This window comes from Corythoichthys intestinalis, chromosome 16 (assembly GCF_030265065.1).
Source record: "Corythoichthys intestinalis isolate RoL2023-P3 chromosome 16, ASM3026506v1, whole genome shotgun sequence".
Taxonomy (NCBI): Eukaryota; Metazoa; Chordata; class Actinopteri; order Syngnathiformes; family Syngnathidae; genus Corythoichthys; species Corythoichthys intestinalis.
The window spans coordinates 3,636,789-3,780,967 of NC_080410.1; the positions used below are offsets into that span (position 1 = coordinate 3,636,789).

The following is a 144,179-nucleotide window of genomic DNA, read 5'->3' on the forward strand; positions in this document are numbered from 1 at the left end:
ATCGTCAAATGCTGACGAGAAATAATTGTTTGCTCTTTACGATATCGCCTTTCTACTCTCATTAGTCTGTTAAGAAAAATGTAGACATATTGCGACATCTCCCGTGTCCATGTGCGTTGTTGTGGGGCGCTTGAGTAGCACATGATGGACGGATTGACATAATTTGTCAAACCAACCAACACCTGACACGGGAAAAAAAAATAAAACACTTGGAAAAAATGGACATGTATATACCGTTTCATTGCAAATCAGTATTATGGTGATCATACTATTCTTTTTTTCTGTGCACATATGAGGTAAATATCGCTGCCATGAAGCCTCCATATAGTGACAGTTCTTTGCCCCCTTCATTGCTGTCACGCGACCGCAGCTCAGCTTTTGCTTGCCTCGTAGCTACCCGTGTTTTAAATTACTGTAAATTTGATAGTATGTCGTAATAGGTAGTCCCGAGTCTGTTGAGAAAAGTAGTACACTAAACCATGCTCGCTAGATTTGTGTGGTGTTTTTGTCTTTTTGAGCTGCATTTGATAGGCTCCACGTTAACAAATATGTGACAAAGTCCTTTCCTTTCATTTTTTGATTCGTTCACCGCATAGTCATTACTGGAAAGTCACGTTAGCAGCAAGCTAGGTCAGGAACCGGAGGACCGAGTCACTGAACGGGAAGTGACAAAACTCAGTCTTGCCCCCTTGCCTGCACGCTGGCTGCTTATTGGCCACACGTGGAAGTGAGTGACATACGCCCTGATTCTGTTTCCGGTCCCTCCCCTGCCCGCGATGAGGCTGGCGTCTGATTGGTCGTGTGCGATGTCAGAAGACGCTGTCGCTTGCTCAACGCCCTTCCACGCAGTGAACAAGCACCAACTTCATAGAACGAATCAGTGCAGATGGTGATTAGTTCGGTCTCGTTCACCCAAACAATTCGTTCAAAAAGAACGAATCGTTCGCGACCGATACAACACTATTTGGGAGTAACACACGTTGTGTGTGGAGGAGCAGCTCACCCAACAACACCTCATCCCCACCGTGAAGCATGGTGGAGGGAGCATCATGATTTGGGGCTGTTTCTCTTCCTCAGGGCCTGGACAACTTGCAATCAATATTGGAAAAATGAATTCAAAAGTTTATAAGGATGTTTTGCAGGAAAATCTGAGGCTGTCTGTCAGACAGTTGAAGTTGAAAATAGGATGGATGCCGCAACACGACAATGATCCAAAACACAGAAGTAAATCAACTTCAGAATGGTTTCAGAAGAACAAAATACACGTTCTGGAGCGGCCAAGTCAAAGTCCAGACTTGAGCCCCATTGAGATGCTTTCGGTCGAAAAGACAGCGATTCATGCCAGACATCCAAGGAATCTGACTAAACTACAGCAGCTTTGTAGAGAAGAATGGGCCAGGATTAGTCCTGATCGATTTGCCAGACTGATCTGCAGCTACAGGAAGCGTCTTGTTGAAGTTATTGCTGCCAAAGGGAGGCCCACAAAATATCAAACGTGATGGTTCACTTACTTAATTTCTTCCTTCTGTCATTGTTTGCATGCTATCCTCCCTTGTCTTTTGGATTGAGGTCTGGAGACTGGCTAGGCCACTCCAGAACCTTGATATGCTTTTTACGCAGCCACTCCTTGGTCAGCTTGTCTGTGTGCATCGGATCATTGTCATGTCGAAAGATCCAGCCACGACTCATTTTCAAGTCTCTCACTGAGGGAAGGAGGTTTTGGCTCGAAATGTGACGATACATTTCATCATTCATCCTCTGCTTTATACAGTACAGTCGTCCTGTCCCCTTTGCCGAAAAGCAGCCCCAAAACATGAGATTTCCACTCCCATACTTCACAGTGGGGATGGTGTTCTTAGGATTATACTCATCTTTCTTTTTCCTCCACACATGACAAGTAACGTTTACACCAAAAAGTTCTACTTTGGACTCATCTGACCACATAACTTTCTCCCATGGCCCCTCTGCATCATTTAGATGGTTACTAGCAAGCTTTAGACGGGCCTTCACATGTACTGGCTTCAACAGGGGAACCTTCTGAGCAATGCATGATTTTAAACCATTGCACCGTAGTGTTCAACTGCATCCAGCTCTCTTTGGGTCATTGACCAGCTCCTGCCGTGTAGTTCTAGGATGAGCCCTCACTTTTCTCGTCATGAGTGATGACCCCCGAGGAGCGCCCCATGGCACCCCGGTCCAAGGTAGATTATCAGTCATGTTTAGCCTTTTCCACTTTCTTGGAACAGTTAAATTATTCTCAACAAGCTGCTTTCCAACGCTACCGTAGCCTTTCCCAGCTTTGTGGACCTCAACATTTTTTTCCTCTGGTGTCTTTCGAAAGTTTTCTGGTCTTTTCCATGGTAGCAGCTGAATTATGATTGACTGTGGGGTGCACAGGTGACAATTATGAGCTGAAACGAGTGGTGGGTGGGTGGTTACTCATTGGGTAAAGGTGGACTTTTTTAAGGTAGACTGACAACTCTGATTGTCGTAATTATTGCCGATTCTCAGGGGTACCAATACTTATGAATCCGGTAAATTACAAATAAATTTTAAAAATCATACAATCTGATTTCACGATTTTTTTTCTGCCCATTTTCTAAGTGGGTGAACTTGCAAAATCACAAGTGGTGCAACACTTCTGCTCCTCACTGTATATCTTTTCCATATGGGGTGTCCTGATGGTCTGAACAATTTTAATGTATCACAATGGAGTTTGAGATACGCCCGTTGTGGTTGATCATTATGTTTTCACTATTAGGAGAAGGCAGCGAACAGGAATGGGTATAGGAGACAAAAAGAAAGGAAACAGACAGAAGAGAAAAAGAACAAAATACTAATTATTAAATGCTTATGCTACCAATGAACATAGTAGTGCTATCGTTGTTTAATTATATTTATCCGTGGACACCATGTGTGGGCCGGGTAGCCGAGGAGAAAGAGGACGGAAGGTAAGTCGATAGGAAATGAGATTCGGCGAGGTGGGGCACCTAGTACCATGAAAATAGCCTGTAAGTGTGGATAGGTTGACATCCTATTCTGTGCTAAATGATTGCTAATCCTGACACCGACAGTCTCATCTACCTGTGTGTGCCTAGCACAAAGTCATGCGTGAACCCACTCCGACTTGTGATAGTCCTGTAGAATAGTGGATATGTTGCGCACCGGTCCTAACAATCAGGTTGTGTTCTGCCAAAATCTTCTGCATCGGCGAAACGTCCTACATTAGTCAAATTTGACACCCAAAGTACTACCGTGCGCTCTAAACTTGTTTTGTTTAGATGCATACAGGAATAACGTACTAAAAAAACGCCTGCAGAAAATACTTAAATGTAGTTATATCAAATAAGGACAGTTTAAATACGCTACGTGACTAATGTGGTCAACTGCTTCAAAGCTAACACAAAAAAACAATGTTTAAAAGTATGAGAGGGTAATACATGCAAAAAGTATCTTTGAAGGAGTGAAAAGGTTTTAAATAACTAAATAAAACCAAAAATAGCAAGTACTCGCCGCTTCTAACCGATGTGCGCATCGCGCTGAGCATTGTGTAGCACGTTTCGCCCCGTAGTAAGGAATGGCCAAACACCAGGTCACATTGAATAAGGCACAATTGGAGAGGAAAAGTTTACTGTTGAGAAGAGGCATTTACATGGCTCAAAAACGAATTAGCATTTTTTTATTTTCAGCGAAACCAGCAAAATTTTCTAAAATTCATCGTCGAAAATGAAGAAATATGATAGTTTATTAATAGCGCCCAGCGAGGAAAAGGTAGCTACAGATTTAAGGCCGAGTTATGCTTCTGCGCCAGAGCTGTGGCGTCAAGGAAGACCCGAGTTACGACCCTCCACCGTAGCCTCTCTATCTCCTTCTCATTTTTCGGACTTCGCGTCGCGTCTACGTGTGTGACGTGGTGGAAATGGACTATGATTGGTCCGCTCAGACTGTTGTTTCCGGTTCAGCACGAAATCACCGACACAGACAATGGACCAAGCCGACGAGAGTATCAACGAAGAGCAAGTACGACAACTTCTACAATGTCTCGTCAAAACATTATGAAGATTGCCAAATGGCAAGCAATTCGTAGGAGGGGATTGCTGAAAATGGAGGTCAGCCAGCGATTGAAAAAAAAAATTGAAGAACCACGGAGACAAGAATGTGGGTTTTCAGAATCAAATGGCCACACGAAGCGATGACCCAGTCGGCCAAAAACTATCACTTTATGTCGTATTTTTGGTTGGTGCACTTCATCATTTATTGTGTACATATGTTTGCTGTGAGTTTGTGACTTATTTACGTGTCACACTTCAAGTATATGAAGAATAAAGCACAGGTTTGGTGTCAAAAGAGTTGTTTTGATGGATAATTTTCAACAACAGACAGTTCACACTCGATACATCATCACTGAGAGTGCCTCTGTGCTTTTATGATAACGTTAACATCAAGGCTTCCAACGCAGTTTAGGAAGTTCCATTGCCGCCAGAAATCTGCTATGGCTTCCCACTGGCTAGGACACGGCAAACAATTCGGGCAGGATGGCTTTGCAGACCTCGGACAAAACGCTGGACGCAGTGCTCGACGCTAGTTTGAAGCTAGCCGCCACAGCTTGCTGGTTTCCACCCGAGGCTAGAACTCTCTGTGCGGCATCAAAAGTCGGACAGACCGCCTCGAAACGGTCTTCTGCATCGCCTGCGCCTCAACATTTGTATGATCAACATTTATTCAATGTTGATGAGCTGAAGATCCACATTCAACCATTCGATCTTGCATTTATTTATTTTTTCTCCGTTAAACTAGACTAGAGGAAGTCAACAAGCATGCCCCAAAACCGTAAATACATAACACCACACCCCTCTAGTGACTTGGAGGTGAATTACAGAGCAACGCATCCCCTCACCGCAGAACTATCGGATGCTCACTGACGTTGTAGTCACTTCGCCGTCACCGCAACGCAGGAGCATAACTCAGGCTTTAGACCGTGGAGAACGTCAGATAGTTTGCATTTTAACCATATTATTGTTTGTTCTTGCTGTAGAACTGCCGCCGTGCAGAGCGCTGCTGAATATTCGTGTGCAATTTATTTTGAGTGTTGTAAAAAGTGGGTGTAAAACAGACTTATTAAACCTTTTAGTTTTCAAATGTGTTTGTGTGTCATGACGCTGTCAAGCATGGGCACATTTATTTCCAATTTAAAAACTCCAACACACAGTGTCGGTGAAATAGAATGCTGTCTTTGTAGTAGCCTAGTAGTAGTAGTATGTAAACTATCCAGCATGCGTGTGTACTGCCATTGTGCTCGCCTTGTATGGAGAAAAGGCGCGAGCATGACAAATTTGGACCAAAACCTCAGCACCCCCTGCTGTTAGTGATTTACAGCACCGCTGCAGGAGAGGATTCCCACCTGGAGGGGGTGACACCCCCAGCGGTCCGTGCCAGGGCCAAAGAAGGTCGGCCAAGTACAAAGTGGGATAGGTAGGCGGAATTTAAAAGGAACAATGGACTTAAAGACTTGTAGGCTCTAATAAACCCCAATCGTTCTCTTTTACTAAAATATGGTATTAGAAACACAAAATATTGCCATTGATTTAAAAATCTGTAATATATAGTATGTTTTTACCTACAGAGGGTGCCATGTTTTACATGTGCAATGCACGCTTGGGGTGATGACGGGGTTGGGCTGTGCTGGGAGTGGGGAATAGCTGTGCTCTATACCAGCAAAGCTAGAATGACGACTGGCATGATTTTGTCACATTCTGCTGGTCATTTTAGGGGCACAAAGCTGTGGGATAAGTTTCCGACGTCGTACCTGCATCCAATGCCAGCTCATCAGCAGTGTCTTTAAACCGATCCAAGGCGTATTGCCGGGATATTGACTTGCTGCCATTTGAAAGTTTGTATTCTGGATCCCTTTGTTGCTCGTTGCATCATTGTCTTGGTTTTGGAATCCTCTACCTTGTGCAGGTATTTGAGTGCATTATTTGTTTTTGCCCTGCTTTTGGAGCCTGTCATTGCGTTTTTCCCGTTTTTTTTTTTTTTTAATTGATCCCGACCTGCTGTCAGTTACCGATTGCAGCTAATTGATAAACAATACACATTCTATCGATGTAGAAAAAAATTTAAAAGTCCTTGTGGTGTTCGTTAATGTTGCTAAATCGTGTGGTCTTGAACGCTCCCTTAATGCAGCGCCAGTGTGGAATTGAATAAAAAGAAAATCACATTTGCTCACAATTTGTCTCACGTGCATTAAGTACAAATAAAGTAGACAGCAGTCCCGTTATATCTCAATTTCCATAATAAGGTGTCATTATTATCTGTTGAAAATGATACGAACAGCCAGCAATCAAACTAAGTTTTATACATGTAATCATTCGTTTACTGCGTCGCTTATTCACCGCCACGAAAACGTAGGGAGCAATATCTGAAAAGGACGCAAAATCTGAGAACTCCGGCAGGACGATCATCAATCTGGACAGCGCATTTACGTGACAAAATAATGTAAGGCAGCATTTTCTCGGTAACTGAGGCGGAGCCCATTAGACGTCTCGGTAGAGGCAAACTGCATTTTCGTGTGCTGTAATGCATAGGCTTGCTGCAAAATTTATCAAACTGCTGTTTTTCACTGTATACCCTAACCATATGTAAAGCACACGACAGCTAACGATCTCCATAATCATATTGGAATAAGTTTGATCACACAATAGTTTATCGTGAAGATCTGTAAACACTTTTTGACATTTAACACTCCCCTGCTCTGTCACTAGCAGGAGAGTGCTGTCACGAGCGAACTTGACACATGAACATTACCGGTTTGTCCTACTCTCATCTCATCCAGTCTTTCCTGTTCATTTTGCTTTTGCTGCTCGTTTTGTGAAATATCAACAGGGCTGTCCTGCTCAATAACTTTCCACTCCGTTTTAAATTGAAAGGGCTGAAAAGATTACATGTTTATGTTGCTAAAGAGTGACATTCTAGAAGCCCGGCAGCCCCGCCCAATGACGTCACAGCCCAGAGTGCATTGCATTGTCAACAACAATGTCGACCTACTAGTTAAACAAATTTTACAAATTTTATTAGAACGAAAACATTAAGAGGGGTTTTAATGTCAAATTATTTTACACTAACATTTATCTTTAGGAACTACATGACTTTGTATCTGTGGTACCATTAAAATCATTGGTAATTGAAACTCAGTTTCAAAACGAAACCTTAATTATTTCATAAACGAAACTAGTAATTAATGAAATATCTGGAACAGTAACAGAATAAGTAGCACAGAACATGAACTTTGACCTTAATTCAAATCATTAGTCCTGCATTGCATGCTGGAAACCATGAGGCAATATCAAATACGTTGTGCGACAAGTGTTGGCAGCATAGGTTGTCTCTTCCTCCCATTTTTTGGTGCAAATATTTGAAAAAAGTCATTTATCTTATGAACAAGCAAAATAAAAATATGTACACTTTTGTCCCATAGAAATGATTGTATTTAATAAACTTGTTATTTTTTGTTGTTATTGAAAGAGAGATTACAGAGTCAGAACATAAGACTTCATAATATATTGACATGACACTTCCAGCAGACCCTGCGCCACGCCTTCAGGCCCACCCCACACTGCCCCAGGCCCCTGGCAGGGAGAGCAATTCTCACACTCTGCATTCTAACGCCGGATTTAGATTGAAACAGGACGAAACTTGAGCCTACAAGCAGGTACGAATGTCTCAAGAGTGATTTGGACGAGGCTTCAAGGCAATTATTACATTTTTCGCACCATGCATGCATTTTGAAACGTGAATGGGAAAAATTACTACGGCCGCCATATTGGATTTCTCACTAGGGCTCTACTTCGAAATATTTACGTAAAATGAATGATAACTGCCCATTTTTTTGCTTTTAGCCAGAATCTTGTTGGAAAGCCCTTTATGTGTGTGTATGTGTGTGTACTTTAGTTTAATTGTTGTGATGCTGGCCCTTTAAGAGTGAAGCCCGCTAGAGTAGGCCTGAACGATATTGGAAAAAACTATTGCTGCGATTTTTTGGGGGTTTGCGATATTATATTGCATATTCATATTCAATTTTCACTTGAATAGCTGTTTGGAAAGACTTTGGATGACTCACAATGACCAGTGTACAGTGATCCCTCGTTTTTCACGGTTAATGGGGACCAGAACCCGCCGCGATAAGTGAAAAACCGCGAAGTTGCGCAACCCGCCCCCCAAATTTTTATTTTTTTGTGTGTGTGCTCAATGTATTTATTCAGATTTAGCATTGGAAAGAGATACATATATGGCATGTTTTTTTCCTCACTTTTTCCCCAAAGTAAGATTAAAAAAATATATATATATGTATATTAATAAATGGTTTTCAGCACTTGAAATGTAATAATTATGATCAGTTTTAAACATAACTGTCCAACCAAATCATTTTTTAACAAGTATAAAGTACTGTAGTAGAAAAATGCTTGGCTTTATTAAATACTTCTTTTTATCTACCTTAGCTGTGACGCTTGGTGGACATGTAGAAATTACAAACTCCTCATGATCACTTCTGGCATTTAATTTATATGCTCAAACGTCTCCACACACACACACATTCATTCCAAAGTGACTTCCTTGCAGAAAGTGTTTAACAAGTTAAACGATGATTGACAGCTGCTGCCGTGTGATGTCCGCTTCTTTGGCAAGATCAAAGATACCAGCATTGTTAACTTTAATAAGAAAGTGCTGCAGTGACTGTGAGGTTCAAAGAGCGTGTGAGGCTCTGCGCAGAGCAGAAATCAGGGCCTATGTGGATAAAAAAAAATAAAAACTATCGCACGTCCTTGCGATGGGACTATCGCGCACGCACACATTGCGATGGCGATGTTTAAACGATATATCGTTCAGGCTTACGCTAGAGTTAACTCTCTCCTCCCTTCACAGCAGTGTAGTTCGTTCCCCAAGCTACAGTCGTGTTTACTTACTATCCGAAAGTTGTGTGTAAATGAGAGAAGTAAGTATAGTGTTGAAGTGTGCCTTAACAATGTATAAACCCGTTTGGTTGATGACAGTTCCTCAGCTAATAATCCGTTGCCCTCTAGCTGCTGCAAGCTAACCGCTAGCTGCCCTGTGCTAATTGCTAACGCTAATCGTTGGAAACTTGTTTCGGTTTCCAATTCACTTGTCAATGTAGGTTGTTATTCTAATTTCCTGCCTAATGTGTTTGCTGATTATTGTCCATGATGAGCATTATATGCATTATGTGTTGATCATGTGAATTTAGGTAGATATGGTCAAACAGGATATTCATTCCTTCATTCATTTTCCATGCCGCATATGCGTGTATTATATAACTGACATGTTGTGTATGGTTATACTGTATTGCAGAAAACCACACACACCCATCCTCATCATTCTCTTAATCCAAAAATAAATCCTTAACAGTCTATTTGAATCTCTGATCGGATTCACAACATCATAGCGTCACTGGCTTTATCCCTCGCACCCATAGAAAGATCCCAATCCGAATTAGCTCTCTTCTTTAAGCTAGACTGGTTTATGTTAATATCTATTAAAAAAATCTGGGATTTAAGCATTTATTCACAAGATTTGTCAACCTAAAAAGCTCTTTGTTTTTCTAGTTTGAAATATTTACGTAAAATGAATGATAACTGCCCATTTTTTTTTTTTTTTTTTGGCTTTTAACCACCATGGGGAAGGAGCTGCAAGATTACTGGACCAGCGTGAAGAACTTCATAGTCAGAAATAGGCCGGCCCAGCGCCTGCACTTGCTAAAGCTCGTCGGGTTCTTCCCCGGGGACCGCGCCAAGTTAGTGGAGAAATAGGATGAGATCTTGGCCGAGCTTGCCAGTGAGCTGGCCGGCGATCAGCTGGACCCGCCGACGAACGACAGCTACCTGGCCAGGAAGGTCCAGGCCAAGCAGGAGAACATTGAGATTGCCATGAAGCTCGAGAGGGGGTAAAAGGAAGGGAAAAACTTTTTGATGCCGCTGCTAATGGAGACTCATATATACCTAAGGTAGATGACGATTTTGGTTTTAGGTTGGTAGCAGCTTTGTTTTCAAAATATTTGATTTTAAATTTTTTTTTTTTTTTTAAATAGGCCCCCTATGTATCGGCCCCGCACCCCGTGTCCCGTCAATATATTATGAAGTCTATGGTCAGGAAAAAAAGTTATACAGCAAGATGTTATTTGGTCATGCCAGACAGCCACGTGAGTTTAAATAAAGATTGCGAGCTTGTGTCTTCTTCTTCTGCCATCTGTCGGAAGAGGCTGCCTGCTGAGGACGATGCAGTAGGCTGCAAGAGAAAGCAAAAACATCTCATTTATCGTCTAGATTGCCGAAAACGTAAACACACTCAAACACAATGGAATATAACTAGAGCTGCAGACCACCAAGCCGCTACGTCCGCTGTTGCAAAAAACATCATCTGAGTTCCAAGATGACGTCATGAATTTCAAATGTGCAGTCTGGCTAATGCTTTTGTTAATAGGATTTTTCTATATATTTACATAGTGTATTCGATGAAAATGAACTAAACTTTAGGACATGATTTGTCTGTTTTGATTAAATGATAAAATCATTTGATTCAATTTTAATTGTGAATCACTCAGTAGTTGAATATTGGTGAATGCCAGTGTTGTTTTTTGGGCAGTGTACATGGCGACTCTTCGACACAAAGACGCAATGACTGAGTAACGGAATCGCCTCGCGTGCATATGGTGTCGGCGAAGACGAAAAATTCTGAATCCTGCCTCCAAAGTGGAAGAATTCAATTGAGGGGGGCTTGCTCCATATGAAAATCAAAAGCTCCCGCGGCGCGAGGCCGCGCCAATAACGTCAGCACTCGTACACCTCACATTGGGCGTGCGCAGCGGTGCTACTAAACATTAAAAACAGCAAATATGGCTGAATATCGGCTTTAATTTACTGTTTTAATAATATTTTTAAATTAAATATGTTGAACGTTTCCATTTTTGTGCCTTTTTGGAAAAAAAGAAAAATGCCATTGCTTCGAGTGGGCGGGCATATTTTTTTGTTGGGGTCAAAGTGCATCATTCACTGTCGCCTTGTAAATCTGTACTGCCCCCTAGGGCATGGCATGAATACTAAATCGTTTTCATGCGGAATTTCGACATTGTTCAAATGGAGACGGGCCCATATAAACGCAAATTTGAAATTTTTCGTATTCTCGGAGCGTCACCATGTAAACGGACCCTTTGTCAACGATGACGACAATGAAAATATTTTGTCAACAAACACTTTTTTTCATCATGATGACGAGACGATGACAAGCTAAAAACGTGCTTTGGGAGACTAAACCATAACGAGACAAATGCCAGTTTTTGTCTGACGAGACGAGAACGAGACAAGAATGTGCAATAGTTTCCCTCACATGTTCGCAGTGTGACATTTTATCTGTAGTTAATCTTCTACCGTCGTAGCAGTGTCTGGTTGTGTCACTCGTGACGTGCTGCCCCCCCCTCCCCTTCCTGACTCACCAGTGTGTTGGCTGCTGTCTCCATGCAGGCTTGCACACACGGTAAGATTTATTTTCTTGGCCAGAGAGAATACGCAATGTTGCTTTAGCCTTTAAAGGTCTGTGCTGAGTGATCATCTCACACTAAATGTAACTCGTAGCGGTAGTATAGCGTTTGCATCAAACTAGTGCTAATGGCATAGCGTCCTCTCAACTCTTGAAAAACTTTTTTTTTTTTTTTACATACAATTTGTGGCGTCCATTTCGTGCTCGTCTGTCAATGTTCATTCAAAATAGTTGGGAACCTTTACTTATTTATTTTTTGAGTATTTTTTTTTTTTAATTTTACTAATAAAACATTTTTTAGTAAATGTCAACTAAAACAAGACAAACATATTTTGAGATGACTAAAATATGACTAATACGTAGAGGTCAGCTGAATATATCTGGCCGATATACAGTGCTGGCCAAAAGTATTGGCACCCTTGCAATTCTGTCAGATAATTCTCAATTTCTCCCAGAAAATGATTGCAATTATAAATGCTTTGGTATTAATATCTACATTTATTTTGCTTGCAATGAAAAAACACAAAATAATTTATTATTATTTTTTTTTTAAATCATTATCATTTTACACAAAACTCCAAAAAATGGACCGGACAAAAATATTGGCACCCTTAGCCTAATACTTGGTAGCACAACCTTTAGACAAAATAACTGCGAACAACCGCTTCCGGTATCCATCAATGAGTTTCTTACAATGCTCTGCAAGAATTTTAGACCATTCTTCTTTGGCCATCTGCTCCCGGTCTCTGAGATTTAAAGGGTGCCTTCTCCAAACTGCCATTTTCAGACCTCTCCACAGGTGTTCTATGGGATTCAGGTCTGGCCACTTTAGAAATCTCCGGTGCTTTCTCTGAAATCATTTTCTAGTGCTTTTTGAAATGTGTTTTGGGTCATTGTCCTGCTGGAAGACCCATGACCTCTGAGGGAGACCCAGCTTTCTCACACTGGGCCTTACATTATGTTGCAAAATTTGTTGGTAGTCTTCAGACTTCATAATGCCATGCACACGGTCAAGCAGTCCAGTGCCAGAGGCAGTAAAGCAACCCCAAAACATCAGGGAACCTCCGCCATGTTTGACTGTGGGGACCGTGTTCTTTTATTTGAAGGCCTCGTTTTTTTTCCTGTAACGTCTATGTTGATGCCTTTTCCTAAAAAGCTCTACTTTTGTCTCCTCTGACCAGAGAACATTCTTCCAAAACGTTTTTGGCTTTCTCAGTTAAGTTTTGGCAAACTCCAGCCAAACTATTTTATGTGTCAGGGTCAGAAGTGGAGTCTTCCTGGGTATGCTACCATAGAGTCCATTTTCATTCAGACGCCGACGGATAGTACGGGTTGACACTGTCGTACCCTCAGACTGCAGGACTGCTTGAACTTGTTTGGATGTTAGTCGAGGTTCTTTATCCACCATCCGCACAATCTTTCGTTGAAATCTTTTGTCAATTTTTCTTTCAATCCACATCTAGGGAGGTTACCCACAGTGCCATGGGCTTTAGACTTATTGATGACACTGCGCACGGTAGACAAAGGAACATTCACGTCTTTGGAAATGGACTTGTAGCCTTGAGATTGCCCATGCTTCCTCAATATTTTTAAGTCCTCAGACAGTTCTTTGGTCTTTTCTCCATGCTCAATGTGGTATACACAAGGGCACAGGACAGACGCTTAGTCAACTTTAATCCATTTTAACTGGCTGCAAGTGTGATTTAGTTATTGCCACCACCCAGTATGTGCCACAGGTAGGTAAAAGGTGCTGTTAATTACACAGTGCCAATACTTTTGTCCGGCGCATTTTTGGAATTTTGTGTAAAATGATAATGATTTAATTTTTTTCCCATTCTCTTGTGTTTTTTCATTGCAAGCAAAATAAATGAAGATATTACTACCAAGGCATTTGTAATTGCAATTATTTTCTGGGAGAAATTGAGCATTATGTGACAGATTTGCAAGGGTGCCACTACTTTTGGCCAGCACTGTATGGACTTTTTCCCCCAACATTGGCCATCGGCACTCACAATAAAAGTATAAACTGACAAAAAAGGATTTTGATAGGCATCTGTGTGGGCAACTGTGGCCGACGCTGACTGACGGTACGACTTGAAGGCAGGCTGCTTCAGGAAGCTTCAGGCTTGCCTGATTTGTAAATATTGTAAGATGTCTTTTAGAGAATATGCAATATTGTTTTAGCCGTTTAAGGTGTTTACTGAGTCATCTTTACACTCTAAATGTAAGTCGTAGCATTAGCATAGCATTCGCGTTAGCATTAGCTTTAGCAAGGCGAGTGTCCTCTTAAACTCTCACTTGTTTACGTTTCGTTGTGACGTCTTGGTGGGTTTAGTCATTTGAAAATATATACTGGTCTCACCGAGTGTAGCACCGAATGAATTCTTTATGTCTCAGGTCATCATTGTAAATTAAAAGCTTTTTTTATAGAGGCGCAACAATTAATCGATTAATTGACAACTAATCGATTAGCAAATTAATCGACAACTGTTTTGATAACCACTTAATCATTTAGGACCTTCTTCACTTTTAACTTGTCTAAATTCTTGAAATTATAACATACATATACACAACTTTTTAGTTTTAAATATAATCAGATTTCTTCATTATATTTTTGTTCAGTCAAAGTAGGACATGAACAAAAATCTGCTTTTACTTTGGAAAACATCAATTCACATTTTTGCCAATTTTCTGACATCTTACTGTCTAAACTTGCTTCTTAATAAGGCTGCAACAACTAAACAAATCAATTTATAATCGATAGCTGTAGACTAAAGTCAGGTCCAGAAGCTGTAATAAAATATTATTTTTGAAGGAAACAGTCATCCATTTTGTCTTCATTGTTACTTAGAATGTGCCTAAAACAACATCAAAGAAAATTGTGAAGGTAATTAAAAAATGTGACATTTATCCGATTAACCGATTAATCATTTGATTAATCGTCCGATCAATCGATTATGAAAAAAATCGTTAGTTGCAGCCCTACTGTTGAAGCAATTTTTTGAAAATTGCCTTTCATAATCTACGTGCTTTAAAAAAAAATATATATATATATATATATATATATATATATATATATATATACAGTGCTGCTCGAAAGTTTGTGAACCCCACAGCGATGGTCAGATTTTTTGTAAAAAAAAACTAAAATAACCTTATTAAATGTTAAGTTATACCCAAATCCACAATACTGACATTCCAAATAATGGACTGAAACAAAAGAAATAGTTATATTGTCATTCTTTATTTAACAAAAGTGGTTGATTTAAGAAAAACTCAGATATCATGTGTGCAAAAGTATGTGAACCCCTTCAGTTAATAGGATATTGCGCCTCCTTTTGCAGAGATTACCTCAACCAAACGGTTTCTGTAGTGACTAATCAGCCTCTCACATCTACTTTGGGGGATTTTTGCCCATTCTTCCTTGCAGAACGCAGTCAGTTGAGAGAGGTTTGATGGGCGTCTGGCATGAACTGCTCGCTTCAGGTCCCGCCACAGCATTTCAATGGGATTTAGGTCAGGACTTTGACTGGGCCAGTCCAGAACACGAATCTTCTTCTTTTTCAGCCATTCCTTGGTTGTATTGCTGGAATGCTTTGGATCATTATCATGTTGCATGATCCACCTTCTGCCAAGCTTTAACTTCAAAAAAGATGGCGTCAGGTTATGTTCTAGTATTTGACAATATTCCTCAGAATTCATGATTCCCTGGACTATGTGGAGTTGTCCAGGTCCTGAGGATGAAAAGCAAGCCCAGATCTTGACATTCCCACCTCCATGCTTCACTGTTGGGAGAAGGTTCTTTTGGTGGTATGCAGTGTTGACTTTTCGCCAGACATGGCGGTTTTGGTTGTGACCAAACAGTTCAATTTTGCACCTACATCAGTTGATGAAAACTCTTTTTAATTTAGTCTCGACAACACAACTGTTAAAAAAACAAAAAAAAAACTACTGAATTGATTGATTAGGAAATCAGGTTGAAATAATAGAAAATTCCAAAATGTTGAGGGGGTTCACAAACTTTTGAGCAGCACTGTATATATATATATATATGCCTCAAATAACGGCTGACAAAATTGGGTTTAGAAATCGGCAATTGGCAGATTTTTTTTTTTTTTTTTTTTTAGAAATCGGCATCTGAAAATCCCATATTGATCGACCTCTACTAATAATGCTATGTCCAAAAGACTAAGATGAAAACTAAAAGGGGTGCCAAAAACAACACTGGTGACTGCAGATCATAGATTGAGTCACTTACACTATATAAAGCATAGCAGGATGATTTAATTTCTAATCACCCAATTCAGGGGCAATTTTGAATCAATTGCAAGATAACCCTGGAAATGCACCAAAAGCAAACCCTCAACTAACACCACAGCCAAACGAGCAAACAAACACACACACGCACATTTCAAGGCACACTGATGAACTTGCCTGGCTGTCTCCCACTCAAAATGTCTGGGAAAGTTTAACAGACCACATTTAGGCAGGATTACCACAACAATGAAAAATGACAAATATGAAAGCAAAATAGAGTTGATAATGAGCCATTTATGAAATGCAAAGAAGAGCTGTTACTCACCATTTGGTGTGGGGACCTGGAATTTTTGGATGCAGACTTTGATTTGCGCGTATCAGACATGCTGATAGGCAACAACCCAAACCTATGGAGAACAAAACTGATAAGAAATTGTCTAGATTTTGCCATTTTACATTCCTAATTTTCTGGAATATAAGTATTTTTGGCTGGACCTATGGGAACCTTTTGGAATTTCTCACATTTCTGCATAAAATCACAATCAATCTTGGTCTCATCTGACCAAAGCACACGGTCCCAGTTGAAGCCTGGGACCGTGTGTATTTTTGTGCGAGACCAGATTGAGCTTTTTGGCAAGAAACACTCTGAGTGGCTCTGGCGTGCCACGAAAGATGCGCATGCTGAAAAGCACCTCATACCCACTGTGAAGTATGGCGGTGGGTCAGTGATGCTGTGGGGCTGTTTCGCTTCCAAAGGCCCTGGGAACCTTGTTAGGGTGCATGGCATCATGAATGCTTTGAAATACCAGGAAATTTTAAATCAAAATCTGTTGCCCTCTGCCCGAGAGCTGAAGATGGGTCGTCACTGGTTAATACAACTCAACAATACTTGATCGGAGGTCTTCAGACAGCTCTTTTGACTGAGTCATGAAGCACATCAGACAATGCTTCTCATCAAGACAATTCTTACCAGGTGTGTGTTTTATAGTGAGCAGGGCAGCTTTAAAGCACTCATCAGTGATTGTGCGCACACCTGACTGAAATTGTTTGGTAAAAACTGGTTTCAATTGCCCTTTGAGGCCATGTCCACACAGGGTATTTGGCAAAAAGACGATATTTTTCAACGGTTTGACCTATAATCTACACGCGCACGCAGATTTAAACCAGGGTTCTTAAAAATGACGGGGAAGGTGAAGATTTGCGAATTCTGCGTTTGTGGCTTCGTCATGTGGATACTGATAACCGAAGATTTACATCACTGGCTGCGACAAATTTTGTCCTCACGTCACACATGAGACCAATTTTTACATTTGGAGTATATTAAATAGGCGCTTCTTTGCTTCCATTTTTTTTTTTACAAACTCTTGCTGTGCTTCTTATTGAATAATGGGTATTTTGGACAATTATTGTATTGTTTTGAATGATGTACTTAAAAATGAATGAAAGTGGTTGGCTGTGGAAGTTTTTTTTTTTCTACACAAACGTGCAGGTGTGGACGCAATTATTTTTCCCTGACGTATTAGGGCATAATCCTCGTTTTTAAAAAACCCTGCTACGTGTGGACATGGCCTAAGTCTCCTTAGACAGAGGGTTCACTAAGTTATTTTTCCCCCTTCTGTCACTGTTTGCATGCTATCCTCATTAAAATATGAAAACCTATAAATGATTGGGTGGTTTTAGTTAAAGCAAACATTGCATTTTCATCAGTGTGATTTTGACAAAGATAGGTTCACATTTGATGGCGATTTTATGCAGAAATGTGAGAAATTCCAAAAGGTTCAGATACTTTTTCATACCACTTTACTGTATGCAGAAACATGCGTGATTGATGATGTCTGAAGCATTTTCGGGGCAAATAAAGCTTCGGACTTCGTCTTTCACGTGACAGTGGTCATTTAATACAAGAGATTCATTGGAGTGACACAAGCTTTGGGGCTTCAGTTTGGTTTGCCCGCACTACTCATCCCAGTCACAAGGCCTGAATATGGTAAAAACTGTGGTGTGATTTGGAGCGGACTGTCCATGCTCAGCGACAAATAAAATTAATTGAAGTGGAAATGTTTTGTAAGAACTAATGTGAATTAAACACCTCTACACAGAACCCAGAAGCTCAATGGAAGTCTTACAAATAATTATAGTCCTATTTTAAGTCTAATGACGGATCGGAACATTTCGCATCAATGATCCCTTTGTGGATATGCTTCGACACCTTCTTAGTTTTAAATTGCTACTCAGTGTACTTTCCAAAATGACTATGTTCATGTGGCTCAGACCTGATTTGAGTGTTGGACATTGGAAGGATGTTGTAAGGCTCCTGAGAGTTGACGCTGCTGCTCTGTGGGGTAAATGACTTCTCTGAGCCAGTCACAAGTCCGTACAGCACCTGGAAACAAACATTTTAGGAACACAACACAAAAGAACAAATGTTATTAGAGTGCACTTTTTGTGACACATTAATTGATGAAAGGTCCAAAGTACCGTACCGATGTTCTTTGGGACAAACGATTGAGGTTTGCATTCAGCGGCGGTGTGAAAACATCTAGGTCAAATGGGTCAATGTGACTCTCCAGCCAATCACAGACTTCTTGCATCCTGAATGGGACAGCAAACATAGCTTGAGCTTTTAGATACTTTTCTAAGATTAAACCTAACTTAAGTCAGACATTTACATAGTATATGTTTGGGCAGTTAGTATATGACCGTACTCTAAATGTGACAATGTACAATTGATATCTTCAATATGATGATGATAAAACATTTTGAGCTGCACAATTGACGTGTCATCCTGATCAGTGATGTAGCTCACTGAGCATGTTTATGCAAAATACGCCATTATTTTGCTTGCAAAGGATTTTCCCAAATGCTATTTTAATTGCCTTATAGAATACAGGTATCTGTAAGTGACAACTGATTTAGCACCATGCTGTCTGCTGCCGAAACATAGACAACACTGCAGTCTTTTCTTGTCTCACACCACAGTCACAGTGAAGCAAAGTGCTAAACGCACTGTCTGATTATTTGAGAAAGACAGGTTTAAGCCAAACGGCCTTTGTTTGGGCTGGTCATCTCCTAACTTGAGCTTGAATTTTAAAACAACACTATGTAACATTTCAGTTTTGGCCAATTTTAGCGACACCGGAGGACAAAATCGGTAGTGTTTTGCCTTAAAGTGCCTATGACAGCAAAAAGCATGTTTATTTCATATTTCCCCACAGTATTATATGCTCCTGAATGAAATGGACTGCTTGGATGTATATCGCTCGCTCGATATATTTATTCAATTTGTTGAATCCCGCCCCATGAAAATGATTGACTTCCTGGATTGACGAAGAATGCAAATGTGATGTCAGCGGACTAATCATCTTCAGTATACACCCAATTTCTACTACAAATACTACATACAGTATGCAGAACGACTGCGGATTCAGGTGATTTTTCGGATTAATTTGTTTATTTTTCGCATCACGCCAGCCCGATGTGCTGCAGGCTTTTGTTGCTGCACCAGGGAGAGGCGTGAGAGTCTTTTTGGGTGTCAAAAAGTTCCTGTTCACCACAGATAATAGCCAAAACAAGTCCGACAAGTGTGGGACCATTGGATCCACGAGGAAGTAAGTAAACTACGTGTTTTGTATTATGTCAAATACTGGGATCATGGCACACATTTTAATAAGGAAGTGGCTAGCATTCTATGGGTGACAATACTCCCTGTCCACCGAGAAGGCCACACGGCCGATGGCCGGCAGCTTGTCGCACACCATGGTCACTGACTGATAAAGGCGTGCCTTGGCCTGGGCCAGACAACGCCGAGCCAAAATTTGTTTGCTGCGGGGGGCTGGCTGATCAGTGAAGACAATCACCAACGCCGCTGTGTGTGACATGAGTTGGGGTAGTTTTGTGTGATTTTATGTTTTCAAAAGACGAGAAAGAGACTTGGAAGAGCCGCTCGGTTCAGATTAGAATGTCCTAGCTGTCAGGCCTCCTGTTTTGTTTACGCTCTTTCCTCTGTCTCCAAAGCTGGGGCAGGGAAATGATAAAAGACGGACTAACTCCGGTGGCATAATATACCGTTTGGGAAGTTTACGAAGTCGGCACTTTTGACCATTACGCTGTAATTTTGCCCTGAGGTACTGAATATATGCATTTTTAATATTTCATATTCCATTTAGCACAAGACTTTTATTTGTCATGACCATACAATTTATTTAGCAATCAGGGAAAAATAATTTGAACCAAAGAATATCCTGTAAAAATATTCGAGAGATTGAACCTATGATGTCATTTTGCTGCTCGCTGTCGCATTTTCCTCGTTCTGAATCTTTCCCCTCAACGATCTGAATTTTAAATCAGCTGAAATTGTTACCCTGCCGACGTCATCATTCAGCTGGGGACGCTAGAGCGCTATAATGACAGGCGAGGCTAAACGGCAGATGAAAAGACTAATTTCTCCTCATCTACGCTTTGCCAAATTGTTGTACATAATCGAATCATCTCAAAATATGATTTTAATTCACATAATAATGCTATTCAAGTTTTTTTTTATGCTGTCACAGGCACTTTAATCTCTTGGTCAATGACCTTTTAGGTTGTTGATTCCTTAAATCATTTCATTGTGTTACTGTACAATGTGTGGATGTTGCCTTTGAAATTTACTCTTCTGTTACCTAGGGTCTTGATGGGGTTTGCAGCTCTTTCCTTCCTCTAGTTGGGCAGACAAAGTGGTGTTCAGATAACGAAGATCAAACATCAGCTGCAATGCTCGGTTCTGAGTCATTGGAAAAGCATCTTCCTGAAAGCAAACACACACTTTATTGTTTGGCTTCTTATTTGGAGAACTGAAAGTGCGGCGCTCCCATGAGTTACCCTTGGTACCCGCTGTGTGAGTGTCTGGTAGTGCTGCAAAGTATGATCCAAACAGGCCTGCAGAAGTTCCCGCATGGTAGCTTCTGGCACTGTATGGCCACCCACCTTGTTCACCTCAACACACAGCTGGAAGAGTAGCGAATGGACGTGCAAAGATGGCTGTGGAATGTACAAACTTAGCATGACAATCTTTATGTACTTCAAACGCTGAAAACGATCACAAATTGAAAGCAAAGCGAATGGCCGACCTGAACCGGAAGACGAATCTTGGATGTAACGCTGCTCCCCGACTCGGCCTCTTCTTGGATCTCCAGATCTTCCCAGTTTGTTGCGTTTTCCAAGATGGCACCAGCAGAATCTGCGAGAAGAGCTGTTCCAAACTCCTCCATCAGCCTCTAAAACATCGCAAGAAAGAATTACTATGAATCAACTAGACTATGAAACCCTAACCCTTAAAAAGGTACAGTGGTATGAAAAAGTATCTGAACCTTTCGGAATTTGTCACATTTCTGTATTAAATCACCATCAAATGTGATCTTTGTCAAAATCACACAGATGAAAGAACAGTGTCTGCTTTGACTAAAACCACCTAAAACATGTTTAGGTTTTCATATTTTAATGAGGATAGTATGCAAACAATGACAAAAGGGGGAAAAATAAGTAAGTGAACCATCACATTTAATATTTTGTGGGCCCCCCTTTGGCAGCAATAACTTCCAACCAGACGCTTCCTGTAGCTGCAGATCGGTCTGGCACATGGATCAGGACTAATCTTGGACCATTCTTCTCTACAAAACTGCTGTAGTTCATTCAGACTCCTGGAATGTCTGGCATGAATCTCTTGTCTTTAGGTCATGCTACAGCATCTCAATGGGGTTCAAGTGTGGACTTTGACTTGGCCACTCCAGAATGTATATTTTGTTCTTCTGAAACCATTGCTGCAGCATCCATCCTTTTTTAGCTTCAACTGTCTGACAGAGGACCTCAGGTTTTCCTGCAAAACATCTTGATAAACTTTTGAATTTCTTCTTCCATTAATGATTGCAAGTTGCCCAGACCCTGAGGCAGCTAAACAGCCCCAAATCATGATGCTCCCTCCACTATGCTTCACGGTGGGGTTGCGGTGTTGATGTTGGCGAGCTGTTCCATTTTTCCTCCACACATGACGTTGTGTGTTACTCCCACAGAATTCAACTTTCATCAGTCCACAAAATATTTTGCCAAAACTTCTGTGGAGTGTCCAAGTGCTTTTTTGCGAACATTGAACGAGCAACAATGTTTTTTAGACAATAGTGGTGTCTTCCGTGGAGGCCAGTGATTTCTGTATATCTTTAGCAGACACTCTAAGGTTCTGGAACTGAACTCTTGGAGTCATCTTTGGTGGACGGCCACTCCTTGGGAGACGCAACAGTGCCAAATTCTCTCCATTTGTAGAAAACTTCTCTGACTGTCGATTGATGAACATCCAGACTTTTAGAGATGGTTTTGTATCCTTTCCCATCTTTATACAAATCAACAAACCTTGATCGCAGGTCTTCAGACAGCTCTTTTGACCGAGCCATGATGCATACCATTATGCTTCTCAACAAGAAAATTCTTACCAAGTGTGTGTTTTATAGTGGGCAGGGCAGCTTTTAACCACTCATCTGTGGTTGGGCACACACCTGACTTGAAATATTTGGTAAAAATTGGTTTAAATTGCTCTTTAAGTCTCCTTAAGCAGAGGTTTCACTTATTTATTTCCTCCTGGCATTGTTTGGATGCTATCCTCATTTAAATATGAAAACCTATAAATGTTTGGGTGGTTTTAGTTAAAGCAGAGTTTTTTTCATCTTTGTGATTTTGACAAAGATCAGAGCACATTTGATGGTGATTTTATACAGGAATGTGAGAAATTCTGAAAGGTTCAGATACTTTCTCATACCACTGTACCTATTTTCCACCATAATTTTCAAATAAATTCTTTAAAAATCAAAAAATGTGATTTTTCTGGATTTTTTTCCACATTCCGTCTCTCATAGTTGAGGTATACCTATGCTGACAATTACAGGTCTTTCACCTCTGAGTGGGAGAACTTGCACAATTGGTATTTAATCCCCAAAGTTAAATATGCTACTGTTTCAATATGTTTTATTGATTGATTTATTTGTAACCCAAAAAAAAAAAAAATCTACCAAAATACATTTTTGTCCCCTCCCCAACACCAAGAAGTGCGCAGCACCCTCAGCACCCCACTTCCCGCGCCACTGGTCCCAATTACATATTTTTGCACCAAAGTCCAAGTCACCTGATTTTGAGAATCTGCCGATCAGATACCAAAAAACAAAAACAAAAAAACTCATTAGCGATCAGAAGTTCCAAACATGTTACAGTACTGTACTTTTTACAGTATTTCCTCTTCCATTGTTTCTGGGAGTGTTGCGTAGTAATGGCATTGTATTTCTTGATCATTTTTTAAAAACTTTTTATCCATTAAAAGGTAAAACAAATATTATGTATATAAATTCGGCCGGAATGAGATCGGAAAAAATTAACATTGAGACATACAGTATATTGCCAAGGCGCCACACTTAGGTGCACCCAATGCAAAAAGTAACTTTTTTTTTTAGGTGCACCAACACAAAATGTAGGTGCATAGAACTTGGACGTTCTAACCACTGTCCCTCTGTGCCACCTTCATCATGTGAATTCTTTTAGAATAACGTAGAAAAATGCTTTGATTCATTAAGTGAGCCCACTCATATTCACTCACGCTTTGATGCTCACGCTGCCAAGAACAGCCTTTTACTTGAATGATTGCTATAGACTGGTGTGTAACAAACTAAACAATGATTGACACATTTGTGCCTTTGATCGTAGAGTTACCGAGGCTTCTCTAGCTAAATTAAAGCTACAAACCTGTCAATCATTGTTAACTATAAGTACCAAACACTAGCTGGTGACCAAGAAAAAAACAAGTTTGGTCGCAAAGCTTAGCTAGCAGGAGGGAGGTGAGCGACTCCGTGAGCATGAAGCAGAAAAACAAGTATATTTTTTAAATTAAAAACCTGATCTGTTTCACCCTATTCCGATCCTCTGAAAAATAGCGCAACCGGCTAGATTTCCAATCACATGATCGGATCGGGACATCCCTAGTTTTAACATTTTCTTAAGAATTTGTGTTCCTTGTCTCACTGTAATTTATCTGAGCCCTTTGAGACTTTGTTAAATGTGACTCCTTATTTAAGTATTATGATTTATTATTGAAATGAGGTAGCGCTAGATCTGCAAAAAGCAAACCAAATCACATGAATATAATAAAATGAATATGTGCTGACTTTTGAGGCAGTGGAGCTCCATATGCGGTAGGCCTCCATGCTGCAGTTGAGAAGCTCTTCTTTTAGCTCTGCCCATTTTGCCTGAGCAGCGCTGACTTGCGTAGCCGCCTTTGCTTTGCCTAACTTCTTGCTCTGCCTCGGGGTCACTTTGTCCGTGGCCTCGCAGCCACTCTGTTGTCCCAAAATGCATTGTTTCAGATTGGGACACAGTTCCCCCATGGAGTGACACAGCCTCGCCATGAAAAGGACAGAACCCATGCCGGCCAGACTGGGATCTGGCGAGGTTGTGGCCAGTTCTGAACGGACGGCGGAGATAATGTGGCGAACGCAAGCCATGCAGCTGTCCCGTAAAGCCTCCTCCACTGCCGGCGAGTCTGTGAAGCGGTTCAAAGTGGACGCTGACGAGCCATCGGTACAAGCTGATGATGGGATTTTCACGGGGATGGAGTCAGAGCCTGCAAAGAACAAAGCGAGTATTAAAGCAACACAATTGGCTCCTATGGACATCATTTATTTGTCGAGACGCTAGGTTGCAAAGGGGTGGCACATTTTTGACAAACTTCCCATCAGAGGTTGAGTTTTTTTTTTTTTCCCCAAATACTGTAATTTTCGGACTCCTTTTTTTTTTTTCACGCTACTTTTTTCCTTCTATTTGAATCCTGCGGATTATAGTTCAGTGCAGCTTATTTGTTGATTTATTTGGGTTAATAGGCAACACATGCCTCCTAGCATGCATTGGCGCAGTACAGATGTAAATAACAATTAAAATTCATGTGCCGTGCTAATTATTTATTTAGTTACTGTTCCAATTGTTTCATAAATTGCTTGTTATGGTATTTGGTAACACTTTATTTAACAGTGGCGTCATAAGACTGTCATAATTTTGACATGACACTATTATGGGCATTACTGAATGCTTATGACAAATGTCATTAACTGTCATCCGGCAAATTATGGTACTAACTCCATTTATGGCTCCAGCCATCCAAGACTGCTTTTTAACACAATTGACTCTGTTTTAAACCCGCACCCCACTGTCTTAACTGATGTGTCAGGTGCCACTTGTGAGGAGTTTCTCGCTTTCTTTCAAAACAAAGTCTCTTCGGTCAGGCAAAATGTCTGCAATTCGGGTATCTCATCAGATAATCTACATCCTCCAGAACTGCTCACTGTTTTTGAACAATTTGATCTCCTTCCATTGTCATCTCTGTCTGAAATAGTTAGTGGCATGAAACCCACTAACTGTCCGTTAGATATAATTCCAGCTGGGCTTCTAAAGGAAGTCTTTAGTTGCCTCGGACCAAGTCTGCTGGCTCTTATAAATAACTCTCTCAGTACCGGTTCTGTCCCAGCTGCCTTCAAACAGGCTGTAGTCAGACCCCTTCTTAAAAAACCCCATCTCGACTCCTCCGTGCTGTCCAATTTTAGACCCGTCTCCCACTTGTCTTTCCTTTCTAAAGTTTTAGAAAAAGTTGTTTTTATTCAATTGCAAACATTTCTAGAGACAAACTCCACCCTTGACAAGTTTCAATCAGGCTTCAGGTCCAGACATAGCACTGAGTCAGCACTGTTAAAAGTGCACAACGACATTGCCCTTTCTGTAGATAATGGAAACCCAGCAATCCTTGTTTTACTAGATCTCACAGCAGCATTTGATACAGTCGACCACACAGTCCTTGTATCTCGTCTAGAACACTTTATAGGTATCCGTGGTAAAGCTCTACAGTGGTTTAAATCGTACCTGGAACATAGGACCTTCTCAGTAATGATTGGGGAATTTTCCTCCTCACAAACCTCTCTGTCTTGTGGGGTGCCACAAGGCTCCATTTTAGGGCCTGTTCTCTTTGCACTTTATCTCCTACCTTTAGGATCAGTTATAAAAAAACATAATATCTCTTTTCATTTTTATGCTGATGACCTGCAGCTGTATCTCCCCCTGAGACCCAACGAACAAACTGCTCTCACTAAATTAATGGAGTGCATTACCGATGTGAAGCAGTGGCTAGCGCAAAACTTTTTACATCTTAACGAAAGCAAAACTGAATATATTACTTTTGGCACACCTTCTATGTTAAATGCCCTTGAGCCCAACCCTGGCACTCTGGCTCCCTTTTTTAAAACACATGTTAAAAATCTCGGAGTGATATTCGATTGCAGGCTCAACTTTGAAAAACAGATTAGTTCTGTTGTAAGAGCAAGTTTTTTCCAGCTCCGTCTCCTGGCCAAAGTGAAGCCTTTTCTTACTCGCCACGACTTGGAAAAAGCAATTCACGCTTTTATAAGCTCAAGGCTGGATTACTGCAACGCTCTTTATGTTGGTCTTCCCAAATCCTCAGTTTCTCGTCTCCAACTTGTTCAAAATGCTGCTGCTCGATTTTTAACAGATACACCTAGACGTGAACATATTACCCCCGTGCTATCATCGCTCCACTGGCTTCCAGTCCATTTTAGAATTGATTTTAAACTTTTACTGTTTGTTTTTAATTCTATTAATGGCCAGGCTCCTTCTTACTTATCAGAAATTTTAACCATCCGTAACTCTGGCAGGAGTCTTCGCTCTACCGGCCAACTTCATTTGCAAGTCCCAAGGTCCAAACTCAAACAGTGGGGAGACCGATCTTTTGCGGTTGCTGCACCCAGGTTATGGAATAGTCTTCCCCCGGAAATCCGCACCACTACAAATTTGGGCCTTTTTAAATCTCGTTTAAAGACACACCTTTTTAGACTCGCCTTTCCCCAAGATTAGTTTAGTTTAGTTTTACTTCTTTAGGGTTTTTAATGTTTTCGGATTTTATCTGTTTTATTGTTTTGTTTGGTGTCTGACTAATCGTGATGCGATGGTTCGTTTTTTTTTCTTTTCTTTTCTTCCTAATGTCATTTTATAACACTTTCCTGCCTTTTATTTACTATGTGCCATGTTTCTCTTTGTTGTAAAGCACTTTGGGGACCTTTCGGGTTTTGTAAAGGGCTATATAAATAAATTTGATTTGATTTGATTTGATTTATGTCCAGCTTGGATCTTTTACATCCATTCAAAAGTGAGACAATTTGCCAAATAACACTAAATGACATCTGTTATAAGCATTAATTAGTGCCAATAACAGTGTCATGTCATAGTCTAGTCTACAGTGGAATATTTGCTGTCATTGTGCACAAGGGAGGGTAGGTGTAGGACGGGGTTGTTGTTGTCGTCTCCCTTGTCTTCTCCTCCTTTTTCTGTTCGTTTTTCTTCGAAAGCCACAATGCCTTGGTAAATAGTTCCCCTCCATGTTTTGCGGTACATGGCAGTTTGCTACCATGACGAGCGGTCGATGTTGGTTTGTGCCAAGATGCGCTTGAGCTGGTCTTTGTAGTGCATCTTTGGGGCTCCTCGTGGTCTAGTGCCATTTGCGAGCTCGCCGTAGAGCATTATTTTGCGGAACAACAATTAATGAAACAACTGGAACAGTAACTAAAAAATAATTAGCACAGAACATGAATTTTGATTGTTATTTACATCTGTGGAGCTGCAATGCATGCTAGGAGGGTAGTTGGACAACAACAGTGTTGACAGCAGCTGGAAGAAGAGGTTGACTGTCTCCCCCAAGGGAGCAGAGATAGCTGAATGAAGCTTCTTGAAGCAATGAAGCTTTGCAGCCAATTGGTTCAAAGCTACATGGTGTTTCATTTGGTCTTTAGATGATTCGTTTTGTTTTGTTTATTAGGAGAAGGCAGCAAGCAAGAAGGGGTTATATTTACTGTTTGAATTACTCTAACACACACAATATAAAATGAATAGCATTCAAATCATAGTTTAACAAGTACAAGTGGTTGGAGTTCGGGTGATTGGAATTTGCAGCTCCTTCCTCTTCATCTGTTTGCTGTTTTTGCCTTGCTGTACACTTGGAATAAATTGTCAACTTGTGTTTCGATGCCTTTTTCTAGCTTTTAAAATGGAGTCAGTACAAGGGGTTAAAACTAAGGTAAACACGCGGAGTTTGGCCTCTTGGCCGGGTTGTTGGAGTTGCCCCGGCACGGATCGTTGGAATTGTACTAGCATAGTTCCAGTGGTTTGGCTAGTGTGATTCCGGCAGTTTGGCTAAAAGATCAAATTCCAACATATTTTATGCTGCTTTATTGCTAACCCTGGCCCAATCCTTCCTCCTGCAGCTCTGGAAAGGGGGCCACCGCCATCCTTCAGGGTGGTCCATCCACACTGCCATTAACCAGCCTTCAGGGAAGGGATGAGGAAACGCACCACCGGCCCCCATGCATGTCCCTAACAACCACCACCGCTACCGACACGGCATACCGCTGGACCCCATGGCCCGCTAGGCCTGGGGCAGGACAAAATCCCCACCCAATGTGGGCGACACCCCTCCGACCCACAGGCACTCAGCCAGTGACCCGTGCCAATTCCCAAGGAAGATACACGGGTAGAGAAGAGAGGAGACGGCGAAAGCAGGAGAGTGCTGAGAAGCCGCCACAGGGCGGTGCGTGGCCGGAGCCCCAACTCCCTCAACCCCGCAACCAGCGGCCCACATTGTAGTAAGGGTTGCCATCGCGGGGCATATAATCGTGAATTCACAGAAATGTATCATCGCAAGGGTATTTAGTTCACAATCGAAGAAGTAAGATGTTTTAATATTCATTTTTGCCTTTTTTTTTTTTAAAGATCAACATCAATAGTGTTGTATTTCCTTTCAAAAGTTGTGTAACTGTAAATCAATTTCTCTTCACTCGATCGCATGTATATAGAAAAAATAAAAGATTAAATGACAAGTCACTTCAATGAAAAACAGAAATCCATATTTTAACCCAACCTGCATCCTGGGACGGAAGGTAATGCTGGAGGTCATCAAGCCGTGCTTTCAGCTTGGCGTCAACGGAGGAGCAAAAGTTTTGTACGCAGGGTGTCACACCATTCGTCTTCATGGCCAGAGGACTTTTTTGCTGTTCCTGCCCCCTCTGGGCCTCACTGACATAACCTGCATCACTTTGCAGATCTCCTGGAGACTCTGTCCACATATAGGCAGACACGTCACATTCATACTGCGCTTCCCGGCTATTTGCAGTCTGTCCTGCAAGATCCTTCACAGTGGATGTGAGGAGCTGCACTGAGCTCACTGAGATGGCTTTAGTTTCTTCTTTGGTTATAGCCTTGTGAAACAATAAAACGGTAGTGAGGTATTGTGAATACATACAATTAAGCTTTTAGGCATATTGTGTTTTCAGGACACCAACTACCCTTCCGAACACTAACCTGTAAGCGTTGAAGGAAGAGCTGTTGCAGGAAGTCATTCCAGATGGCCAGACGGCGCTCCAGCAGCCGCTGACACACTGTGTTCCAGTGCTGACTGATGGAGTCAGCAGAAAGGAGGTCCCAAACAGCGTCTCTAATGGCTGCCAGTCCCTTCAGGCTCTTTACATACACCAGAAGGCTGCCAACACCATGACAGATGTCCTCCTTACACCTGAAAGAAAGATTGCCAAACTAAGACCCTTTAGGTTTTCCAAAGTCATTCACAGCCACAGTTGCATACTAAAATATTCAATCGTTAGGAAAAACACATGAAGTAAAAGTTGAATAAGAAAAAAAAAAGGAAAAAAAAAAAAAGAGTTTAAGAGAGTAAAAGAGTGAAAAAGAGTATTTCAATACTCCATTTTACAGAAAAGATATTGAAGTCATTTTAGCATAATATATGTATGATACATGTTACTGTTGTTGCCAGAGGTGGATAGTAACGTGTTACATCTCTTTACTGTATAAGTTGCGACAAGTAACTTTTGGAGAAAATTGAACTTTTAAAAGTATTTTTACCAAGCCATACTTTTTTACTTTTACTAGAGTAGATTTGTGAAGAAGAAACACTACTCTTACTCCACTACTTCAGGCTACACTAGAGTCGTTACATTTTGCCTCTTTATTCTACATATTAGATTTTATTTTATTTCTACCAACACTGTGGTTCTACCAGTTTCACCAATGAGACGTTGCAAAAATAAATCACCAAAATGATAAAAAACAATTAAATTCCCTTGTTTTCTGTGTAAATCTACTAGAAACAAGTGAAATTATCAGTCAGTGCTTTAAGTAAATTTCACTCTGATTTCTTGAAATAAGAAAAATAGCGAGCTGAAAATAACAGACTTATTTTCATGGGCGTAGGTTTGCGTAGAGACGGTGGAGACAAAACACTACCAACTTTTCAGGATGCTCAAATTGTCCCCACCAACTTATTCTTGTTATTTGCATTATATAATGACTTCAGGTATATAGGTCATTTAGATTGTCTTTCCATATGTTGTATGGAATTATTCTCATTGCGTTCAGACTTACATTTATTTACCCCTTTTACTTGTTGAATGTGCCGCTCCATTCCCCCCTACCCCCTCAACTGCACGTTTGATTGGCTGATGACTAGACTCCCCCTTACTGCCGCGTTCCCAACACAAACACGCACACAGAACCTCGACAGAAATACATGCCTACGTGCTGCCTCCTCCTATTATTAGAAGTCCTTTTCGGCCACCAGCAGTAGAAGCAGCCACTGTAAGTAATGTAAACAGAGGTCAAAATTGTAGACGGTGGCAAATATTAATTTTACGTCTGACAGTCTGACCTGCAGCAGAGTTAGTATAGCATTAAACTGTGTTGACCTGCGAAACTTGAGCACACTGCAAAAATACACCTCCTTAAAATGATAAAAAACAATTAAATTCCCTTGTTTTCAGTGTAAATCTGCTAGAAATATGTGAAATTAACTGACAGTGCTTCAACTAAATTTGTGATACTTTAAGACCTTAACAGGCTCAATGGACAAAGGCAGTCTGAATGGGTACGCCAAAAAAGACAGATATGACAAAATTCGGAATTGTGCATTAGGACCTGCGGTATGAACCTAGCCTTAGCTAGCTAGCTAGTTATGAAATAGTTTAATTTGTTGATAAATATTAATAAAAGAGTCATGAAGACACACACACAAAATACTATATGGACATAATACTTACAGTACATGTATCAGCATTTGCTGTGTAAAATATTCTTCTTAAGGGATGTCACTTTTTACATACCTAGTCTGAGTGGTCCACGGTAAATTTATTCCTGACAGCCAAAGTTGATAAGAATGAAAGATTCCCATTGGATTCCATAGAAAATGCATTTGGGTCATTTTTGACCCACTTGTGGAAGCTTAGGGTAGTAATAAAAAATGTCAATTTCTTCAAATGTATAAAAAGTTTATCAAAAAATTGAATGGCATTATATCAAAAACATGTTTTTTGAGGAATGCCTGGAATATGACTTGATAAAAAATTTTCATTCCCAAGATATTTCAAGAAAACAACCTCACCGGGTCATTTTTGACCCACTTATGCATCTAAGGGTTGAGAATTGTTTTGAATCATGTAGGAAAGGTGAAGTCACAGTGTTCTGAATCTGTTTACATTCCATTCCTTTGCACTAGGTAATGCTATCAGCATTTGACCTCATTGTTTATTTGTGACTTATTATTGTTATTTATGTGTTTATTTGTACTTTAATAAAGAAATTAAGTGTTCCAAAATGTTTTTGTGAATTGTAGATTAGTAAAAAAAAAAATATATATATATATATATATATATATACGTATATATATAGACCCTACTCACCAACGTCACAGAATGACGTTCCGCTGTATCTGGCCGCCATATTGTCCATCATTTTTTTATCCGTATTCTCAATGGTTTCAATTTGTCGTGCCATTTATAGTGCAATTCATGGAAGCCCTGGTGCTTTCAGACGCTGTAAACTCATTGGATGCGTTGCATAAAAGGCGTTATGTGGAAAAGCTTCATTCAATCCATTCGCCAGATCAATATTTGATGCCTAAATCGATATTTTTCGACCCGCTGTCTTCGCCCTCTCTGCCTGACATCTGCTACCCTGATATCTACAACTATCTTGTTCACACAAAATGAGCCTATTCTCACGAAACTTTGAAAAACTTTAAGAGCAGCACTCTAAGCAACATTACCCCGTGTGACCCTTTACTTCCAATTTTCTAAAATGGCGACAATCAATTAAAAAAAAGGTTGACTGCGATGGCCGACGCTTCAAGGATAGGTGGATATTGGACTATTTCTTCAATAAAACACGCAACAAATGTGTCTGCCTCATTTGCAAAGAGACAGTCGCTGTTTTCAAAGAGTTCGATGTGACGTGATAATGATATTACCGAACAAGACACGCTGACATGTACGACAACATTACAGGGAAGATACGCAGCGAGAAATTATAGCAACTTGACGCTAGTTTAATTTCACGGCAGCAGTATTTCGCAAGAGCCCAAGTGTCGAAAGAGAACGCCACAAAGACGAGACTGTTGAAATTATGAATTAAAAAAAATAATAAAGCAAATGTGACACACAGAAGGGCTTGCTAACATTTGTTTAAATATATTGTTCGATGTAAATCAGCCAAGGTAGCCCCTCGCATTTTTACCACACCAAATCTGGCCCCCTTTGCAAAAGGTTTGGACACACCTGTTTAACTGATGATCCGTAGACGAGACCAGCTTCCAGCTAAATATTATTCAAAATGTAATGATGGTGGAAGAAATAAGCATCTTGAATTTGAAACTGTATGTTGTCGGCGATTAGCCTCGCAATGATCTTAATAGTGGTTGTCAGCCTAAACCCCTCTAAATATATATTAAATGCATCTTACCAGATATAAAATGACTACTACATAATCTGTGGTAATCGTTTGGAGCCCAGTTTTCTCGTCGAATTGCAGCAGTCCATCTCGCTCTCCTCTCCGGGTCTCTCGGAATACGGTAGAACTTCAAGTCTCTCCGCCTATCTTCTCTGTTATTGCAACCGACCGCCACACACGCCTTCACCATTTGGATTATTAATGTTAACGGGCAGAAAAACACGCCATAATAGGAGGAATTTACGTAGCGGTAATGCGTCAACACGACGAGTTGACGGACAATATGGCGCGGAGGCGTGGTTGTGACGTCATGTGAGTAGGGTCTATATACATATATATATATATATATATATACATATATATATATATATATATACACATATATATAGTCGACTAATCGTTAAAAAAGTTTGCTGACTAATCGGGAGAAAAATAGTCGATTGACTTAAACCTTTCTCCCAGAATGTATTTGGCACTGATAGACCATGACCGGAGATATGATCGTTTGAATGCCATGGTAGGAAATATGTTTTCTCCACTCGAGGGCACTCATGTTCTTTGGACAGGTAATATTTAATTTTTGTAGAATTTTCCAGATGGAATTCATTATTTTTGTGTATTCTTTTGGCCGAAGATGGTCATGATAGTGGTCATGATAACAGTTCATAGTGATGACGTTGTGCTCACAAAAATTTATACCAGTGTTTAAAAAAAGACATTGAAAGCAGTTACTCATCATTTCACCGAATACTTTTTTTGCTTGTGATTGAGTACATTTTCTGAATGATTATTTTTACTTATATACTGTATATATACAGTGCCTTGCAAAAGTATTCGGCCCCCTTGAATCTTGCAACCTTTCGCCACATTTCAGGCTTCAAACATAAACTTTTTTAACAAATATAAAACTGAAAAGTGGGGCGTGCAATATTATTCGGCCCCTTTACTTTCAGTGCAGCAAACTCACTCCAGAAGTTCAGTGAGGATCTCTGAATGATCCAATGTCCTAAATGACCGATGATGATAAATAGAATCCACCTGTGTGTAATCAAGTCTCCGTATAAATGCATCTGGTCTGTGATAGTCTCAGGGTTCTGTTTAAAGTGCAGAGAGCATTATGAAAACCAAGGAACACACCAGGCAGGTCCGAGATACTGTTGTGGAGAAGTTTAAAGCCGGATTTGGATACAAAAAGATTTCCCAAGCTTTAAACATCTCAAGGAGCACTGTGCAAGCCATCATATTGAAATGGAAGGAGCATCAGACCACTGCAAGTCTACCAAGACCCGGCCGTCCTTCCAAACATTCTTCTCAAACAAGGAGAAAACTGATCAGAGATGCAGCCAAGAGGCCCATGATCACTCTGGATGAACTGCAGAGATCTACAGCTGAGGTGGGAGAGTCTGTCCATAGGACAACAATCAGTCGTACACTGCACAAATCTGGCCTTTATGGAAGAGTGGCAAGAAGAAAGCCATTTCTCAAAGATATCCATAAAAAGTCTCGTTTAAAGTTTGCCACAAGCCACCTGGGAGACACACCAAACATGTGGAAGAAGGTGCTCTGGTCAGATGAAACCAAAATTGAACTTTTTGGCCACAATGCAAAACGATATGTTTGGCGTAAAAGCAACACAGCTCATCACCCTGAACACACCATCCCCACTGTCAAACATGGTGGTGGCAGCATCATGGTTTGGGCCTGCTTTTCCTCAGCAGGGACAGGGAAGATGGTTAAAATTGACGGGAAGATGGATGCAGCCAAATACAGGAACATTCTGGAAGAAAACCTGTTGGTATCTGCACAAGACCTGAGACTGGGACGGAGATTTATCTTCCAACAGGACAATGATCCAAAACATAAAGCCAAATCTACAATGGAATGGTTCATAAATAAACATATCCAGGTGTTAGAATGGCCAAGTCAAAGTCCAGACCTGAATCCAATCGAGAATCTGTGGAAAGAGCTGAAGACTGCTGTTGACAAACACTCTCCATCCAACCTCACTGAGCTCGAGCTGTTTTGCAAGGAAGAATGGGCAAGAATGTCAGTCTCTCGATGTGCAAAACTGATAGAAACATACCCCAAGCGACTTGCAGCTGTAATTGGAGCAAAAGGTGGCGCTACAAAGTATTAACGCAAGGGGGCCGAATAATATTGCACGCCCCACTTTTCAGTTTTTTATTTGTTAAAAAAGTTTAAATTATCCAATAAATTTTGTTCCACTTCACGATTGTGTCCCACTTGTTGTTGATTCTTGACAAAAAATTAAAATTTTATATCTTTATGTTTGAAGCCTGAAATGTGGCGAAAGGTTGCAAGGTTCAAGGGGGCCAAATACTTTTGCAAGGCACTGTACATATATATATATATATATATATATATATATATATATATATATATATATATATATATATATATATATATTAGGGGTGTAACGGTACACACAAATCTCGGTTCGGTACGTACCTTGGTTTTGAGGTCACGGTTCGGTACATTTTCGGTACAGTAAGAAAACAAAATGCAAAATATACTGTAAATGTTTATTACACACTTTTGTGCTTTCAACAATAGGAACATTAGCATATAAAAAGCTAGAATTCTGCTCAAAAATAGAAAATACAATATTCTGAAATGTTGATATTTTGAAAAACAAAATAAAAAATAACATTGGCTAAGACCTTTTCTTTAAAAAAAAATATCTGATGTGCAAAATTGAACAGTTGCAACACTGATCAGTTTCAAATTTCTCATATTATTAACTTTATGACCGTTTCTTCCATGTCTACATTTAACCGTTACCCACGCTGCTCACTGCACTTCTGAGTGGTGCGACGGCCCTGGCCGTTTAATTGTTATCTTTTTTTAGACTCTCGGTCAGCTAATCGTCGCGTCCAACAGCTGGCTGCTTCCCCTCCCAATGTGCCGTACTCTGATTGACGCCGGAAAGGCAGACGACGCAGCCGCCGCTGATGGGCCACCCGAGGAAGGGTGCCAACTTCAGAAACTAGCCGCTGTCTGTCATGTATCCATTGTGCAGCCCTTTGTTTACATTTGCGGCAATAACGACACTTGCTTTACGGCAGCTAAACCGATACAAGGTAGTACTATTAGGCCGTTGTTTGAGCTCACATCCTTGCGTGTGTGTTGTATTGTGCCTGAGTCTTGTTAACCAAATAAAGGCAGCGTTAACAGAAGTCATCTGACCGCTCGTCATTTTACAGCCAACACTCAGAGTTCGCATTTGACAGCAAACGTGCCACGTACCTCCTCGCCAGCTGTTTGCTCGCCATTCATTCACCAGTACATTTGATCGCTGTTTTGTTACACTCCCGCTTTTTCAGTGAGGTATTTTGTGTTCATTCGTTATTGGATCGTTTTTGTTCACCACTGTAAATAAGAGCACCGCAGCCGTAGAGGTAGACTGCCGTTTTCGTTCAACCCGTTTTGTTTAGTGTAGAAGCCAGGGTAGTGGCTGTCTTTTTTTTTTATTTCCTTTTTACGACCAGGGTTTACTTAGCGGGTGGGGTTTAAGTGTAGTTTCATTTTGTTTGTTGTTTTGGCCTGGGCTTACGCTGAAGCCAGCTCCTTCCGTATTTTGTATATTTTGTTCATTGCGAGTTCGACTTATGTGAATAAATTTGTGTCCACTTGCAACTTGTGTGTGTGGCTCGTTTTATGTTACGCGCTTAGCGAGCCGTCTATGGGGCGTAATTAACGGTTGGATTATGGGATGCATGAGCGGGCATTCCGCGCTTGCGTTAAATGCGTCAAATATTTAACCGTGATTAGGCATGTGCCGGTATGAGATTTTGACGGTACGATAACCGTGAGCAAAAATACCGCGGTTTCACGGTATCACGGTATTGCAATTATAGCTCCAAAATGTGTTATTTTGAGATGTATGGGTTTAAAAAAAAAAACAACTTCTTTCCATTGAACAGGATTTTTTTTTTTAGAACATAGTTGCAAATTGGAATATGAATGTATTGTTAAAATATATAAATTATCAATTAAAAAAAAAAAAAAAATTAAATAAAATTAAAATATGACGTAGACTATACCCACAGCCACAGCTCAAGTTGCTCAAGTTTAGAGCAAGAACAAAATTATTTCTATAAAAAAAGTAAAAACTCTTTTGAATAAAATTTTTAAAAATTTATACTGCATAATTTTTTTGGAGGATTGAAAAGCTCAAGTGAAGTTTCGCCATTTTCAGCCACTGTGTCAACTCTAGTCTACATGATGTCATGCCTTTGTGTTAGAAAGAACAAAGAATTCAAAAGTTAATAAGTTAGTTAAAAATGTTTAAGTTAGTTAAAATGTAAATATTGTTGTGGAAAGGTTTCATCTTAAAAAAAAAATAATAATAATAATAATTGGGAGTGAGACCTCTCCTTGATCCAGCGAACGTGGATTTGTGCTTAGGGCAAAATCATCTTTCCTCAATTAACGATCTTTGATGCTATGCCTTTTTTCCCCCTTCATTCAAGAGAATCATGCTTGTTTTCTCACTCTGCGGTTGTAACACTCGACGAAGTTGCTCTCCCAGCTAAGCCTAGGCTAACATTCGTCTTTTATAAGCTTTTAGTTAGTTTGTATATCGAATTTCAAAGGAAAATATGTGTTTTGTTTTTGGCGAACTCATAGTGCTAATCTGTTTAGCTACTCACACATGGAAAAATACAATTGTACAACGTTTTAAATGTATTAATTCTGTATATTTCACTTACCACGATTTGAGAGCTCAATAAATTGAAGAAAAGAACGCCTTATGTTTGGAGTATTTGTTTAGGGTTTGCTGGCTGTTTAGCCGATAATCACTTTCACACGCAGCAACAAACGGGAGGGGGTGAGCGCTGCCGCGCCACGCCACTTCTGGCTGGATTTTTGACACATGAAAAATGGCGAATACCGTACTACGGTCTGACGGAAAATTTTAGTGGTTTTGAAACCGCGACGTTTTCACACCACGGTAAACCGTGAAACCGGTAACCGGCACATGTCTAACCGTGATTAATTCAAAAAATTTATTACCGCCCGTTAATGTGCTAAATTTGACAGCACTTTACATTACGTCAGAAACTCGTTTCGGTACGCCTCCGTTCCAAACCGAGGACCCCAAACCGAAACGGTTCAGGAAAATGTTTGGCTACTTTACCCACCTCTGGTTGTTGTTGGCATTAACAGAGAACAAAAGTACTCAAAATCAATAAGAAAAGCATCCTGAATAATAAGTCTTAAAATGTATTACAACATTAAAAAATTATGTTCCGTTATCAACATAATCTATTGGGGTATAGTTATGTTGAAAATTATTATGTTTTTTTTGCGTTATATTAAATGAATGAATCTTACGTATCAATCCACTGTTGTAAGGTGTCCCGCAACTGCTCTCTCTGGATGGGCTTTGCCAGGGTACGAAGTGTAGGTTGGAACTCTGTGACGGAAGGGGGCAGGTACTTGAACCAGCTGCCTGTACTAGCGTCTTCTTGAAGCACATTTTTGTCCTTCGCTGAGGAAAGACACATAATTGAAGGGAGGAACTTAAATATGGCAGTTAAAAGGCAGAGATTGGATTTCTCCTCATTTTAATATCTATTTCTGTGCTATGTGACTGTACGCAGCATTGACGAAGTAAAACTACTTCGTTACTGTACTTAAGTACCTTTTTGTGTATCTGTACTTTACTAAGTTTTACAACAGGTATCTGTACTTTTCACTCCACTACTTTTTAAATTGTCGCTTGCGTTACACGTTACTTTTGTTTTGTTTTGTTTTCCCCACATTGTGAACTGACAGTTTTGTTTTCATGCCTCAGGTGCAATCGATTAACCCCGTACAACTACACCGTGACTGAATACTAGAGGCAGCAACACGAGTACAGCAAGATTGGGCAGGTGAACAAGATATTGACCATTAATAGAAGTCCCAGAGAATTCTGTGGGCATGTGTATTGGGAAAGAACAAATGGACCTCTGCTGGGCATTCAAGTTTTAAAAACCACCACACTCTTGTACAGTGGCGGTATGCGCCTGATAGTTGCTTGTAATCCACCATTAAGCTAAGTTTTGGAGTTTTTGAGCTTGTCAAGTTGTAGCTTGTTAAGTAACAGTGCAGTCAATTTTATTGCTTGTTCTTTCCATTCTGTACAGTTTTAAATAAAACCGAGCAGTTAATGAATTTTCTGGTTCTTTTTTTTTTGGGGGGGGGGGCATCGGGAGAAAATACTTTTATTTTTTACTTGTAATTTCAAAGTAAGTAGTTTTGTACTTTTACCGGAGTCAGTTTTTTCTTAAATACTTGTACTTTTACTTAAGCAATTTTTTGGCACCTATATCTTTACTTTTACCTAAAAAAAAAAAAAAAAGTGAGTACCACTGATCAAAATGTTACAATATCTAAACAAAACATGTAAATGAAACGCCGATTCTGACTTATTTAGGTAAAAAAAAAAAAAAAAAAAAAAAAAAAAAAAAAAAACGAGAAAGAAAAGTTAACGCATTAACTACTTCTGTCCCAATCACATAAATTGGATTTACGAGAACTCATAAATCTCACAAGTATGGTAGCTACAGTGGCTATTTAAAGTCTTCACACCAGCTATCAAAATTTAGGTTTGTATGCCACCGGCTCCTTCTACTGGCCAACTCGGAACCTACAGGCAAGAATATGCCCACAATTAATTAATGAGACAAAAAAAATAAGAGCTCTGAGGATCTATGCATATACAAAACTAGTAAATTTAAGTGTGATCTTCCTCCTCGTAGCAATTTTAATACCATACTACCATTTAAATTGCCTTTTGAAATGGCTTGTATTCGTCTTGTGTTCTATTAATATTGTTACTATTTATATCCAATGTAGAATAGCAAAACCTGGGAGTGTAGCCAGATCTACATCGCTGTCATATGATTTTTGAAAATCATTACTTATTATCATAGACTTCAAGTACGTCACTTATATTTACCCGCAGGTGTGGTCGCGGTGACATTTTCCAGAATGGAAAAGAGCAGGCCACAGCTAAGAGTCGATTCCCCTGGCCTGCCTCCTCCTCCCTCATGGTGCATGTAGAAAACAGCATAAGCTTGAAATAAAGTGGTCACCAGAAGTTCCACGAGGCTACACACTTGGGCTTTGATACCAGCACCTGAAAAAAATGTTTTAGAAAAATAAACATACTGTTTTCATGAGAGTATAGATAGGGTGGATCTCATGTCTGCAGTCTTGTTTTCTGTAGCCCTTTTAATTTTCATTTTAGTCTTTTGGAAGAAAATATGAGTACTAGTCATATTCTAATCAAACTGTGTTCATCTTCGTCTAGTTTTAGTCAACAAAAACACAAATTTTGTCTAGTTTTAGTCGACAATTAATCAAAAATGTTTTCGTCTGTAAACTTCAAAAGTTTTAGCCCATGAATAAATGAATAAAAGGTTTCCAACCATGTCTAATAAACATTGACAGACGAGCACATAACTGTAAAGTCTACAAGGACATCACCATCTTCGTGATGCACTTCGTCACTCAGCAGGAAAACAGGACATTCATTTCAATTGATTAAACTCAACTGGATGCCACGAATTGTATGTAAAAAATTTCCAAGAGTTTAAGATGACACACACTACACTACAGTGGTATGAAAAAGTGTCTGAACCTTTTGGAATTTCTCACATTTCTGAATAAAATCACCATCGAATGTGATGAGCATACATGCCCTCATGTGGAGAAAAAACATTGTTACTTATGATCGGTATAATGGAGTCGTGGTTATTTCTGCGACGTCTCATTGGTGAAACTGAGATCGTCATTCATATCTCTGGCGAAAATAAAGTCAATATTTAGAATAAAGGGGAAAAATGTAACTAGGAGTTTAGCCCTAAGTAGCGGAGTAAGAGTAGTGTTTCTTCTTTACAAACCTACTCGAGTAAAAAGTACTGTATGATTAAACTACTCTTAAGATTTTTCTCAAAAATACAGTGGTATAAAAAAGTATCTGAACCTTTTGGAATTTCTCTCTGCATAAAAACACCATCAAATGTGATCTGATCTTTGTCAAAATCACACAGATGAAAAAACTGTCTGCTTTAACTGAAACCACCCATTTATAGGTTTTCATATTTTAATGATAGTATGCAAAGAATGCCAGAGGAGGGAAAAATAAGTAAGTAAACCATCACATTTAATATTTTGTGGCCCCCTCCTTAGGCAGCAATAACTTCAACCAGACACTTCCGGTAGCTGAAAATCAGTCTGGCACATCAATCAGGACTAATCTTGGCCCATTGTTCTCTACAGAACTGACGTAGTTCAGTCAGGTTCTTGGGATGTCTAGCATAAATCGCCGTCTTTAGGTCATGCCACAGCATCTCAATTGGATTCAAGTCTGGACTTTGACTTGGCCACTCCAGAACGTGTATGTTCTTCTTCTGAAACCATTCTGAAGCTGATTTACTTCTGTGTTTTGGATCATTGTCTTGTTGCAGCATCCATCCTCTTTTTAGCTTCAACTGTCTGACAGACGGGCTCAGGTTTTCCTGCAAAACATCCTGATAAACATTTGAAACTCTCTCCATTTGGAGACAACTTCTCTGACTGTCAATTAATGAACATCCATACATTTAAAGATGGTTTTGTATCCTTTCCCAGCTTTATACAAATCAATAATCCTTGATTGCAGGTCTTCAGACAGCTCTTTTGACCAAGCCAAGATGCACATCAGACAACGCTTCTCATCAAGACAATTCTTACCAGGTAAGTGTTTTATGGTGGGCAAGGCAGCTTTAAACCACTCATCAGTGATTGGGCACACACCTGACTTAAATTGTTTGGTAAAAACTGGTTTCAATTGCTCTTTAAGTCTCATTAGGCAGAGGATTCACTTACTTATTCTTCCCCCTTCTGTCATTGTTTGCATCCTAACCTAATTGAAATATGAAAACCTATTAATGTTTGGGTGGTTTTAGTTGAAGCAGACACTGTTTTTGCATCTGTGTGAATTGGACAAAGATGAGATCACATTTGATGGTGATTTTATGCAAATTCCAAAAGATTCAGATACTTTTTCATACCAATGTACATTGCAGTGCGCTTTATAATGCGGTGTGTCCTACATATCTATACATTATATATATACAGTGCCTTGCAAAAGTATTCGGCCCCCTTGAACCTTGCAACCTTTCGCCACATTTCAGGCTTCAAACATAAAGATATAAAATTTTAATTTTTTGTCAAGAATCAACAACAAGTGGGACACAATCGTGAAGTGGAACAAAATGTATTGGATAATTTAAACTTTTTTAACAAATAAAAAACTGAAAAGTGGGGCGTGCAATATTATTCGGCCCCCTTGCGTTAATACTTTGTAGCGCCACCTTTTGCTCCAATTACAGCTGCAAGTCGCTTGGGGTATGTTCCTATCAGTTTTGCACATCGAGAGACTGACATTCTTGCCCATTCTTCCTTGCAAAACAGCTGGAGCTCAGTGAGGTTGGATGGAGAGTGTTTGTGAACAGCATTCTTCAGCTCTTTCCACAGATTCTCGATTGGATTCAGGTCTGGACTTTGACTTGGCCATTCTAACACCTGGATACGTTTATTTTTGAACCATTCCATTATAGATTTGGCTTTATGTTTTGGATCATTGTCCTGTTGGAAGATAAATCTCCGTCCCAGTCTCAGGTCTTGTGCAGATACCAACAGGTTTTCTTCCAGAATGTTCCTGTATTTGGCTGCATCCATCTTCCCGTCAATTTTAACCATCTTCCCTGTCCCTGCTGAAGAAAAGCAGGCCCAAACCATGATGCTGCCACCACCATGTTTGACAGTGGGGATGGTGTGTTCAAGGTGATGAGCTGTGTTGCTTTTAAGCCAAACATATCGTTTTGCATTGTGGCCAAAAAGTTCAATTTTGGTTTCATCTGACCAGAGCACCTTCTTCCACATGTTTGGTGTGTCTCCCAGGTGGCTTGTGACAAACTTTAAACGAGACTTTTTATGGATATCTTTGAGAAATGGCTTTCTTCTTGCCACTCTTCCATAAAGGCCAGATTTGTGCAGTGTACGACTGATTGTTGTCCTATGGACAGACTCTCCCACCTCAGCTGTAGATCTCTGCAGTTCATCCAGAGTGATCATGGGCCTCTTGGCTGCATCTCTGATCAGTTTTCTCCTTGTTTGAGAAGAAAGTTTGGAAGGACGGCCGGGTCTTGGTAGATTTGCAGTGGTCTGATGCTCCTTCCATTTCAATATGATGGCTTTCACAGTGCTCCTTGAGATGTTTAAACCTTGAGAAATCTTTTTGTATCCAAATCCGGCTTTAAACTTCTCCACAACAGTATCTCGGACCTGCCTGGTGTGTTCCTTGGTTTTCATAATGCTCTCTGCACTTTAAACAGAACCCTGAGACTATCACAGAGCAGGTGCATTTATACGGAGACTTGATTACACACAGGTGGATTCTATTTATCATCATCGGTCATTTAGGACAACATTGGATCATTCAGAGATCCTCACTGAACTTCTGGAGTGAGTTTGCTGCACTGAAAGTAAAGGGGCCGAATAATATTGCACGCCCCACTTTTCAGTTTTTTATTTGGTAAAAAAGTTTAAATTATCCAATAAATGTTGTTCCACTTCACGATTGTGTCCCACTTGTTGTTGATTCTTGACAAAAAAAATAAATTTCATATCTTTATGTTTGAAGCCTGAAATGTGGCGAAAGATTGCAAGATTCAAGGGGGCCGAATACTTTTGCAAGGCACTGTACACTCTAAATTGTCCGTAGGTATGAGTGTGTGCGTGAATGGTTGTGTGTCTCCTTGTGCCCTGCGATTGGCTGGCAACCAGTTCAGGGTGTCCCCTGCCTACTGCCCGTTGTTAGCTGGGATAGGCTCCAGCACCTCCGCGACCCTCGTGAGGAATAAGCGGCATGGAAAATGAATGAATGAATGAATGAATGTATATATATATATATATATATATATATATATATATATATATATATATGTTTTAGGGCTGTCAAAATTATCACGTTAACGAGCGGTAATTAATTTTTTTAATTAATCCCGTTAAAATATTTGACGCAATTAACGCACAAATGCCCCGCTCAAACAGATTAAAATGAGAGCACAGTGAAAGGTGTACTTGTTGTGTTTTTCCGAGTTTTGCCGCCTTCTGCTGGCGCTTTGGTGCGACTGATTTTATAGGCTTCAGCACCCATTAGCAATGTGTAAGTAATTATTGACATCAACAATGGCGGGCTACTAGTTTATTTTTTGATTGAAAATTTTACAAATTTTATTAAAACGAAAATATGAAGAAGGGTTTTGATATAAAATTTCTATAACTTGTCTTTTAAGAACTACAAGTCTTTCTATCCATGGATCGCTTTAACAGAATGTTAATAATGGTAATGCCATCTTGTTGATTTATTGTTATAATAAAGAAATACAGTACTTATGTACCGTTTGTTGAATGTATATATCCATCTTGTCTTATCTTTTCATTCCAACAATAATTTAAAGAAAAATATGGCATATTTTATAGATGGTTTAAATTGCGATTAATTGCGATTAATTACGATTAATTAATTTTTAAGCTGTAATTAACTCAATTAAAAATTTTAATCATTTGACACCTTAATATATTTATATGTATATAAATATATATGAAAAAAGTTTTAAAATAGGCCATTCATTGACGATGCGCTTTATAATGCGATGCGCCTCAAAGTGCGGAAAATACGGTAAATTGTGACGCCGTCATAAATCGTCGTACATTCGAGCATGTCGTCATATGTCAAGACAAATGACAGTTTAAATTTTACATTGAATGTCGAAAGGATCATATGTTGAAGCGATCATATGTCGAGGTACAACTGTATTAGGGCCATTTAATTAATAATTAAAGTGCAAATCATACATAATGCTTCTTTAAACTTTTGTTGTGGTCTATATGAATGACTGATGGGATCTCTGGTAGGAGATGATGTCAACAGAGGAGGAGTGAGGATCAAGAAACAAAGAGGGTGCAAAAAAGAAATCCTATTTAGCCATAGTATTAGGGAAAACATCTTGCTGGCATGATATTATACTACCATGTTGTGGCTGATTGAGCAACTGATGAATAGACGCCTTTCGTGCTAACAAGAAATCAGCAAGCGCCTGGCGCGGGGAGCTGTCCTCCAGCAGCATCATGGACAGTAGGGCCTCCGCAATGGCCTGGTCTGACACCGCACGACCCCGCAGCAGAGACCTGCTGTCTAAAAGAATGGTTGACCTGGAAAAACAAAAAAAAGAGTGCACAGTTGTTCATAGTCCAGAAGTTCAAAAAAAACTTTACAAACCATTTTCTGAACAGTTTCTATTCGTTCACTGCCACAATTGACCTTTTGCAAACCTCAAAACAGCCAGTGACCAATTACACGTCCTAGTAACCGTTGTTAAGTGAGCATGATTCGACAACCTCAGCATTACCCCATTGATTATTTTGCTGGTTACCGTAAGCGTTACCTTACTGCCAACTGCCATACAACTTTACGGAAGCACCGGAAAGGCTCGACAAGACTCAAACGTCTATAATGGTAATTGCTACCTTCCTAAAGCTGAAAAAAAAAAAAAACTGGATTTCAAATGTGTTAAACAGCATGGTATCACTCCCAGCCAGTATTGTTTTTGGCAGCCTTTTTTTATTCTCGTCTTAGTCTTCGACTTTTGGACGATAATACTTATTAGTCTTAGTCGTATTTTAGTCATCTCAAAAGGTGTTTGTCTTAGTCTAGTTTTTGTTGACGAAAACTCAAGACAGGGTTTCCCCCTAGGATTTTTTGAAAGTGTGGTGGTGGGCTGCATCAGAGTCGGACAGCCTCACCATGTCATGCCACGGCGGAAAAAAACTCCCACATTTTTTTCCCCAAGAAGAAAAAATATATATTTGAAATATTTCATTAGCCAGGCTAATGTCGTAGCTCTCAGCTGCTGTAGATGTACGTAAAATGCGTACCTGATTACAGCTACGTTACCCTACGTAATAATACTTTTTTTTGTCTCCTCGTAGCAATAGTACAACTTACATCTCGTGGTGACCCAGGGGTCGGTAACCCAAAATGTTGAAAGAGCCATATTTGACCAAAAAAACAAAAACAAAAACTGATACAGTATGTCTGGAGCCGCAAAAAATTAAAAGCCTTTTAATGAAAGTAACACTGGCTGCATGTATCGATATTAGCTATATTAGCCTACTATCAAAATGACTACGTTGGCTAAAAGTACATAATTAGCCTTCATGATTAAATGTTTATTTTCCCTGCAGTGGATCCTATAGAGAATGACGCACCACGTGACTACTCTGTTGTACGACGCCACCTGAAGTTTAACTTGATTACAATATCCAAGTCCACCGCTCACTTTCGCCGAAAAGTCCGATCCAAACAACTGTAATGCCCCGGATATGGGGAAGAAGGAGAGGAATCAGTATTGGCTTACCCACTTTATTGTGGTGACAAAAATAAAGAAAAACAATAACAAACTAGGCCTGCAAGCAGGACTGAACGGGCCCTCGCAATCTAGCGCAACTCGGACGTCATGCAACTCGGACAGTGTGCAGGTCAGTGTGGTGGCAGATCGTCCTCTCTAATCATCTCATTAGAACCTAACATGCGCGAAAGTTGCCTCTTTACATTCACACACCTAAGAGATAAAAACCCCTATTGGACAGAGGACTACAAAAAAGGAGCGAATAAAGGGTCATCACAGCAACAGACAGAGACGTGGACATGGGCCGTAAAATAAGTATTTTAAAAGGTCTTGAAACTACAATGACTAACCTGAAAAGAACTGGACATATATTTTAAAAAATGAGTGACTTTCTATTGCCACTAGTTGGCGCTGTAGGGTTGATGCAAATGACCCCTACAGGACCCTTCAGACTATGACTCAACAAGCATGATTTTGTTTGGCGCAGATATGTTGTAGAAGTTATGACTGTTCAAAACTTGTGGTGAGACGAAATGGCTTCAGTCATTTTTACTTCTCCTGTTGGACCCTTCTGCTTCAACCAAACCTCAGTATTTTTCATCAGGCACCTGAACACATGTCTTAAGGCTCCCCTGATGCAGGTTTGAGGTGAATAGATTTTTTTTCCTTGGAGGAGGAGCCTGTTTCGTAAAAAAGGCATTTCCTGTTCCCACTAGGGGGCGCTAGGCCTAATGAGTAATATTTCAATGCACTCGTGTTAAGGGTGGGATCCCGCACATACATGCCAGATATGAAAAAGATTGAACGTTGTTTCAAGGAGCTATGAGTCCTTTACTGAATTTGTCATTTTGCCGAAAAAATGGCCGACTTTGGCACCACGCCCAGGTCAGACCCATGAATGAAAACGCACCATTTTGAAAAGTTTAGATTTCATATGTCTCCTGAATTGTCTAACCAATTTTGAAGATGATCCAACTGATTCCCTCTGTGACAAGGTCTCAAATGTGCACCCTGTTAATTGATAAAAATTTCACATTCGATCCAAAATACCCGATTTCCTGTTGGGTTTGGAATATGGGTGCAAGAGAATTTTTGGAGAAGTTTTGCACAAGGTATCGACTCCCCAAATTTCATTGCTCTACGTTAATAAAACCTAATAGGAAACACTTTTTTTAAAAATTCAAGGGGGCGCCACTGAGCCATTTTGTTACATTTTTTTGTAACGTTGCAAGGTTATCGAAATCCACACAAAGCCGCATGTATGTGCAAAATTTGGTGAGTTTTCGTGCATGTCCAGGCCTCCGAATGTAAACTGTACTAGAAATGGACAGAAATTTCACATTCGATCCAAAATACCCAATTTTCTGTTGGATTTGGAATATGGGTGCAAGAGGCTTTTTTGAGCAGTTAGGCATAAGGTATCTACTCCCCAAATTTCATTGCTCTACGTTGAAAAAACCCAATAGGAAAGGCCTTTTTTAAAACTCCTTTCTGTCGCCACTAGTTGGCACTGTAGAGTTGATGCAAATGACCCCTACAGGACCCTTCAGGGTATGACTCTCAACAAGCATGGGAAGTTTGGCGCAGATATGTTGTATATCTGCTGAGTTATGACTGTTCAAAGTATTTTGCGAGACAAATTGTTGACGATCATTTTCACTTTCATGTTTGGACCCCTCCGCTTCAACGAAACCTCAATATTTTTCATCAGGCACCTGAACACAGGTCTTAAGGCTCCCCTGATGCAGATTTGAGGTCAACAGATTTTTTTCCCTTGGAGGAGGAACCTGTCTCGTAAAAAAAGGCATTTCCTGTTCTCACTAGGGGGCGCTAGGCCTAATGGGTAATATTTCAATGCAGTCCTGTTCAGGCTGGGATACCGCATATACATGGCAGATATGAAAAAGATTGAAAGTTGTGTCAAGGAATTATTAGTCATTTACTGAAATCGGTGTTTTGCCGAAAAAATGGCCGACTTTGGCACCACGCCCAGGTCAGACCCATGAATGAAAACACACCATTTTAGAAACTTAAGATCTCATATGTCTCCTGAACAGTCTCACCAATTTTGAAGATGATCCAACTAACTCCCTCGGCGAAAAGGTCTCAAATGTGCACCCTGTAAATCGATAAAAATTTCATATTCGATCCAAAATAACCGATTTCCTGTTGGGTTTGGAATATGGGTGCCAATGCTTTTTTGAAGCGGTTTTAGACAAGGTATAGACTCCCCAAATTTCATCGCTCTACGCTGACAAACCCTAATGTTATAGGCCAATTTAAAAATTTCAAGGGGGCGCCACTGAGCCATTTTGTTACATTTTTTTGCAACGTTGTTAAATTATCAAAATTTACAATTTTCCGCACGTATGTGCAAATTTTGGTGACTTTTCGCGCATGTTCAGGCCTCCAAATTGGCCGTTTTCATTTGACCTGAAAAAAAAAATAAAATAAAATAATAATAATCCTTTGCAAAACAATAGGGCCTTCGCACGCCTAGTGCTCGGGCCCTAAATAACAGCGGGTTGCCGCGACCGCCATCTTTCGCCATCTCACCTGTTCTCCCATTCTTTCTACTCACTTCCCCCTGCGTCACAGCTCCCCAGTCCAATCGTCCCTTAAGGGGGCTGTGCTTAGTTACGGACATTACAATACACAATGGATAGGTTGCCGCTGAACTCTTCACACTCTGCTGCCGCTAGTTTGAAACGGCCTAAAAAAACCCTCTCATTTGCAAGGAGTGGCGGCTTTTATTTTGTTGTGGCAGTGCGCCACAATCTCTTAACTCTTAGGGGAAACCCTGCAAGACTAATTTCGTCTAGTTTTAGTCGACGTTTAACAAATATGTTTTCATCTGTAAAATTTAAAAAAAATAATAATCATACCCACCTGGATGCCACGAACTGCATCTAAAAAAAAAAGTTTTTTAAGAGGACGCTCGCTGTTAGCAATATCCTGATGCTAACGCGAATGTGACTGCAAAGCTAACGCTACGAGTTACATTTGGTGTGTGATGATCACCCAGCACAGACATTTAAAGGCTAAAGCAACATTGCATAGTCTCTCTTGCCAAAATAAGACGACAAATCTTAGCGTGTGCCTCAAAACAAGCAATGGGTCTCCCTCAGAGGTCATGGGTCTTTCAGCAGGAAAATGACCCAAAACACACTTCAAAAAGCACTAGAAAATGGTTTGAGAGAAAGCTCTGGAGACTTCTAAAGTGGCCAACAATGAGCCCAGACCTGAATCCCATAGAACACCTGTGGAGAGATCTGAAAATGGCAGTTTGGAGAAGGCACCCTTCAAATCTCAGAGACCTGGAGCAGTTGGCCAAAGAAGAATGTTCTAAAATTCCAGCAGAGCATTGTAAGAAACTCATTAATGGATAGCGGAAGCGGTTGTTCGCAGATATTTTGTCTAAAGGTTGTGCGACCAAGTATTAGGCTGAGGGTGCCAATACTTTTGTCCGGCCCATTTCTTTTTTTATTGTTTTTGTAAAATGATAATGATTTAATTTTTTTTCCATTCTCTGTTGTGTTTTCTCATTGCAAGCAAAATAAATGAAGATATTACTACCAAAGCATTTGTAATTGCAATCATTTTCTGGGAGAAATTGAGCATTATCTGACCTGAATTGCAGGGATGCCAATTCTTTTGGGGGCCACTGTGCTCCTAGTAAAAAATGTTAGTCTGAAGCCCTGCATAGTGGTGCCATCGTTATCTGATTATATATACCCGTGGACACCATGTCGCGGGCCTGATAACCAAGGAGTCAGAGGAGTGGAGGCGAGTCAAAAGGAGACGTGATTAGGTGGGTTGAGTAACTCAAATCAGCAATATGGGGTGTGGAAACGAGTATTAAATGAATCACATGGGCTAAGTTCATAATACAGGTCTTAATTCATGAATCAGATTTTTTCGTGTTTTTCCAACTCGAGTTAGGCATTAACTTGACGCTCTGAACGTGACAAGTCGCATAGAACTGGACCATTTCAAATCCAATCTGGGTCACTTTCGTATGTGGTTCAAATCCGATCAAGGCCACATTTTTCGAGAATGTCGCGGCGGTCTGTACTGTCAAGTCTTCCAAATCGTAATTCATGTAGCAATTACGTTATCAAAGAGCGAGAGAGACGTAGCGGTGCAGCTGTGCGTTATTAACACCTAGCTTGCATTGAACACAGCTTCTGGGGAAGGGCCGGGCTTGACAACAGTCATAAGAAAATAAAAATGGGTTGAGGATAAGCCTGAGAATGATCGTTTTTCTCTCTGCTCTATATTGCCCCTTTCCCATTGAAACTAGTGGGTCAACGCGCGTTTTTTCCAAGCCGATTTTACTTATTTTTCTTGTAGCATTTTGTGAATGGACACCTTAGTATCCCAACCCTTTGCTTGCTGTAAGTGTTGAACAGGTACAATTTTGACTCGATAGCTTACTGCAATTTTGAATATTTCATTTTTAATATAACCCCTCCGCTGCATTTTGTAAATAAACCCTGTTGCCGCAATGTTGAGGATGTTGCACAGGTATTACTTCAAAATAAAACACTTAAAACACTTTGGTATACGTCTCCTGCCTGCAATGGCTTGACGCTGTTGGAGTCACGAAGCTTGTCAGCTTTGCAACCGTAACTGGAGGGGCGGAGCTTTTGCAAAAGTTCAATTGAGTAATAAACTCTTTTGAGCAACAATAATCAAACAAATGTATGCCCAAGCTATCCAAATTAACAATTGTGTTATTGGGGAAAAAAAAGAGCAGCAAATACCTGAAGTGACCCGTTGTGGCTACTTGTCGGACAAGGATGGGGAAGCGAGCGAGGGCAGGACTGTAGAGACCTCCTGTAGCAGCTTCCAATTGAAGGAGACTGTGCAGACGGCAGCACAACAGGTAGAGACGAGTTGCCTGAAGGTACTGGGAGGCCTCCACGGCACTCCAGATGCGCTCGGGTATCTCCAAAAGGAGTTTGATCTGAGAGGCCATAGTGTAAAACTTGTCCTGCTGCTGACTCTAAAAAACAAAGTCACAAGAATGTATCTTTATACTGTAGTCTGATTAAATGCATTTTTAATAGGTATTATAAACTCTATATGTTTTACTACAATTCTGACAAAAACGATTAAAATTGGGTGAGTTGGATGCCATTTCTGGTTCCGTGGGTTTACGTCACTTTCAACAACGCTAATTCCTTTAATTTTACCAATGAAAAATGCATCTTAATTATGCTACCGGTAGTCCCCGGGTTACAAACGAGTTCCGTTCCTACACTGGCGACGTAACCCAAATTTCCGCGTAAATCGGAATTAACACTTTCAATACCCCTGACTCTCAAAATAACAATCCAAAAAGTCCAAAAATATTGTATTTTGTTTAATGATGGAGGATACACTGCTCTCTGGTGGCAATGTTGGGTCTGTCTGGACTGTCGCCTTCCAGACTCGTCTGACATTGATAAAGCTCAGCTGCGCTCTGGTTTGGGCCACATAAAGCTGTAAGTTGTTTCAGCTAATATATGTTTGTGTATGCATTTGTAATGTAAGTTTAGGGCTGCAGTTTGTGGAATCATGCGTCAGCAATTTGCTCTGAGAACTGTAAATACTTAACATTCGTAGCATTTAAGATAGTAGACTTTTGTTCGGCAAATTAGGCTAATTTAAGACTAGATGGACGTTTGAACACCAATTGTTTTGTGTCAAGTGTTTTATTGTTAAATTGCGTGTCGTTTTGAACATAAGTATATACGTGTGTTACAGCTTTACAAATTGTGAAAAGTGAAGGAAGTCAAAAGCTTCAAAAGCCACAATTGCCTTGTTTGCTGTCTGTCAAGCTAAACAGCTTCATGTTCAGTGAGGACAGAACAAGTCATATTAAAGCAACCGCAATTTCTGGAGAAATTACTATGGGGCTTTGCTGTGTGCAGATACATATCTTAGCCCCGCCCATGTTGATTTGGGGACAATTAGGGCAGTGTTTTTCGACCTTTTGTGAGTCACGGCACATTCTTACATTGGAAAAAAATTCGCGGCAGACCACAAATAAAAAATGTTCCAAAATTATTTTCTGTACAGTATTTTTAATTAAAAAAATAATTTCTCAGTATTTATACTTACACAGTGGGAAACTTGAGCCTGTTTAGATAAACGCAAAGCCGATATCCTTGAAAGGCTCATAATTATTAAACAGGGGGACTTTAGCACTTTAACCGCGTCAGGGCCGAGCATCTCGCTGAGAGTGGCTTTGCAGGGAGGAGGTATTTATTTCTCTGCCACTGTGTGGGACTTTTTGGATTTAGCAACAAGTTCAGCAACAGGGTAACTGGGTTTGAGGGCTTTTTCATTTACCTTTGTCGTTTTTCCTCAAAAAAGTTGTCTGTTTCTATGTTTTCACAAAGACGAACAAAATAGTCCATTGACTTGTTTTGAAGCGATGGGTGTTTCATTTGGAGATGACGTTTCAGCTTGCTTGACACCATGGCTCTGTTTGAGAGCTGCTCGTGTCGCTTTCAAGAACTGCTCGGATTTCTAGCCATCAGCCACCTTGCTGTCCTCGACAGTGTGTAGAAATAAAACACAGGGACAGGATTGACGGTCGTCACATACGGATAAAATAGAAAGGGCACTTTCGTGTATATCGACACTTGACGAGTCTAATCTAATGACGTACAGTAGACGTGCTGGGGACGACATTGTCGCGGACAGCAAGGTGGCTGATGGCTAGAAATCCAAGCAGTTTTTGAACGCGACACGAGCAATACCTCGCTCATCTGCACACGGCCGAAAACTTTCTACCTACTCCAACTCCGCCTGACGACGTACAAAAAAAAAAAAAAAAAAAAAAGAAAAAAAGGATAAAATGCGATACTGGATAATTTCTTGCGGCACACCTGACAATCTCTCGTGGCACACCGGTTGAAAAACACTGAATTAGGGGATACGTACTGTTGATATTTGGCCACTTTCTGTTGATATAGGGGACACGTACTGTTGATATCAGGTCATTTGGGGACATGTCCTGGTCATATAAGGTCATTTGGGGACATTTGGAGGACATATCCTGTTCATATCCGGTCATTTGGGGTCCATGTCCTGGTCATATTAGGTCATTTGGGGGCATTTGGGGGGCATTTGGGGGACATGTCTTGGTCATATCATGTCATTTGGGGGACATGTCCAGGTCATATCAGGTCATTTGAGGACATTTGTTGTAATGGAATCTTTTAGTGTCTAACATAGGCGTCGCCAAACATATTTCTTTGGGGCACATGCCGTAGTATTGATCTGCATTTCACCAGTATAAATTTTACCAGCAACATAATACTATGGAGTTTTCAATCTACATACTGTAGCATAATCTACAGAATGCCTCTATTTAATATGGTCATAATACTCTATTCACTTCATTTATTCAATGTACACATGGCTCCTTCATATTGTAATTTATGAATGTAACTTTGGCTATGATAGGCATATGAGTATGGAGGACCAGGAGTGCAAAAATTCAATAAATAAATACACAATTAAATAAATAATTAAAAGTGTCATTAAAATGCTTCTATTTCAATATTTATTTATTTATTTATTTCAATTTATATTTATTTATTTCAATTTTTATTTATTTATTTCAATTTATATTTATTTATTTCGATTCATATTTATTTCAATTTTTATTTATTTATTTCAATTTATATTTATTTCAAAATTTATTTCAATTTTTATTCTTTTATTTCAACTTTTATTTATTTATTTCAATTTTTATTTATTTATTTCATTTTATATTTATTTCAAAATGTATTTCAATTTTTATTTATTTATTTCAATTTTTATTTATTCATTTCAACTTTTATTTATTTATTTCAATTTTTATTTATTTATTTCATCATTTATTTATTTATTTCAACATTTATTTATTTCACTTTTTATTTATTTCTTTCTTGCACTCTTGTTCCCCGTGTGGCCGCATGAAATAATTTTATCTGTCATTGGCTCATCAAACTCGGTGGGCGGGCGTGAACTAGGCGGGGTTTGAGTTGATCGAGTAACAAGCGATTGCTTCGTCCTATTTCTTCCCAACATGGCGGCATTATCTGAGATTTTGCATGAGCTCTCTTGGGACATGTTAGATTTCTCAGAACAAATTGAAGCAGGACATTTGGACCCTGAGTACGTGTCCTACAAAACAGAGCAATTAATTAACGTTATTGGCATCATCTCGGCTCTGTCAGATCAGGATGTTGATCGAAGAGTTTTCGATAGTTTTTTACTGCGGTCAAGCCAGCCTCCACTCGTAAAAACAAAGTCAAACCAGCCGCCCCTCATTTGGATTTTTGTTTGCATTATGTGCATTACAGTAATGCAATGCGCTGGCTTCAGAATGCAATGAGGTGGCTTCAGAGCGCAAGTCCCTTTATTAAATATATGGGGAAAAAAACGGTGATCTATTCGACAACAGGTCCACTTTAGAGAGACACTGGAGCACCCCTAGACCCAAACTAAATCATTATCATGTAAAAATGATGTCGGAGTACAGAGTAAAACTACTTAGAAAACTGCTAGTTATTTCTGTCATTTAGCTTTATTTCAAAACTTGATTAAAAAAATGAATGAATAAATAAAATCTGGTAAATATCCAAGGACCGTTCCACTTCTGAGTTATACTAGAGTTTCCCGTATGCAGACATCAGCCCGTTTAAAGGCGCTGGCCCGCACGATGTAGAAGCCACAGGCTGGACTCCACCATGGGCTGCTGGTGGAGTTCTTCTCAGAGTGTCCTCGATTAAATTTGCTGCTTCTCCGAGCAGCTCTGGGCACATTTTGGACATATGTATGTTTTGCTTGGACAACACGCGAAATGCGTCGAAGCCTACTACCGCTACACTGACCACGCTACTAATCTTCGTCGTCTTTGTGATTTTGAGGGAGCAATTAATTTTCAGATTATACGGATCTACACTGCCACCTTATGTATCGGGTGTACATAAAAATTAGCCAATGCCTCAGGAATCAATCTATTATCTGAGATCGACTAGTTAAGACTTGCTTTGCTGAGAAACCAATCAGACGTTAGAAACTTTGACGAGCAAACGTGACAGATAAAATTATTTCATGGTTGAACCTCCAGAGGAACAAGAGTGCAAGAATGAAATAAATAAAAAGTGAAATAAATAAAAGTTGAAATAAATAAATAAAAATTGAAATAAATGAATAAAAATCGAAATAAATAAATAAAAATCGAAATAAATGTTGAAATAAATAAATATAAATTGAAATAAATAAAAATCGAATATATATAAAATGAAATAAATAAATATAAATCGAAATAAATATAAATGGAAATAAATAAATAAAAATGGAAATAAATAAATATAAATTGAAATAAATAAATAAAAATTGAAATAAATATTGAAATAAAAGCATTTTAATTACACTTTTAATTATTTATTTAATTGTGTATTTATTTATTGATTTTTTGCACTCCTGGTCCTCCATATATGAGTTGATACTTCCGCGAAGCACCTTGGGGAGATATGCTGCGTTCATGTATGTCGGGAGAACTGATGTGTTGTAAAGTCGTAATGTGGGATAAATACATGATTGCTACAAAAGTAGCCTGTTTTAATGCTCCAACGATACATCACAAGCTGAGTGACTGTTTAGCGCTTTTTATCGACACCATGTAATGGAGATTTTTTTTTTTTTTAAATTACTCCAACAACACGTGAATGAAACATCAATATTACGGTGCGGGTGTTAAACTCCCAATCATACAGTCTGAGTCGATGGTGCAAATGTGTGTTGATGTTTGTTTGGACGCCTATTCCCATGAATTGTAATTTAAATGGTTCAACTTTTCTCTTTACGCATCAGGCAGCTAACTGCAGTAAACTACTCTGGTCGCAAATTGAAGCTAACTGCTCTTTTAGCTAATTGGCTATGAATACAATGACAATTAACTGTGATTTGAGTAACAGGCTCTCACTCAAGAGCTTTGTTTAATATTGTGTTTATTTATGTGATATTGGAACTGTATCAATACTGATGCTATTTATTGCTATTTGTTTATACGACCAAAATGAATAGAATCAATCTGTATGAATTAACTGCCTATCTTTGGGATATAACCTCTAAAAATTTAGTATGTGAGCTATCATAATTTCCAGGTGTTTTACATGCACTTTATTTGTTACTGCAGTCCCTGTAATCCAGGGGTCTGCAAATCCAGTCCTCAAGAGAAGCTATCCAGCCTGTTCTCCATATCTCACTTCTTTAACACACCTGAATCCAATAATAAGGATCGTTATCAATAGGGTTGGGAATCTCCGGCATGAAGCTGATTCGAAATGTACAGTGGGGCAAATAAGTATTTAGTCAACCACCAATTGAGCAAATTCTCCCACTTGATAATATTAGAGAGGCCTGTAATTGTCAACATGGGTAAACCTCAACCATGAGAGACAGAATGTGAAAAAAAAAACCAGAAAATCAAATTGTTTTATTTTTAAAGAATTTTTTGCAAATAATGGTGGAAAATAAGTATTTGGTCAATACCAAAAGTTCATCTCGATACTTTGTTATGTACCCTTTGTAGGCAATAACGGAGGCCAAATATTTTCTGTGACTCATCACAAGCTTTTCACACACTGTTGCTGGTATTTTGGCCCATTCCTCCATGCAGATCTCCTCTAGAGGAATGAATAATGAATAATGAATTATGCTTTACCACTGGTATTACTTTAACCTTATTCACAGCAAAGTCATTCACTTATGCCTATGCTTCCACATTTTTTTTACTCCTCATCGCTGTACATATCTTTTTTGAAGGGCAGATTTTTCTTGAGGAAGATGAACTGATCCACATGTTCATGTTTAAGTAGACTGCGTTTCGTAGAAACAACATCTCCAGCGGGTCGTGCTTTCCACCATTGTAGTGAGTTATTTTTCAGAGTTAAAAACTCACCATCTCTGTACCGCTTCACACTTCACACTAGCTCTGTCCCATACAGATCTGGCTGCCTTCATCACTTCAAAGTCTGACTTTTGTTTTCCTGGTGCGTTGAAAATCAATCGCTGCACGTCGCTGGTGAGTGCTCAAACTGTCCATTGTTTTAGCATGCTGCTTCGTTGTTTAGCTTTGGGCTGTGAAGAAAACGCTATGGAGCGTGCGTTACTGTGGTTTTGTTAGCTCTCGGGTTGTTATGACACGCCCGTGACGATCGGCGACTATTAGTGGTTATGACAAAATGCATGATGGGAAGTTGAGGCAACCACGACTGTGAGTGGTGGTTGTTCATACTATATCATGTGTGCGGTCACACTCTAGTTGCACTGTGCGATGCATGACACAAGCACAGCATGTGAAGGAAAAGCTAAATTACTATCACACAACACATTGTAAAAAGTAATAGTATCCGATTCTTGTTGTCGCGATATCCCAATCCAAACTTTACTATGGGTTCATTGAAGATTTAATGGCTAACTACTGCTGAATGGTAAATTTGCTATCGATGCAGTCATATCTGTCACCTGTACAACCAGATATCCGGTCGTATCGGTTTATCATTATCAAGTTTAGTTATCAGGCTCCTGATGAGTTTGCTGATGATCTGATCATTTGGTTCATAACATGGAAAACAAGCTGGATAGCGGCTCTCAAGGACCGGACTTCCAGACCCCTGCTGTGATCTGTAACAAAATGTCTTATTTTTTTCCCTATTTGATTCAAACAGAAATACCCTTGCAAATGGATATTAGAAAGTTATTTGCTCGCAGCAAGGATAAATCAGCAAGAAGGAATGACAGAGGTAAGATAGGCAACATAAACCACTTTCAAGTCACTACCTACCCGTTTAGAAACACTGCATAACAGTTACAGTGGTATATCCCCATTTCTGTCCAGACAAAGTAGAGCAGCAGAATGTAGGTAGTGGTGAAGAATTTAGGCTTGAGCATTTATGTCACAGCAACACGGGATCATGCGAGATTTGCGACAACGCAGCCATATTGGAAGCACGTCTGCATCACGGGACATTTAAACTTAACAGCAAATACAATTCAACTGCGAGAGCCAAAGATGGAAAAAAGTAAGGAAAACTTGCCACTTCGATACAATAACAACCTTGTTACCACGGCGAAGGACAGATATGTGAGCAAACTTAAGGATGTGAACAATGTTGACCCTTACGAGCAAGCCGAACACAAATGGAATAAAGATGTCGACAAGCTTCCACCCCTACGCGAAATGGACATCATGCTGTATTTAGTGTTTGGTGTAAGTTACTACACTCATCAGCAAGTCCGAAACTACAAATCGCTACAAAGCTACGAACAGTTTGCTGCGGATCGGTGCAGGACCTGCACATTATGACCGTAGCAAACAGCAACACCATTGTTCTTGCAAAGGTAGGCAATGTGTGTTTACATTTTCATTGTCATGAATATCTGAATTTGTGCTGTGCTGAGCTGTGATAGTTAAGTGACAAATCAATGCTGTGTTTTAGAAAACAGATTTGTTGCAGACAATGTAGCCTGTGTACAAATTCTTTGTCACTATCTCACGGCAACATGTGACAGCTTTTTCATTTAGAAACGACAGGAATTATGTCTTATGAAGACAATGCACATGTATGCATGCTAGTTGTTTAGCTGCAGCTATAGCTAACAACAGGCCGACTTGGGGCATAAAGTTACCGAAATTTGCGTCGACAAACGAAATTAACTTACCGGAGTGGAAGTGCATAGAGCAAACTCTGTGTGTAACTGGAGAATCAAACGTTATGCCCTTCCTTCTGATCGAGGCCACCCATGTCATTCTTCGACGTTTGGTAGGTTCAGGTATGAGCTTTCCCTCGCCTTTTCTCCATGTAGGGATCCGGAAGAAACTCAATGGGGTTCCGTCGAGCTGTACATTCTCCTTTCTATTCAATCGGTTGTTGCAATTCTTTACCGAACAATAATTTTCAATCATTTTTAAAATGCGACCTGAGTCGAAATACCTCACTGTTTATGTTTCCCGGAGTTCTGACACCTAACTTCCTGCTTCCAACATGGCGATAGGGGCGGAAACCTCGCGAGTGCTACGTCATACGCTCGAGCCTACTTGAATACGTCACTTTTTAACAGAAACTTGGAATTTTGGTTCAATTATATATACATAAAGCAGTATTTCTGACTTTTTATTTTAGATAAGTATTTAAAAAATAGTTTTGCTCGCTGTCCAATGCACCACTGTGCCCTAAGCCCTGCTAGTTAGTCACCCAAAATGTAAGAAGTGACCGAAAATCCACAGAAAGAGAGAAATCATCCCCAAGTACGCAATTTCTCTAGTGATGGAATCTTCTCGTTTCTAAACAAAGTTTCTTAATGTTTAGGTACAAGTAGCATACACACAAGCGTCTGTTTACCTCCGCAGTGTGAGTGGTCACACGGGTTTTGCCCTGTTTCAACTGGTTGCAGTACTGGTACATGTCCTGGATGGACTGGACAACACTTCCCGAGCTTTGCCTCATCTCCCCGATGGTGTCTGCGGCGTCAATCAGGTCGCGGTAGCGTTCACCTACCATCTGCCTCAATTCCTCCTTCTTTTGCTCAATCTCCCCGCGGACTTTGCGCTCGATGCAGCGGATGTCATCGGTGTTGTAGCGCTCGAACACGACCACCGGATCTTTGATTTCCGATACGCTGAGGGACGACACCGAGGCATCAGTCATTGCTATTCCAAATTAACTTCAGCAGCTACAGGGAATCGTAACCCGGAAAAGCGAGAGGCAAACTTCCGGTTTCAACGTCATCAAATGATAACCCTAGTCATCAGTTGGTGCATAGATACTATGTACAAAGTGCCTCATTTATTTGTTAATATATATATATTTATTTATTTATTTTTTTAAATGTATGTTTTGATGTTTGTCTTGCACGTTTTTGTATCTGTTGTGTTGTAATGTGTGTTATTGTTTGGGAAAAAAAAAAAAAAAGTTGATGCCAAGATATCAAATAGAGAACTAGATAGAAGCAGTTCGGATTCGACGGCGTTAGTAACCAGCGGCCATTTTAAAGCAGTAGACTTCACAGGTGTTTCAGCGAACTTTAAATGGCGTACCGCACGCTATGCGTCACTTCCGTTCATTAATATTCATGGCGTTAGCTACTGTTGCTGTGGGGGACACGCTTCCGTTTGTCCAAAATAGTAAATGAATGGAAGTAGTGTACGAAGGAGATGTTTACAGAGCTAAACCTACCAATTCTGTCCAAAAATGATGTCCCTGGTGCCAATAGTGCGGTCAAGCCACCCTCCACTCGTTAAAACGAAGTCAAGCTAGCCGCCCCTCATTTGGATCATTGTTTGCATTGTGTGCATTACGGTAATGCAACGCGCTGGCTTCCTAATGGTGCAACTTGCTGGATTCATAATGGAACGCGTTGGCTGCCCATTTCCGCTGTCATTTCGCCAGATTTAAAAAATTGATTTAAAAAAATCTGCCTGATATCCCGGAACGGTTCCACTTCTGAGGTATACTACACTACCCCAAGACTCGAACTAAAGTACTCTGATAAAATTCTGATGTATCATTTCAAAATAAAAGTACTTTGAAAATTGCCCATTTTGGCTGTCATTTCGCCTGATTTCAAAAATTAATTTAAAAAAATCTGGCTGATATCCCGAGACGGTTTCACTTCTGAGGTATACTAGACTACCCGAAGACTCGAACTAAAGTACTCTGATAAAATTCTAATGTATCATTTCAAAATAAAAGTACTTTGAAAAATGCCCATTTTTGCTGTCATTTCGCCTGATTTCAAAAATTAATTTTAAAAAATCTGGCTGATATCCCGAGACGGTTCCACTTCTGAGGTATACTAGACTACCCCAAGACTCGAACTAAAGTACTCTGATAAAATTCTGATGTATCATTTCAAAATAAAAGTACTTTGAAAAATGCCCATTTTTGCTGTCATTTCGCCTGATTTCAAAAATTGATTAAAAAAAATCTGCCTGATATCCCGAGACGGTTCCACTTCTGAGGTATACTAGACTACCCCAAGACTCGAACTAAAGTACTCTGATAAAATTCTGATGTATCATTTCAAAATAAAAGTACTTTGAAAATTGCCCATTTTGGCTGTCATTTCGCCTGATTTCAAAAATTAATTTAAAAAAATCTGGCTGATATCCCGAGACGGTTCCACTTCTGAGGTATACTAGACTACCCCAAGACTCGAACTAAAGTACTCTGATAAAATTCTGATGTATCATTTCAAAATAAAAGTACTTCGAAAAATGCCCATTTTTGCTGTCATTTCGCCTGATTTCAAAAATTGATTAAAAAAAATCTGCATGATATCCCGAGACGGTTCCACTTCTGAGGTATACTAGACTACCCCAAGACTCGAACTAAAGTACTCTGATAAAATTCTGATGTATCATTTCAAAATAAAAGTACTTTGAAAATTGTCCATTTTTGCTGTCATTTCGCCTGATTTCAAAAATTAATTTTAAAAAATCTGGCTGATATCCCGAGACGGTTCCACTTCTGAGGTATACTAGACTACCCCAAGACTCGAACTAAAGTACTCTGATAAAATTCTGATGTATCATTTCAAAATAAAAGTACTTTGAAAATTGCCCATTCTGGCTGTCATTTCGCCAGATTTCAAAAATTAATTTAAAAAAATCTGGCTGATATCCCGGGACGGTTCCACTTCTGAGGTATACTAGACTACCCCAAGACTCGAACTAAAGTACTCTGATAAAATTCTGATGTATCATTTCAAAATCATATCTGCCTCATAGTTCTGAGAACAAGGGTTGGTTCAAGTCATGGCTCCGGCCTTGCTGTATGACACTTCTAAAATACAGGATTGGTGAAAAGGTGTCTCCTTGTCCAGTAGGAGTGAAATCCTCCTCCCACTGCGGTCCTTTGTGGAATTAGTTTGGTGACTGCTGATCTAAAGTCCCTTTTGAAAAGCGAGGACACTACAATTTGCATACTTTCTATGTTATCCGTGTGTGTGTTGTTTTTTATGGCCCTGCAATCGGCTGGTAACAAGTTCAGGGTATACCTTTCTTACTGTTAATGGTGAACTGACAAAGGCTCCATCACCCTGGCAGCCCTAGTAAGGATACCCAGCAAAGAGGATGAATGAATAAAAAAAAAAAAACACATGATATTACAGTTGTAAACAAGGGTGAAAGTGGCTAGAATTTCTTGCTGGAACTCCCTGACGTGAAGGTCGCTACGGAGCCAGAAATTTTATTTAATTTTTTTCTTTCATTTTTGTTTTGTTTTTGGTTTTTTTGGGGGGGGGCAAACCTCTTAAACTACTGAAATGCAAAGAAAACTGTTTTAGCACAGTTATTTGTATAACACATACAAAAACCGATTTTCATTCAAAATTGTATTTTTTCAATGATATGCAAAATAAAAGTTATCAAAAACAGCTAAAACCCCAACCTTCATCTTCTAATTTTTATTTTCCCTTATTTCTTCACATACTAAATGCCAAATCTCAATTTTAACTAGTAAAGAACATAGGAAACATTAAAATTGAAGTCAATGTAAACATTTACTTATTTTTAAATGATAATAAAGATATAAGTAACATACATTCAGAAAAATAAGTACAAATGACTTATATTATGCAGAGTGAAATGAAATATAGTTTGAACATTGACTTTTTTAAATCATAATGAAATGAATGAATGAATAAATGAATAAGTAGCCTAAAATAAAAGAACAAATATAAGTCCAATGGGCACATTGACAGCTAAGATGTTCTGTACCTCCCCATCAGAGCAAATAAAACTAAATATGATAAATAAGCCTCCTCAACTCTTTCGTTGCTCTTAAAGATTTGATCCATTTTATGTTGCATTGCCCTTTTTTTGTCGCATCAATTCAACGACTTTAAAAATTTTTTTTTTTTTTTTTTATTGCTGTTCCAGAAAACATGCACATTTGTACCAATCAGAGCTAACTACCTCTGCTGATAACATGTCAGTATGTCAGCCAATTGGACGGGTAAATGAGTACAGCCGTTTTGCTTTGCTGCGTGCATTTTCACATTGACGTGACTCATCATCGTCAGACTCGGATAACTACTGGAGCTGGGGAAACCTCCATGCCGTCCGCGGAATAAAATAAATTATAAATATTGGTGGAAACGGATTACGCTACACAAGCACTTTATTACCTTGGTCTTTCCAAGGGAAAGAACAAGGTTATGTTGTTGTGCAACTTTATCGTACTTATTTTTATTTTTATTATTACCTTGGTCTTTCCAAGGGAAAGAACAAGGTTATGTTGTTGTACAACTTTATTGTACTTCTTTATTATTATTCTTTATTATTATTATTATTCAATAATTGTTGACGTTTTTTTCGGCGCGCCGCGCAGCCCGAACCGTAGCACCGATCGGCACCGTTCAAGTATCGGCACGACCGGAATTTTCGCGCGACGATGGGAATTTTTCAAACGGCCCCGAAAAATTTTCCGTTCGCCCGTAAACGGCAAATTTCCGAAAAATAAAAAAAGTTTCAAAACGCTACTTGTCCTACAATTTTTGACCAAATCACATAATTTGGGTATCAAAAATTCCGGGACGGTGAGGGGCATAAAAGTTGTATACAGAATTTGACAAAAATTTACGGTTCCCCGGAAATTTGCCAAAAACTTTCCTATTCATTTTGAATGGAAAAAAAACGTGCGCTTCACAGCCCGAACCATAGCACCGATCGCCATCGTTCAAGTTTTGGCATGACCGGAATTTTCGTGCGACGCAGGGTCTTTTTCAAACGGCCCCGAAAAATTTTCCGTTTGCCCGTAAACGGCAATTTTCCGTAAAAAAAACAAAAGTTTCAAAACGCTACTTGTCCTACAATTTTTGACCAAATCACATAAATTGGACATCAAAAATTCCGGGACGGTGGGGGGCATAAAGATTGTATACAGAATTTGGAAAAAAATTACGGTTCCCCGGATATTTGCCAAAAACTATCCCATTCATTTCTAATGGGAAAATTTCCCATTCACTTCCAATGGGATTTCCATTGGAATTTACATCATTGATGCCATTGACGGCCATAAATGTCGAATCTATTGATGCCAATGTACTTGGATTCAATTGACTATATGGATGTCGATGCCAATGACGGCCATGGACGTCCAAAATTTTTCCCATTCATTTTCAATGGGGAAAAAACTACATTTCCCCAAATCAACAGAAAATGACCAGATATCAATAGGACGTGTCCCCCAAACGTCCCTAACTCCATTGACGCTTATAGGGGGTTCTGCCATTGACGGCCATGGACGTCCAAAATTTTTCCCATTCATTTTCAATGGGGAAAAAACTAAATTTCCCCAAATCAACAGAAAATGACCAGATATTAATAGGACGTATACCCCAAACGTCCCCAACTCCATTGACGCTTATGGGGGGTGCTGCCATTGACGTCCATGGACGTCCAAAATTTTTCCCATTCATTTTCAATGGGGAAAAAACTAAATTTCCCCAAATCAACAGAAAATGACTAGATGTCAATAGGACGTGTCCCCCAAACTTCCCCAATTCCATTTACGCTTATGGAGGGTGATGCCATTGACGTTCATGGACGTCCAAACTTCCCATTCATTTCCAATGGCATTTCTTCATGTTTGTTCATTCTATTGATGCCAATGTACTTGGATTCAATTGACGCTTATGTAAGTTGATACCATTGACGTCCATGGACGTCCAAAATTTTTCCCATTCATTTTCAATGGGAATTTTTTTTTTTCCCCAAATCAACAGAAAATGACTAGATATCATTAGGACGTGTCCCCCAAATGTCCCCGATTGCATTGCCGCTTATGGAGGGTGATGCCATTGACGTCCATGGACGTCCAAACTTCCCATTCATTTTTCCAATGGCATTTCTTCATGTTTGTTCATTCTATTGATGCCAATGTACTTGGATTCTATTGACGCTTATGTAAGTTGATACCATTGACGTCCATGGACGTCCAAAATTTTTCCCATTCATTTTCAATGGGAATTTTTTTTTTTTTCCCCAAATCAATACAATATGACCAGATATCAATAGGACGTGTCCCCCAAACTTCCCCAATTCCATTGAAGCTTATGGCGGGTACCGCCATTGACGGCCATGGACGTCCAAATGTCCCATTCATTTCTAATGGCTATAAATTATGTTTTTTCATTCTCTTGATGCCAATGTACTTGGATTCCATTGACGCCTCTATAAGTTGATACCATTGACGTCCATGGACGTCCAAAATTTTTCCCATTCATTTTCAATGGGAATTTTTTTTTTTTCCCCAAATCAACAGAAAATGACTAGATATCATTAGGCCGTGTCCCCCAAATGTCCCCGATTGCATTGCCGCTTATGGAGGGTGATGCCATTGATGTCCATGGACGTCCAAATGTCCCATTCATTTCTAATGGCATTTAATTATATTTTTTCATTCTATTGATGCCAATGTACTTGGATTCCATTGACGCCTATGTAAGTTGATACCGTTGACGTCCATGGACGTCCAAATTTTTTCCCATTCATTTTCAATGGGAATTTTTTTTTTCCCCCAAATCAACAGAAAATGACAAGATATCAATAGGACGTGTCCCCCAAACTTCCCCAATTCCATTAACAATTATGAAGGGTGCCGCCATTGACGTCCATGGACGTCCAATTCTCCCATTCATTTCTAATGGCTTTTACTTTGTTTCGTGCCATTGACTGGCATTATGGTCCATTCTATTGATAGACCTAAGTGGGGCTAAGATCTGTATCTCCACAGAGGAAAGACCAAGGTGTAATTTCTCAAGAAATTGCAGTTTCTAGTTATTATTCATCTTATTCTCCGCGTTTTTTCGGCGCGCCGCACAGCCCGAACCGCTGCACCGATCGGCACCGTTCAAATATCGAAACGTCCGGAATTTTTGCGCGACGATGGCTTTTTTAAAAACGGCCCCGAAAAATTTTCCGTTTTCCCGCAAACGGCAATTTTCCAGAATTTTTTTTTTTTTTCAAAATGTATCTAGTCCTACAATTTTTGACCAAATCACATAATTTGGGTATCAAAAATTCCGGGACGGTGAGGGGCATAAAAGTTATATACAGAATTTGGGAAAAAATTACGGTTCCCCGGAAATTTGCCAAAAACTGTCCCATTCATTTCTAATGGGAGAATTTCCCATTCATTTCAATGGGATTTCCAATGGAATTTACATTGCATTGATGCCATTGACGGCCATGCATGTCGAATCTATTGATGCCAATGTACTTGGATTCAATTGACTATATGGATGTCGATGCCATTGACGGCCATGGACGTCCAAAATTTTTCCCATTCATTTTCAATGGGGAAAAAACAAAATTTCCCCAAATAAACAGAAAATGACCAGATATCAATAGGACGTGTCCCACAAACGTCCCCAACTCCATTGACGCTTATAGGGGGTGCTGCCATTGACGTCCATGGACGTCCAAATTTTTTCCCATTCATTTTCAATGGGTATTTTTTTTCTTCTCCCCAAATCAACAAAAAATGACCAGAAATCAATAGGACGTCTCTCCCAAATGTCCCCAACTCCATTGACGCTTATAGGAGGTGCTGCCATTGACGTCCATGGACGTCCAAAATTTTTCCCATTCATTTTCAATGGGAATTTTTTTTTTTCCCCAAATCAACAGAAAATGACTAGATATCATTAGGACGTGTCCCCCAAACTTCCCCGATTCCATTAACAATTATGAAAGGTGCCGCCATTGACGTCCATGGACGTCCAATTCTCCCATTCATTTCTAATGGCTTTTACTTTGTTTTGTGCCAATGACTGGCATTATGATCCATTCTATTGATAGACCTGAGTGGGGCTAAGATCTGTATCTCCACAGAGGAAAGACCAAGGTGTGTAATTTCTCCCGAAATTGCAGTTTCTAGTTATGCTTGTTGTTAACACTTGTGTATGTAAATCTGATGTTGGTAGATTGTTTTCTTCTTGGCATGTGTGGCAGCTTGGCATTTTTATTTATTTATTTATTTTTTTAACATAGCGTTTTGACAGTTGCCGTCATATTTTCGGAATCAAAGCACAGTGTACCAGAACAGCATTCCGGCCCTGAATTTAATACCAGAACTGCGTTCTGCCCCTGAATCTTATACCGGAACTGCGTTCATGACCGTTTTGGCCCACTTTCACCCCTAGTTGTAAATGATATATTTTGAATTTTAATTTAAAAGTGTCACATATAAAAGACAGCAATTTATGAATTTATCCTTGTCTAAAGTTCCCACCCAACATAACATGACACCCAATGCAATGCATAAGCATGCTTATGCATAACATATAATGCATAACAATTGTTTCCTTTTGGCAATTTTCAACTCCTGTTCATTCGTTCCTAGGCGCTGTTAATGGTACCACCTATTGAAGCCATCCCCCTGGATCAAAGAGCAGTCAAAATAAAAACATCATTGGGTGTCATGTTATGTTGGGTGGGAACTTTAGACAAGGATAAATGCATAAATTGCTGTCTTTTATATTTGAGGCTTTTAAATTAAAAATCAGAACATATCATTCACCACTGGAATATCATGTATTTTTATGTTATGTGTGATACACACACTCGGATAACATACAAAGTATGCAAATTATAGTGTACTCGCTTTTCAAAAGGGACTTTAGACAGTGGCGCCTCCAGAAATTTTTCATAGGGGTGGCCAGATGGGGCCACTTCAAATCTTGGGGTGGCCAAAACTAAAAGCTATAATTTCAGGTTTTCTTTATATTATTGCAGTTGAAGGGGAAACGATATCGTCATCGCACACACCATATAACTGTTTGCATCGTCGCTGACTCCCCCGAGGAGCCAGGCTAAGGAGGAAGCTAAACTCCGCGCGTTCCTGTGTTAACCCTTTGCACACTGACTCCATGTTTCAAAAGCTTGAAGAACACTCGCCGAAAACAGGTTGACAATTTATTCGTCGACAATGGTCAAAGACAAGGCAAAAACAGACGACGGAGGGACAATTCTGGATCCAAAACAAGGCTACATGTTTCCGAGCAGAAGAAAATCTGTCTTATCTCAGTGTCCAGTCTTTTTGAAGTCTTTGCTGACGCGGGTCTCGTCGAAGGCGTTTCTGGGCGTTGCTTTGGGGCCGCCCCCGCTGTGGCCGGTTTTGGGCGGTTTAGGTTCGTGCGCGGATTGGGACGCCCGCTATCAACTTTGCTGTCCGGGCTGGTGGTGCTTGTTTTAGGACAAAGCGCTTTGTCCTTGGAGTTTGCTGAGAGCAGATTCCCCGAGTATGTGCGTCACTCTTGTGATAAGACGGCATTGTGTATCTCTATTTCTTCTCATTAAACTATGGTGTGCTATTTATTTTATATTAGTAGTGTAGTCCTACCGTAAATATGAAAATGATACACATTTCCTGATTAATTATATTACGTGTGTTAGCCTAATGCAAACAGTTAGACGGTGCCTACGAAAACCTGTACCATATGTATGTGTTAGACTATATATGTGTTAGACTAATGCAAACAGTTATATGGTGTGTGCGATGACGATATCGTTTCCCCTTCACAGTACAAAGGTCAGGAGAAAACTAGCAGAAAGACTTAAGGACACGGCTACTGATATACTTTGGTGTATTGTGTAATATTTGATGCTACTAATGATTTAATGTGCATTGTCCATAACTGGCCAGTCAACATTTTAAGTTCCACAACAATTCTGTTTTATTGTGTTATGTATATAATAGGCATAAGGTGTACATTTAACTAGGGCTGTCAAACGATTAAAATTTTTAATTGAGTTAATCACAGCTTAAAAAGTAATTAATCGCAATTCAAACCACCTCTAAAATATGCCATATTTTTCTGTTGAAAATTGTTATTACTACTATTTATTTTTTATTACTATTGTTGAAATGGAAAGATAAGACAAGACGGCTACAGTGGGGAGAACAAGTATTTAATACACAGTCAATGGGAAAACCCATTGGCAGTGTATCAAATACTTGTTCTCCCCACTGTATATACATTCAACATACTGGACATAAGTACTGTATTTTTTTATTATAACAATAAATCCACCAGATGGCATTAACATTATGAACATTATTTCTGTGAAAGGGATCCACAGGTAGAAAGACTTGTAATTCTTAAAGGATAAATGTGAGTTTGTATATTGTGACTAAATATTGCCATCTAGTGTATTTGTTGAGCTTTCAGTAAATGTTACTGTAGCGACTTAACTGTCCTGCCCAAATGCATGATGGAAAGTGGTGCAACCATGACTGTGTGTGGTGCCTGCAAATGCTATATCTTCTCTGCGTAAGAAAAAGATCAACTCCTGTCATTCTTCCCCACGTCGCTTCCCACAATATTTATAGTTGCTGTGGGAGAGATGACAAAGCTTTTGGCAATTAAACGCACGGCCCCAATGAATGCTTGTATCTACTCCACTCACTTGACACTGCCTCTTTTCTCTGTATATAAGTAAAACGGCGCCATTGTAGGGTGTTTGCGGCAATGCTTGAATGAGTCCTACCACAAATGCGTTAATTGCGATAAATATTTTCACGTGATTAATTAAATTAATTACCGCCCATTAACACGATAAATTTGACAGCCCTACATTTAACAAAACAAAATAAATGCATTCATTTGGGATGAAATGCATAACTGATGCTACAACAATTTAACGATATACTGGCAAGCGGGGTGGCCAACCAATTTATAGGGGTTGCCGTGGCCACCCCTATAAATTGACTTTAGACCACTTACTTTAGACCACTGACTTTAGATCAGCGGTCACCAAACTAATTCCACAAAGGACTGCAGTGAGTGGAGGATTTCATTCCGACTGGACAAGGAGACACCTTTTCACCAATCCTGTGTTTTAGAAGTGTCATACAGCAAGGCCGGAGCCATGACTTGAACCAACCCTTGTTCTCAGAACTATGAGGCAGATATGATTTTGAAATGATACATCAGAATTTTATCAGAGTACTTTAGTTCGAGTCTTGGGGTAGTCTAGTATACCTCAGAAGTGGAACCGTCTCGGGATATCAGCCAGATTTTTTTTAATGAATTTTTGAAATCAGGCAAAATGACAGCAAAAATTGACAATTTTCAAAGTACTTTTATTTTGAAATGATAAATCAGAATTTTATCAGAGTACTTTAGTTCGAGTCTTGGGGTAGTCTAGTATACCTCTGAAGTGGAACCGTCTCGGGATATCAGCAAGATTTTTTTTAATGAATTTTTGAAATCAGGCGAAATGACAGCAAAAATGGACAATTTTCAAAGTACTTTTATTTTGAAATGATACATCAGAATTTTATCAGAGTACTTTAGTTCGAGTCTTGGGGTAGTCTAGTATACCTCTGAAGTGGAACCGTCTCGGGATATCAGCCAGATTTTTTAAAATTAATTTTTGAAATCAGGCGAAATGACGGCAAAAATGGACAATTTTCAAAGTACTTTTATTTTGAAATGATACATCAAATTTTATGAGAGTACTTTAGTTCGAGTCTTGGGGTAGTCTAGTATACCTCAGAAGTGGAACCGTCTCGGGATATCAGCCAGATTTTTTTAAAATTAATTTTTGAAATCAGGCGAAATGACAGCAAAAATGGACAATTTTCAAAGTACTTTTATTTTGAAATGATACATCAGAATTTTATCTGAGTACTTTAGTTCGAGTCTTGGGGTAGTCTAGTATACCTCTGAAGTGGAACCGTCTCGGGATATCAGCCAGATTTTTTTTAATGAATTTTTGAAATCAGGCGAAATGACAGCAAAAATGGACAATTTTCAAAGTACTTTTATTTTGAAATGATACATCAGAATTTTATCAGAGTACTTTAGTTCGAGTCTTGGGGTATTCTAGTATACCTCTGAAGTGGAACCGTCTCGGGATATCAGCCAGATTTTTTTAAATTAATTTTTGAAATCAGGCGAAATGACAGCAAAAATTGACAATTTTCAAAGTACTTTTATTTTGAAATGATACATCAGAATTTTATCAGAGTACTTTAGTTCGAGTCTTGGGGTAGTCTAGTATACCTCTGAAGTGGAACCGTCTCGGGATATCAGCCAGATTTTTTTTAATGAATTTTTGAAATCAGGCGAAATGACAGCAAAAATGGACAATTTTCAAAGTACTTTTATTTTGAAATGATACATCAGAATTTTATCAGAGTACTTTAGTTCGAGTCTTGGGGTAGTCTAGTATACCTCAGAAGTGGAACCGTCTCGGGATATCAGCCAGATTTTTTTTAATTAATTTTTGAAATCAGGCGAAATGACAGCAAAAATGGGCAATTTTCAAAGTACTTTTATTTTGAAATGATACATCAGAATTTTATCAGAGTACTTTAGTTCGAGTCTTGGGGTAGTCTAGTATACCTCAGAAGTGGAACCGTCTCGGGATATCAGGCAGATTTTTTTTTATTAATTTTTGAAATCAGGCGAAATGACAGCCAAAATAAGCAATTTTCAAAGTACTTTTATTTTGAAATGATACATCAGAATTTTATCAGAGTACTTTAGTTCGAGTCTTGGGGTAGTCTAGTATACCTCTGAAGTGGAACCGTCTCGGGATATCAGCCAGATTTTTTTTAATGAATTTTTGAAATCAGGCGAAATGACAGCCAAAATGGGCAATTTTCAAAGTACTTTTATTTTGAAATGATACATCAGAATTTTATCAGAGTACTTTTGTTCGAGTCTTGAGGTAGTGTAGTATACCTCAGAAGTGGAACCGTCTCGGGATATCAGCCAGATTTTTTAAAATTAATTTTTGAAATCAGGCGAAATGTCAGCAAAAATGGGCAATTTTCAAAGTACTTTTATTTTGAAATGATACATCAGAATTTTATCAGAGTACTTTAGTTCGAGTCTTGGGGTAGTCTAGTATAACTCAGAAGTGAAACCGTCTCGGGATATCAGCCAGATTTTTTTTAATTAATTTTTGAAATCAGGCGAAATGACAGCCAAAATGGGCAATTTTCAAAGTACTTTTATTTTGAAATGATACATCAGAATTTTATCAGAGTACTTTAGTTCGAGTCTTGGGGTAGTCTAGTATACCTCTGAAGTGGAACCGTCTCGGGATATCAGCCAGATTTTTTTTAATGAATTTTTGAAATCAGGCGAAATGACAGCAAAAATGGGCAATTTTCCAAGTACTTTTATTTTGAAATGATACATCAGAATTTTATCAGAGTACTTTAGTTCGAGTCTTGGGGTAGTCTAGTATACCTCTGAAGTGGAACCGTCTCGGGATATCAGCCAGATTTTTTAAAATTAATTTTTGAAATCAGGCGAAATGACGGCAAAAATGGACAATTTTCAAAGTACTTTTATTTTGAAATGATACATCAGAATTTTATAAGAGTACTTTAGTTCGAGTCTTGGGGTAGTCTAGTATACCTCAGAAGTGGAACCGTCTCGGGATATCAGCCAGATTTTTTTAAAATTAATTTTTGAAATCAGGCGAAATGACAGCCAAAATGGGCAATTTTCAAAGTACTTTTATTTTGAAATGATACATCAGAATTTTATCAGAGTACTTTTGTTCGAGTCTTGAGGTAGTCTAGTATACCTCTGAAGTGGAACCGTCTCGGGATATCAGCCAGATTTTTTAAAATTAATTTTTAAATCAGGCGAAATGACAGCAAAAATGGGCAATTTTCAAAGTACTTTTATTTTGAAATGATACATCAGAATTTTATCAGAGTACTTTAGTTCGAGTCTTGGGGTAGTCTAGTATACCTCAGAAGTGGAACCGTCTCGGGATATCAGCCAGATTTTTTAAAATTAATTTTCTAAATCAGGCGAAATGACAGCCAAAATGGGCAATTTTCAAAGTACTTTTATTTTGAAATGATACATCAGAATTTTATCAGAGTACTTTTGTTCGAGTCTTGATGTAGTCTAGTATACCTCAGAAGTTGAACCGTCTCGGGATATCAGCCAGATTTTTTTAAAATTAATTTTTGAAATCAGGCGAAATGACAGCAAAAATGGACAATTTTCAAAGTACTTTTATTTTGAAATGATACATCAGAATTTTATCAGAGTACTTTAGTTCGAGTCTTGGGGTAGTCTAGTATACCTCAGAAGTGGAACCGTCCCGGGATATCAGGCAGATTTTTTTAATCAATTTTTGAAATCTGGCGAAATGACAGCAAAAATTGACAATTTTCAAAGTACTTTTATTTTGAAATGATACATCAGAATTTTATCAGAGTACTATAGTTCGAGTCTTGGGGTAGTCTAGTATACCTCTGAAGTGGAACCGTCTCGGGATATCAGCCAGATTTTTTTTAATTAATTTTTGAAATCAGGCGAAATGACAGCAAAAATTGACAATTTTCAAAGTACTTTTATTTTGAAATGATACATCAGAATTTTATCAGAGTACTTTAGTTCGAGTCTTGAGGTAGTCTAGTATACCTCTGAAGTGGAACCGTCTCGGGATATCAGCCAGATTTTTTAAAATTAATTTTTAAATCAGGCGAAATGACAGCAAAAATGGGCAATTTTCAAAGTACTTTTATTTTGAAATGATACATCAGAATTTTATCAGAGTACTTTAGTTCGAGTCTTGGGGTAGTCTAGTATACCTCAGAAGTGGAACCGTCTCGGGATATCAGCCAGATTTTTTAAAATTAATTTTCTAAATCAGGCGAAATGACAGCCAAAATGGGCAATTTTCAAAGTACTTTTATTTTGAAATGATACATCAGAATTTTATCAGAGTACTTTTGTTCGAGTCTTGATGTAGTCTAGTATACCTCAGAAGTTGAACCGTCTCGGGATATCAGCCAGATTTTTTTAAAATTAATTTTTGAAATCAGGCGAAATGACAGCAAAAATGGACAATTTTCAAAGTACTTTTATTTTGAAATGATACATCAGAATTTTATCAGAGTACTTTAGTTTGAGTCTTGGGGTAGTCTAGTATACCTCAGAAGTGGAACCGTCCCGGGATATCAGGCAGATTTTTTTAATCAATTTTTGAAATCTGGCGAAATGACAGCAAAAATTGACAATTTTCAAAGTACTTTTATTTTGAAATGATACATCAGAATTTTATCAGAGTACTATAGTTCGAGTCTTGGGGTAGTCTAGTATACCTCTGAAGTGGAACCGTCTCGGGATATCAGCCAGATTTTTTTTAATTAATTTTTGAAATCAGGCGAAATGACAGCAAAAATTGACAATTTTCAAAGTACTTTTATTTTGAAATGATACATCAGAATTTTATCAGAGTACTTTAGTTCGAGTCTTGGGGTAGTCTAGTATACCTCTGAAGTGGAACCGTCCCGGGATATCAGGCAGACTTTTTTTAATCAATTTTTGAAATCTGGCGAAATGACAGCGGAAATGGGCAGCCACCGCGTTCCATTATGAATCCAGCAAGTTGCACCATTAGCAAGCCAGCGCGTTGCATTACCGTAATGCACACAATGCAAACAATCATCCAAATGAGGGGTGGCTAGCTTGACTTCGTTTTAACGAGTGGAGGGTGGCTTGACCGCAGTTGCCAACCAACTGCACTGGGAAAGATGTGGAATAACAAACAAATGTTCAGTTAAAAAGATGCCTTGAGTGTCGAGGGCTGAAAAAGAACTGAGCTGATCCACACCTTTTTCCTTACGCCACTGACAATGACGTTCTCCTGTTTCAACAAGCTATCCTTTACCCCCCTACATATCTGTCAACCCGAGGCCGTTGGCAATCTTCCTGAGGCCATTGGCAATCTTACAAATAGTGACGTATGCCCTGACAAATTGGTCACTAATCTTACAACGTTGTATACAGCGTGCAATATGAAACAAAAATAAAACCCCAATTTTTAAAAGAATATGAATTTATTGGTAATATTGTTACATATAACCTGGTGCAATCAAAGAACAATCAATATTTTCAGCTACATCATGATTACTAACATTTAGCAGTGACTTTTGTTATAGTTGTATGTAGCACTTTTGGCAATTTGTATCATGTCTTGAAGGCTGCACTTCATGGCACTTCAGTTCGCAATTCAGTTTGACTTGAAGGTAGTTCGTTGTGTGTCCAATTTTAAATTAAAAAGGGCAATTGATAAAATTAACTTACTGATGCAATCTTTGAGTCAGGGAACATTTCTTTTGCTAATTCTGAGAAGTGATCAGCAATAGTTACAGGCAAATTGTGTTCGGCAACAAATTGGCAGTATAAAATCTCCGCTTTCATCACTTTTCATTCTGCAGACTTCATCTTTATGACCAGTGTTGTTAATCTTACTTTTAAAAAGTAATTAATTACAGTTACAAATGACTCCCAAAAAGTAATTGCGTTAGTAACTCAGTTACCTGAATATAGGAGTAGTTAGTTACTTGGCAAAGTAACTGGTGTTACCTTTCATGTTTTTTTTTCCCTTTTTTTTTTTCAAAAAACAAAAAACAAAACAAAAAAACATAGTAACCTTTGCTATGTTTGGAAGTCATTTAATGTTGTGAATCAACTGTTAAAGTTGTTAAATTTGCTCCCGTTTTTGCATTAGTTCCCTTCTGTCTACTTTCGAAATGAGAAAGTTTTAAAACTGTTTCATCATTTAAAGATAGATTCAAGCCAAGATTTTGCCGATTTAGGAGTATTTTAGATAAAAAGTTACTTAAGTTCGCTAGGAAGGTTCACTACAACAGAACTTTTCTGAGAAGTCTACTGCTTTAAAATGGCGGCCGTTTACTGACGCCACCGAGTGTCATTTCGTATCTAGTAATATATGCATGTGATATCTAGGCGTAGATTGTAGGCTGTCGGCTACAGTCAGGAAATATCGGAGCCACCTAGCCTAGCATCGCGTTTGCTACAGCGTCACAACAAACATTCTTCTCTCTCCTTGTTTGTGACTTATCTCTTGTCATTCAACCAACGTAGTAACGCATAGTAACGCACTTGCCTGGCACGGCCAGACTGTTCTCCCTGTATTTTTCAAACACTGAGAGAAAAGTCTGGGAACCAGCCCATTAACGGCCTCTCGACCAGGTACAAAATCAATCAACAAATCAGATTCGTTTATTTGCGTGACGTGTTCTTAACGAGCAACGTCACTCTTGCGCATCGGAGGTCGTCTCCACAACACCACAGATGGTGAACAGGAGAGCCGAGAATATGTTCCAATCCACGGTAAAATCAGTTTTAAATTACCAAAAACACATCGACATGAGTCATTGACAACAGTCTGTCTCGCGCTAGCCATGTTGAATTAACTCCGCTCTCCTCGTATGTTTACTTCCGCGCGCAAGTCCCTCGTCCTGCCCTCGTCATTTTACTAACGTCACGTCTGCCCGTCGCTGATTGGTCCACTCCGCTGTCTGTTTGCTGTGGCTTGCTCCGCCCTGGAAATTGTATCCGCTGAATGGTGGCCAGACTCAATAGCTGGAACAGCGGTGAGTCTGGTGTACCAGGCAAGTAACGCACATTGTCTCGTTGCCGAAACGGTGACAAAATCCGAACGGAGAAAAACTTAATGCACGAAAAACGTACAGATTTTGAACGTACGGCATACACATTTAAAAATCAGTGCTCACTTGTACAAATTACGCCGAAACCGTACAACTTGACAGGTATGCCCATATGCGCTGTCTTTTTTATATATCATATCCTCTGGTTGTCTTACGTCTCTGACTGTTCTTGGGGGCAATTTATATTATCAGTTTTCTGTAGCGATCGCAAATGCCAACGAACACTTAATTTTTTTCATTAATAACAAATCATAAATTTATAATTTATTTACCCTTCCTCCTCACTAAAGTTGTTTTTTTACAACAGAAAAGGTAACAACAGTGGCAGTAAGATACCACTTTCATTTTTTCAAGGTCATTCATTGTCAGACCAAAGCAGCATGGCAAAACGCCACGCAAAAAAAAAAAAAAAAAAATCAAAATAGCTTACCTCTTTGGGGGACGCTGTAGCAGGCAATGGGTAGGGATTGTCATTTGTAAGACCATGTCCCCCAACAAAATTATTACTCCAAATGAAGGTTAATGACTTCCCCTTGCTGGTGTGAAACTGGTCTTTCGGACGTCTGCACAAGATAATCCATTGTTCACATGTTTTCCTTTGAGTCTTTGGTTTCGGGAAACGTATGAGGTAAAAATCTTTCATATGGGGACGATCATAATGTCTAGAGTCATTTCTACAAGTTCCATAGTAGCAGTGTTGGATCGGCATGCTTGTTTTTGAAAGATTACCGGAGAAAACTAGCAGAAATATGATGGTTTGTATGCGAGAGCGTGTTTATAATGTCCCACTTCCACTTTACGATGGAGACGTCACTTTCTAAAAATAGCATTCGTGCGGCATGCTATTAGAGTTTACCCACCCCAATCCCCCCTCCCCCATTTAAATAATCTTGACTCGGTGAAATTTTGAGGGAATTTCAAACGGTTTGGTTTATACGTTTAAAGTTTTTCTTTTAAATTTACATAATAAACAGCGCGAATAGTCTCTAAAGGAGTTACATGGGGTGAGGGGAGAAGAAGACATTTAAGGAAAACACTTTTTAAATTATTTAAAGACGCTATATTGATGTACAGATAAGGGTCGAGCCACAGGTGATGTACATTTTTTGTACAGTAGATGGCAGTATCCACTTAAAAGTTGTTTGCAATCCGCCATTAGTAGGAATTTTTTTTTTTTTTTTTTTTTTTAACGCGCATGCGCAGATAGCTACCCGATCACGACTGGCTATCATTTAACTGCACTACGTCACTTCCTTTATCCTTATAAACGCGAGAGATTTGGACATATAAATAATTATTCTTCGAATAGTCTGGCGTGTAGACCATCAGTGGGGTGGGAAATGCAATGGCAGAACATGCAGGGCTTAGTCAGTTTGAGTTTGGCGAAACAGTCCCAGTATCCAGTGTCTCACCCTGGCTATTCGAGATGAGGCAGTGAATAGGGAATGGGACGTACTACGTCATTGTTTGGACGCGCCTCCATGCTGGCAATATGATTCACTTCCGGGCCGGCAGAGTCAATGCGGATTGTAACATGTGGTAGTGCTAAGCTAACTCTTTCGGTGTTTTAGAAAGAAAATATGGGTGCTTATTGTTGCGTTACCGGGTGCAACAGCGTCTCCTACGACAAAAAAAGGGGTTAGGAAAAATGGACTCACTTTTCACCGTTTTCCTGCATGGAGGACCAAATATCAGATCACGAAGGTACGACGGATGGCTGGATTGCAGCGGTTCGTCGGAAAAGCATTTATGATCATATTTCTGCTGGAATGAGAGTGTGTTCCTGTCATCTCTACTCTTGTAAGTTGAACGCTTTATCCACTTTTGGTTTCAATACGTTTTTGTTTTTTTACACCGTTGTGTAAATCTGCCTCGGTAGCAATGCTCGCCTACTACGACTCACCTACCTGTTGTGTTCCTAGGTAAACCTGCTGACAACACATCCCGATTGGTCACCATCTCTCTTCTTGGATCATTTGACAAAGAAAATTTGTTCAATGGAGTGGTTCCATTTGTCCTGTGTCGGACTCAAACAAGCCCCTGCAGCAGACGCCATCTGGGTCTGCCCTTCTCGTCGATGAACTGCGGGCTTTTAACTTGTGAAAATGCAAGAACTTTAATGCACATATTTATTCTGCCTGGCTATTTAACTATGGCCAGTGACGTTTTTTTTTTTTTTTTTTTTTTTTTTTTTTTAAACCACTTTGACAAAGACACGTTTCATTGTAATGTTGAATTTATATATTCTATTATTATTTTTAAATTATAATATTCTTATTTGCACTTATGGAGACTTTAGACTGCCAATTCAAATAGTGTTGGAAAAGTTGCAATACCTAAAATAGAAATGCAAGAACTGTAAAGTACATATTTATACACCTTTATTTACCTAAGGCCACTGGATGTTTTTAACCGCTTTGAAAAAATACAGGTTTTGTTGTGATCTTGTATTTATATAGTATATAGCTTTTTATAATGTATTATGTATTATAATATTTGCTGCCCCCTGCCAGAGTGTGGGCCATTTTGTACTAAAAGGATTTTAAACTGTCAGTTCAAATACTGTGTTGGAGACTAGTACTTGCAATACTTAAAATGGAAATGCAAGAACTTTAAAGCACATATTTATCCTGTCTGGCAATTTACCCAAGGCCAGTAAATAGTGTTTTAAACTGCTCTGACAAAGACACGTTTATTGTGATCTTGTATTTGTGTATTACTTATAATTATATAATATTTGCTGCCACCGTCAGAGGGTGGGCCTTGTTTGCACTAATTTAAAGATTTTAAACTGTCAATTCAAATATCGTATTGGAGAAATTGCATTACTTGAAATAAATCTATTGCAACTTATCAGTCCCAGTTCTTGTCTACAACACTGTCCAAAAATTGTCAATGCATATTCCAAATAGAATAACAAAATTAAGTCACCTGACTTTGTAATTATTACACCTGTTTATTATGAAGACCTGAAGTAAACAACAAGCAGTTACAGTTTGTCAAGAAGTTGTTCAAGTCATGTTTTGGTATTCATATTTTATTGACTTCACAACAACACTTGGGATCGTGTTTGTAAGAGCAGAGCAAACTGACGTTTCAGCGTGCACTCTTCGCCTTTCCAACCTCTCATAACGCTCCGATGTGGTGCGCTTGACCTCAGAATAACCCAAGAAGAGATATGGTGACCAATCGGGATGTGTTGTCAGCATTTCATATGCAGGTTTTCCTAGTAACACAACAGGTAGGTGAGGAGGAGGAGAAGGTTAGCATTGCTACCGAGGCAGATTTACACAACAGTAAAAAAAAAAAAAAAAAAACGTATTGAAACCAAAACGGATAAATCGTTCAACTTACAAGAGTAGAGATGAGGGGAATACACTCTCATTCCAGCAGAAATATGATCAAGAGAAATGCTTTTCCAACGAACCGCTGCGCCCCAGCCATCCGTCGTGCCTTCGTGATCTGATATTTGGTCCTCCATGCAGGAAAACGGTGAAAAGTGAGTCCAGTTTTCCTCGCCCTTTTTTTAGTCGTAGGAGAAGCTGTTGCACCCGGTAACACAACAATACACACCCATAATTTCTTTCTAAAACACCGAAAGAATTAGCTTAGCACGACCACACGTTACAATCCGCATTGACTCTGCCGGCCCGGAAGTGAATCATATTGCCAGCATGGAGGCGCGTCCAAACAATGACGTAGTACGTCCCATTCCCTATTTTGAGATCAGTAAAGTAATCCAGGAAAGGGAAAACCAGGGGAAGGTGGCCGAGGAGTACTTGGAAAGGAATTGTAGGCATAATGTTCTGATATTCACTGATGGGTCAAGGGATCCAGAAACGGGATGTACAGGGGCGGCGGTACATGCGCCGAGTTCCAAACTAGACATTTAAAAGAGGTGTACAGATGACTTATCAGTTCATGCAGTAGAAATTATAGCAATAATAATGGCAGTAGATTGGGTTAAAACAAATAGGATAAATAAGGTAGTAATTGCTTCAGACAGTTGGTCGTCGCTCACGAGCTAGTAACCATGAAGTAGGGCGAACTAAACTTAATATTGAGACACACGAGTTATTGTATGAAACACAGAAAAGGGGGCTCAGGGTAGAGTTGGTGCGGGTCCCGACAAACGCGGGAATTGAGGGGATAAAGGAGGTTGGTATCCTAGCCAAAAAAGCACTGAAAGCACTGGGGATAGGCAAACGACTCTATATGAGTAAGGCAGAAGGGAAATCCATTATTAGGAATCACATACAAAAAAGGTGGCAAGGTTACATTTGTTCTCAATACATACACAGGTGGTGGTGGGAAGGAGAATAGGGAGAAACCGGAGGAAAGAGGTTGTAGTAATGGCGTACCGCAAGCAACACATCACTTCCGCTCATTAATATTCATGACATTAGCTACAGTTGCTAAGTAGGGACAAGCCACAGTTTGTGCCTAATAGGAAATGAATGGAAATCGTGTATGAAGGAGATGTTTACAGAGCTAAACCTACCAATTCTCTCCGAAAATGATGTGCCTGGTGCCAAATTGACTGGCAAAGATGTGGAAGAACATAAAAATGTTCAGTTAAAGAGATGGCTTTAGTGTCGAAGGCTGAAAAATACGAAAGAAAAACGAGCCGACCTAAGCATAGCTTTAGCTTTTTTATTGACGCGACTGACAATGACATTCTCCTGTTTCAACAAGCTATCCTTTACCATCAGCCCTGTCTTTCTTATATATCCTCTGGTTGTCCTACGTCTCTTACCGTTCTTGGGGGTAATTTAGTTAGCTGTGTGTAGCGATCGCAAATGCTACTCAATGACAGCCAACAAACACTTTTAATTTTTTCATTGATAACACATCTTAATTCTATAATTTATTTACACCCTCCCATATATATATATATATATATATATACTAGGGCTGTCAAAATTATCGCGTTAACGCGCGGTAATTAATTATTTAAATTAATCAAGTTAAAATATTTGACGCAATTAACGCAAATGTCCCGCTCAGGCAGTATTCTGCCTTTTGGTTAAGTTTTACAGCAAGGTTTTTTTGTGCTGTCTAACAGCGAACTCTTGTGGTCGCTTTGCGACATGGTTTATTGCTTTCTTGCCAGTTCAATATGGCTGCACGACATCTCGGGCTGACGCCTACGTTGTAATGTTGTGCTTATATGATCCTTGGACAAGATTTGTCCGTAAGTATGGTTGTTGAAAAGAATGTACATATTATGTTAGTAAGCGAAATGTTATATTTTTTGTATGAGACGCTTTTTGTTTATGTTTAGTGAACCTGTATAGCGTGCTAAGCTAACGTTGTTGCTAATGCAATGCTTGTGTACTTTTTTTTGTAGTTTCACTATGGTCTAAAGAGGACAGTGGTTTGAGGCCATTTTATTAATAAATCAGATGAAAAAGGAAGAAGTCTGATTATTAAGGCGTTGTTCACCAGCTGTCTAGCTTTGGAAAAAGTAGACGCTTCGGAGTGAGGACAGCATAGACAGATTTAAATGACAGTAGAGTGAAATGCCCACTACAGTCCTTATGTACCGTATGTTGAATGTATATATCCATCTTGTGTCTTATCTTTCCATTCCAACAAATTATTTTACAGAATATATATATAATTTACAGAAAAATATGGCATATTTTATAGATGGTTTGAATTGCGATTAATTGCGATTAATTACGATTATTCAATTTTTAAGCTGTAATTAACTTGATTAAAAATTTTAATCGTTTGACAGCCCTAATATATACATAACAGAAACGGTAACAGTGGCAGTCAGATACCATTGTAATTCTTTTCAGGTCATTCATTGTCAGATAGAAGCAGTACGGCACAACGTTACGCTAAAAAAATAAGTTAAAAATATAAAAATGGCTTACTTCTTTGTCCTCTGAAAGACCATGCCAACACAACATAATGTTTACTGCATATGAAATGTGAATGGATTCATCGAGCTGGTGTTAAAAGTCCGCGCAAGTTGATTCGGTCTTCACATTTTTTCCTCCCGAGTTTTTGGTTTCCGAAAACGTAAGAAGAAAACATCCTTCATGTGTCGTAATGTCTAGAGTCGTTTCTACAAGTTCCAAAAAAGCAATGGGTGATCGGCATGTTCGTTTTTGAAAGATTACCGGCGAAAAGTAGCACAAATTACGTTGAGTCTATGCGAGGGCGGGTCTATATTGTCCCACTTCGGCTTTACTTCCGCTTTACGATGCGACGTCACGGTCTAAAAATAGCCTGCGTGCGGTACACCATTGGACGACTGGTTATTGATTATGGTTTAATGATACGATGCATAAGATAGCAAGACACAAAGATGGTATCATGAAACAGATGAACATGTCTTAATGGTGTGTGTGAAATATGAGGGCGACGTTTGAAAACCGTGCTGGAACAGGCAGAAGAGGCATTTAGGATGGAAAACATTCTAAAGGTAAAAACGGCCAAAATTCAAAGACAACTAATGGAGTCTCTCAAAGAAACAGAGCTGATGAAAAGGATATAGAGGGAAGGAACAATATGTCCGTTTTTTTTTTTTTCTTTTTTGTCTCCACTCTGGGTGTTAATTGACAGAATAGCATAATTTTAATCTGAAACTGCTTTGTTGTTTGTTTCAAATCTTTTTAATGGTTTTTCCATAACAAAGCAACATATAATAAACAATATAGAACAACATAGAATAAACAAAAACAGACTATTAATGCTATCCAAAAACTGACACTGAAGCAGCAATCAGTGCACACACTCAAACAACATAGACTAACCATACACAAGTACATAGTCTGGGATATCAGATACGGCTACTTAATTTGATGATTCCACTCCAAAGATTCAGGGGGAGCACAGGCTCTATGGGTAGGTAGGAAGAACTGGGCAGCACCCAAGAGTATTTCATGAGGGGCACATAAGTTCAGCATTATTTTCAAAACAATATATGGGAATCTGAATACCTTGGAATATAAAGCAGAGAACTCATTATAGAATGAGTAAATAAATAAATAAAGGGGAAGCAAGGTTGTTACACATTGGATGGTCGCTAAAGCTAGGTTTTAAATTCAGTCTGAAAAAAGGTTATAAATGGATGCCATGTTTTTTCATAGGTCTGGAGAGAGCCATTAGAAACATGTCTCAAGTGTTCCAATTTTAGGTTGGCCATGACGTCTTCAATCAAGCTCTTAAAATATGGAGGCTCAGTTTTTTTCCAATTAAATAAAATCATGCGCCTAGCGAGTAAAGTAATAAAAGCTATTGCACTGGCCTGGTGAAATGAAACTAACATATTTGATGGGACAATCCCAAACAACGCTGTTGTGCAGTTTGGCGCAATATCCTTGTTGCATAAGGAGGACAGTGCATTGAAAATCTCTCTCCAGAATGCATAAAGCTTGGGACACAACCAAAACATATGGCTCAAATTAGCTGGGGTAAGGCCACATCTTGGACATGCTGGATCGGCACCTGTATGCAGTTTTGAAATTTTACTTGGTGGCCAGTGTAACCTATGAAGAATCTTGAACTGGATTAAACCATGTCTTATACATATAGATGATGAATGGATTGAACTAATAGCAGCTTGCCAGGTGTTATCAGTAAGCTGCTCGCCCAACTCTTCCTCCCATTTGAGTTTCAAATGATTTAATGATGGAGATGCCGCACTCTGAATCCTGTCGTAAAGAGCTGAGACGACACCTTTAATGGAGGGGTCCAATTCTAAACAGTCGTCAAGCCAGGTTTTCGGTGGTAAAGTAAGTGAGAATGTTTCTTTCACATAACTACGAACTTGTACATATCTAAAGAAATCTGATTGTGACAGGCCGAAATCTTCTCTTAGTTGGTTAAAAGCAACAAATTTGTCATTTCTAAAGAGATCTTTTATGCACGATAGACCTCCCTTTTTCCATCGCTGAAAAGATGGATCAATAAGTGATGGTGCGAAGTGGACATTGGAAGTAATGGGTGTTGCAGTTAAAGCGCACCTGAATTGAAAATGTCTTCTAAACTGAAACCAGATTTTTAAGGAGCCACGTACAATTTCATTGTTTGTCCAATTATTTTTACTCAGTGGCAAAGAGCTACATATTAGGGAACCAAGAGAGACTGGCTCGCTGGAATGTTTTTCCATCATGACCCATGGTGGGGAATCAGGCTCTGAGCCATCTTCAAGCCAGAATAATAGCATTTGAATGTTTGCAGCCCAGTAGTAGTAGAGGAAATTTGGTAACGCAAGGCCACCATGTTCTTTTTTTCTTTCCAGGAACTCTCTCCTAATTCGAGGTGTAGTTTTATTCCAATCTGGGTGTTAATTGACAGAATAGCATAATTTTAATCTGAAACTGCTTTATCTGGTGCCAAACAATCGACCCAGTAGATGGCGGTAATGCCCCACGATATAAGGGGTACTGCCAATAAAACCAAGAAGAAGAAGACTCGCCATTTTTTTTCCACTTCGTTCTTTTTGCTCTTTGTCTAGACGTGTCCAGCATTATGGTCTAAAAAATCATTAGCCAATCTTCGTCTCAGCATTCAGAAATCAAGTGCGGAAAATGTCCGCGAGACCGGCTGGAGCAAACTTCCGGGAGCATCTTCGTGGAGTGAAAGAGGAGCCCCTGCGTCACCGACACTGGACTGTGTGCAAACTACATTACAAACTAATGCACAATAAGCTTGTTCTTAGCAGTCTAGAAGGTTGGTTCACTTTCGCTCATAAGTACACTGTACATGACGGATCACGGTGATGAGAATTCATTGTTAATGTTAATAGTAGTGCTGTCAGGGGATTCCAATAGGGAATGGGAGGTACTACTTCATTGTTTGGATAGCCGCCATGTTGGTAATATGACTTACTTCCGGTCCGGCCGACTCAACGCGGATTGTAATTTGTGGTAGTACTAAACTAATTCCTTCTTTGTATTTAAAAGAAAAAAAAATGGGTGTGCATTGTTATGTTACAGCTAGGGGTGCACGATATCCATTTTTTCAAACCGATATCGATAACTTCCTGCTCCTTAAGGCCGATAACAGATAATATAGACCCTACTCACCTGCGTCACAAAATGACGTGTCGCTGTATCCAGCCGCCATATTGTCCGTATTTTTTTAGATCTATTCTCATTGTTTTCAATTAGTCGTGCAAGTTATAGAGCAATTCATGGAAGCCCCGGTGTTATCTGACGCTGTAAACTCATTGGATGCGTTGCATAAAAGGCGTTATGTGGAAAAGCTTCAGTTTATCCATTCGCCAGATCCATATTTGATACCTAAATCGATGTTTTTTGACCCGCTGTCTTCGCCGTCTTTGCCTGACATCTGCTACTCTGATATTTACAACTATCTTGTCCACACAAAATCAGCCTGTTCTCACGAAAGTTTGAAAAACTTTAAGAGCTTGGAGGCTTATAAATACTTCGTTGCTGGTTGGGTGAAACCGGTCCTCGTCCACGAAAATTCGGCAGGAATCTATCTTGTGCTCGGGAAGGTGAGTTACGAAATTTTCAATTCAAAATTTTTTGTTCTTGCTAACATCCACTGTCAAGTCTAATGTATTTCATGTCATTTGTCAATGGAGCTAGGGCTTTTAATGTTTATATGGTTTAGCGATAGCACTCTCACTACATACATATATAATATGTAATAAATATGAAGTGCGATTGCACTATTCAAGATTGTCCCTAGTTGAATTTATTTTTTGGCTTTTGACCTCAGTAGTGAAATTGTAAATTAATTGTATGACAACTGTCTTTTTATCCCCTTATAATTATATATTTTCAGGTAGTTCATTCACAACGTCTGAGTGTATGTTGTCGGTGATTAGCCTAGCAATGATCTTAATTGTGGTTGTCAGCCCAAACCCCTCTAAATATATATTAAATGCATCTTACCAGATATAAAATGACTACTGCATAATCTGTGGTAGTCGTTTGGAGCCCAGTTTTCTCGTCGAATTGCAGCAGTCCATCTCGCTCTCCTCTCAGGGTCTCTCGGAATACGGTAAAACTTCAAGTCTCTCCGTCTGTCTTCTCTGTTTTTGCAACCGACCGCCACACACGACTTCACCATTTTGATTATTAATGTTAACGAGCAGAAAAACGCGCCATAATAGGAGGAATTTACGATGCGCTAATGCATTAACATGACGAGTAGACGGACAACATGGCGTGGGGGCGTGGCTGTGACGTCACGTGAGTAGGGTCTATATATGGCGGAAAACACTCAGATGACTTGAAGATCCGCTCTGAGACCCCCAATTTGGCCAAATTTCAAAATTGTCTGATATGCATGTGTGATACATCATTGGATTGGAAATCTTAAAATCTCAATTTTCTGGGGTAAGAAAAATTTTGAACAGGGCATTTAAAAAAAAAAAAAAAACTTTTTAAAACAGCAAAACCCTATCTGAAGGTGAGAGCACGCAAGAGCAGAATTACAGAAGCCATCACTTTAACGAGATATTATCGTGTACTTACCTCTTTTCGATCCAAAAACTCTTGTGTCGCATGTGAGTCAATATGTGAGTGAATCATTTTTCAAAGACGTTTTTTTTTTTTTTTTTTTTAAACAAAATATTAGACATAGATTAATGATTCTAAGCTAAAAATGACAGACATTTTGATAATATAATTACTTGTTTTCATGGCTGGGTTGAAGCAAAAACAGTTGTGTGACGTCTGTAAACGGGGGTTTCCAGGGTAAAACCGGCAAATTAAAAATGGTTTGGGGGCTTAATGCGCCATTAATCTGCTATGGCAGCATATAGACATATTGTTCTATCAAACACAACTGTTGTTTTGGCTTAAAATACAGCAGTTTCTTTTAAAGAGGAGCGCAAGTGCAGAAACTGCTTTTATAGTCTTGTCTGTGTTTTCCGCCATATATAATTTTTCAATGTATAGTCACCTGAGTTTTTGAACACCTGAAGGTAAAAAATACTAGTGGTGGATTCAGCATAGATTTGCCTTTGATCTAACCAGAATTTTCAGGATGACCTGAACATTATTATAATGAACAAAAACAAAGACAAGAACAGTTTTGACTTCAAGTAAAGTGACCATATTAATTTTTGCAAATAAATATAATTTGAGTCAATCACAATCAATCAGTCAATATCATTGACAATGTATTCCCCTGAACAATAAGCACAGAACTAAAAGAAACGTAAACCCAATAGGTATTGTGCTTTGTCAGCAGATAAAAGATTTGGTGCAACAGGAAAGGAGACTTTTGTCGTCTTGGTCAATGAAACAACAACTTTTATTATCTGGCATTTAGAGACAGCAAGCCTGTCAATAACCAAAAGGCCTCTCAATAATTTGTAAACATAACACTGTAAAATGCAAACATTTGCTAATTGCCATAGTAGCGTTTCCCCTACATTTGAAATATCGTTGCGGGCTGCCACACCAAAATAAAAGCCGCCATGGCTTGCAAATGATTTTTTTTTTTTTTTTTTTTTTTAGATTAAAAGATCCACTAATTTATAATTTGTATAATTTAACATGACGTCTAAATGTTTATATGAAGCTCATTTGTACGCACCATTTGCCATAAGTCGTCTGAAATAAGGCAGAATAAATATGTACCTAAAATGGAAATTCAAGAACTTTAAAGTATTGCAACTTCTCCAACACAATATTTGAACTGACAGTTTAAATTCTTTACATTTACATACATAGTCAATAAGGGCAGGTCGTCATAATTGTTGCTCCATGCCTCCTTTGGCAGCAAGTATGGATCTACGCCGTTGATTGAAGTAAATTCTTCAAAAGTACTGGTTTTGAGGCTCTACTGACAGCTATTCCCTGTAAATTCCACCAAGACTTTAACATAATTTCTGCCAAAAAAAACCCCAACTATCCCACGCTGAAGTAAATGGCAAAACTGGTTGAGTGTGCCAGACCGGAAGTAAATAATGTTACCAACATGCAGTGTTGTCACGGATTACTTAAAAAAGTAATTTAATTACTGATTACTAGAGCTGGGAATCTTTGGGCACCTAACGATTCGATTACGATTCAGAGGCTCCGATTCGATTATAAAACGATTATTGATGCACCCCCCCTCCTTTTTTTTTTTTTTTAAATTTTTTTTTATTTTTTAAAAAAAATTTGTACATTAGTTCCAGAATTGTTCAAAAATACTCTCAGGCTAAACCAAACTACTATTTCAGTATCAAGTTAACATATAGCAGTAAACAAATATAAAAAAATAACAGCAAATAAAAAACTCCAGTCCCCATTCTGTATCAGCAGCTTTAAACTACATTCAATTAATTTAATGTTGTGAATCAACCGTTAAAGTTGTTAAAATTGCTCCCGTTATTCCATAATTTCCCTTTTGTCTACTTTTGACATGTGAAAGTTTTAACACTATTTTAAAGATAGATTCAAGTCAATATTTTACCGATTTAGGAGTATTTTAGATAAAAAGTTAATTAGGTTTGTTTGGAAGGTTCGCTCAACAGCCTTGCATGGAAGTGTAGTGCATTAAGATGGCGGCCGCTTACTAACGCCCGCATCTAGCTTTTTGTAGGTGTGCTGCTAACGCTACTGAATCTGTAATGCATCTAGTCCTATATAAATAATATCTACCGTAACATTATGTGGATGTACTTTGTAGCAGCTTTTCGGCAGCAGTCAGGTATGTTGTTGTGTTTTTTATTTTTTTTTATCTTGTGGCGTGAGTTGAGCTAGAGCCGTGAGTTGAGCATTGGCATTACCCGAGGGGCCGGGTAACGAGAAGCATGATGTTTAGCTACTCTCGCTCCGTTCCTCATTGACCGCGCGGCGCGCTGAGTGTGTTGTACTTCCGCTTTACTTGGCATATTTCAATAATCAGAGTTTGGATGTTTGTGAATCGTTCTCGAATCTTCCACGGCCGAATCGCGAATAATCTAAGAATCGGAAATTTTGCACACCTCTACTGATTACTGATTATACCTCAAAAAAGTAATATAGTTACTTTACTGATTACTTTATTAATCAAAGTAACCAAGTTACTTTAAAAGTAACTTATAGAGGTGTGCATCGGCACTGCCCTCACGATTCGATTCGATTACGGTTGAGAGAGAAGCATATTTTTCGTGAATCATGTCTGACACAAGCAGTCTGACATTAAACAACTTTCTATTGGCTCTTGTGTCACTCCTGGTTGAAGTCAAATGAAAATAGTGTACTTTCATATATATACAGTATATATTATTAAAAAAAAAAAAATCACAGCATTTAATTTGTGCTTTGAATGAGACCAGGGCTTTTCTTTTTTTACACACAGTAGCACTCCCTCTTTCTCCGCTTCAGCCATTGTTATGTTATGTCCTATCTCGCTGCTCTCTCGATTGCAACTGCGCATGTCTGCGACGTTACTCCGGTGAGGAAGCGGATTTGGGTTCTTCGTCCCCCCTGTATTGCTTTGAATGTAAAGTAGCTTCCTCTACAGGTTAACATGAGAATAATAATACAAATGGAGAAACAAAATCCGTTGCATCACCGGAATTGCACAGGGAAGATTTTTAAACATACTTATATTAGAGCCTAGTTCGGGCCTAAAAAATCCAGCCCGACCCGACCCGGCCCGCGCGTATTAAAGCCCGACCCAGCCCGAGTAATTAATTTACCTTGCTGGCTCGGGCCCGAAAAAAACGGAAATTTCATTTTTTATTTGTATGCCCGAGCCCGAAAAAACCCTGAAATTTTACGTTTTATTTGTAGGCCTGAACCCCCCCAAAAATGTACGTTTTATTCGCAGGCCTGAGCCCGCTTTATTTGTGAGGACTCAGGTGGGGGAGGAAATGCGGGGATGCGATGCATGGTTGCGTTTTTTGTGACGATGCCATGTGCATAACGATAACAAATTAAAGCCCGTCTTTTGTAACAAATTTTCCCAGTTAAACAAGACTGTAAGATGCATATTCAATAAACATTTATATCTTTTATATTTTTGTGTCTGTTGTATCAGGTGGATAGTTCATGCGTCATTTCCTCGGCAAAATGCAATAGACATTTATTTTTCATTTAGTTAGACATTTAGTTTTCTTAATGTTTAAATAGTCTACCTATTTTAGAGGTAAATAGTCTACCCATTTTGTTGTTCATGCACTGTACACTTATTCAGCATGTTGTTGTCTATTGTATTTTTATATTAAATTGCCCTTCAAAATGACAGATCTGTTCTATGTGTTGGATTTTATCAAGTAAATGTCCTCCAAAATGCGACTTATACTCCGGTGCGACTTATATATGTTTTTTTTCTCTTCGTTGGGCATTTATGGCTGGTGCGACTTGTAGTCCGAAAAATACGGTATATACCGTATTGGCCAGAATATAAGACGGCCCTGATTATAAGACGACCCCCTCTTTTTCAAGACTCAAGTTTGAAAAAAAGACTTTTTGAACACCAAATGAATTTTTATACAGAAAATAATTACAGAACATCCGAAACAAATGATAACAATATATTTGAGAGAAAAAGCATGTTATTTTGCCTCATTCAAATCTTAATATCTGAACATTTAAATATGTAAACTAAAGTGCAATCACATTCGTAAAAGAATGCCTTCTGGTTTTTGAAATGTAAATAAACCAATCTATTGTGATAAAACAACAAAATTGCAATAACTGCATTAACCATCAAAGTAAAGTCTAACTGTAACTGTAGTCTTGAAACAAATCTGAATAAGGAAAAACTGCAATAAAATAATACAAACTGGTTAAACATGAGAGTAGCTGAGATCTGTCAGGACAGAACATCGCTTCAATGATATCTGGCGCCATCTAGCGTTGTGAATGGGTATAATGTCTAGACCTCGAATATAAGACGACCCCCACTTTTTCGGTCTTATTTCAATGCAAAAACACCGTCTTATATTCGGGCCAATACGGTAGTCGTACGGTAGTTTACGTAGCCATAAACTTGAATTCGTCCACAGACAAGATTCCTAGTCGTCGAAAAGAGAGTTGTATTCACGCACCCACAAAAAAAAATCCGACGTCTGAATTTGGTGGTTACAGATACAAATGCCTGAATGCGTACATGAATGCGTAAATACTAGGGATGCAACAATACAGTTAAGTCATGGTTCAGTACGATTTTCGATACGAGGGACACGATTTTCAGTTCGATTCAATACATTTAATGCTCTGAAACAAAAAATACAAGTGTTATTTTTTTTCAATGTTTTTTTTTTTATTTGCTAGCAAGCAAAAATAACAATGCCTTCGTATGAACATGCATTTTAATGCATAATATTTATGTGCTTACTTCTTCCTGATCTGAAGAAATTTTGTATAAAAGGGCTGAGAACAATCTTACTGTTTATAAAGTGAGGCAGGGCACCCTGTTGATTGCGACAGCTCTCTTAGCGGCGAGATTTACCACATGAGCAAAACATCCTATTTGTGGTCCGAGACCATCTGTGTTACGTACGGAATTAACAATATTTGCAGCATTATCTATAGTCACGAGTATGGATGGATTTGGCCTGCTTAACTTCAATTCAGTCATGGCATTTTTTTATTCATCGAAATATGTAATGTAATGAAATATGTAAAAATATGGACGAGACGGGATAGCACATCGTGGCTCAACAGTTTTCATAAGGTACGAAAAGCTATCATTATTAACCACAGAATAAGGCTGCAAAGGTTTGGAAACAAATGTTCTAACAGCACATGTGATTTTCTTATGTTATTGGAGGTGAAAGTGTACTTCATTTGAAAGGCGTCCGCTATGCTGCTCTGAGACTTGGGTCGCGTTACCGGCTTTTCCTCTGCTCCCCTTGCAGATCACCTGTTTGGGTGATGGCGGCGAAAATGAGTGCTCTTAATGATCGTGTTGCCTGGGATGTACGGTATTGTTGTAAGGCAATAGTTTTTGTTTTAATCACCATTTTCCTCCCTTGATCATTGCAACAGCAAACCCAAAATGCTGCCACATAGCCACCTCGTCAAACTTTTGTCTTTTCTGGCCATCCATTATCTTGTTGTCTGTCACAAACAAAAGGGAGAGAAGCAGCGTGGTTGACCCTGTCCTCGAGGCAGTTTGGGGGACCAGGGGAAAAGGGCTGCTTGCGGGGAGGAGCTTTCTCCAAGCTTTTTTTCAAGGCAGAGTAGCGAGAGCACACAAGAAAACGTTTCTAAAAATACATTTTGGGAGCTTTTCATTTGGATCAAATGTTTTTGCGTATTGAATCGAAGCGGGCGTATAGAACGGTTCAATACAAAATCGAGTATTGTTGCATCCCTAGTAAATACGAGTACAAAGCTTCCATATGACGTGTTTTAATGACGTCATCACAAGAGGACTAAAGTTCTTCACATAATTCGGTGGTAAACTTTCGGTCCTCAAAACATTTCAACCGAATATTGGATTTTTAGCTATTGATCGATAGTTTTCAGGTCCGAATTTTCAGACACATGTTTACGCAGAGCAATGTCTCTTGTGGCTCAAAATGGAACCAGATATTTTTCCCAGTATTTTTTTGTATGGCTGCTTTTTAAAACCGCGCTGTGCACTCATCTAGTTTTGCACAAAGGAAAGACGCAGTGGTAGTCCGTAAAATACATCAATCGTTTTCTTGTGTCTTGCAGGTTTCAGAAAATATCTTGGTGCTGACGGGCAGGAGCCAGAATCTCCTGGAATTGAAGGGGATATTGAGCCCCCCCAAATAAAAGAGGAGGAGCCAAAGCCCTGTCAACAGATGCAACTTTTAATCAAAAAGGAGGAGGAAGAGCAGCCATCTGTTGAAGAGGAGGAGTATACCACCAGGTCGACTGGTGAGCCTTTAAAGAGTGACTATGGTCCGAGTGAGGCCAGCAGAGGAGCGGAGCCTTTGAGGGGCAGCAGCAGCAGCAGCAGCAGCTCAACAGAAGTATTGCAAACACATATTTTCATCGCTCTGACAGACAGAAATGGTACTACGTCACAATCACCTTGCAATGATGATGGTCATAAGAAATCTCACCGTGACGACAAACTCTGCAAATGCTCTCAGTGTGGGAAAACTTTTGCTCGTGCGGAAACTCTTCGAATGCATATGAGGAGGCACACTGGCGAAAAACCATTTTCCTGCTCAATTTGTGATCGAAGATTCGCTTGGAAGAATAATTTAATAAAACACACAAGAACCCACACTGGTGAAAAATCATTTGTCTGCTCAGTTTGTGGTCAAGGATTCTCTCAAAAGCAACACTTAAAAGAACACACAAGGATCCACACTGGCGAAAAACCTTTTTCCTGCTCTGTTTGTGGTAAAAGATTCAGTCACAAGAGCACTTTAAAACAACACACAAGAACCCACACTGGTGAAAAACCTTTTGTCTGCTCCGTTTGTGGTGAAAGCTTCTCTGAAAAGGGAAGCTTAAAAAGACACACAAGAACCCACACTGGTGAAAAACCTTTTTCCTGCTTAGCTTGTGGTCAAAGATTCACTCGAAAGCAAAACTTGACTATACACACAAGAACCCACACTGGCGAAAAACCTTTTTCCTGCTTAGTTTGTGGTCGAGGATTCTCTCAAAAGCAACACTTAAAAGGACACACAAGGATCCACACAGGGATCCACACTGGCGAAGAACCTTTTGTCTGCTCAGTTTGTGGTCATAGATTCACTACAAAGCAAAGCTTAAAAATACACACAAGAACCCACACTGGCGAAAAACCTTTTCCCTGCTCCGTTTGTGGTCAAAGATTCAGTCATGAAAGTGTCTTAAAACAACACACAAGAACCCACACTGGCGAAAAACCATTTTCCTGCTCCGTTTGTGGTCAAAGATTCAGTCAAAAGAGCGCCTTATATGCACACACAAGAACCCACACTGGTGAAAAACCTTTTGTCTGCTCAGTTTGTGGTCAAAGATTCACTGAAAAGCAAAGCTTAAAAATACACACAAGAACCCACACTGGCGAAAAACCTTTTGTCTGCTCAGTTTGTGGTAAAGGATTCACTGATAAGCCAAACTTAAGAAGACACACAAGAATCCACACTGGCGAAAAACCTTTTTCCTGCTTAGTTTGCGGTCAAAGATTCAGTCAAAAGACCACCTTAGAAGGACACACAAGAACCCACACTGGCGAAAAACCATTTTCCTGCTCCGTGTGTGGTCAAAAGTTCGCCTGGAAGGATCGGGTAAAGAGACACGTGTGTGTTGATGTGAGAAGCGGTAGCCAATGACTGTTTTGCCTGTCATCCATGCAGGCTTCATCAGATGTTTTGCACGCAGGACGATTGTATTCCGCAGAGCTTCCTTACATGTTGAGGATTGGCACTTTTGGTGCCCTGTATTGTCCAATTGTTGTATGATGTACATCCACCCTATTGCCTAAACCTCAGCTGATTCAACCCTCTCAAGTTTGTCATGTTTGTGTGCCTTCTCCATTGTTTTTTTTTTTTTCATTCCAGCACATGATTCAGCTGGATGGGTGGGGCTGTGCAACACACTTGTGGCGCATTAGAAGCGCTCATTATTTAAAGACTCCTGTCGCCATATACAAACAAGTGTCGGACTATTGCTTAGTATGTTTTACTTTACTAGTTTACTTTGTTTTTTTCCTTTTCTGGCCATTGACAGCTTTCCCTTGGTTCTCTTGCCGACTGTGTTCGTACCTCTTTTTGTTTGTATTTTTCCTCGCGTGTTCTGGCGTGCTCTCTTGTTTGTTTTTTTTTTTTGTAATAAATTCTACACAAACTTCGTTGTCTGTGTTGGATCCATATTATACGGCTCGCCGTTTCATTACAAAGTTAAGTGGAATTTTTTATATAATACCCTTCCAAACTACATTTTTCACATTTAATATTTGAAACACAGACCCCAAATTCCAAAAATTCTAAATCATTCATAAATAATGTCATTAAATAAATATGAAAAATTAGGATATATTGTTCAAAATTGCAAAAATAATAATTAAAAAAAAAAATCTAAAATACTGGCTCACAAATGATTTTTTTTGTGGGGCAATTAATGTACCAGTATACATAATTTTTAAAAACTATTGCTACTCATGATTGACAGAGACATGTTACAACAGTATGAGGGCCAAACAAAAAGGACAGACAGTAAAGACGTGTTCTTACGACAAAAATTTTTTTTTCTCGTAGTAAGTTAAAAGTTTTGTTATGTTTTTGTTAAAAATAAATATATAAAACACTGAAACATGTATTTAACTTTCCCATTAAATATGTGTTGGAAATGTTTTCTTTTGTTCATAACATGGTCAACACCTGACACCTTCCTTGCTGCAAGGGTCACGTTGAATAAGCCGCTGTTCGAACGAAAAAGTTCACTTTTGACAGAGGAGGCATTACCCATGGCGCAAATATCATTTTTTACAATACAAAAACAGTGAAATTTTCTAAAATCCAATTTGAGGTCCAAAATGAAGATGATGATGATTGTTCTATAATAGTGCCCAGTTAGCTGCAGATTTAGACTGTGCAGTCAGAAAGGAAATATTTAGTGTCTTCAAACAGGAAGGATATGTTTTGTAGCTTTAATATTATTTGTTGTTGCTTCCGCTGTTCAGAGTGCTGTCGGTTATTCGTATGCAATTTATTTTAGTGTTGTGAAAAGGGGGGCATTAAATTTAGGCTTATTGGACCTTTTCGTTTTTTGTGTGCCATTGCGCCATCTAGCTGTGGGGATATGCATCATAATACACAGGCACTGTTATTTCCAATACAAAAACTCCAACACACACTGTCGGTGAAATGGAACCGTATTTGTAGTAGTACGTAAACTATTCAGCATGCATGTCGTGTGTACTGCCTACGTGCACGCCTTGTATGGAGAAAAGGCACAAGCATGACAAATTTTGACCGAAACGGCTGTTTTTGGATGGGAAAATCGAAGACAGATCTTCAGCACCCACTGCTGTGAGCAGTGTTGTTAATCTTACTGAAAAAAAGTAATTAATTATAGTTACAAATTACTTCTCCCAAAAAGTAATTGCGTTAGTAACTCAATTACCTTAATGTAAGAGTAATTAGTTACTTGTCAAAGTAATTGGTGATAATTACTTTTTTTTTTTTTTCCCCCCTCAATAAAAAAAAAAAAAAAAAAAAAAAAAAACATTGGCCACACTATGTGAAGTTTTTTGTGAAGCTTTTTGGTACAATTGGCCCGAGCCCAATTCTTTACCCTAATTTACTCTTTACCCTGAATCAACTGTTAAAAGTTGCTAGAATTGCTCCCATTATTGCATTAGTTCCCTTCTCTCTACTTTCGACATATGAAAGTTTTAAAACTATTTCATCATTTAAAGATAGATTCAAGTCAAGATTTTGCCGATTTAGAAGTATTTTATATAAAAAGTTACGTAGGTTCGCTAGGAAGGTTCTCTACAACAGAGCCGTCCTAAAAAGTCTACTGCTTCAAGATGGCGGCTGTCTACTAACGCATTTAGTGCCATGTCTGTCATTTTGCATCTAGTTATATCTATAGACAGTACATGTGTTATCTACCATGTCTACCATATCTACCATAACATGCGGGCGTGGTTTGAAGGCTATCGCCTACAACATGTATTATTGGAGCTACCTAGCATCGCGTTTGTTCGGCCTCGCAACTTTCTTGCCTCCTCCACACTCCTGCTCTGCTCTGTCGTCTCGGTGAGTCCATCTCCCTCAGACTTTTCGTCCAATATAGTAACGCATAGTAACGCATCCCTTTACGTCCTCAGTAACGGTAACGGCGTTGCCAAGATGAGAAAAGTAATTAATTAGATTACCCACTACTGAAAAAAATAACGCCGTTAGTAACGCCGTTATATTGTAACGCCGTTATTAACAACACTGGCTGTGAGTGACTTCCATCGCCCCGTACCAGCCCCCGCCGATGAAAATCTCTCGACTCCGCTTTGAACTTTAAAGTGCTTGTACCTCACCGCCCTTGTTTATTTTTATTCATAATAGGGAATGGGACGTACTACGTCACTGTTTGGACGCGCCTCCATGCTGGCAATATGATTTACTTCCGGTTCGGCAGAGTCAATGCGGATTGTAACGTGTGGTAGTGCTAAGCTAACTCTTTCGGTGTTTTAGAAAGAAAATATGGGTGCTTATTGTTGCGTTACCGGGTGCAACAGCATCTCCTACGACAAAAAAAAAGGGGTTAGGAAAAATGGACTCACTTTTCACCGTTTTCCTGCATGGAGGACCAAATATCAGATCACGAAGGTACGACGGATGGCTGGATTGCAGCGGTTCGTCGGAAAAGCATTTCTTATGATCATATTTCTGCTGGAATGAGAGTGTGTTCCTGTCATCTCTACTCTTGTAAGTTGAACGATTTATCCACTTTTGGTTTCAATACGTTTTTCTTTTTTTACACCGTTGTGTAAATCTGCCTCGGTAGCAATGCTCGCCTACTACGACTCACCTACCTGTTGTATTCCTAGGTAAACCTGCTGACAACACATCCCGATTTGTCACCATCTCTCTTCTTGGATCATTTGACAAAGAAAATTTGTTCAATGGAGTGGTTCCATTTGTCCTGTGCCGGACTCAAACAAGCCCCTGCTGCAGACGCCATCTGGGTCTGCCCTTCTCGTCGATGAACTGCGGGCTTTTAACTTGTGAAAATGCAAGAACTGTAATGCACATATTTATTCTGCCTGGCTATTTAACTATGGCCAGTGACGTATTTTTTTTTTTATTTTTTTTTTTTAAACCACTTTGACAAAGACACGTTTCATTGTAATGTTGAATTTATATATTCTATTATTATTTTTAAATTATAATATTCTTATTTGCACTTATGGAGACTTTAGACTGTCAATTCAAATAGTGTTGGAAAAGTTGCAATACCTAAAATAGAAATGCAAGAACTGTAAAGTACATATTTATACACCTTTATTTACCTAAGGCCACTGGATGTTTTTTAACTGCTTTGAAAAATACAGGTTTTGTTGTGATCTTGTATTTATATAGTATATAGCTTTTTATAATGTATTATAGTATGTATTATAATATTTGCTGCCCCCTGCCAGAGTGTGGGCCATTTTGTACTAAAATGGTTTTAAACTGTCAGTTCAAATACTGTGTTGGAGACTAGTACTTGCAATACTTAAAATGGAAATGCACGAACTTTAAAGCACATATTTATCCTGTCTGGCAATTTACCCAAGGCCAGTAAATAGTGTTTTAAACTACTTTGACAAAGACACGTTTATTGTGATCTTGTATTTGTGTATTACTTATAATTTATTATATAATATTTGCTGCCACCGTCAGAGGGTGGGCCTTGTTTGCACTAATTTAAAGATATTAAACTGTCAATTCAAATATCTTATTGGAGAAATTGCATTACTTGAAATAAATCTATTGCAATTTATCAGTCCCAGTTTTTGTCTACAACACTGTCCAAAAATTGTCAATGCATACTCCAAATAGAATAACAAAATTAAGTCACCTGACTTTGTAATTATTACACCTGTTTATTATGAAGACCTGAAGTAAACAACAAGCAGTTACAGTTTGTCAAGAAGTTGTTCAAGTCATGTTTTGGTATTCATATTTTATTGACTTTTCACAACAACACTTGGGATCGTGTTTATAAGAGCAGAGCAAACTGAAGTTTCAGCGTGCACTCTTCGCCTTTCCAACCTCTCATAACGCTCCGATGTGGTGCGCTTGACCTCAGAATAACCCAAGAAGAGATATGGTGACCAATCGGGATGTGTTGTCAGCATTTCATATGCAGGTTTTCCTAGTAACACAACAGGTAGGGGAGGAGGAGTAGGTTAGCATTGCTACCGAGGCAGATTTACACAACAGTAAAAAAAACCACACAAAAAAACCGTATTGAAACCAAAACGGATAAATCGTTCAACTTACAAGAGTAGAGATGAGGGGAATACTCTCATTCCAGCAGAAATATGATCATAAGAAATGCTTTTCCGACGAACCGCTGCAATCCAGCCATGAGTCGTGCCTTCGCGATCTGATATTTGGTCCTCCATGCAGGAAAACGGTGAAAAGTGAGTCCAGTTTTCCTCGCCCTTTTTTTAGTCGTAGGAGAAGCTGTTGCACCCGGTAACACAACAATACACACCCATAATTTCTTTCTAAAACACCGAAAGAGTTAGCTTAGCACGACCACACGTTACAATCCGCATTGAGTCTGCCGACCCGGAAGTGAATCATATTGCCAGCATGGAGGCGCGTCCAAACAATGACGTAGTACGTCCCATTCCCTATTAATGTCTCGTTTTTGTTCAGTCTACTACATTCAAATGTACATTTCATATTTAATCCTGATATTCAGAGGAGGGTAGAGTGGCCAAAATCTTTAATCAAGTAATAGAAACGTTGCCTCTAAATAATATAACTCAAGTAAAAGTACTCATCCAAAAATGTACTCAAGTAAAAAAGTATTGGTTGAAAACAATACTCAAGTAATGATCAAGTAATTGTGACTGTTTCGAATGTCAGATTTTTTTGTAAATAATGGTATTTATTAGGGCTGTCAAAATTATCGTTTTAACGGGCGGTAATTAATTTTTTAAATTAATCACATTAAAATATTGGACGCAATTAACGCACATGCCCCGCTCAGATTAAAATGACAGCAGTGTAATGTCCGCTTGTTAATTGTTTTTTGTTGTTTGGCGCCCTCAGCTGGCGCTTGGGTCCAAATGATTTTATGGGTTTGGGGAGTGAGCATGATGTAATGACATCAACAATGGCGAGCTACTAGTTTATTTTTTGATTGAAAATTTTACAAATTTTAATCAAACGAAAACATTAAGAGGGGTTTTAATATAAAATTTCTGTAACTTCTACTAGCATTTATCTTTAAAGAACTACAAGTTTTTCTGTCCATGGATCGCTTTAAGTGAGTGTTAATCATGTTAATGCCATCTTGTTGATTTATTGTTATATTAAGCAAATACAGTACTTATGTACCGTATGATGAATGTATATATCCGTCTTGTGTCTTGTCTTGTGTTTCATTCCAATAATAATTTACAGAAAAATATGGCATATTTTATCGATGGTTTGAATTGCGATTAATTACGATTAATTAATTTTTAAGCTGTAATTAACTCGATTAAAATTTTTTAATCATTTGACAGCCCTAGTATTTATTTATCGATTTATTTATGGTATATGGTAAAAAGTTTTTTGTCTCAGCAAAACTTCATTTACATGAACTGTTATTATTATACTTAACACAATACATGACCATATTAGTCCAAAAAGAAAACCATCGAATTCAAACCACATAACAACACTATGAAACAATTAAAAGAGCATGCGTGCCCTTAGTGGAGAAAAAACATTGTTACTTCTGATTGGTATAATGGAGTCGTGGTTATTGCTGCGACGTCTCCTTGGTGAAACTGAGACAGCCATTGTCGGCATCTCCTTGGTGAAACTGAGACAGCCATCATCGGCATCTCTGGCAAAAATAAAGTCAATATTTAGAATAAAGAGGAAAAATGTAACGAGGAGTTTAGCCCAAAGTAGCGGAGTAAGAGTAGTGTTTCTTCTTCACAAACCTGCTCAAGTAAGAGTAAAAAGTACTGTGTGGTTGAACTACCCTTAAGAAGATTTTTCTCAAAAATAGAATAGAATACAGTGGTATGAAAAAGTATCTGAACCTTTTGGAATTTCTCACATTCCTGCATAAAAGCACCATCAAATGTGATCTGATCTTTGTCAAAATCACACAGATGAAAAAACGTGTCTGCTTTAATTGAAACCACCCAAACATTAATAGATTTTCATACTTCAATGCGGATAGTATGCAAACAATGACAGAAAGAGGAAAAATAAGTAAGTCAACCATCACCTTTAATGTTTTGTGGCCCCCTCTGTAGGCAGCAATAACTTCAAGCAGACGCTTCCTGTAGCTGCAGATCAGTCTGGCACATCGATCAGGATTCCTGGGGTGTCTGGAATGAATTGCTGTCTTTAGGTCATGCCACAGCATGTCGATGGGGTTCAAGTCTGGACTTTGACTTGGTCACTCCAGAAGGTGTTTTTTGTTCTTCTGAAACCATTCTGAAGGTAATTTACATCTGTGTTTTAGATCATTGTCTTGTTGCCGCATCCATCCTCTTTTTAGCTTCAACTGTCGGATAAACGGCCTCAGGCTTTCCTGCAAAACTTCCATTAATGATTGCAAGTTGTCCAGGCCCTGAGGCAGCAAATCGGCCCCAAATCATGATGCTCCCTCCACCATGCCTCACAGTGGTGATGAGGTGTTGATTTTGGTGAGCTGTTCCATTTTTCCTCCACACATGACGTTGTGTGTTTCTCCCAACAATTCGGCTTTGGTTTAATCAGTCTACAAAATATTTTGCCAAAACTAATGTGGAGTGTTCAAGTGCCTTTTTGCAAACATGAAACGAGCAACAATGTTTTTTTTGGACAGCAGTGGCTTCTTCCGTGGAGTACTCCCACGAACACCAGTCTTGGCCATAGTTTTACATATAGTTGATGTGTGCACAGAGATATTGGACTGTGCCAGTGATTTTTGTAAGTCTTTACTCTTTAGCAGACACTCTAGGGTTCGTTTTTACCTCTCTGAGTATTCTGCGCTGAACTCTTGGCGTTGTCTTTGGTGGACTGCCAACCCTTGGGAGAGAAGCAACAGTGCCAAACTCTCTCCATTTGTAGACAACTTCTCTGTCAATTGATGACCATCCATACATTTACAGATGGTTTTGTATACTTTCCCAGCTTTATATAAATCAACAATCCTTGATCGCAGGTCTTCAGACAGCTCTTTTGACCGAGCCATGATACACATCAGACAATGCTTGTAATCAAAACAGTTCTTACCAGGTGTGTGTTTTATAGTGGGCAGGGCAGCTTTAAACCACTCATCAGTGATTGGGCACACATCTGACTTGTTTAGTAAAAATTGGTTTCTATTGCTCTTTACGTCTCCTTAGGTAGACAGTTCACTTACTTATGTTTCCCCCTTCTGTCATTGGATGCTATCCTCATTAAAATATGAAAACAATAAATGTTTGGGTGTTTTTAGTTAAAACAAACACAGTTTTTACGTCTGTGTGATTTTGACAAACACAAATCATATTTGATGGTGATTTTATGCAGAAATTTGAGAAATTCCAAAAGGTTCAGATACTTTTCATACCACTGTAGAATAGCCCTTTATTGTCATTATAGTTGTACAGTGTAATTGTGGTGCATCTCCCTTCACAGTGCAGGATAAGATGACATTTCAAAAGTGAAATGAAGTATAAAATCTAAATAAACATGAATATAAAAATTGTATTAATAGTCCTATGTTCAGGCAGTGCAAATAATCGAAGTGAAGTAGCAGCAGTTTGATAGTGAAGCCAGTGCAGCTTCCGTAGTAGGTGGAAATACAGTATGTTAGCAGGCTCTCAATAGATGAGTGGTAGAAGGCCAGCAGCAGCTTCCTGCAAGTTACTCATTCTAACGGAGTAAATGTAAAGTGTTACTACCCACCTCTGCTGATATTATGTGATATAGTCGTTTCTATTTCAATGTTAAGACATTAGCAGCCAATTTACTAGGGATGGGACCGTAGAAACACAGTAAATTTGCATTCACACAATGTTGACAAAATCCAGCAAACTCACTTAATACTACAAGTCTGAACAATTTGGCGGACATTTTTTTTAGGCCGAACAATACGTTCAGGACTCGCAGCTAGAGTAGGTGCTCTAGAGCCCTGGTTTTCTTCAAGCGGTACCTCAGTTTGATTATTGTCAGTAATCTCATCACCTTGATCAAACTGCATGTCCCATCGTTCATCAGTTCCACTCAAAGAATTCTCTGGTAATCCATTCTTTGTTTTTGGATCCAACATTTGATTTACATGCATTTCTACAATTTTTCCATACACAGAAACTGAAACCAAACATGTCACTCAACCCAAAAACTCTGTAATCACACCATCAACCCACTTCTCTCCAGCCCTGTTGTTTCTAACAAGAACATTTTGACCCACAGAGAAAACCCAGAGCTTTTTCATAACAGTGGCAGAGTTTAGAGCTCTGTTTGGCTGAATGAATTGAGGCATATTTGGTTTAACCAGTGAAAGTCTACTGCAAATTTGTCCCTTCAAGAATAGCTCGGCTGGCGTTTTCTTGGTTGTTGTGTGTGACATGTTTCGGTAACTGTACAAAAAATTGGCAATACAATGTTGTAAAGTCATGTTACCTTGAGCTTTTCCTTTTGCCAATTACCTTTTAAAGTTTCGAAACAACCGCTCAGCTAAACCATTTGAGGCTGGATAATAAGCTGGTGGTTTAATATGTTTAACTGCATTCAGGGCAAGGAAAGCCTCAAACTCACTTAAAGTAAATTGTGGCCCATTGTCAGACACGATCTCCTTTGGTAACCCATAAGATGCAAACAGATCTCTCAAAACCTCAATCGTTCTGTTGGCTGTAGTAGTTTGCATGTGGATTATGTCCGGCCAACGATCGCAGGAGTCGGAGCTCGGAGCAAGTCAAACTTTAGGGTCAAGGGTCAAAGAAAGGTCAGGAGCGATGCGGCCTCTGTCTTCAAATCGCGAAAAGTTGACTGATTTGTATCATTCTGCCCTACAGTTAAAGGTGCCCTCTCTGATTGGTCATCAGTCCAGACTGTGGGGTGGTACCCCAACCCTGCTCCGATTGGCCAGTTCTTCCGGTCTGCAAGCTGTGACCGAACCCACTCCGATTGAACATCCCCTCCAGGGTGGCAGCTGTGAGTTTTTTGTAAAACAGTTTATGAATGAGTTGAAAGTGTATTTAAACAATGAGCACTAATTCCGGTTGCTTACTGCACTTTAGGCCCATATAGTCTAGTCAAATCATTTTCTCCCATCTTGTTTTGCGCGTTAAAGACTATTTAACAGATGAATGTGAGATTATTCCACTTACTTACTTCAGTAAATATTGCCATTTGCCACATCTAAAAGTTGGTCATTTTTTACCTAGATAAAAAAAATTTGCTTTCAAATAATGTTTTGAACCATATTTATTCTGGAATTAAGAATATTTATGACATTTCAAAGCTTTTTAAAGATTAAATATAGGAATTTATTTTAAGGAGGTGTGTTTTTGGCCAATATAAAATAATCCTAAATGCCTTTGTTAGGTGAACTTTTCCCCGCAGAATATATAAAATACTTATACACAAATGAGCTGATTCATTCATATTTTAGGTCAATTTGTGTGTGTTGTCTTTTCTGTAGTAGTTGCAGGCGGTTGAATACGGCTGTTTGAATGTTAGAATAGGCTTTGTCATTCAAATAGTACAATGACATTAAATAGCAACACCCTATCAGTTCATCACACAATAAAATAATGTCAATACATAAATAAATAATATACACTAGTACTACCTAAAAATAAATTTAAACTAAGCAGTGTACGAAGAGGGTAGAGTGTTGATGTTGAAATAAATAAAATGATAGCCGACTCCTGAACTAGGCCAATAGCAAACTGCAATATGCAAGTGTTAATCAGATATACAAGTGTTAAGAAACTAGTATTCCATTAGAAGTAAGTCACTAGGTTTTAAATTTTCATTCACGATGTCATTCTGCCCAACAGGTAACAAGTTAACTCTGGGTGGTCTTGGCATCTTTCCATTCTGCAGGGGGGTTGAGCATCTGTTCAGAGGTAGGGCGGGACCAAAGTTTGACGTTGTTTCCTTCAAGTGGCGTCGTGGTCCGGAGCGCAGCATTATAGATTTCTTCATTACTGTGTTTTAGCTGTTGTGTTGTCTTGGCCTATTTTTTCCCCACTTTCAATTAAGGGCATTTGGACTTTTCCCAATTTCTGTATGCTTCAAATGTATTTGTTATTACACTCAAATTCCAGTTTTTTTTCTTGCATTTAAATAAAGGCGATATAGTACACAGTAAAAGTTAAGCAGCCTGTATTGATTCTTAAATAAGTTTAATGATAAGCAAGTTTTTTGCAGATATTGAAGTGTTGAGAAATAAGGACTAGGTTTTTAATTTTCTGTCTGCACTCATTGGGAAAGTGCACAATATATAGGACTATATGCTATGCCGAGCATACTGCATATTTGTGTGTGTAAAAAGAAGTAGCTGAGACATGAAGTACATATCAATGTGTTTTATTTTACAAGGTCATTGACCTCCTCCCTAAAATTTACAAAGTTTTCAAAAGGCCTGCCAGGAAGTCCTTTGGACGTGGACGCCTTGACCGTGGAGGTCTTTTATTTATTTATTTATTTTTTTTGTGACCCTGTGCGGATTGGCCACAAAGCGCCCAGACGCGTAGTATTTTACATTGCCAGTCTTTATCATCACATTGTGGTGGTGGTGCTTGTTGTTGTGCTGCTGCTACTGCTGCTGATTATGGTGTATTTGCTACAGCAAGTCATGTTGATATTGCTGCTAATGCTGATGCACAAGCTGACGTGAAGGGCGTAGCTGGTGCAACTTTGCCTTTACCTTGCTACAAAACAAAAAATAAATATCACGGGTAAGCCCTGAAATGCATTAAAACACTGGCAAAGGAAATTATGTTATTTTTTTATCGACCTACTGACCTCCACCCCCTTTGTGAGGATGTACAGTCGAAATCGCTTAACGTGACATTGATGTCCTACTCTGTCATCAGTAGCCACTGACGCACAAAGCAGAAGGCTTCCTGGACCATCTTCCATTCTTCTGCGCTTTCGGCGAGATCGTTATGGAAGAGCTTGGAGAGGTCATAAAACTGCCACATCTCCTCGAACGTGAAGGACCGGAAGCTGCCATGCCCGCAGATGGCCCGGTCGATGTTCTGCTCCAAGTGGCATGACACCGGAGGGAACATATCCACGTAGCGTAGAAGCTGCTCCTTCAGCCTCCACTCCCCAGTTTTGGTGTCGCACCTTCCCTTCTGTCGTCGCCTCTCCTTCACGTTCAAGGAGACTTTTTAAGAGAGCATGCAATAGTTGTTTTAAACCGATTTTTTTTTATTTTGGGTAACAAAGACACACAATCCACTGCCTATTATCAATTTCTTATACTCACTACTTGACATAACCGACATCTTCCTCCATAAGCCACATGAAGGTCTTGCCTTTGTATTTCCCAAAGGTCACCGTGAGTTGGCCGAGGATCTGCTGGTCTGTTGGAGCTGCGGTGACGGCAAGGCAGTTTTTCCTAGCTGTTAGGCGTAAAAAAACATCAGACAAGAAGTAATAATATAGTCAATTCATTTTTTAACTGAAGGAGATGTTTTTTTTAAAAGGCATCCAGAACAATACCTTGTTTGTACATGTTGAAGGGGAAAGGATATCATCATCGCACACACCATATAATTGTTTGCATTAGTCTAACACATATATAGTCTAACACATACATATGGTACAGGTTCTCGTAGGCACCGTCTAACTGTTTGCATTACTCTAACACACGTAATATAATTAATCAGGAAATAGTATCATTTTCATATTTACGGTAGGACTACACTACTAATATAAAATAAACAGAACACCATAGTTTAATGAGAAGAAATAGAAGAGATACACAATGCCGTCTTATCACAAGATTGACGCACCAACTCTGGCAATCAGCTCTCCCAGCAAACTCCAAGGACAAAGCGCTTTGTCCTAAAACAAGTACAACCAGCCCGGACAGCAAAGTTGATAGCGGGCGTCCCAATCCGCGCACGAACCTAAGCCGCCCAAAACCGGCCACAGAGGGGATGACCCAAATGCAATGCCCAGAAACGCCTTCGACAAGGCCCGCCTCAGCAAAGACTTTAAAAAGACTGGACACTGAGATAACACAGATTTTTTGCTGCTTGAAAACATGTAGCCTTGTTTTGGATCCAGAATTGTCCCTCCGTCGTCTGTTTTTGCCTTGTTTTTACCATTGTCGACGAATAAATTGTCAACCTGTTTTCGTTGAGTGTTCTTCAAGCTTTTAAAACATGGAGTCAGTACAAAGGGTTAAAATAAGAGGACGCGCGAAGTTCTGCCTTCCCGGTTGGCGCGCGCGGAGGCAGCGTTGGCCGAGCGGCACTTGTTTTGGCTGGTGCTGTTCCCGGGTGCGTCTGGGCCGGGGGGGCGAATTTCAACAATGTGCTTCTCAGGCGCAGTTTAGGCAGCAAAGCATGGTGGCCGGTCATCGCTTCTGAAGTACACTGAGAAACACCAAGGCAAGTGTCAACACAAAAGCAGGACATGACACGGAGGAAAAATTCTAGATGATGGTAATAATAAAATTGCGTTTTTGTTGGTTGTGAAGAGGATGCCTCCATTCCTAGCTGGCAATTAGAAAAAGAAAATTGACTTGATGTTCAGAGATGTTAAAATGTTGAGAGGGGTGTCTTGAGTTCATCTAATTCCCAAATTCCAAATAAAAACGAAGTTATTGGGGAAAATGCAAAATCGGTTGTCACCTACGTCATCACGACCACCTGAGCCGCCATCTTTCGTGTATCTCGGTGACCTGGACTACATCCGCCGCAGTCACGTTTGTTTTGTTGACAATTTTGCGGGTACGCAGCCATGTGAATGTCACATCAAAATGGGAAAAAGCCAGAAGAACGACAAGACTCCTTATGTGGAGAAGCTTGAAAGGGAAGCGTGAGATCGGTATTTGTCAGTTATGACGTCAGTTATGGTGCCTCTGCTGTGGTCTGGAGACCAAAGATGACATGGTTGCGTGTGATAATGAGAACTGTCCCATTATTATTTAACACTAGAAAACCCAAGGAGGGATCAGTTGATGAATATACCTTTTGTGCCCAGAGAGGGATCATCTGATCCTAATTTGCAAATCTATTGTGGTCGTTGATGGTGGTCGTTGGTACTCACGCCTACGGACAATTTGGAATGATCAATCAGCCTAGCATGCACGTCTTAGGAATGTGGGAGGAAACCGGAGTGTTTTTCTATCTCTACATAGAGAAAGAAAAAAAAAAAAAAGCAAATGTGTATGTATGTGGGAATGAAGCATTTAGCTACAGTAAATATGCCACAGACCTAATGTGGATGTGTAGCTGAACAGGTTGACTTTCATAGTATATTGAACTATATTTTAGCAATCCTTTTTTTTTTTTTTTTCATCTTGAATCCATTTCCAGCAGGCTTATAATGTAGACTCTAAACCTAAACCAATGTAGGATAACAAAGACAAAATAACTGAATTTCAATCTCTGAAAGATTTATTTAGAGCAAAACAAAAAACTGTACAGTGTACCGTATACAATCCTGACACATCACTGGGTAAGGCGTACAGCATGAGCCACAAGTCAATCAGCCACATTTCTGACAGACATGAGACATTCCCCCCCCCCCCCCCCCCCCCGTACACTTCTTTATTTGGCAGCGCCTCGTTTTTGCTGGTGGACCGTGTGTCATGGGAACAAATAAATCTTTCAGAAATTAAATTTGGGTTGTTTTGTCATTGTTATCCTATGTTGCTTTACACTAGAACCACCAGGGGTTTTGGTGCTTCCTAAAACTACCAATCCGCCCCCAAGCCGAGCCCATCTCATTTCTACCCCTCGGCCCAACAAACGGAAGGGTCCACAACACATGCACACAGATGTGGAGCACTAGTTCAGTTTGATTAAGTTTTGTTTCAAATTCAAATATGGTTTCAAATTCAATGTAATATTTACACCATTGTATGAAACCTGAATGATAGTTTGTTTCTGAACCAAGAGTGGTATTTACTAGTCTTGCATATTTTCTTCCCAGCCATTTCATGTGAGGTGCTTTTCTTGTTACCACTGTTGCTTGGTGTGCTTAGTTGTAGTATTTCTGAATATCTATGTATATCAATGTATATCCACAGCAAATTGTTAACTGATCTTTTCAAAAATGTGTTTTAACATGTAGAGGGTATTCAAACAAATACATCCGAATGAATTAGAATTATTAAAATACTTTTATCAAAACATTCTCAGAAGTTTAGCAGTTTAGTGTCACGTAAGAAATAAGTGTCTGATAGGCTACTTTAGCTGAAGAGGGGGTTGGGGCGAAACGGGCTCAGTCAGGCTACTTTAGCTGAGGAGGGGGATGGGCGAAACAGGCTCAGTCAGGCTACTTTACCTGAGGGGGGGGTTGGGCAAAACCTTGCTGAGTGAGGCTGCTTTCTCTTTCGCTGCTACTACTAGTCAGACTACTTTCAGACACTTATTTCTTACTTGCCTACTGTAGGTTGATAAATTTGTAGGTAGATTTGTGTATGTCTTAGTCAATCCCAAAAAAGGTTCCTTCAATCAAAGTATATATTTTCAATAGAAAATAAAAGTCACTTGAATGAAAGCAAAATGTGTTTGAATGCAAAAGTTGCCTGAATGATAGCTTGTTTCTGAACCAACAGTGGTATTTACTAGTTTTGCATATTTTTTTCCAGCCATTCCATGTGAGGTGTTTTTCTTGTTACCACTGTTGCTTGGTGTGCTTAGTTGTAGTATTTCTAAATATCTATGAATATAAATGTATATCCACAGTAAATCGTTAACTGATCTTTTCAAAAATGTTTTTTTAACATGTAGTGGGTATTCAAACAAATACATCCGAATGAATTAGAATTATTAAAATACTTTTTTCAAAATATTCTCAGAAGTTTAGCAGTTAGTGTCAAGTAAGAAATAAGTGTCTGATAGTCAAGCTACTTTAGCTGAAGAGGGGGTTGGGGCGAAACAGGCTCAGTCAGGCTACTTTAGCTGAGGAGGAGGATGGGCGAAACAGGCTCAGTCAGGCTACTTTACCTGAGGGGGGGTTGGGCAAAACCTTGCTGAGTGAGGCTGCTTTCTCTTTCGCTACTACGGCTAGTCAGGCTACTTTCAGACACTTATTTCTTACTTGCCTACTGTAGGTTGATCAATTTGTAGGTAGATTTTTGTATGTCTTAGTCAATCCAAAAAAAGGTTCCTTCAATCAAAGTATATATTTTCAATAGAAAATAAAAGTCACTTGAATGAAAGCAAACTGTGTTTGAATGCAAAAGTTGCCTGAATGATAGCTTGTTTCTGAACCAAGAGTGGTATTTACTAGCTTTGCATATTTTTTTCCAGCCATTTCATGTGAGGTGTTTTTCTTGTTACCACTGTTGCTTGGTGTGCTTTGTTGTAGTATTTCTGAATATCTATGTATATTAATGTATATCCACAGTAAATTGTTAACTGATCTTTTCAAAATTGTTTTTAACATGTAGAGGGTATTCAAACAAATACATCTGAATAAATTAGAAGTATTAAAATACTGTCAAAATATCCTCAGAAGTTTAGCAGTTTATTGTCAAGTAAAAAGTGTCTGAGAGTAGCCTGACGCCCAACCCCCTTCCACAGCTAATGGCTGGTTGCAAGTAAAGAAACAGCAGCCTGACTTGTTCAGACACATTTTGCTTTCATTTAAGTGACTTTTTTTTCTCGATTGAAAATGTATATTTTGATTGAAAGAACTTTTTTTGGCTTGACCAAGAAATAAACAAATCTACCTACAAATTTATCAACCTACAGTAGGCAAGTAAGAAATAAGTGTCTGAAAGTAGCCTGACTAGTAGTAGTAGCGAAAGAGAAAGCAGCCTCACTCAGCAAGGACTCGGCAAAAGGATGACCGGAAGTTAAAAAAAAAAAAAAGGACGACACTTTTTATATTGCTATATGTGCTTTGTGACTATCTGTACGGACCTCTGTGAAGTCTCCCCCCCCCCCCCCCCCATCAGACGCAAATTTATATAGAAATGATGTCAATCGTTTGTGCTGTAAAAGTTTTGTTTGAGCTGCTTTCGTTGTAGAGATACTTACAATTTTTATATAGGTAAATCTGAGGTCAGCTAGCCCCCCATTTCAATTAACAATTGTTTCAATCGTTTGTGCTGCAATGGTTTTGTAGATCAGTATTATGCTTTTATTCAGATATTAATTTCGAGTGGTTACGTCACTCGTAGCTTTTCCTTAGTTTAGCTCCCGCGGCTAATGCAGCATACCAACTCCCAATAACAGAGGGGTGTCCTAGCTACCTACCTAACAAGCACGATCATAACACAAACAAATTCGGGTCCGTTTCGCAGTAAATTGGGGGGCTTTAGATATTCATTTTGAGTGATGACGTCACTCTAAGCCCCTCATTTACTGCAAAATGGTCCTGAAGTGCTGCCATTCGTTTGTGCTACGTTCGTGTTAGTTGTTAGGACACACCTCTGTTATTGAGAGAGTTGGTATGCTCTATTAGCCACGGGAGCTAAGCTAAGGAAAAGCTACGAGTGACGTCACCACTTAAAATTAATATCTCAATAAAAGCATAATACTGATCTACAAAACCGTTGCAGCACAAACTAGCACAAATGACAGACACAATTCTGAATTGAAATGGGGGGCTAGCTGACCTCAGATTTACCCAAAAAGAATTGTAAATATCTCTAGAACGAAAGCAGCACTAACAAAGCTTTTACAGTACAAACGATTGACATCATTTTTATATAAATATGTCTGATGGGGGCGAGGGGGCCAACTTCACAGAGGTCCGTAGAGATGGTCAGATAGCACATACAGCAATATACAATATGTCGATCTTTTTTTTTTTTTTTTTTTTTTTTAATCTTAATTTTTTTGTACTTCCAGGTCATCCTCTTGCCGTCGTGTTGTGGGATTTTGCTGTTCTGTTGCGGGATTTTTGCTGCTGTGTCTTTGCATTTGCCCTCTGAGCCATTCGTGCTACGAACCATTTGCTGTTGTGTTGTGGCAATTAGGGTTCGTGCTTTTGCCAATTTGCAATCGCGCTTTAGGAACTGGGGATCGTGTTGTGGCGGTTTGCATTCATGCTTTTTTTCTTTTGCAAAGCGTTTGCAATTGGGGTTCATGCTTTTTTTTATTTGCAAAGTGTTGAGACTTTGCATTTCGCCTGACACCTCTCAGCCACCATAATTTCCTGCTCCTGTTCAAATCCACCCCGCCAGTCGACCGTCGTTCGCTCACACGAGCTCGGTCACCAAGATTAGCACCCCCCCCCCTTGATGTAGTTAGCACTTTGCATTCAGAAAGCCACATGACAGAGCTGATCACACTTGGGTTGGGTTGTGAGACCAAAACATTTGAGATTTTTTGTCGTCACAAATGTATTGATTATTTCATTCATTATAACTTTATACACGTTGCAATGGTCTGTGCGTTTGTTTATTTCATTGCAGTAATTTATACATAAAGTTGCCTGTGTGTGCTATAGGAGAAGAAGAAAAAATGGGCAGAGCAGTGAATGAATAAAATAAAACCATATTCAAAAATAAAACTCTCAAATAATAACTGAAACTATCATGGCAAGAGTCAGTGTAAACTGACCAACCCTTGTGGGTTAGAGTAAGGTTGTTTGCTTGTGTGCTTGAGTGGCCTATTTGAGAGACAATGACACACTCATTTGCACATATACAGATGCTAATTGTGGATACCCAGAGTTGTGGGGATCATCTGATCCCCTTCTGGGCTTTCCAGTAGGCTAAAAAAATGTTGGGTTTTCTAGTGTTAATCTGTGTTGGTCTACACAGCATGACACAGCTAAAGACATGTGTTGGTTCTGCTCTCTGTGCTCCACTTAAATTAGTGGTGGTTGGTAGTTTGTGATTTGTTTTAACTGACAATTTGGCAACATTAAAAGTACCTGGCCAAAGTAGTAAACTGTCGTCCTTTGTATAAACATTATTATGCGTGTGTATATTATATAAATATACATATAAAAATACAGTATTGACACAAATGCTGTACTTATAAAGAATAGGATTCAAGATGACTTAATATGTTTTATTAAATACAATCAAGTCACAACAAAATACAGAATATCAATAACAGCTGAATGGGTTAGGCTGAATGGGTTAGCATAGTAAATGGTAAAACAGTACAAACTACACAACAGTTGGGCAAAGGTTTGTAAGGGCACCACATACATAAACAATCTTATCCAACAATGTGCAATCTTCGCCATCTCATGGCAGAACCAAGTTAATAGGTGTAGTTCCTGTTAGGATCTTATACTTCTGGCAAAGATTACCAATTACCCGTTCAACATGGATCCTCAAATGTGCTATCTTCCTAGTCTCCTCTACATCTCTACCAGCTAACTGACAGCGACCTTTTGTGAACGCAGGGAGTTTGACCTCTGCACATAACATACCCACATGTTCTTGAATATCAAAGCCTCTGTTAGTCAAGACAATGTCCCCGGGCAAAAGGTTATTAAAAAAAAGCACTGTTCAAGGTGATATGTTTGTCACTTGTGCGACCACCCCAACCTTTTGACATCAAACAAATTCCCCCCTTTGGTGTGATTACAATTAGGTATTTCATGGTGTAGTTATGCTTGTAACTAGAAAACATTTGCACACGCGCCTTAAGATTTGATGGTTTCTCTGTAAAAATTTCAAAAAACTCAATATTCACTGCAACTCTGCGTCTGAAGGACTCAACAAACTCGTGAGGCATTGTTTTATAGAATGTTTCTCTGTTGGGCCAAACAATTGCTCGTCTCAAGTTAGCATGTAAAAAGGGCACCATGTCATTGAACACTCAATACGCAGTCTTATGGGAAACATGGAATATGTGTGCAATGTGTAGTGCAGGCAGGTCCAAACGCAGGCGCATGAAGGTCAGAAGGAGCATTTAAAGGGCGCTGAAGGCTCCTCCTGTAGCTCACCAACGTCTTCCTCCATCCTCAATTTCTCACGCCTACACCAGTAGGTAGATGGCAATGTAGTGTAAAGCGCTTCGAGCACCTTGAAAGGTGGAAAAGCGCTATACAAGTATAACACCATTTACCATTTACTTCGCCTAGAAGAGCGGTCCACGTTGGTGGGCTGAACACATGTGTGTCCCAGTCGTAAGGATGGTGCCCAGTCAGGGTCTGCCTCGTTTATTTCATATGCTGGTTTTCCTGAAATTACAAAAGTCGTATCAGTCATACAACAGGTTAACATTAGTTACTTAAAATGGATTTTAAACCTTTGTAGTGTGTCTAAACTGGTGGGAACTGCCCTCATATGGCACTGATTTGTATGCAACAGACTTTTTTTTTTTTTTTTTTAAGTTTAACTGATCATTAGACATAACGAACAAGCAGAGGATTCTTCTGGTGATTTAGTAGATCTGTAGTCTCCTCCACAGACTGCTTGGTCAAGCATATCAGTAGCCTAAGCGGGAGGTAAATATCGCATTTTTTTCTAACACATCTCCCATACTTATAATCTATGGAGGACCAGGAGTGCAAAAATTCAATAAATAAATTAAATAAATAATTAAAAGTGTCATTAAAATGCTTTTATTTCAACATTTATTTATTTATTTCAATATTTATTTCAATTTTTATTTATTTCAATTTATATTTATTTATTTCTATTTTTATTTATAATGATTTATATTTATTTATTTCCATTTTTAATTATTTATTTCAATTTATATTTATTTCGATTCATATTTATTTATTTCAATTTTTATTTAATTATTTCAATTTATATTTATTTCATTTTTTTCCCCGATTTTTATTTATTTATTTCAATTTTTATTGTTTTATTTCAACTTTTATTTATTTCAATTTTTATTTATTTATTTCATTTGATATTTATTTATTTCAAAATGTATTTCAATTTTTATTTATTTATTTCAATTTTTATTTATTTATTTCATCATATATTTATTTATTTCAACATTTATTTTTTTCACTTTTTATTTATTTCATTCTTGCACTCTTGTTCCCGTTCCCCGTGTGGCCGCATGAAATAATTTTATCTGTCATTGGCTCATCAAACTCGGTGGGCGGGTGTGAACTAGGCGGGGTTTGAGTTGATCGAGTAATAAGCGATTGCTTCGTCCTATTTCTTCCCAACATGGCGGCATTATCTGAGATTTTGCGTGAGCTCTCTTGGGACATGTTAGATTTCTCAGAACAAATTGAAGCAGGACATTTGGACCCTGAGTACGTGTCCTACAAAACAGAGCAATTAATTAACGTTATCTCATAACGTTATATCATCTCGGCTCTGTCAGACCAAGATGTTGATCGAAGAGTTTTCGATAGTTTAGAACTGCGGTCAAGCCAGCCTCCACTCGTAAAAACGAAGTCAAACCAGCCGCCCCTCATTTGGATTATTGTTTGCATTATGTGCATTACGGTAATGCAATGCGCTGGCTTCAGAATGCAATGACGTGGCTTCAGAGCGCAAGTCCCTTTATTAAATATATGGGGAAAAAAATGGGTGACCTATTCGATAACGGGTCCACTTTAGAGAGACACTGGAGCACCCCTAGACCCAAACTAAATCATTATCATGTAAAAATGATGTCGGAGTTCAGAGTAAAACTACTTAGAAAACTGCTAGTTATTTTTGTCATTTAGCCTTATTCCAAAACTTGATTAAAAAAAAAAAAAAATACAATCTGGTAAATATCCAAGGACCGTTCCACTTCTGAGTTATACTAGAGTTTCCCGTATGCAGACATCAGCCCGTTTAAAGGCGCTGGCCCGCGTGATGTAGAAGCCACAGACTGGACTCCACCATGGGCTGCTGGTGGAGTTCTCCTCAGAGTGTCCTCGATTAAATTTGCTGCTTCTCTGAGCAGCTCTGGGCACATTTTGGACATATGTATGTTTTGCTTGGACAACACGCGAAATGCGTCAAAGCCTACTACCGCTACACTGACCACGCTACTAATCTTCGTCGTCTTTGTGATTTTGAGGGAGCAATTATTTTTCAGATTATACTGATCTACACTGCCACTTTATGTATTGGGTGTACATAAAAATTAGCCAATGCCTCAGGCGTCAATCTATTATCTGAGATCGACTAGTTAAGACTTGCTTTGCTGAGCAACCAATCAGACGTTAGAAACTTTGACGAGCAAACGTGACAGATAAAATTATTTCATGGTTGCACCTCCAGAGGAACAAGAGTGCAAGAATGAAATAAATAAAAAGTGAAATAAATAAAAGTTTAAATAAATAAATAAAAATTGAAATAAATCAATAAAAACTGAAATAAGTAAATAAAAATTGAAATAAATAGTTAAAAGTTGAAATAAATGAATGAAAATTGAAATAAATAAATAAAAATCGAAATAAATTTTGAAATAAATAAATGTAAATTGGAATAAATAAATAAAAATTGAAATAAATAAATAAAAATTGAAATAAATAAATATAAATCGAAATAAATAAATATAAATTGAAATAAATAAAAATTGAAATAAACGAATATAAATTGAAATAAATGAATATAAATTGAAATAAATAAATAAAAATTGAAATAAATATTGAAATAAATAAATAAATATTGAAATAAAAGCATTTTAATGACACTTTTAATTATTTATTTAATTGTGTATTTATTTATTGAATTTTTGCACTCCTGGTCCTCCATAGGTAACACCACTGTCGATATCGTTAAGGAAAAGGCGGGATAAATTACTCTTGATAGGCCCTCCATTTTTGTCAACAAAACTCTTCCAAAAATGGAAAGATCTCTTTATAATCACCTTGATAATGTGGACCTACATTTGTCCAGTTTCACCGATATTCATTTTGCTGTTAACATTTTTTTGGGAGAAAACAATCCCCTTTGTTTTTGTCTCCACTATGGGTGTGTTCAACTGTTCGTCTTGATAGTAACTGCCTGATCTCGTGCCAAACCATCGACCCAGTAGATGGCGATAATGCCCCAAGATACAAGAGGTACTGCCAATAAAACCAAGAAGAAGAAGAAGACTCGCCATTTTGTCTCGACGTGTCGAGCATTATGGTCTTAAAAATTATTAGCCAATCTTCGTCTCAGCGTTTAAAAATCAAGTGGGGAAAATGTCCGCGAGACCGGCTGGAGCAAACTTCCAGGAGCATCTTCGTGGAGTGAAAGAGGAGCCCCCACGTCACCGACCCTGGACTGTGTGCAAACTAGAGTACAAACTAATGCACAATAAGCTTGTTCTTAGCAGTCTAGAAGGTTGGTTCACTTTCGCTCATAAGTACACTGTATATGACGTATCGCGGTGATGAGAACTAATTTTTAATGTTAACAGTAGTGCTGTCAGGGGATTCCAATAGGGAACGGGACGTACATTGTTCGGATACGCCGCCATGTTTGTTTACTTCCGGTCCGGCCGACACAACGCGGATTGTAACTTGTGGTAGTGCTAAACCAATTAATGGCGTACCGCACGCAGGCTATTTTTAGACCGTGACGTCGCATCGTAAAGCCGAAGTGGGACATTATAGACTCGCCCTCGCATAGACCCAACGTAAAAAGTGCTACTTTTCTCCGGTAATCTTTCAAAAACAAACATGCCGATCACGCATTGCTTTTTTGGAACTTGTAGAAACGACTCTAGACATTACGACACATGACGGATGTTTTCTTCATACGTTTCCGGAAACCAAAAACTCGACAGGAAAAAATGTGAAGACCGAATCAACTTGCTCGGACTTTAACACCAGCTCGGCGAATCCATTCACGTTTCATATGCAGTAAACATTATGTTGGGTTGGCATGGTCTTTCAGAGGACAAAGAGGTAAGCCATTTTTATATTTTTAACTTATTTTTAGCGTAACGTTGTGCCGTACTGCTTCTGTCTGACAATGAATGACCTGAAAAGAAATACAATGGTATCTGACTGCCACTGTTACCGTTTCTGTTATATAGACCCTACCCACGTGACGTCACAACTCCGCTCTCCTGAATGGTACCGCCCAATTGTCCGTCAACACATAGTGTTAACCTGTTACGGCTACGTACATTCCTCCTATTTACGACGTGTTTTTCTGCTCGTTAACATTAATAATCAAAATGGTGAAGGCGTGTGTGGCGGTCGGTTGCAATAACAGAGAAGATAGATGGAGAAGACGGAGAGACTTGAAGTTCTACCGGATTCCGAGAGACCCGGAGAGAAGAGAGCGAGATGGGCTGCTGCAATTCGACGAGAAAACTGGGCTCCAAACGATTACCACAGATTATGCAGTAGTCATTTTATATCTGGTAAGATGCATTTAATATATATTTAGAGGGTTTTGGGCTGACAACCACAATTAAGATCATTGCTCGGCTAATCGCCGACAACATAGACGTATGTATGTAGTGAGAGTGCTATCGCTAAACCATATAACATTAAAAGCCCTAACTCCATTGACAAACGACATGAAATACATTAGACTTGACAGTAGATGTTAGCAATAACAAAAGATTTTGAATTGAAAATTTCGTAACTCACCTTTCCAAGCACAAGATAGATTCCTGCCGAATTTTCGTGGACGAGGACCTGTTTCACCCAACCAGCAACGAAGTATTTATAAGCCTCCAAGCTCTTAAAGTTTTTCAAATTTTCGTGAGAATAGGCTGATTTTGTGTGGACGAGATAATTGTAAATATCAGCGTAGCAGATGTCAGGCAGAGAGGGCGAAGACAATGGGTCGAAAAACATCGATTTGGGCAACAAATATGGATCTGGCGACTGTATAGAACGAAGCTTTTCCACATAACGCCTTTTATGCAACACATCCAGTGAGTTTACGGCATCCGAAAGCACCGGGTCTTCCATGAAATGCATTTTAAATTGCTCGATCAATTGAGACCAATGCTAATAAAGAGACAAAATGACGGACAAGGGGGCGGAACCATACAGCGAGCACGTGATTTTGTGACGTCGGTGGGTAGGGTCTATACAGTGGGGAGAACAAATATTTGATACACTGCCCGTGGGTTTTCCCATTGGCAGTGTATCAAATACTTGTTCTCCCCACTGTATATAAAAAACAACTTTAGTAAGGGAGAAGTGTAAATAAATTATAGGATTAAGATGTGTTATCAATGAAAAAATTAAAAGTGTTCGTTGGCTGTCACTGCGTTGCATTTGCGATCGCTACACACAGCTAACTAAATTACCCCCAAGAACGGTAAGAGACGTAGGACAACCAGAGGATATATAAGAAAGACAGGGCTGATGGTAAAGGATAGCTTGTTGAAACAGGAGAATGTCATTGTCAGTCGCGTCGATAAAAAAGCTAAAGCTATGTTTAGGTCGGCTCGTTTTTTTCGTCTTTTTCAGCCTTCGACACTAAAGCCATCTCTTTAACTGAACATTTTTACGTTCTTCCACATTTTTGCCAGTGAATTTGGCACCAGGCACATCATTTTCAGAGAGAATTGGTAGGTTTAACTCTGTAAACATCTCCTTCGTACACGATTTCCATTCATTTCCTATTAGGGACAAACGGTGGCCAGTCCTTACTTAGCAACAGTAGCTAATGTCATGAATATTAATGAGTGGAAGCGACGTGTTGCTTGCGGTACGCCATTCGTTGTATTCAAAAGAAAAAAATGGGTGTGCATTGTTGTGTTACCGCAAGTTCTGTCAAAACGTCCTATGTCGGCGAAACGTTCTACCTGAGGCAAATTTGACACCCAAAGTACTACAGTGCGATCTCAACTTGCGTTGTTTAGATGCATACATGCAGAACGTACTAAAAAATGCCTTAAGAAAATACTTAACTGTAGTTAAATCAAATAAGGAAGGTTTAAATACGCTACGTGACTAATGTGGTCAACTGCTTCAAAGCTACCACAAAAAATAAAAATAAAAAAAAACAATGGTTAAAACTATAAGCAGGTAATGCATGCAAAAGGTATTTTTGAGGCAATAAAAAGGTAATAAAAACTTAATAAAAACAAAAATAGTGAGTTCTCGCCGCTTTTAACCAGTGTGCGGATGCTTGCGCAAGCGCGCTGAGCGTTGTGTAGGACGTTCCTACGTAGGTAGGAATAGCGTACTGCGTGAATTTTTAAACCGTGACGTCGCCATAGTAATGCGTAAGTGGGACATTATCAACACGCCCTCGCATACAAACCCTGTTATTCCTGCTTTTTTTCTCCGGTAACCTTTCAAAAAAAGAACATGCCGATCAAACACTGCTGCTATGGAACTTGTAGAAACGACTCTAGACATTGCAACATATGAAGGATGTTTTCTTCATACGTTTCTGGGAACTAAAAACTCGGAGGAAAAAATGTAAAGAATGGATCACCTTGCGCAGATGTCCAAAAGACCAGTTTAACGCCAGCAAGGGGAATCCATTCACATTTCATATGCAGTAAACATTTTGTTGGGTTGGCATGGACCTTCAGAGGACAAAGGGGTAAGCCATTTTGATATTTTTTATTTATTTTTTTGCGTGGCATTTTGCCGTGCTGCTTCGGTCTGACAATGAATGACCAGAAATAAAATAAAATGGTATTCATGTCACTGTTCCTTTTCTGTTGTTTAAAAAAAAAAAAAAAAAAAAAAACTTTAGTAAGGCAAGTGTAAATAATTTTTAGAATTTAAGATTTGTTATTAATGGAAAAATGAAAAGTGTTCGTTGGCTGTCAACGAGTAGCATTTGCAATCGCTACACAAAAATAGCAATGTAGATTGCCCCAAGAACGTTCAGAGACTTAAGACAACCAGAGGATAAAATATATAAGAAAGAGAGGGCATATGGTGGTAAAGGATAGATTATTGAAGCATGAGAATGTCATTGTGAATGGCGTAATGCAATGAACACAAGAAAAAGGTGTCGATAAAAAGCTAACTCTGGATCAGGCTGGCTCGTGTTTTTCAGCCCTCGACACTCAAGCCATCTCGTTAACTGAACATTTGTATTGAATTTGGCACCAGGGACATCATTTTCGGACAGAATCGGTAGGTTTAGCTCAGTAAACATCTCGTTCGTACACTATTTCCATTTATTTACTATTGGGGACAACGGGAGGTTGACCCGCCTAGCCATAATTGCTAACGTCATGAATATCAATGAGCAAAAGTGGCGTATTGCTTGCGGTACGCCATTGCCGAACACCTGGTGAAACAGCGTCTCCTATGATGGAAAAGGGGTGAAGAAAACTGCACTCACTTTTCACTGCTTTCCTGCATGGAGGACCAATAAAGGGGACCAAATATCAGACATCACAAAGGCATGACGGATGGCTTGGGTCGCGGCGGTTCATTGGAGAAGCTTATCTTTTGACCATATTTCTGCTGGAATAAGTGGTAACACTACATTTCATTCATCTCCAAAGGATGGGGTGGACGTGCAAGTGATAAACATAATATAAACAAGTGGGATTCTAGATAAACTACCTCTTGGTGATATGGTGTTGGCAGATTGAGGGTTTGATATACAAGACAGTGTGGGGCTCGTGTGCAGAAGTCAAGATCCCTGAGCCAGATTTATGCAAGTGATGTGGAGAGCACTAGGAAAATTGCACACCTCCGAATTCATGTGGAACGGGTAATTGGGAACATTCGGAATAAGTACACCATTTTGTCAAACAAGGTTCCCATTAGTTTTGTGCTACCGTGTAAAAGGGGGGGTGTTACCTTCCTTGATAAGTTTGTGGTCGTTTGCTGTGCTCTTACAAACATGAGACCAAGTGTGGTTGTGTAAATACTATAACATGACTTTAACAACTTCTTGACAAACTGTAACTGCTTATTGTTTACTTCAACTCTTCATAATTAACAGTTGCAACAATTACAGGGTGAGGTGAATTAATGTTATGTTATTTTATTTGGAATATGCACTGACAATGTTTGGACAGTGTTGTAGACAAGAACTGGGACTGGTAAATTGCAATAGATTAATTTGAAGTAATGCAACTTCTACAATACAATATTTGAACTGACAGTTTAAAATCTTTACATTAGTGCTAATAAGGCCCACACTCTGACAGGGGCGGCAAGTATTATAATATACAATATTATAAGAAATACTAATGTACTATATAAATTAGAACTGAAACGAATACTCGAGCAACTCAAGTTTTAAAACTGATCAGAGTAATTTTATTCACCTCGAGGAATTGTTTAATTTTGCCAGCTCTAAGCATCACGTTTTGCCCGGACTACTTTTAATGCGGGACAACGCACTGACGTCACGTGCGTAGAGGAAGAAGCAATTTAAAAAAAAAAAAAAAAAAAAAACTTACTGCAGTCAACAGCCGCTAAAAACTACGCCTGCATGATGCTAGTGTGGTACCAGGTAGTGTCCGATAAGTCTCATAGATATCGCATGCATTTAGGACTAGATGTGAAATGACAGACTCTGCCGCGTCTGGGCAGCGTTAGTAAACAGCCAACATCTTTAAGCAGTAGACTTCTCATAGCTAATAAATATAACGTTACTGTCACCATCCGGCGCCTGAGGAGGGGAAAGCAGTGCACCATTAACACTGTGTATAGTGAAGATGGTGTACTGCTGACCTCGACTCGGGACGTCGTGAGCCAGTGGGGAGAATACTTCGAGGCCCTCCTCAATTCCACCGACACGCCTTCCTTTGAGGAAGCAGAGTCTGGGGACTCACTGGTGGGCTCCTCGATCTCTGGGGTTGAAGTCACTGAGGCTGTTGGAAAGCTCCTTGGTGGCAAGGCTCCGGGGGTAGATGAGATCCGCCCGGAGTTCCTGAAGGCTCTGGATGTTGTAGGGGTGTCGTGGCTGACACGTCTCTACAACATCGCGTGGACATCGGGGACAGTGCCTCTGGATTGGCAGACCGGGGTGGAGAAGGGGGACCGGAGGGTGTGTTCCAATTATAGAGGGATCACACTCCTCAGCCTCCCTGGTAAAGTCTATTCAGGGGTGCTGGAGAGGAGAGTCCGCCGAGAAGTCGAATCTCGGATTCAGGAGGAGCAGTGTGGTTTTCGTCCCGGCCGTGGAACAGTGGACCAGCTCTACACCCTCGGCAGGGTCCTCGAGGGTGCATGGGAGTTCGCCCGATCAGTCTACATGTGTTTTGTGGATCTGGAGAAGGCGTTCGACCGTGTGCCTCGGGGAGTCCTGTGGGGGGTGCTCCGGGAGTACGGGGTACCGAGCCCCTTGGTAAGGGATGTTCGGTCCCTGTACGACCGGTGTCAGAGTTTGGTCCGCATTGCCGGCAGTAAGTCGAGTTCGTTCCCAGTGAGGGTTGGACTCCGCCAAGGCTGCCCTTTGTCACCGATTTTGTTCATAATTTTTATGGACAGAATTTCTAGGCACAGCCGAAGCGTTGAGGGGGTCTCAGCATTGAATCTCTGCTTTTTGCAGATGATTTAATGCTGTTGGCGTCATCAAGCCATGACCTCCACATCTCACTGGAGCGGTTCGCAGCTGAGTGTGAAGCGGTTGGGAGACCATGGTCCTCAGTCGGAAAAGGGTGGAGTGCCCTCTCCGGGTCGGGGATGAGATCCTGCCCCAAGTGGAGGAGTTCAAGTATCTTGGGGTCTTGTTCACGAGTGACGGTAGGAGGGAGCGGGAGATCGACAGGCGAATCGGTGCGGCGTCTGCAGTAATGCGGACTCTGCACCGGTCCGTAGTGGTGAAGGAGCTGAGCCGAAAGGCAAAGCTCTCGATTTACCAGTCGATCTACGTTCCTACCCTCACCTATGGTCACGAGCTTTGGGTCGTGACCGAAAGAACAAGATCCTGGATACAAGCGGCTGAAATGAGTTTCCTCCGCAGGGTGTCCGGGCTCTCCCTTAGAGTTAGGGTGAGAAGCTCGGTCATCCGGGAGGGACTCGGCGTCGAGCCGCTACACCTCCGCGTAGAGAGGAGCCAGCTGAGGTGGCTCGGGCATCTGGTTCGGATGCCTCCCGGACGCCTCCCTGGAGAGTGTACCGGGCATGTCCCACCAGCGGGAGGCCCCGGGGACGACCCAGGACACGCTGGAGAGACTATGTCTCTCGGCTGGCCTGGGAACGCCTTGGGATCCCGCCGGAGGAGCTGGTTGAAGTGGCTGGGGAGAGGGAAGTCTGAGCTTCCCTGTTAAAGCTGCTGCCCCCGTGACCCGACCCCGGAACAAGCGGAAGATAATGGATGGATGGATGGTTACTGTCACTCGCTCACGTAGATGTAACGTTAGCCCTTCGGAGGGCTAGGTTTCTATTGATTATGACCACTGTCGATGCGTGGCTAACGTGTCTTAAATACAGTTTTTTTTTTTTTTTAATTAAAACATAATAAAGCTAACTGTCAGTTTTAGCTCAGTAGTCTTTGCTGAATAAAACACAAAGTAGCACTGGTCCCTAATGTGCTCCAATACAGCAGGTGTTATACATTTATTTTGAACACTGCAAAATTTATCAGTACTTACAGTTTAGACTGACTTAAAACTTAACTAGAACTTTAAAATAGCTTGACACAAATGGAAATTAAATTGAAACACATGGGAAAAACACGTAGCTTTCAAGTGATGTGTGTTATCAAGCGTAACTACATTTTTAGTTAAGAAATATGTTTAATAAGATCTAGAAGTATTTTGAGTGAAAGCAGTGAATTTTTTCATCTAGTCACATCTGAGATGCAATTGTTGGCTGTTTTCAACAATGTACATCGAAAATAAAGACATTGACTGAAAATGGTTCAATATTGGATTTTTTTTTTGAGATATTGGAGATCTTTTTTTCTCATGTATATTAATAATTGTTCTTTACCTAAAAAGATGTTTTATCCGATTACTCCGATTAATCGATTTAATTTTCATCCGATTACTCGATTACTAAAATATTCGATAGCTGCAGCCCTAATATAAATACAAGATTACACTAAAACGTGTCTTTGTCAAAGCAGTTTAAAGAAAAAAACAATTCACAGGCTTTACGTAAATAGCCAGCAGTTTTGTCACAGATTACTTGAAAAAGTAATTTAATTACTGATTACGCCTAAAAAAAGTAATCTAGTTACTTTATTACTTGATTACTTCATTATCAAAGTAACTAAGTTACTTTAAAAGTAATCTGTGACTTTTTACCCAGTTTTCTCCCTTTGCCGCTTCAACATAAGAATGACAACAGAAAAATGTCCTCGCATGGAATTGACTTTCTGATGATTGAATTTAAAAGGGGAATATCAGAATTTTTCACATAAGCACCGTTGACTGGCTCAGCCACTTCGGTGCCCTGAAACTAACAAATATCTGACAAACTGCTTGGAATTTGTTGAAATATACTCCACCGACCAATTAAACCCCGCTAACTCTTAAGATTAAGCCTAATGTCAAAACTTCTGAATTTCGGGTTATGCTTAACAGCATATCAGTGCCAATGTAAAACAATGCAAGCTGACTGCACAATAATCAACAACACACAAGTGGATTGTACAGTGCAATAAACACAAAGGTGGTGGCGGGCACGGATACGCGTGCACAACCCGGAAGTACTCCTCTCAACACACACGCGGTCAATTTGGCATCAAAAGGTGGCGGCAACTAAGCACTTTACACTCAATCGGACTTACAACACATCCCACAGATGCTAAACGAACACATCACTTCACGGCATAAATGTGCAACTCGCATATGATGTAAACAAAGCTTGCCAACTTGGAGCGATGACTGCCCGTCGTTACTAACGCGTTACTGACAACACTGATAGCTAGGCAGAATAAATATGTGCATTAAGTTCTTGCATTTGCATTTTGAGTATTGCAACTTCTCAAATACAATATTTGGACTGACCGTTTAAAATCTTTACATTTACATAAACAGTCAATGAAGGCAGGTCTTCCAAATTGTTGCTCCATGCCTTCTTTGACAGCAAGTATGGGTCGACGCTGTTGATTAAAGTAATTTTTTGAAAGGTACCGGTTTTGAGCCTCAACTGACAGCTTTCCCTGTAAATCGCACCACGACTTCGTTTTAAAAAAAAATTTTTTTTAACATAATTCCTGCAACAACAAAAAAAACTCTCCCACGGTGAAGTAAACCGCAAGACCGGTTACAACCCGTGTTGAGTCTGCCGGACTGGAAGTAAGCAATGTTACCAACATGGCGGCTTATCAAAACAATGATGTGGTACGTCCCATTCCCCATTTTTAATTGCAGTTAATGTGAAGTCAAGGCACTTTGGATGACTTTTATGCTGGATTGGAAGCAAACAAAACACAAACAACAAAATTGCAAAGATGAATTTTCTCCAACATAGATCAACTTTGGGGGCACAAGTTTGCAAATGAAGAAATAAGATTTGTTTGTGGTCTTGGTCTTGCAGATGTCCGCCGAGCCCATCGTCCTGAGCACCAGGAGTCTGCATGCATTGAGGAGGAAGAGTTCGTACACATTAAAGGTCATCCTAAGCATTGCTTTTTCTTCATAAGTACAGAAGTATTTCAGTTTCATATAGTCATTCCTTTTATATCATGGTGTTGCTTACTTAGTAGCCGTGCATTGGACTCGTTAGCCGACATTAAGGTTGCACCACTGCATCAAAAAAATTAAAAGATTTCCTTCTATGTAAATGATTTGCTTTGTTTGAAGTAATCACATTATGTAAATAAAGTGGGGCAAATAGGTATTTAGTCAACCACCAATTGTGCAAGTTCTCCTACTTGAAAAGATTAGAGAGGCCTGTAATTGTCAACATGGGTAAACCTCAACCCATGAGAGACAGAATGTGGGGAAAATAAACTGAAAATCACATTGTTTGATTTTAAATCATTTTTTTCCCAAATTAGAGTGGAAAATAGGTATTTGGTCACCGACAAACAAGCAAGATTTGTGGCTGTCAAAGAGGTCTAACTTCTAACGAGGTCTAACGAGGCTCCACTCGTTACCTGTATTAATGGCACCTGTTTTAACTCATTATCGGTATAAAAGACACCTGTCTACAACCTCACTCAGTCACACTCCAAACTCCACTTTGGCCAAGACCAAAGAGCTGTCGAAGGACACCAGAGACTAAATTGTAGACCTGCACCAGGCTGGGAAGACTGAATCTGCAATGGGTAAAACGCTCGGTGTAAAGAAATCAACTGTGGGAGCAATTATTAGAAAATGGAAGACATACAAGACCACTGATAATCTCCCTTGATCTGGGGCTCCATGCAAGATCTCACCCTGTGGCGTCAAAATGATAATAAGAACGGGGAGCAAAAATCCCAGAACCACACGGGGGTAGACATGTGCCGGTTACCGGTTTCACGGTTTACCGTGGTGTGAAAACGTCGCGGTTTCAAAACCACTAAAATTTTCCGTCATACCTTAGTATGGTATTCGCTATTTTTCATGTGCCAAAATGCAGCCGAAGTGGATTGGTGCGGCAGCGCTCAGCCTTCCTCTGTTTGTTGCCGTGAGTGTCAGTGACGCTATTCTGCTAAACAGCCAGCAAACCCAAAAACACACCCTCCAAACACAAGGCGTACTTTTCTTCAATTTATTGAGCTCTCAAATCGTGGAAAAATATACAAATGAAAACATTTAAAACGTTGTACAATTCGATTTTTCCACGTGTGATTAGGTTCAACAGGATAGCAGTAGCACCATTAAAAAGTTCGCCAAAAACAAAACACACATTTTCCTTTCAAATTCAATATACAAACTAACTAAAACTTACAAAGACGAATGTTAGGCTAGGCTAAGCTGGGAGAGCAGCTTCGTCGAGGTTTTATGTCTCACAGCCGCTGAGTGAGAAACAAGCTTGAATGAAGGGGGAAAGAAAAAGGATTGCGTCAAAGATCGCTAATTGAATTTTTTTTAGATGAAACCTTTCCTCAACAATATCTACATTTTCACTAATTTATAAAACTAACTTATACATTTTTAACTAACTTATTAACTTATGAATTCTTTGTTCTTTTTAACACAATGGCATGGCATCATGTAGACCAGAGTTGACACAGTAGCTGAAAATGGCGAAACTTCACTTGAGCTCCCCCCCTCAAAAAAAGTCATTCAGTATATATTTTTATTTAGAAGTGTTTTTACTTTTTTATAGCAATTATTTTGTTCTTACTCTAATATTGAGCAACTTGAGCTGTGGCTGTGGGTATAGTCTAGGTTCTACTTATTTTAATTTTATATAAAATATTTGTTATTTTTTGTTAATTTATCTATTTTCACATTATATTCATGTTCCAATTTGCAAATATGTTTTGGAAAAAAAATCCTGTTCAATGGGAAAAAAAAATGTCTTTCTTTTTTTTAAAACCCATACATCTCAAAACTTTGGAGCTATAATTGCAATACCGTGAAACCGCGGTATTTTTGCTCACGGTTATCGTACCGTCAAAATCTCATACCGGCACATGCCTACACAGGGGACCTAGTGAATGACCTACAGAGAGCTGGGACCACAGTAACAAAGGCTACTATCAGTAACACTATGCGGCGCCAGGAACTCAAATCTTGCACTGCCAGACGTGTCCCCCTGCTGTAGCTAGTACACGTCCAGGCCCGTCTGCGGTTTGCTAGAAAGCATTTGGATGATCCAGAAGAGGACTGGGATAATGTGTTATGGTCAGATGAAACCAAAATAGAACTTTTTGGTAGAAACACAGGTTCTCATGTTTGGAGGAGGAAGAATACTGAATTGCATCCGTAGAACACCATGCCCACTGTGAAGCATGGGGGTGGAAACCTCATGCTTTGGGGCTGTTTTTATGCAAAAGGACCAGGACGACTGATCTGTGTAAAGGAAAGAATGAATGGGGCCATGTATCGAGAGATTTTGAGTGAAAATCTCCTTACATCAGCAAGGGCATTGAAGATGAGACGTGGCTGGGTCTTTCAGCACGACAATGATCCCAAACACACAACCAGGGCAACAAAGGAGTGGCTTCGTAAGTAGCATCTCAAGGTCCTGGAGTGGCCTAGCCAGTCTCCAGATCTCAACCCCATAGAAAATCTGTGGAGGGAGTTGAAAGCCCGTGTTGCCCAACGATGGCCCCAAAACATCACTGCTCTAGAGGAGATCTGCATGGAGGAATGGGCCAAAATACCAGCAACAGTGTGTGATAGGATTGTGAAGACTTACAGAAAACGTTTGGCCTCAGTTATTGCCAACAAAGGGTACATAACAAAGTATTGAGATGAAGTTTTGGTATTGACCACATACTTATTTTCCACCATGATTTGCAAATAAATTCTTTAAAAATCAAACAATGTGATTTTCTGTTTTTTTTCCCCACATTCTTGCTCTCATGGTTGAGGTTTACCCATGTTGATAATTACAGGCCTCTGTAATATTTTCAAGTGGGAGAACTTGAACAAATAGTGGTTGACTAAATACCTATTTGCCCCACTTTATATACTACGCGAAATGCACTGTAAAAACTGATCAGGGTTAAGTGATATTTACAAAATAAATATGAGTATACTACAGAAAATAGATCAGTTTTACTCATTAGGAGATTTAATTTTAACCACCTGACATACATTGCCGCCCAAGGCATTTTTCATCAGAAAATTTTGTAACCTCAGGTGGGGATCTAATGTAGCACATCTAGGTTGCTATTTGATGATATCTAGTGTGAAGTGCGCGAGTGATGTCGTACCATTAAAAAAAGTTACCTCTTTTTAAAAGAGAGGACCAGAGGATGTGTTCCAACTATAGGGGGATCACAGTCTTCAGCTTCCCTAGGACGGCATACTCAGTGGTACTGGAGAAGAACCGTCGGGAAGTCAAATCTCTGATTCAAGAGGAGCAGTGTGGTTTTCGTCCTGGCCGCGGAAGAGTGGATCAGCTCTATACCCTCAGCAGGTTTCTCGGGAGGGTCATCGGCGTTCGCCCAACCAGTCCACATGTGTTTTGTGGACTTGGAGAAGGTGTTCGACCGTGTCCCCCGGAGAGTCCTGTGAGGGGTGCTCCGGGAGTATGGGGTATCGGAATTCCTGATACGGGTGATCCGGTCTCTGTATGACTGGTGTGAGAGTTTGGTTCGTGTAGCCGGTTGTAAGTCTGCTCCATTCCCAGTGAGAGTTGGACTCCTCCAAGGCTGCCCTATGTCTGTCCTAATTCACCGGTTCTGTTCATCACCTTTATGGACAGAATATCCAGGCGCAGCCGAGGCACTGAGGGGGTCCGGTTTGGTGGCCTCAATATTGCATCTCTGCTTTTTGCGGATGATGTGGTGTTGTTGGCTTTATCGGGCCGTGACCTTCAGCTCTCACTGGAGCGGTTCACAGCCGAGTGTGAAGTGGTCGGGATGAGAATCAGCACCTCTAAATCCGAGACTATGGTCATCAGTTGGGAAAAGGTGGAATGCCCTTTCCAGGTCAGGGGGTCCTTCCCCAAGGGGAGGAGTTCAAGTATCTCAGGGTCTTATTCACGAGTGACGGAAAAATGGAACTGGAGATCGACAGGCGGATCAGTGCGGCATTTGCAGTGATGCGGCTTCTGCATCGGTCCGTCTTTGCCACAACGGACCGATTTACCGGTCGATTTACGTTGCTACACTGTAAATTCTAACAAGTTAAGTTTACTTAAATAAATTGAGGAAACCGATTACCTTGGGAAAAGTAAGTAAACAAACTTATTGTGTTAAGTATTGTGGAATTATCAAATTTAAGTGAGTGGTACTTTATTTTTTAAGTTGTGAGAACTTAATGTATCTTAGTAAAGTTAAATTCATATCAAGTTGTTACAACTCAATTACTTTGAGTCGAATGAACTTTAATATATTGTGCCAAAACAAGTGGGCTTTACTTGAAATTTGTATTACTTTACTTGAGGTATCTTAGTGTAATCCACTTCAATAAAGTTGACAGGAACTCAATAAAGATAAGTAACAATAACTTAATATACTATGCCGAAGTAAGTGGGCAGTACTCAAATTGTCTGCCCATTCATTTTCAATGGCAAAAAAACAAATGTTCCCAAATCAACAGGAAATTACCAAATATCAATAGGACACGCCCCCCAAATGTCCCCAAATGACCTGATATTACCGGGACATGCCCCCCCAATCAACAGGAAGTGACCTGATAGGACCAGGACATGTCCCCCAAATGTCCCCAAATCAACAGGAAGTGACCTAATATGACCATGACATGTCCGAGAAATGACCCCAAATCAGCAGGAACTGGCCAGATATAGTCTCTGAAATGTCCATACACCAATGTGGGCGGGGTTAAGATCTTCATCTTGACACAGCAAAGTCCAGAAAAATTTCTACCGAAATTGCCGTATCTATAACATACCTAGTTTTGCCAACTTTAAAATAAGAATTCACAAAATGGCATTATGAACATGTTTTATTTATTTATTTATTACTTCAGTATTTCCAAACAATATGACAACACAGCAACAAACAGACTTCGCAACAAAAAGGCTTGGCTACATTTAGTCTGGAAAAATAAAAATACAAACTGATAAATAAAAACTAACATTCAGAACACATCGTTTCCCATTACACATATTCCTTGCCACAACATCTACGGCCTAGAGCTGCAAGCTGCAAACACTAGGCCTAGGCCAAAAGTGCATTCTTTAACGTTTGCAGTTTTGGCTTAGCTTTTGGTGTCCCATGTTCAACAAAACCTTCTGAAAGAACTCAAAAATGTTTTTCATAGTTTTGGGGTATTCAAGATGCAGCGCAAAAATTAAAGCAAAAACAAGACAAATTGCTTTCGACATTGTTGGGAACCTCTTTCATAACAAGGTTCCCTTCAAGGATGATCACATTGCTGCATGGCGTTAGAGGCATGTCCTCCGGTATGACTTGCAGAACCCCAACAGGAACTTGGACAAAGTCATCGGAAGAGTCTGAATCCTGCATTTAAAATAAAAACACAAATTCAATTAAGATGGTAAGACATCACACACACATTATAATGTGTTCACTTTGCTTATTGAAGTGCCTGCACAAAATCACAGAGAACAAACCAAAACTCTGTAATACAGTCTTGGAGACCTCTTTAGATTACGAGCAGGTGCAAATGGCTGCATTTCATCACTAAATATGCACAAAAAGATTTTTAAAAATCAAATGTGGGATATCAAATTTGTAACTCCCAAATGATTCAGAATACGTCACTTTTTGTGACATCCTCACTTAAATTGGAAAAAGTATTTTTTTCCCTTTGCATTTGGCACCTTATTTTTGAAGTAAAACAACATTTAACTCACTCATATCACTTTTTTTTATCATTTGACACCTTATTTTTTTAAGTAAAACACATCATTTTACTCACCCATATAACTTTTTTCGCATTTGGTGCACTTCAAAAGATATCGTGTCAGACGATATCCCAATTTTAACTTTAACAACTTTTTGGACGTGTACTGATTCAGAGAAAAAGCACTTATAAATGTAACATAACTGACGTTACACACGTTTACATCCCAGCACTAGCATGACTTCACGGAGCCCCCCCCCCCCTCCAAACACGCACGCGCGCACACCCCCGCACCCCCACGTCCACACACACTTCTCACCCGACATTACAACTTGTTACACTGAGCTAACCAGTTAACTCAGAAGCATCACGCAAACAGCTAACAGACAGGACCGGCCGGCGGACACGTTAGCACAGCACGTAGCTCACGGCTACACCGACTGGTCTATGAACCCGCAGGCAGACACACACAGGCGAACATGCCAACACGAAGTCTAAGAGTGGACTTCCTTCCAACAATTCTCATTTTAAACATTAAATGATATTGAAAAGGTTAGAAACAAAAGCTTTACTTACCCAAACCAAGTCAGAGCAACATTCAGTTGGCGTAATGGTTCTGTTCTGACCGCTTTCTCGAATTTTCCTCCAGAGGTAGATTCGCGCCACACGGAAATGGACATGCGCACCACAGGTGCGCAGCTCTCATACCACAAACCATGCTACTCACTTAGTAGATTCAAGTTCATACAACTTAATAAAACAAGCAAGCAGGTAAAAAGTGCAGACAACTCAATATGAGAAAGTAAACTTTAAAAACTAGTATGAATTAAGTGATATGAACTATTTAATGTTGAGTCAGGACAATTTTTGCATTTACAGTGTACCCTCACCTATGTGCTGTAGGTCTGATATAAGCGGACGAAATGAGTTTCCTTCATAGGGTGTCCGGGCTCTCCCTTAGAGATAAGGTGAGAAGCTTGGTCATCCTGGAGGGGCTTGGAGTGGAGCCGCTGCTCCTCCACATCGAGACGAGCCAGATGAGGTGGCTCGGGCATCTGATTAGGATGCCTCCCTGGTGAGGGGTTCCGGGCACGTTCCACAGGGAGGAGGACACAGGGCCGAGCCAGGACACGCTGGGGAGACTGTCTCCCAGCTGACCTGGGAACGCCTTCGGATCCCCCAAGAAGTGCTGGCGGAAGTTGCTGGGGAGAGGGTAGTCTGGGCTTTCCTTCTGAAGCTGCTGCCCCCGTGACTCGACCTCAGATAAGCAGGAGAAAATGGATGGATGGACCATGCATAAATAATATGCTTTTCCAAGTTTTCCACAAAGGAAAGACGCGGTGGTAGTCCCTAAAACATATCAATGGTTTTCTTGTGTCTTGCAGGTTTCAGAAAATATCTTGGCGCTGACGGGCAGCAGACAGAATCTCCTGGCATTAAAGAGGATGTTGAGTGCCCCCAAATCAAAGAGGAGGAGCAAAATCCCTGTCAACAGATGCAAGTTTTAATCAAAAAGGAGGAGGAAGAGCTGCTATATGTTGAAGAGGAGGAGCATATCACCAAGTCGACTGGCGAGCCCTTACAGAGTGAATATGGTCCGATTGAGGCCAGCAGAGGTGTGGAGCCTCTGAGGAACAGCAGCAGCAGCTCAACAGAAGGATTGCAAGCACACATTTTCATTGCTCTGTCAGACATAAATGGTGCCACGTCACACTCACCTTGCAATGATGATGGTCATAAGAAATCTCACTGTGACGACAAACTCTGCAAATGCTCTCAGTGTGGGAAAACCTTTGCTCATAAGAAAACTCTTCTTATGCATATGAGGAGGCACGCTGGCGATAACCAATTTTCCTGCTCAATTTGTGACCGAAGATTCGCTTGGAAAAAAAGCTTAATAGAACACACAAGAACCCACACTGGTGAAAAACCTTTTGCCTGCTCAGTTTGTGGTCAAGGATTTGCACAAAAGAAATCCATGGAAATACACACAAGAGCCCACACTGGCGAAAAACCTTTTTCCTGCTCAATTTGTGATCGAAGATTCGCTTGGAAGCAATACTTAATAAAACACACAAGAACCCACTCTGGTGAAAAACCTTTTGTCTGCTCAGTTTGTGGTCAAAGCTTCACTGAAAAGAGAAACTTAAAAAGACACACAAGAACCCACACTGGTGAAAAACCTTTTGTCTGCTCAGTATGTGGTCAAAGATTCACTGGAATGCAACACTTAAAAATACACACAAGAACCCACACTGGCGAAAAACCTTATTCTTGCTCAGTTTGTGGTCAAGGATTCTCTCAAAAGCAACACTTAAAGGGACACACAAGGATCCACACTGGCGAAAAACCTTTTGTCTGCTCAATTTGTGGTCAAAGATTCACTGAAAAGCATAACTTAAAAAAACACACAAGAACCCACACTGGCGAAAAACATTTCTCCTGCTCCATTTGTGGTCAAAGATTCACTGAAAAGCAAACCTTAAAAATACACACCAGAACCCACACTGGTGAAAAACCATTTTCCTGCTCAGTTTGTGGTCAAAGATTCAGTCAAAAGAGCAATTTAAAACAACACACAAGAACCCACACTGGTGAAAACACTTTTTCCTGCTCAGATTTTGGTCAAAGATTCAGTCAAAAGAGCTCCTTAAATGAACACACAAGTAACCAGGCTGGTGAGAAACCTTTTTCCTGCTCAGTTTGTGTTCAAAGATTCAGTCACAAGGTCAGATTAAAACAACACACAAGAACCCACACTGGCGAAAAACCTTTTGTCTGCTCAGTTTGTGGTAAAGGATTCACTGAAAAGCAAAACTTAAAAAGACACACAAGAATCCACACTGGCGAAAAACCTTTTTCCTGCTTAGTTTGTGGTCAAAGATTCAGTCAAAAGACCACCTTAGAAGGACACGCAAGAACCCACACTGGCGAAAAACCGTTTTCCTGCTCCGTTTGTGGTCAAAGATTCGCCTGGAAAGGTCGGGTTAAGAGACACCTGTGTGTTGATGTGAGAAGCAGTAGCCAATGACTGTTTTGCCTGTCATCCATGCTGGCTTCATCTGATCTTTTGCACGCAGTATGATTATTTTCTGTAGAGCTTTCTTAAATCTTGAAGATTGGCACTTTTGGTGCCCTGTTTTGTCTAATAGTTGTATGAAGTACATCCACTCTGTTGATTAAATCTCAGCTGATTCAACCCTCTCAAGTTTGTCATGTTTGTGTGCCTTCTCCGTTGTTTCCTTTTCATTCCAGCACATGATTCAGCTGGATGGGCGGTGCTGTGCAACACAGCTGTGGCGCATTAGAAGCGCTCATTATTTAAAGACTCTTGTCACCATATGTGAGTGTCGGACTATTGAGTAGTTTGTTTTACCTTACAACTTTACCTTTTTTTTTTTTTTTTTTTTTGCCTTTTCTGACCATCGACGCCTTTGCCTTGGTTGTCTCGCCGACTCGGTTTGTGCCTCTTTTTGTTTGTATTGTTTTCTCGCGTGTTCTGGTGTGCCCCCTTGTTTTTTTGGGGTTTTTTTTGTAATAAATTCTAAGTTCATTGTTTACAGAGGAGGCGTTACCATTGTGCAAAAAAGACTTTTTTTTACGATAAAAAACAATGAAATTTTCTAAAAAACAATTCGAGGTCGAAAATGAAGATGATTATTATTATAATTCTATAATAGTGCCCAGTGGGGGACAGTTAATTGCAGATTTAGACTGTGGTGTCCAGAAAGGAAATCTTCATTGTCTTCAGTTTGGTAGGATATGTTTTGTAGCCATCATATTATTTGTTGTTGCTGTTGCTTCCGCCGTTCAGAGCGCTGTTGGTTATTGGTGTGCAATTTCTTTTAGTGTTGTGAAAAGAGGGTGTTAAATCAAGGCTTATTGGACCCTTTAGTTTTCAAAAGTGTTTGTGTGTCATTGCGCCGTCTAGCTGCGGCAACTTGCATTATAATACACGGGCGCTTTCTTTTTTTTTTTTTTTTTTCAATACAAAAACTCATACACTGTGTACTAGTGGCCTAGTAGTAGTAGTACGTAAACTATCCAGCATGTGTGTCGTGTGTACTGCCTTCGTGCACGCCTTGTATGGAGAAAAGGCAAAAGCATGACAAATTTTGACTGAAACGGCTGTTTTTGGATGGGAAAATCTAAAACAGATCCTCAGCACCCTCTGCTGTGAGTGACTGCCACCGCCCCGTACCAGCTCCTGCGATGAATATCTCTCGACTCTGCTTCAAACTTTAAAGTGCTTGTACCTTACCGCCGTTGTTTATGAATGAAAATAATACCTTGTTTTTGTTGTCCACTACATTTAAATGTACTTTTCATATTTCATCCTTATATTCAGAGGAGGGTAGAGTAGCCAATTTTTTTAATCAAGAGAAATGTTACTTCTAAATAATATACCCAAAAGTACTATATAACTATACAGTGGGGCAAATAAGTATTTAGTCAACCACCAATTGTGCAAGTTGTCATACTTGAAGAGTTTAGAGAGGCCTGTAATTGTCAACATGGGTAAACCTCAACCATGAGAGACATAATGTGGGGGAAAAAAACAGAAAATCAAATTGTTTGATTTTTAAAGAATTTATTTCCAAATTAGGGGAAAATAAGTATTTGGTCACCAACAAACAAGCAAGATTTCTGGCTGTCAAAGAGGTCTAACGAGGCTCCACTCGTTACCTGTATTAATGGCACCTGTTTTAAGTCATTATTGGTATGAAAAAACCACCTGTCCACAATCTCAGTCAGTCACACTCCAAACTCCACTATGGCCAAGACAAAAGAGCCGTCGAAGGACACCAGAGACAAAATTGTAGACCCGCACCAGGCTGGGAAGACTGAATCTGCAATAGGTAAAACGCTTGGTGTAAAGAAATCAACTGTGGGAGCAATTATTAGAAAATGGAAGACCTGCAAGACCACTGATAATCTCCCTCGAACTGGGGCTTCATGCAAGGTCTCACCTCGTGGTGTCAGAATGATAACAAGAATGGTGAGCAAAAATCCCAGAAGCACACGGGGGGAAGTGAATGACCTGCAGAAAGCTGGGACCACAGTAACAAAGGCTACTATCAGTAGCACAATACGGCGCCGGGAACTCAAATCCTGCACTGCCAGACGTGTCCCACTGTTGAAGCCAGTACACGTCCAGGCCTGTCTGCGGTTTGCTAGAGAGCATTTGGATGATCCAGAAGAGGACTGGGAGAATGGGTTATGGTCAGATGAAACCAAAATAGAACTTTTTGGTGGAAACACAGGTTCTCGTGTTTGGAGGAGAAAGAATACTGAATTGCATCCGAAGAACACCATACCCACTGTAAAGCATGGAATTGGAAACATCATGCTTTGGGGCTGTTTTTCTGCAAAGGGACAAGGACGACTGATCTGTGTAAAGGAAAGAATAAATGGGGCCATGTATCGAAATATTTTGAGTGAAAATATCCTTTCATCAGCAAGGGCATTGAAAATGAGACGTGGCTGGGTCTTTCAGCATGACAATGATCCCAAACACACAGCCAGGGCAACAAAGGAGTGGTTTCGTAAGAAGCATTTCAAGGTCCTGGAGTGGCCTAGCCAGTCTCCAGATCTCAACCCCATAGGAAATCTATGGAGGGAGTTGAAAGTCTGTGTTGCCCAATGACAGCTCCAAAACATCACTGCTCTAGAGGAGATCTGCATTAAGGAATTGGCCAAAATGCCAACAACAGTGTGTGAAAAGCTTGTCAAGAGTTACAGAAAATGTTTGGCCTCCGTTATTGCCAACAAAGGCTACATTACAAAGTATTGAGATGAACTTTTGGTATTGACCAAATACTTATTTTCTGCCACGATTTGCAAATAAATTCTTTAAAAATCAAACAATGTGATTTTCTGTCCCCCCCCCCCCCCCCCCCCCCCCACACACACACACACATTCTGTCTCTCATGGTTGAGGTTTACCCATGTTGACAATTACATTATCTCAAATATTTTCAAGTGGGAGAACTTGCACAATTAGTGGTTGACTAAATGCTTATTTGCCCCACTGTATATAACTATAATATTCTGTAATACATGACCTTATTAGTCCACAAAGATGACACAAAAACCATTGAATTCGAACCATTTAACAACTAGGGTTGGGAATCTCTGGCATGAAGCAGATTCGATATGTATGTAGATACACAGGTTACGATTAGATTAAAAAACGATACATTTTTAAAGAGCATACGACACGCATACGAAAAAAAGTCTTAAATGGCATTATTATGTGAGTTAGAATCATATTTTGAGACGATTCGACTACATACAACAATTTAGCAAAGCGCAGATGACGAGAAATTAGTCTTTTAATCTGCCGGTTAGCCACGCCTACAATTATAGGGCTTTAGCGTCCCCAACAGGTGGATGACGTCAGCGGTAGACTAGGCTGATCGGTTTTACTATTCAGCCCATTGAGGGGGAATTGTTCAGAACGAGGAAAACGAGACGAAGAGAGCTGCAAAATGTCATTGTTTCAGTCTCTCTACTCCCAATATTTTTACAGGATATTCTTTTTATCCAAGTATTTTTCCCCAATAGCTATATAAATGGCTTGAGAAGGACCAGTCAGCCCGTCGAGGGGGAACTATTCACAATGAGGAAAACGCGACGAAGAGAGCGGCAAAATGTCATTGTTTCTGTCTCTTTACTTCAATATTTTTACAGGATATTCTTTTTACCCAAGTACTTTCCCCAATTGCTAAATAAATGGCATGGTCATGACAAATAACTTGTGCTAAATGGAATATAAAATAATAAAAATCCATTTATTCAAGACGACATGGCAAAATTACTCCATAATGGTCAAAACAGTCGACTTTACCTTTACTGTCACACCTGCTGAACGATATTTTATGACACCTAAATCGGACATATGTCATTTCCCTTCCCCGGCTTCGGAGAATGTAAACAGACCAGAAGGAGTGACAGCTAGCCGACATGCTAACCCGAACCGAGGGATGTTTCAAAGTCTTCGAAGTGGAAAATCACACATAACTAGCCTGGATTATTTGACATGACAACCCGGTTGTCGAGTTTCTTTGCGGATCGGCAAACCGCCCGGCGGAGAGCAATTTACAGTTCGTTCCCTGGAGGAGGGTGGCTGGAATTGTTGTGTAGCTAACGTGCTAACAGCTAACTGCTAATGAGCGTGAGGATAGCTTTTTACATGCCTATCAATGATCAAACGTAAGTAGTCCTTTATTTAAAGGAATTTTATAGTGTTTACTTTGTAATCACTGTATTCGTATTTGACATAATACAAAACAAGATGTTTACTCACTTCCTTGTAAGTCCAATGGTCCCACAGTAAATATCCACGGTGAATGGGAACCTTTTGAAACTCCAAAAAGGCGCATACGCCTCTCCCGCATACAGAATGATTTTTCTGCAGCCGTTTGGCTGGCGTGATGCAAAAAATAAAAGTATTAATCCGCAAAATCAGCTGAATCCTTCGTCCTCATACACAACAGTACACTGTAGCGTGAAGAGGACGTCTTCTACCGTACACGTCACAGCGCCCTCCTCCTCAATGCGAGACCGAAGCCGGAAGTCACTCATTTTCCTGGCGCGGGATTCAAAAAACTAAATAAATATAGCGATCGCTTCCACACACATCCAAGCGGTCCATATCATTCAGGAGCATAAAATACCGCGTGTATTATGAAATAAACATGCTTTTTCGTGTCACAAGCACTTTAAGGCCAAGCGATTCGATACGATTTGATACAGTTTAAGAACGATACGGTTCATTACAGAGTGAAAACGATACGATAGTAAACATTTGTTGTGTGTGTTCGTACAGTATTTTAAACATATAAAAAAGACCACATTTCCAATAGCAAAATTAAACGGCAAAATTTCATACCAATGTTATGTTTTGTATTTTCATGCAAAAAAAAAATAAAGTAACCGTGTGATATATGACCGTCATTTTGTTGGATGGGATTGATAAAAAAATAAAACTCCAGTGACAGACAACAATAAAGTGCAGTAATTTAATTACTGTATTTCCTGGTGTTTAGAACACAATAGGCAAGTCATTTAAGTGCAAACTTTCAACGTAAACATCTTAAAAGCGAAAAATATTAATTATATGCAGCAGCTCTAGAAAAAAGAATTAAACCTGCTAGTGATATCATAAATAAATAAAAAAATGCTTTTACCACTTATATAATTGGGGGAATAAAAACATGGCATTTTAGACAGACAGGTCTATTATCATTACTTTAACCTTATACACAGCAAAGTCATTCACTTATGCCTGTGCTTCCACATTTTTTATTCATTTCTGTCCATATCTTTTTTTGAAGGGCAGATTTTTCTTGAGGAAGTTCAACTGATCCATATGTTCATGTTTAAGTAGACTGCGTTTCGTGGAAACAATATGCTGCCCTTTCCACCATTGTAGTAGGTTATTTTTCAGGGTTAAAAACTCACGATCTCTGTATCACTTCACACTAGCTCTGTCCCATGCGAACAGACCTGGCTGCCTTCATCACTTCAATTTCCGGCTTTTGTTTTCCTGGGTGCGTTGAAAATCAATAGCTGCACGTCGCTGGCGTGGTGCTCAAACTGTCCATTGTTTTAGCATGTTGCTTCGTTGCCACTACTAGTTTCGTTTTGGGCTGTGAAGAAAACGGTACGGAGCGTGCGTTACAGTGGTTTTGTTAGCTCTCGCGTTATGACATGCCCGTGACGATCGGGTGATGACGGCGACTTCCAGCGGTTCTGCCAAAATGCATGAGAAGTTGAGGCAACCACTACCATGAGTGGTGCTTGTCCATATTATATCATGCGTGAGGTCACAATCTAAGTGCACTGTGTGGTGAATGACACAAGCGCAGCATGTGAAGTAAAAGCTAAATTACTATCATATTAAGCAATGCATTGAACTAGGCATTAGAAGCCGATTCTAGTGCTCGCGATAGCCGAATTCTATCTCTACTATCGGTTCATTGAATATTTAATGGCTAATTACTGTCGAATGGTAACTTTACAACCGATACAGCTGTATTTCTCACCTGTAAAACCGGATATCCGGTCGTATCTGTTTATCGTTCTCAAGCTTAGTAACAACACTATGAAATATGGCCCGTCCAAAAAGCATGCGTGCCCTCTAGTGGAGAAAAAACATTGTTACCTGTGATACTTTTGATTGGTATAATGGAGTCATGTGGTTATTGTTGCGACATTGGTGAAACTGAGACAGCCATCTGCCGTCGGCATCTCAGGCAAAAATTAAGTCAACATACAGAAACTTAAGTTTTTCCTCAAAAATAGAATAGAATACAGTAGTATGAAAAAGTATCTTAACCCTTTGAAATATTTCACATTTCCGCATAAAACAGGCATGAAAATGGGTCAGGGGTTAAAAAGGTGAGAAGGGTGTGGAAGAAATATGTTCCGGTACACTGTACAACCGAAGAAAATATTGAGCTCTGTTGACCCACACTGTGTTTCAGCACGGCCGTGCAGAGACCAGTGGAGGGGCGTGTGCTCGTAGATCAAAAGGGGCACATGAACAAGTATTCAATACACCTTATAACAAAATAACTTCAATTTTAACCAGCTTTAGATTATAATTGTCTGTGACTGTGACATACTTTAATTGGGAGGGGGCAACAGTGAATAGAAATCAACACTTTCTGGCTGTGACTCAGTCACTGTCTTCTTTCTTCCTTCAACCTCTAAATCAAAACTTTCCTTCTCAACTTGTTGTTCATCTGAGAACAAACCACATCAGATGGTCACTGAGCCACCAACAGCACAATTTCCTCAAAACTATTATTTCATTATTATCCATATTTGACAACTCTAGCACCTAATAATTAATAAAGCAATGTTATAAAATCTTATAGAAAAATAACATTGTATTTGTGTTTATAATTGTATGTTATACCAGACTATCCAGCTGATGAGGGATCCACTGCCTTTGGCAGCCTCATCCAACTCCTTTTTGTTATCCTTCAATCTCCTTTCCTTACGACGCAAGTCTATATCATGAAATATAAATCTTAAAAAAAAAAAATCTGACTCCCCGGTGGCGTTTATTTTGAAAGCTTTCTTAAATTCTTTCTCTCTAAATAACTATCGAGGTAGATTTGTGTCTTTATTATTCAATAAAAAAAATTAAGTTTCTTTTACTTGCTGCTTCGCTACTGTGCAGACGTCTCTCTGCTTTGCTCCTGCTTCTCAAGCTTCAATCATCTTTTTAATCATTTTTAAACACCTCTAAATTACTCAGGAGGTCTTGGAATGATCTTTTAATCATGTTTATATTCAAACAAAGGCTTTTTGAGCATTTTTGAGCCTTTTAAAGTGCTTTTTTGTCGTTACTGGAACACAAGTCTGCCTTATCGGAGCTGAGGAATTCGGCTAACGAAAGCTAAGTAGCAGCAACATGCCTCCCCTGTCAATGGATGATTACCACAAACTGCTCCAGAAGATAGCAGTACTGGAAACAAAAATCTACCGGCTTGAAGTGAATATGGAGGTAAACGGACAGCTCGGGAATGAAACCACTCTGCCGATCTCCCAAAACAGCGAGTGGGAGCGGACCCACAGAATGCAAACAAACACCATCGAGACTCAACGGGACCCTGGCAGAACCCAGCACTGGCAGATTTACGATGAAAAGGAATGGCCACCTCTGCAGAAGAATGCGTCATCTACTCCGGCACCAGAAGGAAAATTATCACAGATCAAGGCAACAACAAAGGCTCAAAGCAAAGTGCCTCAAGCTGCTGGAATTCTACTGGAAAATAGATTTACGCCACTCTCCGAGACTCCTGACCCAGGGAAAGTTGGAACACCCAGCTCGAAAGAGAGGTACGATGCTAATGCATGTGCTAGCAGGCTACAGAGAAAGCGACCCAATGGGCCCCGCACTCTGATAGTGGGCGACTTTGCTGTGAATGGGATGAAACACTTTTGTAGCAACAATACCAGAGTATGTTGTTTAAACAAAGCTACGGTGTCTGTTATCTCTGAACGTACCCTGAGCATTGCTGCTCAGCATCCAACAGCCACTAGTCTGATAATACACACAGGAGCCCTCGATATTGCGAAGCAAAAATCAGAGCTTTTAAAGCAAGACTTCACTGAACTGATAAACAAAGTCGGAACTTTAAATACTGAGGTGTTTTTCAGTGGACCCATACCCGCGCCCAGGCTGGGGGATGAAAGTTTCAGCAGAGTGATGATGCTTAACAAATGGCTCAAAGCAACATGCGCTGGACAATCGATGTACTTCATTGACAATTTCAACATATTTTCAGGGCGCAGGCACCTCTTTAAGAACGATGGCCTTCACCTAAATAAGTCAGGAGTGCGGTTACTAAGCAGCAGCATGTTTTATCTCTTGAGGCACAGACAGTCTGCTTATCTCGAGGAAAGGAGGCAAGCTGTCCCAAAACATCGGATAAACATGGTGGCTGGGATGAGTGCTGAATCAGACAGTGTGCACGCAGGATCAATCTCTCCTCCAAAAATGGAGCCGATAGTCGCTGAAGGGGAAGTGACTAAGCTAGCCCCGCCAGGCTGTGACCAACCCTCCTCTGCTGAGGCTCCACTGCCTCAACGGAAGGAGACCCTGGTAGCAGGTGATCGACCCCCTTCAGACGAGACTCAAGAAGTGGCTCCATCAGCTCAACAGGAGGAGAACGACCCGACCGTGCAATCCTCTGCTGTCGAGGCCCCATCCAGCACCAAATCCTCGCACTCCAAGACGCCA

General features: G+C 39.6%; 3 protein-coding genes across 13 annotated transcripts; 2 read left to right on the forward strand and 1 right to left on the reverse strand.

The window, feature by feature from the left end:
- Positions 1 to 5,366: 5,366 nt before the first annotated feature.
- Positions 5,367 to 59,876, reverse strand: cog1 (component of oligomeric golgi complex 1). 3 transcript variants are annotated; one of them, XM_057861000.1, is made up of 16 exons: positions 59,519 to 59,876; positions 50,891 to 51,132; positions 44,747 to 44,928; positions 39,623 to 39,802; positions 38,011 to 38,167; positions 29,221 to 29,431; positions 28,781 to 29,117; positions 23,979 to 24,433; positions 20,910 to 21,056; positions 20,662 to 20,820; positions 20,463 to 20,587; positions 18,285 to 18,393; positions 18,075 to 18,184; positions 16,127 to 16,208; positions 15,953 to 16,002; positions 5,367 to 10,296 (listed from the first exon to the last, which is right to left on the reverse strand). In XM_057861000.1, the coding sequence occupies exons 1-15, from the start codon at positions 59,822 to 59,824 to the stop codon at positions 15,994 to 15,996; spliced, it is 2,811 nt and encodes a 936-aa protein (XP_057716983.1). In that variant the 5' UTR covers positions 59,825 to 59,876; the 3' UTR covers positions 5,367 to 10,296; positions 15,953 to 15,993. The 3 variants fall into 3 exon arrangements, with proteins under 3 accessions (XP_057716983.1, XP_057716981.1, XP_057716982.1); XM_057860999.1 differs by having other exon boundaries at positions 10,177 to 10,296; positions 15,979 to 16,002; XM_057860998.1 differs by lacking the exon at positions 15,953 to 16,002 and having other exon boundaries at positions 5,369 to 10,296.
- Positions 59,877 to 85,077: 25,201 nt separating this feature from the next.
- LOC130931863 (gastrula zinc finger protein XlCGF57.1-like) lies at positions 85,078 to 107,486 on the forward strand. Of its 6 annotated transcripts, XM_057861015.1 has the most exons (5): positions 96,773 to 97,247; positions 104,037 to 104,124; positions 104,195 to 104,333; positions 105,185 to 105,253; positions 106,690 to 107,486. In XM_057861015.1, the coding sequence occupies exons 1-5, from the start codon at positions 97,102 to 97,104 to the stop codon at positions 106,764 to 106,766; spliced, it is 519 nt and encodes a 172-aa protein (XP_057716998.1). In that variant the 5' UTR covers positions 96,773 to 97,101; the 3' UTR covers positions 106,767 to 107,486. The 6 variants fall into 6 exon arrangements, with proteins under 6 accessions (XP_057717000.1, XP_057716995.1, XP_057716996.1 ...); XM_057861017.1 differs by lacking the exons at positions 96,773 to 97,247; positions 104,037 to 104,124; positions 106,690 to 107,486 and adding exons at positions 85,078 to 85,336; positions 93,232 to 93,417 and having other exon boundaries at positions 105,185 to 106,653; XM_057861014.1 differs by lacking the exon at positions 106,690 to 107,486 and having other exon boundaries at positions 105,185 to 106,653.
- Positions 107,487 to 117,278: 9,792 nt separating this feature from the next.
- Positions 117,279 to 136,849, forward strand: LOC130931860 (gastrula zinc finger protein XlCGF26.1-like). Of its 4 annotated transcripts, none has more exons than XM_057861001.1 (3): positions 117,279 to 117,528; positions 126,576 to 126,650; positions 133,804 to 136,849. In XM_057861001.1, exons 1-3 carry the CDS (start codon positions 117,387 to 117,389, stop codon positions 135,447 to 135,449), a joined length of 1,863 nt encoding a protein of 620 aa, XP_057716984.1. In that variant the 5' UTR covers positions 117,279 to 117,386; the 3' UTR covers positions 135,450 to 136,849. The 4 variants fall into 4 exon arrangements, with proteins under 4 accessions (XP_057716984.1, XP_057716986.1, XP_057716988.1 ...); XM_057861003.1 differs by having other exon boundaries at positions 117,386 to 118,558; XM_057861005.1 differs by having other exon boundaries at positions 117,386 to 118,094.
- Positions 136,850 to 144,179: the final 7,330 nt, after the last annotated feature.

Bases quoted from the DNA above. Each gene is read 5' to 3' on its own strand.
- cog1 (XM_057860998.1), bottom strand. From the start codon at position 59,824: ATGACTGATGCCTCGGTGTCGTCCCTCAGCGTATCGGAAATCAAAGAT. The intron at 29,432-38,010 runs GTAAGATTCATT...TCTTTCTTTCAG, and splicing joins TTACAACAGTGGATTGATAC to GTGTAAGGAGGACATCTGTC. The intron at 10,297-16,126 runs GTGAGTAACAGC...TTTCTCTTGCAG, and splicing joins CCAGGTCCCCACACCAAATG to CCTACTGCATCGTCCTCAGC.
- LOC130931863 (XM_057861012.1), top strand. From the start codon at position 85,195: ATGTCCGCGAGACCGGCTGGAGCAAACTTCCGGGAGCATCTTCGTGGA. The intron at 85,337-93,231 runs GTTGGTTCACTT...TGTGTCTTGCAG, and splicing joins TGTTCTTAGCAGTCTAGAAG to GTTTCAGAAAATATCTTGGT.
- LOC130931860 (XM_057861001.1), top strand. From the start codon at position 117,387: ATGTCCGCGAGACCGGCTGGAGCAAACTTCCAGGAGCATCTTCGTGGA. The intron at 117,529-126,575 runs GTTGGTTCACTT...TTGGTCTTGCAG, and splicing joins TGTTCTTAGCAGTCTAGAAG to ATGTCCGCCGAGCCCATCGT. The intron at 126,651-133,803 runs GTCATCCTAAGC...TGTGTCTTGCAG, and splicing joins AGAGTTCGTACACATTAAAG to GTTTCAGAAAATATCTTGGC.